Raw genomic sequence first — 144,179 nt, forward strand, 5'->3', positions numbered from 1 at the left:
TTTTACTACTCGCTAATGTGCATCACAACTCATTTCTGATACGTCTTTAGAGGAAGAATTCCTGATAACCGCCCGCACAATACGTAGTAGATATTGTCCACTCGATTACCAACTTACCTATCATTTAGCCATCCGCCGTCCATGATTTTGTTTTCCAACACGAGCCTACCGACTGAAGACCATTATGCCTTATTGGGTGCATTAGAGTACATGTGCATATACTTATGATGTGAGCATGCTATCTAACAACTTATACGTCACTACTATCATCACTGCTTATCACAACCTATCGCTACTTATCGCTAACGCAACCACTCATTGCTACTAGTAATACTACCCGTTACCATATCCCTCATCATTTTGTTCCAATATACTATTCTTAAGTGACAATCATTTTCATTATACCCACAAACATTACCAACCAACTTTGAACACATCGACGCGAACTACACTCCATCTGTTCCTGCGAGACACACCCGTTTGGGAGTTTGTACCAACCCTTTTTGATTAAATATCAGATTTTGTTTGAGTTGCCATTACACCTTGTTCATTTTCGTTTTCCATGAAAATCAGCACGTTCTCGCTCATCAACCATAATGTTTACATATGTTGTCAACACCGGTGCTGAGAGAAGCTTTAACGCTAGAGAAATTGGTCACGACATTTATAAACCTGTACCTTCCTTAGACAACGTGTACTCTATAAAACTATTAAACTGGGAAGTTTTAACTTAGTGGTTGAAACAAATTGGTTATCTGATGATACAACCGAGACAGCTACGACCAGAAGACTATTTGAATTTCTTTCACCGACGATAATAGTGTACGAAGAAGAGATCAGTACACCGTCATGTTACACTAATTACTCGAAGGTCCAGAAGTACAGGAGATGAGAATGTCTCGCAATTCTGGCACATGTGAGTAAAGATGAGCCGACATTTAAGAGACCCAAATATTTCCCAACTATTAGAGATTGTCTTGAAGTTACACGTCCACCCCACCGTGAAGTTGAATTTCGGATTGATTTGGTGCCAGCAGCTGCACCCGTTACGCGTACAATATACGCATTTGCACCTTTAGAACTACAAGGGTTTCCCATAGTGAAGAACATGAGGGTTGTAATGCCCTAAATTGTGACATGTACTAGAAGGTGTGTCACATAACCACGAATTCCCAAGTTGAAGCTCCAGTCTTGTTTGTTAAGAAGAAGGATGGGTCGATGAGATTGTGTATCGACTACAGGGAATTGAACAAGTTGACAATCAAGAATCGATATCCTCTACCGAGGATTGATGACTTATTTGATCAACTACAGGGATTTAGTTGTCATTCAAATATTGATTTGAGATTCGGGTATCACCAATTGAGATTCAAAGAAGCTGATGTCCCGAAGACAGTGTTTAGAACACGTTGTGGACATTGTGAGTTTACAGTGATGTTGTTTGGTTTGACGAACGCACCAGCAGTGTTCATGGACCTCATGAACCGTGTGTATAAGCCATACCTATATAAATTTGTTATTGTGTTTATTGATGATATATTGGTGTACTCCAAGAACAGAGAAGTGCACGAGCAGCATCTACGTTCGATATTGACTATGCTTAGAGAAGAGAAATTGTATGCAAAGTTCTCTAAGTGTGACTTTTGGTTACCATAAGTACAATTTCTTGGCCATGTGGTAGGGGCCAATGGAATACAGGTCGATCCAGCAAAGATTGAGTCGGTTAAGAATTGGGAAACTCCAAAGACGCCAACGCAGAATAGGCAATTTTTGGGCCTAGCTGGTTACTATAGGAGATTCATTGAAGGATTCTCTAAGATTGCTCGACCATTAACCGCGTTGACTCATAAGGGCAAGAAGTTTGAGTGGTCAGAACCGCAAGAGACTGCATTTCAGTTGCTGAAGGAGAAGTTAGCAACTGCACCAGTATTGTCTCTACCCGAGGGATGTGCAGATTTTGTTGTTTATCGTGATGCCTCACGTCAAGGAATGGGTTGCATGCTTATGTAATGAAATAAAGTTATTGCTTATGGGTCGCGACAGTTAAAGATTCACGAGCAAAACTACACTACGCACGACCTTGAGTTAGGAGCTGTTGTCTTTGCACTTAAAATGTGGAGACACTACCTGTTTGGAACCAAGTTCACTATCTTCACTGACCATAAGAGTTTACAGCACATATTTGATCAGAAACAGCTCAACATGAGACAACGACATTGGATGGAACTACTTAACGATTATAACTGCGAACTTCAATACCATCCGAGAAAGGCGAATGTTGTGGCGGATGCTTTAAGAAGAAAAGAGCGAGAGAGACCTCTTAGGGTTAAAGCGCTTAACATAGTTGTCCGTATAAATCTCACATCACAAATCCGCGAAGCACAACAAGAAGCCATGAAACAAGAAAATGTCGATGTTGAATTTCTCAGAGGTATGGATAAGAAGTTTGACATCAAAGCGGGCAGAACACGGAACTTTGCTAACCGAATTTGGGTGCCAAGGTTTGGTGGATTGAGAGAACTAGTGTTGGAGGATGCACACAAGTCGAGATACTCAATTCATCTGGAATCAGATAAAATGTACCAAGATTTGAAGGAGTTTTATTGGTGGCCAAATTTGAAAGCTGACATTGCTACCTATGTCGAGAAGTGCTTGACTTGCGCTAAAGTCAAGGCTGAGCATCAGAAGCCATCAGGATTATTAACTCAACCAGAGATTCCCTAGTGGAAGTGGGAAGGTATTACCATGGACTTCATCACGAAACTGCCGAGAACGGCGGGAGGTCACGATACTATTTGGGTTATCATGGATCGTCTCACTAAGTCCGCACACTTCTTACCGATTAAGGAAACTGATAAAATGGAGAAGTTGGCTCAGATCTACATTAAGGAAGTCGTCCCTAGGCATGGAGTGCCTATATCCGTTATATCCGACCGCGACAACAGATTTACTTCCAGGTTTTGGCAATCATTACAGAAAACAATAGGGACCCGTCTAGAAATGAGTACAGCATATCACCCCCAGACGGATGGCCAGAGCGAATGAACTATTCAGACTTTTGAGGACATGTTGAGAGCGTGTGTCATTGATTTCAGAAACGGATGGGATAAGTATTTACCACTGGCTGAGTTCTCATACAATAACAGTTACCATGCGAGCATTAAAGCTGCACCTTTCGAAGCGTTGTATGGAAGGAAGTGTAGATCTCCTTTTTGTTGGAGCGAATTGGGAGATAGTCAGTTGACAGGTCCTGAGATTATTCAGGGGACAACTGAGAAAGTCCTACAGATTCAGGAACGATTGAGAACGGCTCGAAGTCATCAAAAGAGTTACGTCAATGTTAGACGGAAGGACATAGAGTTTCAAGTTGGTGACAAGGTTATGCTTAAGGTATCACCTTGGAAGGGCGTTGTACGATTTGGGAAACGAGGTAAACTGAGTCCTAGATATGTTGGAATGTTTGAGATAACTGAAAGAGTTGGACCGGTAGCTTACAGATTGGAACTACCACAAGCACTCAGCAGTATTCATGACGTTTTCCATGTATCCAATCTAAAGAAGTGCCTAGCCGATGATAATTTGATTATTCCTTTAGAGGAACTACGTATCGATGACAAACTTCATTTCATTGAGGAACATGTTGAAATCTTGGGCCGTGAAGTCAAACAGTTGAAGAAAAGTAGAATTCCTATCGTAAAAGTTCGGTGGAACGCGAGAAGAGTACCATAGTTCATGTGGGAGCGTGAAGACCAGATGAGGCTGAAATATCCGCAACTGTTTCCCGAGGAAACTACTTCAGCGGACGATCACTAAAATTTCGGGATGAAATTTTCAATAACAGGTGGGTAATGTAACAACCCTGATTTTTCCGTTACTTCTGTTAACCTTCCGTTATTTATTTAACGCCGATTATTTAACTTTTATGCATTTACGTGTATTAAATGCGTACTTGATCTTCGGAGGGTTTCAATAATTAATATGGGTTGATATTAATTCAAATAAATATTTCGGATAATGAAATACGATAAAAACGATACGATTTTGATAATAGATTTTTGAGCAACTAAACGCTCGGGTTTATTTTAATAATTAATTTTATTAATTATTAACTTTTTAAAATGTTTAATTTATTGGGTTTTTAATAAATTAAACAATTGGTTGCGTTTAACGATCGGGTTAGCGTTCCGGGCCTTCGGTACGACTAAACGACACTTAAAATGGACCACGATTACACGGGATTGCAAAACGAGAGCCCGGGGATACCCCATGGGGCCCATTCGGCCGACCCCTCCCCCTCAGCCCCTTATATTTCAATTTTTGTAAGTTTAGGGACTTATGTGCTATTTAGGAGAACTAGGTTAGTATAAATTAGAAGGTTTAACAAAAATTAGGGAAACCCTGACAAATAAACTGCACCAGTCGACTCCCTCCCTCCCTTCTTTGGCCGTCAACCTCCATCACCACTACCACCATCAATTTTCAATTTTTAGAGCAAACCTTGAACACGAAAGTTGCAATTCTCGATTTCCTCTACGCGTTGCTATAATTCTTTTAGCGATCTAAGGTATAATTGCATAAACCCTAATTCTTAAAATCTAATTTTCATGAGAGTTTCATAGTTATGTTGTGTAACGTCCTCCCAATAGGGTCTGGAAGAAACGTTACTAATATCAAATAAACCAACATATTATAATACGAGAACAATACTAAATGAGAAAATTTAACTTTATTTAGTACGCAGCGGAAAATGAAATGTCGTTACAATAATGGAAATAACGATAAAGTAATTGTTCATATGCAGAAGTAATAAATGCGATATCTCTTGATCCTAAGTCCAAGTAGCATCACATAAGTAGTAGATAAGAAAGCTTGAATCAAACAGCACCTGAGACAAAACATGCTAAAGTGTCAACCAAAAAGGTTGAGTGAAGTTCATAGGTTTAACAAAAGTAGTTATCGTTGTTTTTAGACCACAAGATTTAGTTGTAATGTTGATCTCCCGCAGGATCAAAAAGTAGATCTCGCAGATCCAAAAGTAGTACTGATTCGTGATATTTTAGACTAAACGTTTGTTTTGTTGCCCCGATGATAAGTTGACAGTACCTTATCACCATGTTTAAATCATTATTAAGTAATACAAAGACATCGCGGTCAAATGTATCGGGGACGTTACTCCCGATAGGCCTACCCCCAATAATTAAGAATGCCTTATCCTGAAAGCAATTAAAAAATATCTCTGTAGGGTCTTAGTAGCATAAGCTAGTCATAGTACAGTTTAGGTTCGTACTTGTGTCTAAGTTGTTTAAAGTATAAAAGCAGCATGTGTCTCACCCCAGTAAGTATAAAAAGTGCTATAGCAATAAGAGTGGGGCTATGAAAGTCACCTTAGTAAGTAGAGAGAGAGTTATTCCTCGGAATAAAGAGTTGAACGAGTGAGCAGGAAAGTCAACCTATTGACATTTAAGAGTAGTTAAGTGTTTTGCCCATGTTTAAGTTTAAGTATGTGTTTAAGTATAGTTTGTTTTACTAAGTTTTTATTCCTAGTAAGTTACTATTTTTATAAAGTTTCCATTTTTAGAAAGTTTCTTATTTTACTAAGTTTCTATGACTAGAGAGTTTCTACTTTTATGAGTATTTTTTCATTTTAGGATACTTGCCGTATTAGATAAGCTTCCAATCACCCCTTTCCCTTCGAATGGCTAATTTAGATCTAGGGGCTTGAGCCATAGGACCCTTTAAATCGGAAATCCAAACCCTCTGCCTAGAATCTCGTAGAAACTATTCGTCAAGAAAGTTCGAAGATCTATACATCTCTAATACATATCCCAAAATGTTTTTGTGCTACAATATAAGTAGTAGGTTATAGGTGCTAGTAATAGTAATAGTGTATACATGTTAAGTACTAGTATAAGTAGTATTAGGGTTTAAGGTTTTAATATGTATATGTATATATAATTCGTATATATACATAAAAATATTTTTTTTTACATGTATATATGTATATATAAATCTAGGAGTGTTTATATATATACTTATGAATAACAAGTTTATAATATGAATATGAATTAACAAAGATTAAAGTTTATGTAAATAGTTTAGGGTTTATGTTATACCTTTGAAGATTCAAGATAATTAACAAAGAAAAGATGAACACGATGAAGATGGAAGATCAAAGCCTTGAAAATCTTGAAGAACTCCTTGAAGATTCTTGAAGAACACGAAGAACAAGCTTGAAGATCCGAATACCACAAGAGAGGGAGAGGGAGAGATTGTTTTTGAGAGAGGATTTTGGTGTGATTTGTGAATGAGAAACTAGGAGTCTAGGAGTGTTTATATAGTGCAAGTATTAGAGTGTTAGTCAACATAAGGATGTTCTAATTAATGATTTTATTTTGTTTTATAATTTTTAGTCAACAAAAGGTGGTACTAGTTTATAATTAGTCAACATAAGGATGTACTAGTTTATACTTTATTTTTAATCAACATAAGGATGTAATTGTTTAAGATTCTGTAGTCTCATTATTATTATTATTACTATTATTATTATTATTATTATTATTATTATTATTATTATTATGTTTATTATTATTTTTACATTTACTACATGATAATTATTATTTTCTTTTTACTAATTCATGACTTGTATTTATTTTTATTTAGTTCCCAATTGTTTTATTATTTATATAAATGTCACTTTTTATTTATTACTTATAGATTAATAGTTATAAATAATATTATTGAAATGCATAAATTTTAATTAGCAGTGAGTGTCGAATAAAAGTTTATTATTTGGTCAATGTTAAATTGATTGTGTATATAACAACCCTTAAATAATTAATACGTATAGTCAGACAGTAAACCCTAAGGTCATTTCAGTAATTTCAGAAGTCAAAAAGTGAGGGTTGTTATAGTACCTCCCCGTTAATAAAAACTTCGTCCCGAAGTTTTAGGTAGACTTCTCGGATGCATCAGCAGTTGAGAAGAGATGGGGATATTTCCATTTCATATGGTATTTGCGTTCCCAGGTATATTCGGGGCCTCTACGCGAATTCCAACAGACTTTAATGATAGGTATGTTGCTTTTACGCGTTTGTTTGACCTCTCCTTCCATGATTTCAATAGGTTCTTCAATGAAGTGCATTTTATCATTAATGCGAAGATCATTCAAAATGATGATGTTATACAAGTCATTTCAGTAAATTGGATACATGAAATGTGTTATGAATGGTATTGAGCTCATTTAAAACCTTGAGCATTTTATGCCACAATATTAGGGCAGACAAACAGAGAGGAGTTCGTGAAAATCATAGTCATGAAATTTGATAGAGATCTTCATTGTTTACAACAAGAATATTTTAATGATGAATATAAGTTGAAAAATAAAGTTTTATCACTATTGAATAATATGGATAAAACGATTCGTTTATAGGAAGAGTATAAACGAAGCTATCATAAAAGAGTGAAATGAGAAAATTAAATGTTCGCCTTAACTTTTGACATAGTCAAGATTGATTTCCGGAATTCAAGGAATTAAAGGAAATCTTCGTAATCTATAAGATTTGATTCTCCGGTATTTACGAAATTTTGAGATTTGTTTGATTAAATGCGGTGATTTGCCTCGATTGATGTGTTTGGAATTTTGCTATAAATTAGCTTCTTCCGTTTCATTATCTTCACCACTTCTATACTTTCTTTCTCAATTCAAACTTCCAAAAGATTAAGAAAATGCTAAATCCAGTTCTGATCCTGGTTATTATATTGACCATCTATGCAGTCATTCTTCTTTTTCTTTTACCGCCAGAGGAATCTGTTTACTTCTTCTATGCTCTTGGGGTTATAGTGTTTTTAATTATCCCGTGTCTTTATATTGCTATACGCATTGATATACACAGTTTGTAATTTCGAAGTCGTTATCGGGCTTTATATTTTCCCTTATATGTCGGAGCTTTATGTTTTTGTTTCTTCTTCCCGACTTCAAGTCAAGCGAGTAATGGTCCAGAATTCATAGGTATGAAGTTTTGAATGATCATAATATATAAAGTAGAAAGGAAAGGTAATAGCACGATTTGATTTGTCATATTACCAGAATATCCGAAAAAGACCGAATCATCAAGAAAAATATTTTCTTGATATGTTTAGAGGTTAAATAGAATGTAAGAGTCGTGTAACATGGCAAATGATGATTATAAAATCTATGAATCATCATCTTCCATTAAAAACTGAGCATGACTTACTGTAATATAATCACGTTGGCCTGACGTCATTATATTATATTAACTCATGCTTCAATTCCCAATCACTTCTTCAAAGCATTTATAATTTAAACTCGAATTTTACAGAATATAGAAACTAAAACAGTTTCCTTTATAAAGATATCGCAAAGAGATACTTAATTGCGGACATGAATCGTTATGAAGATATCTTCCGAAATATAGAGGATATTTATGATGATATTTTGGAATTTCTAAGTTCGAAAGTTGATGAAGAAAAATTTTCCGCAAGCTTTTAACATGACTTTGGAGCAAGATATTCTGTAAAGATTTCACCGGATTCAGAATTTCCTGGATTTTTTGAATATAGGGTTTGGCCCTTGTGTTTGTCCTTGGTCTCCTCCATGGTTAGCTCAATCCGTTTTTCAGTTCCAAATTTTCTTTTGGGCTTTTCCAACGTACCATTCTTTATTATCAAACTGTTAGCCCTTAAGAACATCTATAGCATTTGCTGCTTCGTCAGCATTCTCAAGGTTAACGAATCTGAATCATTGATTGACAACCCGAGATGGTTTCAAGAAATTTTATTTTTAGATGATTAAACGCTGATTGTAATCGTCAATGGATCTAATGGTTGACGAATAGGCGTTGTTGATTTCAAAAGTAATGAATGATAATTTTGGTGGTTTGATGTGATAATTCATCATAGAATACGAATGAATATAATTCATGAATGTAGTGATCTTTAGGAAGATAACATCTGCTATAGCTTTACTTGAATTCTGATATGTCAAATTCAGAATATGTAATTTGATTTGAATGAAAATGGTTGTTCTTTGGTGCGCGGATACATATGTGGATGTAAGTAGTATAGTTACTGATTATTGAATCAAAATTTGAAGAATGTACAATGTAACATATTAATGTGAGATATAAATATTTCTCGGGTGTTACCTACCCATTAAAATATTTTCACAATTAATAGTTTGTACAAAAGAGAAGATATACGTTCATATATGTATTCTTCAGATATAATATAGATTTAATGAGTTAATATAATATTAAACTCATTTGATTTGCGGTTGAAACGAGAATAAATAATCTCCAAAACCTTAGAGATTTCATAATTGTCGCAAAATATTTCGCTAATGAAGTTATGAATCAATACTTCATCGTTCATTGTCATTGATATACCTCAGTATATGATGTTGGTGCTCGTGGAATTCTTGTGAAATTCATAAGGCACGAATGATGTTTTCTAGAAAGTTTCGAGTACATCAAAAATGAAAGTATACAATCAATCATGTATTTGAGTAATACACTTGGTTTATTATGAAATGGAGTTTATTGTGTTGAAGCAGTGATTAATGATTGTTAAGTCATTAACGAAGGATGTACATCATAGCATATTAATGATATGAATTAATCAAGTAGTACATACTAGTTAAGATTCACACGTAATAGCTTAGTATGAAAAGATTTATTATTGTTCCAATCCATATATATAAAGTATACATATGTAATTCTTCAGGAAGAATGAGTCAATACATCTTAACTCATTATTACTAATATTCCTTGGTATCTATGGGGCGTATGATGTTGATGTTTGAGGTACTGAGTGTGATGTTGAGGCGTGGAATGCGGATGTTTTCGTTGGTGAAGCTGCTGATGTTGGTGGTGATGCCGATGGTATTGGTGGTACTGGTTATGCTGCTGGTGCTGCTGCTGGTGTTCGTAAGTTTCGCACCATATTCTCCAGAGCCACTACTCGAGCGCGAAGCTCGTTGACTTCTTCTATTATTCCGGGATGATTGGCGGTTCAGACAAGTGGATGAATAAGATCTAAAATTTTAGATATTATATATTCGTGACTGGATATCCTGGAAATGAGGGTGAAAATAGTGTTCCAAACGGGTTCGCCAGTAAGTGCTTCAGGTTCTTCACCAAGAGGTGAATTCGGTTGGTGGAAGGGATCACCTTCTTCTTGTCTCCATTGATTAAGTTTACTACGAACCCATCCCCAATTCATCCAAAATAGATGATGGCTGATTGGTTGGTTCATTTTGGTTATGCTACCATTGGAGCTCGAAGAGTTCGAGGAATCCATATTATGTGTTTGGAATTAGGGTTTTTGATATGATATTAGTTTTGAATACTGGATGATATATTCGTCTCCTCGAATACATGTATATAGCAAAAAGATTTCCGTAATTTATGGAGGGAATTTAGGAAAAGTGTTAGACAAAATCTATTAGGATAGATACGATAAGATATAATAAGATATGATGTGTCTTTACTTTAATAATGGCAGTATGACGTGTCGAGATCATAAAGTGATAAGTATGTAATCTAATAATCTTTTGATTAAAGACTTTCAATTCGTATACTGTGATAACCCAATGACATTTTTCAATTCGCAAACCGATGCATAAAGGCATAAGGCATATAGGTACGTGATATAACAGAGAGTTATATACGTTTGAGTGTGAGTAGTAACAATTATAAGAATTTCAAAATCATGGATAATATTTCATGTAATACATATGTAATACACATAACCATGATAGATGACTTATGAATGTCAAGAATTTCTGAAATCATTGTGTCGCATTTAGATGCGGTGGTGTAATTGGATAGTACTCAGGAAAGTGAGCAGAGTTCTTAGATTAGCTCGGCATTCTAAGATAAGTAAAGTTTCTAAAGTATAGTGTAGCATTTAACAGTTAAAGGCAACAATTAAAGGCACTATGGTCAAGGAAAGTTGTAGTCCTACATTAGGAAAGAGACTTTGATTAGAATCTTTAAGTCAAGTTTGGTAAAGCATGATTGTTAAGATTATAAGGCAATTCTAAATGCTTTAAGTCTAAGGCAGGAAAGGTTATAGTTTCCTAGATTGCTAAGGCACCCTAGCTAGCAAGTAAGGCACACATAAAAATGCAATCCTGGTTCTCTATAACAGCCTGGTTATGCTCTGATACCAATCTGTAACGTCCTCCCAATAGGGTCTGGAAGAAACGTTACTAATATCAAATAAACCAACATATTATAATACGAGAACAATACTAAATGAGAAAATTTAACTTTATTGAGTACGCAGCGGAAAATGAAATGTCGTTACAATAATGGAAATAACGATAAAGTAATTGTTCATATGCAGAAGTAATAAATGCGATATCTCTTGATCCTAAGTCCAAGTAGCATCACATAAGTAGTAGATAAAAAAGCTTGAATCAAACAGCACCTGAGACAAAACATGCTAAAGTGTCAACCAAAAAGGTTGAGTGAAGTTCATAGGTTTAACAAAAGTAGTTATCGTTGTTTTTAGACCACAAGATTTAGTTGTAAAGTTGATCTCCCGCAGGATCAAAAATTAGATCTCGCAGATCCAAAAGTAGTACTGATTCGTGATATTTTAGACTAAACGTTTGTTTTGTTGCCCCGATGATAAGTTGACAGTACCTTATCACCATGTTTAAATCATTATTAAGTAATACAAAGACATCGCGGTCAAATGTATCGGGGACGTTACTCCCGATAGGCCTACCCCCAATAATTAAGAATGCCTTATCCTGAAAGCAATTAAAAAATATCTCTGTGGGGTCTTAGTAGCATAAGCTAGTCATAGTACAGTTTAGGTTCGTACTTGTGTCTAAGTTGTTTAAAGTATAAAAGCAGCATGTGTCTCACCCCAGTAAGTATAAAAAGTGCTATAGCAATAAGAGTGGGGCTATGAAAGTCACCTTAGTAAGTAGAGAGAGAGTTATTCCTCGGAATAAAGAGTTGAACGAGTGAGCAGGAAAGTCAACCTATTGACATTTAAGAGTAGTTAAGTGTTTTGCCCCTGTTTAAGTTTAAGTATGTGTTTAAGTATAGTTTGTTTTACTAAGTTTCTATTCCTAGTAAGTTACTATTTTTATAAAGTTTCCATTTTTAGAAAGTTTCTTATTTTACTAAGTTTCTATGACTAGAGAGTTTCTACTTTTATGAGTATTTTTTCATTTTAGGATACTTGCCGTATTAGATAAGCTTCCAATCACCCCTTTCCCTTCGAATGGCTAATTTAGATCTAGGGGATTGAGCCATAGGACCCTTTAAATCGGAAATCCAAACCCTCTACCTAGAATCTCGTAGAAACCATTCGTCAAGAAAGTTCGAAGATCTATACATCTCTAATACATATCCCAAAATGTTTTTGTGCTACAATATAAGTAGTAGGTTATAGGTGCTAGTAATAGTAATAGTGTATACATGTTAAGTACTAGTATAAGTAGTATTAGGGTTTAAGGTTTTAATATGTATATGTATATATAATTCGTATATATACATAAAAATATTTTTTTTTTTACATGTATATATGTATATATAAATCTAAGAGTGTTTATGTATATACTTATGAATGACAAGTTTATAATATGAATATGAATTAACAAAGATTAAAGTTTATGTAAATAGTTTAGGGTTTATGTTATACCTTTGAAGATTCAAGATAATTAACAAAGAAAAGATGAACACGATGAAGATGGAAGATCAAAGCCTTGAAAATCTTGAAGAACTCCTTGAAGATTCTTGAAGAACACGAAGAACAAGCTTGAAGATCCGAATACCACAAGAGAGGGAGAGGGAGAGATTGTTTTTGAGAGAGGATTTTGGTGTGATTTGTGAATGAGAAACTAGGAGTCTAGGAGTGTTTATATAGTGCAAGTATTAGAGTGTTAGTCAACATAAGGATGTTCTAATTAATGATTTTATTTTGTTTTATAATTTTTAGTCAACAAAAGGTGGTACTAGTTTATAATTAGTCAACATAAGGATGTACTAGTTTATACTTTATTTTTAATCAACATAAGGATGTAATTGTTTAAGATTCTTTAGTCTCATTATTATTACTATTATTATTATTATTATTATGTTTATTATTATTTTTACATTTACTACATGATAAGTATTATTTTCTTTTTACTAATTCATGACTTGTATTTATTTTTATTTAGTTCCCAATTGTTTTACTATTTATATAAATGTCACTTTTTATTTATTACTTATAGATTAATAGTTATAAATAATATTATTGAAATGCATAAATTTTAATTAGCAGTGAGTGTCGAATACAAGTTTATTATTTGGTCAATGTTAAATTGATTGTGTATATAACAACCCTTAAATAATTAATACGTATAGTCAGACAGTAAACCCTAAGGTCATTTCAGTAATTTCAGAAGTCAAAAAGTGAGGGTTGTTATATGTTGTCAATTGCTCAAGTCTATACGCGTACGTGTTAATCGTTATCGTTATTTTGATTGTTTGATGATCTAAGGTTTAAAAACGAATTTGTATTTGCTTGATCAGAAAAATTAACCTTTTCAAATGTTAATTATTATGTTATAATCAGATTCCTTGCGAAAAACTATTGAGTTTAGGCTTTGGATTCGCTTGATTTCGTTTCCATATGATTAAGTTATGTCAATTTGAATTATCGTTGTGTTTTTGTTGCTTGATCAGAAATCTGGTATTGATAAACAATGAATTGGAATGTGAGACTTATACCACTGGAAAGATAATTTAAAAACACTCAATTTAGACTAGGATATCATGTCATTTGCTTATGTATAGCCCGAGATATGCTTGAATTAGTGTAAAAGTAGTATTATATACAGCACTTGCATGAAAATAACCTTGTATGATAAAACGTGTTAACTTTTGTGATTAAAGCTTTGCATATTTGAAAATTATACAACAAGTACTTCATCTTTCATGTGGATATCATAGGCTAATTGTATCTAGATCTTCGGGTAATCGCGTGCGAATGTGACTAACTAAATGAGAATCGAATCTGTAAATTGCTCACGGTTTTGTACTCTGTGGATTATGTGTATTGATTGAGAATGAATTCTTCTGGAAAATGAAACTTAACATGATATGTGACTTATTGTTAGTTTATGTCAATCTTTGAAACCTTATGCATTGGGCAAAATAGAGCCATACTTTATGTGAATTCTGATTTGAGCTGAAAACTGAATGTTCAATTTGCACGAATAAACTGTACAAACTGGCTAAACAAAAGTTGCTAGATTTTTGATATGTGTTACTTTGATTTGTCCTTGAACTATTCCCACTGGTCTTGTATCAATTTCATGTTTTTAACTCCGGTTATAGCCAAAATGAAATCAGTGCGCGGTCAGAAACTGACTTGGCAAACCCCAAATGTATCCCTTCTGATTCCTGACTTTTAATTGTCGTATGAGTCCCTGGCCAGACTTTTTGGAATTGATTTTAAGAATATTTATGATCTGGAGTTTTTCATGTTTACTTGAATTTTGTACTATGAGATAATTTGCTAAGTATGCTACGTGTTCATGAACTTTGTGCATAACGATAAACTGAAATTGTGAAAATGATCATTCATGACCTAAAACGTATTGTTTGACTTAGGTTTGACATGTTGACCAATATTTAACGTGAACCTACTGATGGTGACTTTAGTTGACCACATTGACCAAGTTTGACTTTCGGTTTGACTTCGGTTGACTTTGTTTGACTTGCATGATATAGTTCACTTTTACTTTGAAATGCGTCGAGTCGAGCAATAAGACAACATACACTATGAAACCACACTTATTTAAGATACATATATTGACCAACCTACATACGTATACTTAGGTTGCATTACTCGGCTATAAACCGTGCAAGTTAATTGTTTACTTTTCAATCCGAGCTTATTTCAAAGGTGAGTCTACAGTCCCGCTTTTTACATGTTTTCAGGAACGAGAATACACGCTGTTATACTTACATTTTCAAATGCTTTTGTATTGACATGAGTAATATATGCATATTGAGTTTTGTTCAAAAAGCCTCTAGCTTGAATACTTTTAATACCATCGGTGTAAGCACAATTTAGATGGATGGATCCGTTAGGTTGACAACCTCACCCGCTATAAAAACTGTGGTGCATTTACTTTGAACATTAAATACATTTGAATAAGTGTATAACATTTTAGGAGGTAAAGGCGGGTATAGTGACTTCTATACTCGGGTCATTGCTAGTATTCAAGTGCTCAGTTTATGCAAACATCCGTGGTCAAGGAAACTAAACTATTTTTCTGATAACTATTTTTTAGATACTATACAACATTATGTAAAATTGTGGTTTACGAACAAATGAGATAAAACTTGACATGGTAATGTCTACAAATATTTGAAGCTTGACATGCCAGTGTCAACAAACTTTTAAAATGGGACACGGTGTCGTCTATAAACTTTTAACATTGAACCTTAGTGGTCTTCCACTAATAAACGTTTTCGGAATATTACTTTTTTAAACATACTGTATTGTTTACCTAAAACCTGTAGATTCACTCAACATTATTGTTGATCCATTTTGCGTGTTTTATTCTCAGATATTAATTGCTTCTGCTGTAGAATATTGCTGTTACGTAGAATTCAAGCCAAGCACTGGGATCAGCGTTAACATTCCATTAAAGGAATTTTGACGGGGTGTTATATATGCGGTACTCATGTCTAAACGTGTTCCCAAGGCTTCTTGCAAGGCACGCCAAAATCTAGAAGCGAAAGGGGCATCTCGGTCTGAAATAATCGATAAGGGTACACCATGACGAGATACAATTTCCTTTATGTATAGCTGTGCGAGTTTGTCCATCGTTTCAGCTTCCTTCATGGATAGTAAGTGAGCAGATTTGGTAAGACGGTCAATAATAACCCAGATGGTATCATATCCGCCTATCGTCTTTGGTAGTTTCGTGATGAAGTCCATCGTTATTCCTTCTCACTTCCATTGCGGGATTTTGGGTTGCTGAAGTAATCCGGATGGCCTCTGATGTTTGGCTTTGATCTTGGAACAAGTTAAACACCTTCCAACATAAGTATCAACATCCCTTTTAAGGTTTGTCCACCAATATTGTTCCTTGAGATCGTGGTACATCTTACCAGCTCCTGGATGAATCGAATACCCTGACTTGTGGTCTTCGTTGAGAATAAGGCTCCGTAATTCCCCATAACTAGGCACCCAAATTCTTCCAGTGACATATCGGAGTCCAATCTCCTTAACCTCGAATCGAAAGGCGAGAATGTTCAAATGTTCATGCGAAATATTCTCATCCTTTAGAGCCTCCTCTTGGGCTACACGAATCTGACTATTGAGATTTGTGTGAATGGTGATGTTTAAGGCGCGGACATGAAGAGGTACCATTCTTTCCTTTTGGCTCAAGGCATCGGCTACAACATTTGCCTTGCCAGGATGGTAACGAAGTTCACAATCATAATCGTTCAACGTCTCGATCCACCGTCGACGTCTCATGTTCAGCTGCTTCTGATCGAATCTGTGTTGGAGGCTCTTGTGGTTGGTGAAGATAGTACTCTTGGTTCCATAAAGATAGTGTCTCTACAATTTGAGTGTGAAGACAACAGCTCCAAGTTCGAGATCGTGAGTTATGTAGTTCTGCTCATGAATCTTCAATTGTCGAGAGGCATAAGCAATAACCTTCTTCCTCTAATGACCCGTCCTAATCCATCTGGATGAGTACATTATATTTAGTTACATCGAGAGGTACTTGACCTCTATATGACACATTTTACAAACATTGCATTCATTTTTAAAAGACAATCTTTCTTTACATCGAAAGTTGACGACATGCATACCATTTCACAATATATCCAACTATAATTGCCTTAATAATAATCTTGATGAACTTGATGACTCGAATGCAACGTCTTTTGATGAACTCAACGACTCAAATGCACAGCGGAAGATTTCTTTAATACCTGAGAATAAACATGCTTTAAAGTGTCAACCAAAAGGTTGATGAGTTCATAGGTTTATCGTAATCAATCATTTCCAATAATATAATAGACCATAAGATTTCCTTTATTCAATAATCATACACTCGCAAGTGTTTAAAAATCATTCATATGGATTGAACACCTGGTAACCGACATTAACATCATGCATATAGAATATCCCCAAAACAGAAATCCATCTGTATAATATAAACTCGAAGTACTAAAGCATACCATTTTCCAGTATGGGGGGAGTTAGTGCCCGTAGATCTACCTTTAGGATTCGCGTCAATTAGGGTGTCTGTTCCCTAATTCTTATGTTACCAAGCTAAAAGGGTGATATTCGATTTCGATAATCCAACCATAGAATGTAGTTTCGATTACTTGTGTCTATTCCGTAAAACATTTATAAAAGCAGCGCATGTATTCTCAGTCCCAAAAATATATATTGCAAAAGCATTTAAAAAGGGAGCAAATGAAACTCACGGTACTGTATTTTATTGTAAAAATACATATGATGATACTGAACAATGCAGGGTTGACCTTGGATTCACAAACCTATATTATTCATATATATGTTAAAACATATAATCGTAATTGAGCAATTATATATATATATATATATATATATATATATATATATATATATATATATATATATATATATATATATATATATATATATATATATATTGTTATTAATAATATACTTGCTATACTATATGTTATTTTAAATAAATTTGATATATTTAGTTTATAAGTTTTATATAACTATTACTTATCACTAATAGTAAAAAAAAAAACTGTATATTAAGGTTTAGTATATATTTATATATTGATTGATATAGCTTAACTAATATCTTTTTAATAATAAAAGTATAGCATAATGTATTTTTATATAAAAGTATCTATTTATGATAATATTGATAGTTTTAGCGATAACAAAATAATAATTTTAGTAAGAATGATAATAATGATAATAAGATTAATAATAATAATTCTAATGATTATATTAATAATATTAATGATAATATTTATGATAATACCTATGTTACTAATAATAATAATAGTACTAAAAGTGACACTAATACTAATATTAATCCTAGTATTTATGTTCTCATGATAATACATATATTAGTCATTAAAACAAATATAATAATAACAATGATAATAATAACAATATTCTTAATTATAACTATAATCATATTAATAATAATGATAACTAATTCTTAAATGACAAAATTCATAATAATAATAAATACATTAATAATGTTAATAATAATAATAATAATAGTTTTAATAGTTATAACTATGATAATAATAATATTAAGTACTCTAATACTAATAATAACAATAATATCAATAACAATACAAATAATCATAGTAATAACAATAATAATAATAATAACAATAATAATAAAAATAATAATAGTAATTTTGGAAATGAAAAGTACCTTAAAAACGAATTTCTAAAAAGAATTGCCCCAGACCGGGCTCGAACCCGAGACCTCTCGCTCACCACTAACACTCTTAACTGTTAGACCAAGTTCGTTTTTCTGATGTGATACTAACCTAATTAAATATATCCTGTTTCTTTTATTTATCATCTTCTTCATCCTAATCAATCCAAACAACCAAGGATCAACACCATCTATTAACAAATTATAAACTAATTTTAGAATTTAATAACAACCAGTCACTACAATCGTTTGATCAGAAATAATTGAAACAGAAGGTAATTAAGGAATATCACTGTATCAGAAAGAAAAAAATATAAACGAACAGCTAAAAAAAAATTTGATTATGATTTTTAGGACGTTTTAAGGAAAGATTATAACATAAGTTATGTTGCAATTGTTTCATATAAATTTTATAAACTATCTATTTATCAGAAAACATCGAAACCACTTTGAATTTTTGTTATGAACAATTTCTTTGACTTTTGCAATTAAAACTTTGACTCACAAATTCGATTTCTTTTTGAGAAATTGGAAAATGAAAATTCACAGAAAGTTCAACTAGATTAATCCTAACATAACTGCGTTTTTATGATTTTAAATTTCGTTCGAATTCGTGCTATTGGATACCACAATTATTAAAGCTTTAAATACTTGTAAACTCATCCTCTAATTTTGAATTTAGAAACGTTTAAGATCACGACTTCAACATGAAGAAGATTCTAATTCATCTATATAAACTTTTTGAATCTTTAATTAAACTTAAAACTTAAGAACGAGTTCGAATTTTACCTTGAACAAATCGGTTGACTTTTGAAAATTGAACTTTGACTTGGAAATTGAATCTTGATAGGATAAATTGAAGATTGAAAGTTTCCAGATAGCTTAAGTGAACGTTTTCTAACATAATTGCATTAATAGATTTCACAATTAAATTTGAATCCGAGTTTTTGGTAATTTGACCCAAGAACAGAGATGAAAACTGCATTTCTGTTTTTCTTTGTGAATAATCAGAGGGAGTATATTGTATAATGGTTTTAATCAAATAAATGAAGCTGTAGTTTATCAATTATCAAACTTGTTTTGTAGCTATGGTGGTCGACAGAAACAAAAACTGTGAGCAGAGGATGAAGAAAAAAAAATCAAACAGATTGTGATTGATACGGATATTGCGCGTATATATAATCTGATTTATATTGTATAATTAATTTCATATTTATAATTAATAATTATTAATATATATATAATAATAATAATATTAATATTAATACTAAAAATAATAATAATATTAATAATAATAATAATTACATTCACAATAATAAATAATAATGATACTAAAAAATCAAAATGAGGTTAATAATATTATTAATGATAATAATAATAGATTGTATTATTTTCTAATAATAATAATAATATATAATTTACATTTATTTCATCCTCATATATATAATCTTCTTAATAGATTTTAATATTAATATTTATGTTTTAACTAGTAATTATATTTAATATTATGATTTATTAGTTATGTAATGTTGAATAGTTATATCTATAATAACATATATTTAGTATATAATATCTATACATTATAATATATATACAATAATAATATTAATAACAATCTATTAATAACATTATTGATAATGTTACTTAATAATAATACTAATAATGATAATAGTATTAATATAATAATTATATTCAGCTTATAATTAAGTTTAATATACTAATATTTATTATAGTATCCTTTAATTATATAATTTTATTAAATTCATAATATCTATTAATTATATATATATTTATTACAATATTACGTACGTATAGCCATCATATATATTTACATTTTTTTTATTTATACATTGATGTTCGTGAATCGTCGGGAATAGTCAGAGATATAAATGAATCTATGTAAATCTAAAAAAAAAATTGTAGACCAAGTTTACCAGACTTTGCTTATCAAGTCAAAATTATATAAGAATAAAGTTTAAATTTGGTCGAAAATTTCCGGGTCGTCACAGTACCTACCCGTTAAAGAAATTTCGTCCCGAAATTTGATTGTGGTTGTCTTGACTAACAATAAAAATGTTTTCATGACGAGTATGAGTTGATAAATAGAGTTTTATCATCAATGAGTAGTTTGGATAAAACAATTCGTCTATTCAAAGAGTTCGAGTGAAGCTATCACAAAAGAGTGAAATGAGTAAATAACGTTTCGTCTTAACCGGTGACGTAGTCTCGATTGATTTTATAAAATAAGGTGTATCATAACTTTTGACGTTGTCTTGGTTGAATTCTGGAATTCAAGGGATTTTAAGGAAAATCTTCGAAATCTAAAAGATTTGATTCTTCGACGAATAAGGAAATTAAGATCTTTATAATTAAATACGGTGATCTGCCTTGATTACTCTGTTTGATATTTCCATTATAAATTAAACTTTTTTTTTCCCGTTCCATTATTTTCACCATTCATATACTTTCTTTCTTAGTTCATACATCCAAAAGATTGTGAAAATGCTTAATCCAGTTCTAATTCTTGATATTTTCCTAATTATCATTTCTGTCATCCTTCTTTTCAATCTTCCACTAGAAAAATCTATTTACTTCTACTATTTCTTTGAGGTGATACTATTCTTAATTCTACCGTGTCTTTATATTGCTATTCGTATTAATATCCACGGTTTGTAACCTCTGTGTTGTTATTGGGATTTATATTTTCTCTTATATTTTGGAGCTCTTTGCCTTTTTATTATCTTCTCGACCTCTAGTAAAGCGAGTAATGGTCCAGAATTCATAAGTATGAAGTTTCGAATGAACAAGACTAACGTTCTAAGAGAGAAATTGTAATAGCACGATTTTGATTGGTTAAATTACCAGAATTCAAGAGAAAGATAGAACTATCAAGAAAATATGTTCTTGATTTGTTTGGAGATTAGGCAGAATGTAAGAGTCGTGTAACATGGCACATGATGACGTTATGGTATGTGAATCATCATGTTCTATTAGAAACTCAGCATGACTTACTGGTAATATAATCACGTTGATCAAGTGTCATTATATTATACTAACTCATGCTTCAGTTTTCAACACTACTTCACAAACATTCATATTTTAAATTTGAATTTTCAGATTTTAGAAACTAAAACAGTTTCCTTTCTGATGTAACAATGATATCGCGAAAAGATAAATGATTTCAGATAGGAATAGTCATGAAAATATCTTTAGAAATATCGAGGATATTTATACTGAAAGATACGATGATATCTTAGAATTTCTAATATCAGAGGATGATGAAGAATATTGTCTGCAGGGGTTTAGAGTCAGGAGCAAGGTATTCGTTAATGACTTCAGCAGATACTGAATCATTTGGATTCTTTGAAGGCAGGTTTAGTCTTTGTGATTTGTCCACAGCCTCCTTCATACTTTGCTCAATCCGTTTTCCAGTTCCAAACCTTCTCTTTTTCTGAGTTTTGCCAACACACTATCCTTTATCATCAAACTTTTTACCGTTAATTTCGTTTACAATTTTTGCTGCTTCATCAGCATTTTAAGAACTAGTTCGCAGTTTAGGTGTTTTTCAGAAACATCACATTCGCAATATGTAAGTCCAGGATATAGACGTTATATGTACACATATATTTGTTGGCGTAGCCATGCTGCGATATTTCAAAATACTGATTGCTGATTCCCAGTAATTGGCATGAAAATTCTTGTTACAAGATGCGGATGAGTAAATGATGGGGTTTCGATAATTATAATGATTTTTTTTTCGGAAAGTCAAAGATCAGTGAAGTTGTTGGTAAGTTTATTGCTAATGTGGTGGAACATAAACGGTTCCCCGGTAGTAATGGTGAAAGGGCAACGTACATATCAAGGTTATAATAGGCTGCTTCGAACAAAAAGTCGAAGTTGACTTGCTGAAGCTGTGACAAAACTGGCTATCTCGAACAGGAGTTGGTAATAATAACGCTAAAGGAATTAGCACAGCTATGTGTTAAACATTTACTCAGTTTCCGAGAGTTTTCAGGTGCATGATTATTGCTTAAATCTTTCTTCTCGTAGATGAAGTGCGGTTGGTTCATGCTCTCGATTGAGGTGTTTTCAAGAATCATGAAAGGTTTGAACGCAGATTGTAATCGTCAAGATACAAATGAGGTTTAAGATGAAATCAAGTGGCAAACTTGAAGAGATGTTTAGTTTCATATGTTATAATCAATATTTTAATTCATTTTAATTGTCCAATGTCGGCAGTCCACAGTTAGCAGTCTACAATTAGTAATTCAATAATTGATATATAGTTTAATATATAATATTCGAATTAATTAATACATGTCGTGATCCATTATATACATGTATCATACTCGATCACAACTCAAAGTATATATATTATTTGAGAATCAACCTCAACCCTGTATAGCTAACTCAAGCATTACTGCATATAGAGTGTCTATGGTTATTCCAAATAATATATATATATATATATATATATATATATATATATATATATATATATATATATATATATATATATATATATATATATATATATATATATATACACTAGACTTTAAGAGCCCGTGCGTTGCACGGTTGGCTCTATTATGTTAATTGTAAATACATTAGGTATTGATCATTGTATGTAAAAAACATTTTAAATAAAACATAATAGTAGATATAAATACCATACATAGTTATTTGACAAATCAAATGCAAAAACATATATGGATGATTTTAGAAAACATCAATATAGGTAGAAAGCGCGTTCATCGAAGTTGTAGGTGAATATACAGGTTGTTCCATACTTTAAACATGGCCACAACAACAAATATAGTATGCGTTAATACTGGTACAAATTTCTTGTATTATACACTTACACTAATGAAACAAATCATTAATGAAATTTACCGTGTTTTGACCAAGGCACTTAGCGTGCTAAATTATGGTACCAACATTAGCATACCTAGTTTCCCTTATTTTTTCAAGATCTTCCCCAACAACTTAAAGTACTTTGTTTTGTTGTGTGATCTTCCGCTAAAACAACTTAAAGTACCAAACCCAAGTTTTATAACCTGCAACAAAAAAGGATATAAAAATATTTAGTTTTCATAATACAAACTATTTCGATATGGATATGGAGAATATCAGGCCAAAATGATTTCAATATACATATACAAAAGCAAAATAAAACTTGTATGAATTCACGGTATGCTTAAATATTATTACAAAGTATTCCATATTAAAGCTGAAGCATGCAAAGCAATGGAGGTATACTTTCTAAACGTGACCATTTGAATCCATTTACTCGTGAATGGGTCGATCTTGTTTGCATTTATCTCAAGTAGATTAAATCTCATGAACTATTTCAAAAGTATAACTAACCAGGACATAGTCAACTTGGATTGTGCTAAAAAATAGTTGGCTATTTCGATGAGAACTCGTTTTGACCCATTACCCAACCCGTATGACCATCTCCAAAAGTATATAGTAACTAAACATGAATAAGAGATGTTTGTTGGTAGGTTAGGAGGAAATACTTCTTCAAATGGAACAAAGACAAAAGGAGTTAGACCCTCTTGTATGAAAATTGAAAAATAGCATGTACTTCTGGATTGTGAGTTCAAGTGTCCTCCTACCCTTCTACGACTCCAAGAATGTCCCTATCAGGTCCCGAAACCTAACTCTCTTGCATGCCACTTGTAACAATCGAAAGGATCCGTCTAATTGTTAGCCGTTGGTATTGTACCCCGTAACCTTTAGAAAGAAAATAAGAGCATAATAAGATGATAATATCTATACAAATAGATGCCTTCAAAGAAATCAACTAAAAGTCTACAAAGACAAACATAAAAAATTTAGATACTTTTATACTGTAACTACTCCAATTGGATTTTTGTCCAAACAATGGGACAAAAACCAAAAATATTTCTGAAACGACAGTTACACAAGTTGAAGAGAACTATACTTATGTTATTCCTTACATGAGCAAAAGTTTTCATATGTTATGTGTTTGTCTGCACTGTTGATATCACCACTGCAGATATGGATTGCAAAGTCATTCCCAAAATGACAACCTAGAATACTTCATATAACCTATACATATTTACAGCACTATTAAACACCAACATTTCCATTTTAATATACGCGATAACTTCACTGTTCCAAAATAAACTTTTCATAGTTATGAAAATAAAACTGAAACATACCAGAAGTGAAGTAATAGTGTCTCTGTTATGCCCATCAACATGAAGCAATATACTTCTATCACTATAAAACTGATGTACATGATCGGGTTGCGTTCAGCTTTTGTGATAGTGTCTCTGTTATGCCCATCAACATGAAGCAATATACTTCTTTCAATATATTTTGTGAATAACCAATTCATGCAATAGTTGAATGGAACGTGCTAGCAAAAAAATATTTAATTACCTCTATGTTGTGGCGTATGACGTGTTGATAACTAAATTAAATTTTTAACAAAAACTAAGAAAAACAATTTATTATCTATATCATAAAAATATCAAGTGATTGGAGACTGTATAGAGTAAATACTAAACTCAATCTCAGAATTCTGACCAGGGGTTGGGAACTAATAAAACGCAACAACCATTCATTATAGAGAAAAAGTCAACACTCTTATGATTCAACCACAAATATGCAAATTTTAAAAATAAGACACTAATTATATTGGTAATCTCCATTCAAATAACATGCAATAATATGAACCGACGCGTACTTACATGATTTCACTATGGCATAGAATAATGTGAAATACCATCTGAAACTTCACTTCACTACTGAAACGAAGAACAAACTAATGATTAAACTGTATACAACTAAATGGCGTCAAACCAAATGTTTGAAATCAATGATCGTTCAATGATCATTTGATGTAATCGTAACCCGATAAACACAGAAGAATATAGTTTTCCGAACATGTTAATGATTACCGATTGAATTGTTGTGTATTTTTTTGAGGAATTGATGCACGATCTCTGGAAATTAACCGTCTTAAGAGTATGGTGGAAACCCCTAAAACTGATAATAAGGTGCTTCTATTCCCATGGTTCAATTGAGAGGGTCACGTGTCATATGAAGGAATAATTAGTGGTAATTCAGTTTTATTGTGTAAATTATTGTTAGTCTCATTAACTCATTCATGCTGCTCTTTTAAGCCTTCTTGCTCAACCCTTTATTCGACATCTCTGCATAACCATATAAGAGCTGACCAGTTTCAACTCATTACCCATATCGACCCAAACCATTTCGACTTAGTATTCAAAGGCAATTAAGGGGGAAGAAGTGTTTCTTTGGTTATAGATTAAGTATCCAAAGGAAAATTAGCAAGAAACGCCTAAATAGAACCTGTGAAAACCAAGAAAATTATACCAGTTCAAGTAAGATGGCTTATTCGACCCACTTACAGTCAAAATACGTATAATGTACTATTAAGATTTTAAGAGCCCGTGCATTGCACGACAGCTCTATAAAATGGTTTTATGCAACCATAAAATCTAATTGTTATAAATGTTCTTTGCTTACATTAATGACCATGTCAAACATCATCATGATAGATATAACATCATACTTTAATCTATGTAAAGTTATTAAAAGCTTCTTCTACCATGATAGTTTTGTTTTTCTACTGATATTAAAACAAAAGATTAACAAAACCAAGTCTAATACTAATATAACTTGTTGCCCATCACAACATAAAACTACTACGAAATGAATATCAACGTTTACATTCTTGTAATACAGTTTCCACGTGCAGTCTAGGACACTTCACAAGAGCTCCGGTTATCGCCTGAAAGTATATATCATGTATTGTAAGTTACTTGGTCTGGGCGCATATGCATTCATTGAAAATAAAATCATTCATAATTTTATATAAAACAGAAAATTCTAAATATATTGTAGTTCTAAAAAATAGAAGATACCAACCATAATTCTCATTAGTTACATAGGGTTATGCACTGTCTGGTTGAGGTTCACCATTTTCACCATTTTCATTAGGGCTTTGCCAACTCTGGAGTAATTTGCAAAAAAAAAAGAGAGAGATGAAAGATTGGACATTTGACGATTTTGAATGAAATGGGTAACCGGTTAAAAATGATGCTAATTCACCTTAACAATTGTTTGTTAGTTATCCTTGCTTGCAAGAACCCGCCCATTTCACATAATAAGTGGCCTTATGTTCTCTTAAAACTTAGAAGAGAACTTTCAAAAGTAGCGTTCATCGGTTTTGTTTTACAGTGAACGTTCGAAGGTTTATTTAATGAAATAGTCAAAGCATTTTGAGAACGTCACACATCGAATGTTCATCGGTTTTGTTTTACCTTCTTATTCACAGTGAAGAAACGCTAGTGTCCTCAGTTAAGAAGCGCGAAATCTTGTATGCACAGTTAATTTTCTGTTTCGGTTCGAAAAGGTGCTTTTCTCTGTAGTTCATGTTGACTTGTATTGCATTCCCCTGTTAAGAATATCAAGAAATAATTAATTTTGTAAACCCTAATTTCTCCTCTTAATTATTACCTTATAAAAAAAGAAATGAGTGCTAAACATAAATTGTACAATCATACAACTTAAACAACTGGGCAAATAAATACATCAAGTTCAACATAGAACTTACTAACATGAGATTATAGTAAGCACTGTTTTAAAACTTCATAATTTTCGATTTCGATTTTTTTTGCAATAAAAGTGTACACACTGTACTGTTTTAAAACTTTACTAAAAAGATTACAACTTTATCAAAAGTAACATAAAGCCGAGCCAATTTCACATCAACTCCAAGATTTAGACAGGCTTATGTTATTAAAAAAACAGGTAAACAGTTCACAATAATCATAAAAACAGACAGGGATCTGGTTCATATAGATAACAATTAACTTTTGTAAACAAATTAAAATCTAAGAACTATAGACAGTTCCTTAACAAACAACAATTGAGTCATAAATATCAAACCTACAACGCATACAAACACAATAAATCTCCATCTCTAATCACAATCTATGTATCTTTTGTGCAGGTATTTCTAGGGTATTTAATCCGATGTCAACAAAGAAGTGGAAAAACATTTTTTTCTGGGTTATTTAATCAATTGTAAACCCATATTGCAAAATCGAAAACATCCAGCAACACCAAACGAAAAGATGAACTTACTAATCTGAATGGGAGTTACAAATCAGATATGTCCACTACTGCTGCGTAAGTCTGACAACAGTGCTTGTGGCAGAGGAACAGAACTTGTACAAAGCTAAGCTGTGGAGATGATGTTGTTTGTGATGGATTGGGTATTTATCGTTGCCTGATCTGAAATACAATACCATTTTTCATCCAGTATATTAAATACATGAAATTCAATAAATCAACCAATTCAATTATATGTATGTTGGGTAATAAAGGTAAAAAAAAAAACTATATATTCCATAATCAGATTAGTGATCTCAAACAATTGTCATCAAACTTTCGAAAAAGTTTTGTCAACTCCTGCAGAATAAAATTTTCACAATGTTAATTTTTGTTATAGATATATTGAAAAGAAGAAAAAAACAATTTTAACTGCCCTGAAAAATAAAAGAGCACACCTGTTGAATTTTGTTAATTTCTTCTCTCTTAGAATCAAGGGAGACACCACTAAGAACAACCTCCTTAATTGATGATGCAAGTTAAAACAAATAGCAACATGTCAAACTTCCAATTTCAGTGAAAAAATTCATCTATCTTCTACCACATAAGTCAAAGAAGAAAAAAGCTTACCTATCACAAATACACATGCTTTATCTATCTCTACTTTTTTAATCGCTCTATATCATAAAAGCTTACCCATCACACACACAGATTTACATTTTTAAAGTGTACGTAATATTCTTACCTATGACTCACTGATTAAATTGAGAATTATCATTGTTACTAATTATTTTTCTAGTCATAAAAATTCATAAAGCTTAAAACTTGATAAGTAACATTCAGTTGAGAATGCACAATTCATTAAAAATGAATAAAAGAGAGACGTACGGGTGTAAAAAGTGTTCTTTAAGCCACGCTCTTTAATAAACGCCTATAGTTGATCCGGCAATATAGTAAAATTAACAAACGCCTATAGTTGCTCCGGTATTATGCTGAAACCTGATTATATCACCAAGAAAATCCAACTGGCATTGAAGTTTCAAAGAGTCTCACATAAACTACGGGTAAAACTTCATTGGTCGGTTATATTAGCATAAAAACTACTTGTTGGCTACATAATACCTTACAAATTCTAACAGAGTGAGTGAAATGGAACTTGAAATTTCAAATATCGAATATAAACTTATTCATATGATATCATCAGTTGAGAATTTAATGAATGAAGGGAATATATGTGAATATATAAGAACAAATAATATGGAAAAAGACAATCAACATCAAATGAACTAAAACCTGTTATAAACAACGTAATCGCAAAAATTATCACATTATCACATACAAATGAACTAAAACACAGAATAACACTATGAGCTAATTAAATTTTGACTGTGAGATACCTGCAGATGTACCTGCATTCAATAAACGGAGCTAATGCATAAAGTACCTGCAGATGTAAATAAGCATGAAAAATCCAGCAATGGAGAATAAAACTGATGAGTAAAAATCATATACCTTAAAAGTAAAAATCAATATAAACCTTAAAAAAAAAATATAAACCCTGTAACATACAAATCCATTTTATTTATTCTGAACTGATAAGAATACCTTGTGTGAGAAGATGACGACGGCTATGGTTCTCGGACTGATCGGACATGACGTGGATTCTGAATCAACGATGTTAATGATAAATTGAAATCGCTAGTTGATGATATCGACTTTTATGCCAGAATTTGAATTGATAAATTGATTTGAAGAGGTTGAATTGAACGGATTTAATAGTGGATTTTAGATGCGATTTTTGAACTTTGATTAAGATTATGAAAAACCCTAAAATCGATTCAATCGACTTCGTGTTTCAAATCAGAGATTTAATAGGTTAACAATTGAATCAGCTTCGATTTGGTTTTGAATCAGTTTCGATTTGATTCAATCGAACCATCTGAATGAAAGAGAGAACGAACGTTGAATACAAAAAAATTGGAATGGATTCAACTGTAAATCCCTCGATCCAATAGTTTAGAATGAAGGATTTGAAAATAAGATTTGAAAGAGGCGAATGGATTCAACTGTAAATCCCTCGATCCAATAGTTTAGAATGAATGGGGAACGGATGTAATTCCGTAATTTTAGTTGGTGTTTAAAAAAAAAAGAGAAAATCAGAGAATGAGGACACGTGGTGATTGGAAAACATGTGGGGTTGTGGGTCTGACACATTGGCAGTGAACACCATGCTTTATGTAAGGAAGGGATATATATATATATATATATATATATATATATATATATATATATATATATATATATATATATATATATATATATATATATATATATATATATATATATATATATGATATGTCAAAACCTTGTATACGTGTCCCGATTAAAGTGCGTAAAATAAATAACAGAAATTAAATGACGATAAATAAAATTGTGAGAATATAAATTGCGATAAATAAATTACGATAAATAAAATGTAATCAGTTAGCTAGGAACAGTTAGCGCGGATTCTTAACAAAATTCCTCTCATAGTTAATTTGTTTATTTCTAACAAATTTTATTTTGTCCAATGTTTTTTTTTATTGTGCCACTTGTTGGATTCTGATAAGTCAAAATCCAAATATGAAATTGAATGAAAATGGTTATTCAGTGGTGAACGGATACGTATATCGGTGGTTGTAAGTAGGATATTAAATGACTGTTGAATCAGCTTCGACGAATGTACAATGTAACTTATTAAGGTGAAATCTAAATATTCCTAGGGTATTACCTACCCGTTAAAATATTTTCACCATTAACAGTTTGTACAAAAGAATTTTTAATTACAATCTTTATGAAATATATATACACATATATTTTCTCCAGATGTAATCATGAATTTAATGAGTCAATAAGATATTAATCTTATTTGATTTACCGTTAGAACGAGAATATATAATCTTTAAGACTTTAGAGGTTACATAATCATCATGTAGAACGAAGATAATCGATGTAGATTGATATGTAGAACAAGATAAAGTAGATGGAACGATAGGAAGAACGAAGATTATGCTCGCGGTACAGATGGTGATGTCGAGGCTGGTGATGTGGATGTTGCTGTCGGTGGTACAAGTGCTGTTGGTGCTGAGGTTGGTGATGATGTTGGTGTAATAAGTATAGCTTGTAAATCACGCACCATTCTTGTCAGGGTTTCTATCCTACCCTCTATTATTTCTATCCACCCACTCATCTGATTCGATAAATCTTGATTATCAATTCGAAGTTCCCTAACTTCTTCTAATATTCCCCTTCGATTGGTATTCGGAAGTAGAGGTTGAATATTTTCTGAGATTACAGTAATGCGTCCTTCGAGGTGGAAAATTTTGGCAAGAAGGGTGAGAACAGTGTTGCGTATAGGTTCACCGATGAGTACATCGTTTTTCCTGATGTTAGGATATAAGTTTGGTTCACGGTAGGGTTCGCCTTCTTCATTCCTCCATCGAGTGAGTAAGTCTCGGACCCACCCCCATTTCCTCCAGAAAGAAAAATAGTTAAACGGTCGAGACACTTCAGGTTCATTGACTTTGGAGTCTACTTCAATATACATTTCGAAATTGCTTTCGAAACTAATGGAATCCAAACTAGGTGTAGGATCCATCTCTCACGATCAGTTAAAGGATTTTGATATGAAATGATTTTCGGATATCGAATGAGATTCTGATTATATAGAATATCTATATATGGTACAGGAGATCCCGTAGATTATGGAGAAATTAAGGAAACGTGTCAGACAAGGTCTAATGTGATTGGATATGAATTTTTATGTACACCATCTATGCAATAATTGCAATAAGACGTGTCGAGACTTTAAGGATGATAAACAAATAATTTTTGACACTAAATGATAAGCAAAACTTTTGACATGCAGACACGATCGAAGTCCAGACTCATTAATGCATCCTAACAACTACTAGTTAGACACACTAATGCAAGACTTGGTTCGCTAAGACCAACGCTCTGATACCAACTCTAATGACCCATCCTAATCCATCTGGACGAATACATTACATTTGGTTACATCGCGATGTACTTGACCTCTATATGATACATTTTACAAACATTGCATTCGTTTTTAAAAGACAATCTTTCTTTACATCGAAAGTTGACGACATGCATACCATTTCATAATATATCCAACTATAATTGACTTAATAATAATCTTGATGAACTCGATGACTCGAATGCCACGTCTTTTGAAATATGTCATGAATGACTCCAAGTAATATCTCTAATATGAGCAAATGCACAGCGGAAGATTTCTTTATTACCTGAGAATAAACATGCTTTAAAGTGTCAACCAAAAGGTTGGTGAGTTCATAGGTTTATCGTAATCAATCATTTCCAATAATATAATAGACCACAAGATTTCCTTTATTCAATAATCATACACTCGCAAGTGTTTAAAAATCATTCATATGGATTGAACACCTGGTAACCGACATTAATATCATGCATATAGAATATCCCCAAAATAGAAATCCATCTGTATAATATAAACTCGAAGTACTAAAGCATACCATTTTCCAGTATGGGGGGAGTTAGTGCCCGTAGATCTACCTTTAGGATTCGCGTCAATTTGGTTATCTGTTCCCTAATTCTTAGGTTACCAAGCTAAAAGGGTGATATTCGATTTCGATAATCCAACCATAAAATGTAGTTTCGATTACTTGTGTCTATTCCGTAAAACATTTATAAAAGCAGCGCATGTATTCTCAGTCCCAAAAATATATATTGCAAAAGCATTTAAAATGGGAGCAAATGAAACTCACAGTACTGTATTTTGTAGTAAAAATATATATGACGATACTGAACAATGCAGGGTTGACCTTGGATTCACGAACCTATATTATTCATATATATATATTAAAATATATAATCATATTTGAGCAATTATATATATTTTTTGTTATTAATAATATACTTGTTATACTATATGTTATTTAGATAAATTTGATATATTTAGTTTATAAGTTTTATATAACTATTACTTATCATTAATAGTAAAAAAAAAACTGTATATTAAGGTTTAGTATATATTTATATAATTTATATATTGATTGATATAGCTTAACTAATATCTTTTTAATAATAAAAGTATAGCGTAATGTATTTTTATATAAGAGTATCTATTTATGATAATATTGATAGTTTTAGCGATAACAAAATAATAATTTTAGTAAGAATGATAATAATGATAATAAGTTTAATAATAATAATTCTAATGATTATATTAATAATAATAATGATAATATTTATGATAATACCTATGTTACTAATAATAATAATAGTACTAAAAGTGATACTAATACTAATATTAATCCTAGTATTTATGTTCTCATGATAATACATATATTAGTCGTTAAAACAAATATAATAATAACAATGATAATGATAACAATATTCTTATTTATAACTATAATCATATTAATAATAATGATAACTAATACTTAAATGACAAAATTCATAATAATAATAATAAATACATTAATAATGTTAATAATAATAATAATACTTTTAATACTTATAACTATGATAATAATAATATTAAGTACTATAATACTAATAATAACAATAATATCAATAACAATACTAATAATCATAGTAATAACAATAATAATAATAATAACAATAATAATAATAAAAATAATAATAGTAATTTTGGAAATGAAAAGTACCCTAAAAACGGATTTCTAAAAAGAATTGCCCCAGACCGGGCTCGAACTCGAGACCTCTCACTCACCGCTAACACTCTTAACCATTAGACCAAGTTCGTTTTTCTGATGTGATACTAACCTAATTAAATATATCATGTTTCTTTTATTTATCATCTTCTTCATCCTAATCAATCCAAACAACCAAGGATCAACACCATCTATTAACAAATTATAAACTGATTTTAGAATTTAATAACAACCAGTCACTACAATCATTTGATCAGAAATAATTGAAACGGAAGGTAATTAAGGAATATCGCTGTATCAGAAAGAAAAAAAAAATATAAACGAACAGCTAAAAAAATTAATTATGATTTTTAGGATGTTTTAAGGAAAGATTATAACATAAGTTATGTTGCAATTGTTTCATATAAACTTTATAAACAATCTATTTATCAGAAAACATCGAAACCACTTTGAATTTTTGTTATGAACAATTTCTTTAACTTTTGCAATTAAAACTTTGACTCACAAATTCGATTTCGTTTTGAGAAATTGGAAAATGAAAATTCACAGAAAGTTTAACTAGATTAATCCTAACATAACTGCATTTTTACAATTTTAAATTTCGTTTGAATTCGTGCTATTGGATATCATAATTATTAAAGCTTTGAATGCTTGTAAACTCATCCTCTGATTTTGAATTTGGAAATGTTTTAGATCACGACTTCAACATGAAAAAGATTCTAATTCATCTATATAAACTTTCTGAATCTTTAATTAAACTTAAAACATAAGAACGAGTTCGAATTTTACCTTGAACAAATCAGTTGACTTTTGAAAATTGAACTTTGACTTCGAAATTGAATCTTGATAGGATAAATTGAACATTGAAAGTTTCCAGATAGCTTAAGTGAACGTCTTCTAACGTAATTGCATTAATAGATTTCACAATTAAATTTGAATCCGAGTTTTTGGTAATTTGACCCAAGAACAGAGATGAAAACTACAATTCTGTTTTTCTTTGCGAATAATCAGAGGGAGTATATTGTATAATGGTTTTAATCGAATAAATGAAGCTGTAGTTTATTAATTGTCAAACTTGTTTTGTAGCTATGGTGCTTGACAGAAACAAAAACAGTGAGAAGAGGAAGAAGAAAAAAAATCAAACAGATTGTGATTGATACAGATATTACGCTTATATATAATCTGATTTATATTGTATAATTAATTTAATATTTATAACTAATAATTATTAATATATATATATATAATAATAATACTATTAATATCAATACTAAAAATAATAATATTAATAATAATAATAATAATAATAATAATAATTACATTCACAATAATAAATAATAATGATACTAAAAAATAAAAATGAGGTTAATAATATTATTAATGATAATAATAATAATAGATTGTATTATTTTCTAATAATAATATATAATTTACATGTATTTCATCCTCATATATATAATCTTCTTAATAGATTTTAATATTAATATTTATGTTTTAACTTGTAATTATATTTAATATTATGATTTATTAGTTATGTAATGTTGAATAGTTATATATATAATAACATATATTTAGTATATAATATCTATACATTACAATATATATACAATAATAATAATAATAATAACAATCTATTAATAACATTATTGATAATGTTACTTAATAATAATACTAATAATGATAATAGTATTAATATAATAATTATATTCAGCTTATAATTAAGTTTAATATATTAATATTTATTATAGTATCCTTTAATTATATAATTTTATTAAATTCATAATATCTATTAATTATATATATATTTATTACAATATTACATATGTATAGCCATCATATATATTTACATTTTTTTTATACATTGATGTTCGTGAATCGTCGAGAATAATCAGAGATATAAATGAATCTATGTAAATCTAAAAAAAATTTGTAGACCCAGTTTACCAGACTTTGCTTATCAATTCGAAATTATATAAGAATAAAGTTTAAATTTGGTCAGAAATTTTCGGGTCGTCACACTTCCGTTGCATCAATACACACCCAAAACCATGTTTCGAGGCGTCGCAATATACAACGAAGTCATCACTGCGTTCGGGAAGGGATAAGATAGGTGCGGTGGTTAACTTCTGCTTCAGGGTTTGGAATGCCGACTCTTGCTCGGTTGCCCAAACTAACTTCTTCCCCTTGTTAGTTAATACGGTCAAAGGACGTGTAATCAGAGAGAAACCATCGATGAATCTACAATAATAACCGGCGAAGCCTAAAAATTGGCTTGATATGAGTAGGAGTAGTGGGGGTTTCCCACTTGCTAATGGCTTCAATTTTCGCGGGATCGACTTTGATACCTTGGCTACTAACAACGTGGCCAAGAAATTGAACATCCTTCAACCAAAATTCACACTTGGAGAATTTGGCATAGAGTTGCTCTTGTCTCAAGAGTTCAAGCACGAGTCGAAGATGTTGCTCATGTTCTTCTTCGCTTTTGGAATAGATCAAGATATCATCTATGATGAAACATGACTAGGAACTTCGAGATCAACAGGTTTAATTCACACAAAGGCGGAATTAGTGAATCAAACCAATCAAAGTGAATATGGGTAGCTTTTTGGGATTAAATTAGTCAAACCACAACAAGGATTGTGATTAGATTAATGCCTAGAGCTATTATTCACTACAAGGAGTGAATTGGGTTGAGAGAGAATCGGATCAGGTGAACCAGATCTGAGTGATTGTGTGTGAGAGAGGCTTAACCTAAAATGAAGAACATAAGACTTTATATACCCCTTCTTTTGACTCACCCGTACAAGTCATCCATCACACGTACGAGTTGGCTTCATCAGCCGTACGGGTGATCACTCACTCGTGTCTTCTCATTCAGGTTATAATTATGACTTAGCTCAGCATCAACTGTGTGTATGAGCCTGTCAGCCGTACGAGTAAAGCTTCACTCGTACGTCTTACTAAGTCTAACATAGTCAAACATCCGTATCGCGTTCCTGCAGTACCTGTAGCCACATACAAACACAGATAGGATAATAACGAGCGATCATGGTATCACATAAACTGAAGTACTAATCACAAACGTAGGCAAGATGTCTAGGGACTTACAGAACATGCATCAACAACTCCCCCTAGGACCTAGGACATCGATTATAATAAAGTAAACGTTCGTGAAATACACATAAGTCCAAAAGTAGCATCAGTCTAACAACAAATACATATCCAGATTCTCTCTCTCTCTCCAAAATACATCATCATCAAAAACAAAAACAAACAAAAATTAATAACTAGCATCACAGTATACAACACACATCAGCTGTCTTGAACTTGGTTTGAGCTTTGAGCATCACTTTCTCTGTTGAGGTATGCATAGAGGACATCTATCACACGTTGATATCTCATAGCTTCCTCCTTTCGATTGTCTCTGAATGTAATGTAATGGCGGTGAAGAGTCTCCACATCAAATCTCCACAAGTTCCTCAGCCACATAGGATCTAAAAACCTCACATTGTCGAACTGTATGCTTCCATCATCCGTCTCAATTGCAGTCAAGATCACTGCTTCTTCCGACAACTGATCATAGAACCACCATATGAAGTTCTTACAGATATCCTTGGGTAATGGCATCAAGGGAGATTGTTTCATATACTTAGCTGGACGGAACTTAAGAACACGGATAGGTCCTCTTTTAAAATTTTTCTTTGTCGGGTGTATGGAAAACCTAGCGGCCGTTGACTTAAAGATGTCCCATTTCCCTGTCTTATACTCATACCTGAGTTTTCTCTAAAACAACCTGGAAAGGTCACAATCTTCAGCGTTCAACATCTTCAGCTTAGCAAGTTGCATGATCTCGAAGTACGGTAGAGTTTTGAAGTGACTTGGACGTGCCATATAATCTACTCCGCCTTCCCTCTTGATCGCAAAACAATTGATCTCCTTGAAATAGCCCCAACTCAAAATTTTACCCTTGGAGTACTTCTTGGTTCTTTTACCTTTCTCATAGAAACTAACAAACTTCGGCTCGAGTTCTAGCTTATCTACTTGATCAGGGTTAACAACGTTCTGTCTCCACCAACTTTGATGATCTTCGTCTTCCTTAACGTTTCTATTCACTTTAACCCTATCACGTTTGAACCATTCATTAATCTCATTCCATGTCTCGGCTTTAGCTTGTTCGGCTCAGAGTTTCTTATCTTTCAATTCAATTTCTTTTCTTTCTTTCTCAACGAGCAGTTTCTCATGTCGGATCTTCATGTTCCTTTCTAACATAACATCCACTTCTTTCACTTGTTGTTTGTATACCTTCCTCGCCTTTTCTAACTCAATTAAGTTCTTTCTTTTCTCTTCATAGCTCAGATTGAAGAAATCACTTAAGGTGTTGAGTGACGGATGCGAGTATGGCTCAAGCGAAGGCATAACGATTTCAACTTCTTCTTCTTCTTCTTCTTCTTATTCAGCATCAGATTCTGTCACAAATTCGTCCTCGAACTCGATAATCACATCCTCTTTCAAATTATCTTTACCAACAGAATCTTCACTCTTCTGATCTTTGAACAGATCAAAATCACTTAAGTTGATATTTTGGATTGATTCGGGAGGGATACTTAACAATGACTCTTCTTGTGGAGCCTTGTTTTCAGTTTCAACTGACTTTGCATTCTCCGTATCGTTTTCGCTGTCATATGCCAGAGTAGCAAGCTGTTCCATCGGAAACTTACTTGGTGGAACGTCCCCCTTTTCTGCATCATAAAAAACCTTTGAATAATTCATATAATATTCAGCAGTAAAGACCTCACCATATTCATTAAAGCTTCGAATAGGTATCACTAACGGTATATCAAAAAAGGGTCCTCCAGTTCCAGCATCTTCTTCATCATCTTTTTCATCACCTTCTCCCAAATCAGAAGAATACTCTTCTCCTTTCTCTGTTATCAACTTGGTTTTACCAGAGGTAATCTGTTCAATCTTTTCATTCAACTTCTTCATCTTCTCCCTGTTCGCACTCTTAATTGCCAAAAACTTCTTTTTCAACTTATCTGTCCTTTCCTTCTGACGGTCCAGTCTATCAGATAACCTCTTGTTCTCTTCCACCAACGATTCAATCTTAGCGTTACTGATCTTCTTCTCCTCAGTAGCTTGATTCTCCAAATTGGTTATTTTCGTGAACAAAGACATCAACAGATTTTGCTGAGTCTTATATTCATCTGACGTGACCTGAGGTGTTGTTGTGGCAGGTTTTGGTGAGGTAACAGCAGCTCTTGCATCCTTCATGAAGCCGGATGGCTTTCTCTGAGCTTGTTGCCTTGAACCTCCCTGTGATGATTTCTGAGGTGACTCATAAGAATACTTCGTTCTTTTCTCTTTCTTCTTGAGTTGTTCTGCGGTCATAGGATCCTTTCCTTTCCTTTTTCTCTGAATTAAGCTGGCATCCTCCTCTGTCGCTTCATCATCACCCTCGATAATCTCATCATCAACATTACATCCTCCTTGAGCATTACCAGAAGCTTTCTGATTATCACCCTCACCTTCCTCATCTGTAACTTCATAGTTAGAGTCTGAATCCTCATTCCTCCAAGCATTACCTGCTGGACATCGATAGTTCTCCTTAATAAGATGACAAATGAGCTTTCTCTTAAAGTCAGGCTTTAACTCAGCAATCCTTGTCTCTTCCATTCTATGGAAAGTAATCGGATTCATCGGCTTCAGGTGGATAATATCCTCTTCAAGCTTAGGTAAATCAGATACAGCATCATTAATGATTAATTGAAGAAAACGGGCATAGATCAGGTATCTCTGGGAAGAACTGAAGTGGTTTGCTTTGAAATAGTAGATAACAAAACCCAAAAAATCATATGGAGCCTTGAGAACAAGTGCCACAAACATACTCTGCACTTTCTCGTTCAGCTTGTCAAAACCAGATTTGCGTCCACTCAAACAATGCATGATTACATGAGCAAGATATCTAAACTGCGGTGGCAGACATGTCTTCACCAGCTCAGATTTGCCAACAAGGTAACCAGAATAAGCACATCTTCTGAAACAACCATGGATTCGTTCTCTACTGATAGTCATGTGGGAGCAGTTCTCGTCATTGAACCCCAAAATCCTTCTAATCACATTCTTAGAAACAGTAATATCATGACCTTGAATCTTAATAACAAGTTTATCTTCATCAACATCCAACACATCATTTCTCCAGAACTCTCTCTGATGAAAGTAGTATACAGTGCATTCAGTAGAAATAGCAGTGTGTATCCTTGATCTCTTAAGAAATTCGATAATCTCCTTAAAGTGAGAACCTATCTCTAAAGTAGTGTCATAGAGGGCGACTTGATTGTTCAGTTCTCCCATTTCTAACGGAATCTCTTGTTGAGCAGGTGGATTGATAGGATTAGCTTGAGGATTAGCTTGTGGATTAACTTGTTGCTCCCCCTGTCCTTCAACGTTATCAACCGGAACGTTTACTTGTTGTTCTACCATCTGATGATATCTAAACAGAAACTGAAACAATAACAGAGATTTTAGATATATAAATCAATCAACATACATCATCATAGCAATTGCATTAAAGTGTCATAAATATGTTGAACAGGATGAAACGTGCGATGACAGTTTCACACGTACGGCTGATAGATCAATCGTGCGAGTGATATAGTCACTCGTGTCATTGTTGACACGTTTGAGCAGTAATATGGTTTCATACAGGGTACACGGCTGATGCAAAAATTCAAAGCGAGTGAGTCAACCATTTGGTGACTCGTGCGGTTAATCACACGTGTCAGCTGAAATGTCCCGTTCTTATTGATTAAAAACGTTCCATATTAGTTGATTTCGTTGCGAGGTTTTGACCTCTATATGAGACGTTTTTCAAAGACTGCATTCATTTTAAAACAAACCATAACCTTTATTTCATCAATAAAGGTTTAAAAAGCTTTACGTAGATTATCAAATAATGATAATCTAAAATATCCTGTTTACACGCGACCATTACATAATGGTTTACAATACAAATATGTTACAACAAAATAAGTTTCTTGAATGCAGTTTTTACACAATATCATACAAGCATGGACTCCAAATCTCGTCCTTATTTAAGTATGCGATAGCGGAAGCTCTTAATAATCACCTGAGAATAAACATGCTTAAAACGTCAACAAAAATGTTGGTGAGTTATAGGTTTACCTATATATATCAAATCATAATAATAGACCACAAGATTTCATATTTCAATACACATCCCTTACATAGAGATAAAAATCATTCATATGGTGAACACCTGGTAACCGACATTAACAAGATGCATATATAAGAATATCCCCATCATTCCGGGACACCCTTCGGATATGATATAAATTTCGAAGTACTAAAGCATCCTGTACTTTGGATGGGGTTTGTTAGGCCCAATAGATCTATCTTTAGGATTCGCGTCAATTAGGGTGTCTGTTCCCTAATTCTTAGATTACCAGACTTAATAAAAAGGGGCATATTCGATTTCGATAATTCAACCATAGAATGTAGTTTCACGTACTTGTGTCTATTTTGTAAATCAGTTATAAAACCTGCATGTATTCTCATCCCAAAATATTAGATTTTAAAAGTGGGACTATAACTCACTTTCACAGATTTTTACTTCGTCGGGAAGTAAGACTTGGCCACTGGTTGATTCACGAACCTATAACAATATATACATATATATCAAAGTATGTTCAAAATATATTTACAACACTTTTAATATATTTTGATGTTTTAAGTTTATTAAGTCAGCTGTCCTCGTTAGTAACCTACAACTAGTTGTCCACAGTTAGATGTACAGAAATAAATCGATAAATATTATCTTGAATCAATCCACGACCCAGTGTATACGTATCTCAGTATTGATCACAACTCAAACTATATATATTTTGGAATCAACCTCAACCCTGTATAGCTAACTCCAACATTCACATATAGAGTGTCTATGGTTGTTCTGAAATATATATAGATGTGTCGACATGATAGGTCGAAACATTGTATACGTGTCTATGGTATCTCAAGATTACATAATATACAATACAAGTTGATTAAGTTATGGTTGGAATAGATTTGTTACCAATTTTCACGTAGCTAAAATGAGAAAAATTATCCAATCTTGTTTTACCCATAACTTCTTCATTTTAAATCCGTTTTAAGTGAATCAAATTGCTATGGTTTCATATTGAACTCTATTTTATGAATCTAAATAGAAAAAGTATAGGTTTATAGTCGGAAAAATAAGTTACAAGTCATTTTTGTAAAGGTAGTCATTTCAGTCGAAAGAACGACGTCTAGATGACCATTTTAGAAAACATACTTCCACTTTGAGTTTAACCATAATTTTTGGATATAGTTTCATGTTCATAATAAAAATAATTTTCTCAGAATAACAACTTTTAAATCAAAGTTTATCATAGTTTTTAATTAACTAACCCAAAACAGCCCGCGGTGTTACTACGACGGCGTAAATCCGGTTTTACGGTGTTTTTCATGTTTCCAGGTTTTAAATCATTAAGTTAGCATATCATATAGATATAGAACATGTGTTTAGTTGATTTTAAAAGTCAAGTTAGAAGGATTAACTTTTGTTTGCGAACAAGTTTAGAATTAACTAAACTATGTTCTAGTGATTACAAGTTTAAACCTTCGAATAAGATAGCTTTATATGTATGAATCGAATGATGTTATGAACATCATTTCTACCTTAAGTTCCTTGGATAAACCTACTGGAAAAGAGAAAAATGGATCTAGCTTCAACGGATCCTTGGATGGCTCGAAGTTCTTGAAGCAGAATCATGACACGAAAACAAGTTCAAACTTTGGATCCTCGGTGGAACCACTCTATTAGCAAACTTTGGATTTTTCATAATCCGAATTGGCTCATCAGGTGTTATCACCTTCCTTTTCTCCAACTTATCTCCTAGGCCAGTTTTCTTATCTTCCTCATGATCTAAAGATCCTTCAGTGGTATCATCAGAAGGTGCATTCTCAGTTGAGCTACACTTTTTGTTATTCTCAACATAGTCCTCATAACTAGGTGGAATACAGTCTTTTGGTCGTCCATCAACAATATTTGCATTAAAAAATTGGTTCTGAAATGGTGGAGCTGCGGCCTTTAATCCAATACCCTTTCACTTAGTGCCATTTAATTCCACCATTAATGCATTCCATTGTGACGCACTTGCCCAACATTTCATCTTAATTGACATAGCTTCTAAATCAGCTTTAACACATTCATTTTCTTTCTTCAATTCATTTATTGTGTCAACACGTTTAACTAAAGCTTGATTTATATCAAAGTTATAACATTTCAGATCGTGAAGTTGTTTTTTATAAACTTTGATTTGCTCTTTCAACTCATTTTCAACCTTAGTGGTCACATGGTCAGCATGCCATTTTTCTTTTATTTCCTCATATGCCTTAGTTAAATTATCTATTGTTATCTTAGATTCAGCACATTTAACACATTCAAAAATGGTAGATGGATCAGAAGATACCTGTTGAGCATTATTTGATGAGGAAGTCTCAGCCATAAATGCAAAGAAATATGTCTTCTTCCCATCATCGAGCTCAACTTCTGATTCTGACGAGTCTGTAAGAAACTCTGAAGAATCAGCATCTTTACCCAAATGAATCTGCTCAAGTTTATCCCATATATCCTTAGCTCTTGTTAAACCGGAAACCTTTTCAAGATCACTAGCTGATAAGCACATCTTCAATAAGTCAACTGCTTGATTGTTCAATGCTTCAAAATCAGTTTGATCTACCCCAGTATGATCAGCTTTATCTTCCACCTCTGATTCTGACGTCTTGTCTGAATCATCAATTTCTGAATCTACATTCTCGAGATCTGAACCTTCACCTAAAAGAACTAACATCTCCAATTCAACAGCAATCATTCTACCCCATTCATCTAATTCCTTATCAGCATCAACCAATGTTTCTTCACCATGATCTGCTTCTAGACTGTCTTCAAACACTGAGGTATCACCATACTTATCCTTTTAACTGTTGAAGTAGTAGTCCTCTGATGATGTCGGTGAAACACTTCTAGATTCAGGTGTACGAGGAACTGAATCACGTGCCTTTTTGAATTTGCTCACAACTTGCTTCTGAACCTTCTCTCTTCGAATGGTTCTTGACAATTCTTCAGCTCTTTCAGCACGAGCAGTCAGCTTCTCAATTATGTTTTGACTAATGACGCAGTCTTCTTCTACTTCGGTGATCTTTGCCATATTGGCTTTAGGTTGCTGGTCAGCCACATTTAACTTCATAGACCAATCATCATCGTCTCCATGAATAACAACCAAAGCTTTGTTCAGACTTTTAGTTGCATCAGCTTCATTTACTTTATCAGTAATGTAGATCTCACGTTTAGTTGAATGACTCTGAGAACTGTAGTTCTGATTCTTGAACGGATTACGGTTACCCTGCTTTTTCTGTTTAGTGCACTGTCTTGAAAAATGACCTAATTCTCCACAGTTATAATAAGTAACAGAATTCATATCAAAACCCAGTTTTGTATATTTGGTCAGACTGATCGGTTTCCCAGTTCGCTCTTCATAATCTCTAGCACGTCTTACAAGATTTACCATACCCCACATAATATCCATCTTCTCGGCTTCGTTCTTATCAAGTTGATGATAATCTTCAGTTGTTAGATGAATATTACCTACGCGACCATCAAGATAACTATCATAAGAATTAACAAGGCTTGACAGCAAAGCTATATCTTCACTAATCTTTTCTTTCCCGACTTTCCTCATGTTTTTAATCTTAAGTGTAGAAAGAACATCTGATGCAGTCGGCGTAGATGACTCAGTAGTATTCGAAGTAGGCTGTGATTGATTATTGAGTGAACATGGTGAAACTTGTGGTGGATACGAAGTTTGTTGAATAGGTGCACTGCTAACATTCAAACCATACATATTCTGATTGTTAGTCACAAAAGCTATTTGAAATGGTGCATGAGCCGACTTAGGCGGTGTGTAACCATTTGGACAGTACATTTTGGTGTCTTGAACTTGTTTAGACCTCTTGACTTTATTTAACAACTCTAGTTCTTCTTCCTGAAGTCTTGCGATAAACGAGTTCACTGTAGCAGTAGCTAATTCTCCACTAGTTTTCATAGTTAATACAAAACCATTCCATTCTAACGGTAATGCTCCAGCTAGACATGTCACTTATGTATTTCAGCTAGAAAATGACGATATCTTTCAACGAATTCTGTAATAGACTCTCCAACTTGCCAGTGAAAGTGATCAAACTCAGCTTTCAGCTCTAAACTTTTTCGCATTCTGTAAGATGAATTTCCTTCATTGAAAGTACGAAGTGCATCCCATATCTTAAATGAATTATCATGACATAAAAATTGATGGAAAATCGTACCATCAAGAGCACTTGTCAAATTACAGTACATCTTTTTCTCCAAGTTATACTCCTCACGTTCTTCAGAAGGCATGTTGTGTAATGTATACAACTCATTCGTAACTGGTGAACGTGGCCATTGAAATTCGGTTTCAATGTACTTCCAAAGCTTCATGTCCTGACCATCAGAACAAATCTTAAACCTTGACTTCCAAGTAGAATAATTATCCATATTCAGTAACCTCGGACATTTCGTACCACTTCCTGATTCACTCTCAGCAAGGTGTAATCATTGAGTCATATTCGTAATGCTCTGAACTAAGGGTGCGGCCAATGCGTAATCATTTGAATTAAACATCTTGAAAACTTTACCAAAGGGGTAAACCGTGAGGTTCAGGTTATCAATCGTACGTGTGATAGTATCAACCGTATGTGTAAAAGTATAAACCGTACATGTCACAGAATCAAGCGTACGTGTTACTACTTAACCAACAAACCTAACACTAAGAATCAACCGTGCGAGTGACAATCACCCGTGTGATTACTCGTACGTGTCACAATCAACCGTTTGATCACCCGTGTGATCAGACTGTAGTCACTTAACCTCAAAAGGTTATGCTAATCCGTGCGTGTGAGTTCACGAGTGACGATCAACCGTGTGGTCAACCGTACGTGTGATCAAAAAGTTTGACCCACTCGTGTGAACTTCTGTTCAGCTCCATTCATCCAAAAAGTGTTAAACCTCAATTTCTTCGTCCAAAAGCTGGAATAACACTAAACAAACATAAACACACTCTCTAATTACAATTACACACGTAAAAATGATTCCTTTTTAATTAAAATCACTTTTATCGCAAAAAACCAAATAATAAACCCTATTAATCACCAAAAAACACTTGATGATGTTGAAATCACAACCATTGCTCTGATACCAATGATGAAACATTACTAGGAACTTCGAGATCAACAGGTTTAATTTACATAAAGGTGGAATTAGTGAATCAAACCAATCAAAGTGAATATGGGTAGCTTTTTGGGATTAGATTAGTCAAACCATAACAAGGATTGTGATTAGATTAATGCCTAGAGCTATTATTCACTACCAGGAGTGATTTGGGTTGAGAGAGAATCGGATCAGGTGAACCAGATCTGAGTGATTGTGCGTGAGAGAGGCTTAACCTAAAATGAAGAATATAAGACTTTATATACCCCTGCTGTTGACTCACCCGTACGAGTCATCCATCACACGTACGAGTTGGCTTCATCAGACGTACGGGTGATCACTCACTCGTGTCTTCTCATTCAGGTTATAATTATGACTTAGCTCAGCATCAACCATGCGTATGAGCCTGTCAACCGTACGAGTGAAGCTTCACTCGTACCTTTGACTAAGTCTAACATAGTCAAACATCCGTATCACGTTCCTGCAGTATCTATAACCACATCGTGGTATCACATAAACTGAAGTACTAATCACAAACGTAGGCAAGATGTCTAGGGACTTACAGAACATGCATCAACAATCTATGAAGACGATAACAAATTTGTCTAGGTACGGCTTGCATACGCGATTCATAAGATCCATAAACACGGCAGGTGCGCTAGTTAAACCGAATGACATCACCAGAAACTCATAATGACCATAACAATTTCGGAATGCCGTCTTAAGTACATCGCTCTCCTTCACCCTCAACTGGTGATAACCTGATCACAAATCGATCTTGGAGTAAACGCTTGATCCTTGCAGCTGATCGAATAGATTATCAATCCTAGGAAGGGGATAACGATTCTTAATCGTCAACCTGTTCAGTTCACGATAATCGATACACATGTAGAAAGATCCGTCCTTCTTCTTCACGAACAAAATAGGTGCGCCCCAAGGTGATGAACTCGGTCGAATAAATCCACGGTCTAGCAATTCCTGTAGTTGACTCTGCAACTCTTGCAGTTCAAAAGGCGCAAGTCGATAAGGTGCGCGAGCTACAGGTGCAGCTCCTGGCACTAGATCGATCTGAAACTCCGTTGATCGTGGCAGGGGTAATCCCGGAAATTCTTCTGGAAAAACTTCGGGAAATTCGTTCGCAATCGGTACATCATTCACGCTCTTCTCCTTACTTCTGACTTCTTCACATGCGCCAAAATAGCAAAATGCCCTTTTCTCATGACCTTTTGTGCCTTCATACAACTAATAAGGTTCAGCTTCGGGCTATATCTCTCTCCGTAAACAATTAATAGCTCACCATCTTCGCGAGGTATACGAAGAATCTTCTCACCACAGATAACTTCTACCTTTACCTTGGACAGCCAGTCCATTCTGACTATCACATCAAAGCTCCCCGACTTAATGGGTATCAAATCAATCTCAAAATCCACATCAGCTAAGTTTATTATACCTCATCGGCCAATTTGGTCAACTTTCTCAATTTTTCCATTGGCTACCTCAAGAAGATGACTCTCCTCCAAAGGAACTAATGACCAATCTATCTTAGAGGAAAAATTTCTACATATATAACTCCTATCGGCACCAGTATCAAACAAGACAGAAGCTAATAGTTTATTGATAGTGAATGTACCTGTAACCAAGTCAGGATCCTCGCGGGCATCTCTGGCGTTCATGTTGAAGACTCTTCCACGTGCTGGACTGCCATTCTTCTTCTTGTTAGGACATTCATTCTTGAAGTGGACCTGCTGACCGCACTCAAAACACTTCCTTGGCCTATTCGGATTTTTCCTCATAGCTGAGGTGTTGATCTTACAATCTCTGCCGATGTGTCCAGTCCTTCTACACTTCCCACACACTACGTTGCAGTATCCAGTATGATGCTTATAGCATCTCTTGCACTGAGGAAGGCCACCTTTGTAGTTAGGGTTAGGGTTAGGGTTCCTCCAGTTGTTGTTTCCCTTAAAGTTCTCATGCCTCTTGGTTGGTTTTTGATCAAAACCTTTGCCCTTACTTCCCTCCCACTTACGTTTCCCATTACTAGCTCCCGATTCGGATTTCGCTTTCTCTGGCTCTTGGCGGGTAATTTGATTCATCAGGGTGTGCGCCATGCGCATAGCTTCCGGGACATTGGCTAGTTTCGAAGAAGTGACATTTCCCAGAATGTCCTTGGGGAGCCCCCACAGATACCGTTCCATTCGTTTGAACTCGGGGGTAACCATTGTGGGGCACATCAACGCTAACTGCAAGTACCTCTGGTTATAGCCTTCAAGGTCAGTTCCTACGACTTTCAGTTCCCAAAACTCTGCTTCCATTTTTTGAATTATGGTTTTGGGGCAGTATACATCGATCATAGCCCTCTTAAACTCCTCCCAAGGTGTTGCATAAGCTTCATCAATTCCCTGAGCATGTTAGAATGTAGAGACCTGTCCTAATCCATCTGGACGAATACATTACATTTGGTTACATCGCGAGGTACTTGACCTCTATATGATACATTTTACAAACATTACATTCGCTTTTAAAAGACAAACTTTCATTACATCGAAAGTTGACGGCATGCATACCATTTCATAATATATCTAACTATAATTGACTTAAAAATAATCTTGATGAACTCAACGACTCGAATGCAACGTCTTTTGAAATATGTCATGAATGACTCCAAGTAATATCTCTAAAATGAGCAAATGCACAGCGAAAGATTTCTTTCATACCTGAGAATAAACATGCTTTAAAGTGTCAACCAAAAGGTTGGTGAGTTCATTAGTTTATCATAATCGATCGTTTCCATCATTTTAATAGACCACAAGATTTTCATTTCCATTTTTCATAAATATACGTCCCATACATAGAGACAAAAATCATTCATATGGATTGAACACCTGGTAATCGACATTAACAAGATGCATATAGAATATCCCCATCATTCCGGGACTCCCTTCGGACATGATAAAATCGAAGTAATAAAGAAGTTCAAATTCTCTGACTGGGGCTTCTTAGTGCCCATAGATCTATCTTTAGGATTCGCGTCAATTAGGGTGTCTGTTCCCTAATTCTTAGATTACCAGACTAAAAGGGGCATATTGGAATCGATAATCCAACCATAGAATGTAGTTTCGATTACTTGTGTCTATTTCGTAAAACATTTATAAAAGCAGCGCATGTATTCTCAGTCCCAAAAATATATATTGCAAAAGCATTTAAAAAGGGAGCAAAAGAAACTCACGATACGATATTTTGTAGTAAAAATATGCATACGACGATACTGAACAATGCAAGGTTGGCCTCGGATTCACGAACCTATATCAGTTATATATATTAAAACATATAATTAACATGTAATAATAATCAAATCAGTTTATGAAGATTATTTATTTAATTTAGTAATATATTTGTTATTTTAAAGATTATATATATTTATTTTGTATATTAATATGTATACATATAGTTATTTTATTACATATATACATATATAGATAGCATTATTTTGTAAATCAATAATTTGTTATATAAAAATAATACTAATTACGATAAAAATCATGATAATCCTAATAATAATAATAAGAATAATAATAATAATAATAATAACAATAACAATAACAATAATAAAAATGAGTAATAAGTAAACTACCTCAATGAAGTAGTCCTTAAAAAAATGCCCAAGTCCGGGTTTGAACCCGCGACGTCCCGCTAACCCGATAATATTCTTAACCATTACGCTATGTGTTTCAATTCTGAAATAACACCAAACTTGAATTATTTTTAACCTTTACTTCTGTATCCTTCTTCTTCTTTTTTTAAAAAAATGCCTGAGCCCAGGCTCGAACCCACGACCTCTCGATAACTCAAAACACACCCAAACCATCCCTCTGTTGCTACTTTTCTGATTATATTCACACATTAATTCCATATAACTAGTAATTCTGTCTGTCTTTCTTCTTAAATTTAAAACCCACATCATCATCCTAATTATAATTGGATTCGGCCCAAATAGGAAGAGAAATATATCGGCCCAATAACAATTTCACAAACCCAATTCTAAGTCCATTTATTTGATCAGTTATGATCAATAGGCCCAATACTAATAAATAACCAATTAAATGGTTATGTGTATGTTGGATTCGACTAGATTTATTTTAATACAGATTCAACAACACTATCACACCATTAATCGAGCAATATCTTCATTAATATCCTTCTTATATCTACAGTCTTCATGTATCATACACCTTTAGCATCGTGATCATCATCACTCTCGCACATAAAATCACATCATCATTATCAATATCATATCTTATTCAATCAAAACCATCACTCATCCTTAAATTCATTGTTCATCGTCTCTCAAATGGGTTTCATATTTATGTTTCGAGATGGATAGAAACAAAAACAGGATAACTTTTGCAGCAGCGGTAGTTCAGAGAAGGAAAAAAATATTGCAGCAGTACAGCTGATAACGGAGCTTCAACAGAAAAAAATAGTTGTAGCAGTAGTTTTGTTCCGGTGTCGTGTGGTGATTGAAATGATAGTTTACGATGGTTTTTTAGAAGTGGTGGTTGGTGTTCTTTAACAGAGAATTGATAGTTATTAATGGGGGTTGTGTTTGGGTCTTGATCGAAGGCTTTAACAGGAAAGAAAAATAATAAATGGGTTTTGAGTTTGTGTGGTTAATCGAAGCAGGAAGTAGAATTTGTGGTGTCTCGCGATGGTTATAACAAAAACAAAAATCACAGCAGCATCGGACGATGGTTGAAATAATAGAACGCCTAGGAATGAAGAGAAGAAAATAAATACAAAAGGTGATGGTAATGGTGGAGATGACGGTTGCAGGAGGAAGGTGGCCTGGGGGTTACTATGTGTCGATAGAAATAGAAGGAAGGGAGGGAAGAAGAACAAGTGTGATATATATAGCTCTATATGTGTATGTGTATATGTTAGTGTATCAATCAATCTATATATATAAAGAAAAGATGAAAAGATATATAGAAAGAAAGAGACAGAAGGAAAGAGATAGGAGACAGAAAGTGGTTTGATTAGTTGTAATACAATTGGTGTTTGATATTCAAGAGTGAAAGTGGTGGTGATTTTTCGTATATGCATTGCCTATATCTATATATTCGTAAAGATTGTAAGTGGGGAGAAAAAGACACTAGCTTAATTCAAGAGGCATAATATAAATTTCATAATTATAATAATTAATATATAAGTACAAGAATCGTGGATGAATTTAAGTGAAACACAGAATCTCAAATTATCAATTAGGCACAGTAGCAAACAAATTACTTTTCATTTCAATCAATTAACGGATTCAATCGAATATAAATATATAATATAATAATATTATAATATAATTTAAAATATAAACGTGTGAATTCTTAGCCGTCGTCTACTATTCCTTTCGCAAACTGAATTTCGTACTCCGTTGATAATTAGGGGCAGATAAAAGTCTTTCAGAAAAATCCTAAATTTTTAAATTAAATTCCTTTATTTATTTCAGTCATTATGGTATAAAATTCGATCATTAATTTATTAAATAAAAATTACATCAACTGTCCCTCTCAATTTTGGGTAAAATATAAAAAGTGTTAAAAGTTAACAAATAGTTCCTAAATACATTTTTAATAAGCCTAAAATTTATAGAACTCATTTTCGTATCACGGTTTATTTTAAAATCATATAAGTTTGAATTTAACTTGCTTAATATCAATCGAAACATCAAACGAGTATTACAATTATTTAATATCATATTTCACAACAACAACATTTAATATTTCAAATTATACTTCCAATTATTATTTATATATATACACACACATATCTATTTACAATTAATTGTTCGTGAATCGTCGAGAGCAGTCGAAGGTCGAATGGTTTGATGTAAATAGTTAACAAATTTTTGTGACTCAACATTACAGACTTTGCTTATCATGTCAAAATCGTATAAAGATCAAGTTTAAATTTGGTCGAAATTTCTGGGTCGTCACAGTACGTACCCGTTAAAGAAATTTCGTCCTGAAATTTGAGTGTAGTCGTCATGGCTAGCAACAAAAATTTTTTTATGGCGAATATGAGTTGATAAATAGAGTTTTATCATTATTTATTAATATAGATAACACGATTCGATTATGTGAAAAGTACGAGTGAAGCTGTCACAAAAGAGTGAAATGAGGAATTTAAGATTCGTCTTACTTTTGACGTAGTCACGTTTGAATTCCGGAATTCAAGGGATTTAAAAGAAAATCTTGGAAATCTATAAGATCTGATTCTTCGGGATTTATGGAAATTAAGATCTCTATAATTAAATGTTATCATCTGTCTCGATTGTTTTTTCTGGTATTTTCACTATAAATGAACTTCTTCCGTTCCATTACTTCCCACCACTCTCATTTTCTATATTTTAATTCATACTTTCAAATCATCAGTCAATATGCTTCATCCAGTTTTAATTCTGAATATATTCTTGACTTTCATATCGATCATTCTCCTTTCTCATCTACCACCGGAGGAATCTGTTCACTTCTACTATTACCTTGGGGTTATAGTATTTTTCATTCTCCCGTGTCTTTATATTACTATACGCAATGATGTACACGGTTTGTGATTTCTGTGTTGTTGTCGAGTTTTATATCTTCCTTTATGTTTCAGAGCTCTTTGCCTTTTTATTCTCTTCTCGACCTCTAGTAAAGCGTGTAGCAGTCCAGAATTCGTAAGTATGCAGTTTTGAATGAACTTAATGTTCTAAACAAGAAAGAACGTAATAGCACGATTTGATTTGTCAAATTACCAGAATCACTGAGAATAGAACTATCAAGAATATATTTTCTTGATATGTTTAGAAGTTAAGCAGAATGAAAGAGTTATGTAACATGACACATGATGATGGTATAATCTGTGAATCATCACGTTCCATTAGAAATTTCAGCATGACTTACTGTAATATAACCACGTTGGCCTGACGTCATTATATTATACTAACTCATGCTTCAACTCCCAACACTTCTCCAGAAATCATTCATAATTTAAAACTTGAATTTTTACAGAATAGAGAAACTAAAACAGTTTCCTTTATGATGTAATATGGATAGCACGAAGAGATAACTAATTTTGGACAACAAGAGTTATGAAAATATCCTCAGAAATATCGAAGATATTTATGATGATATTTTTAGAATATCTAAGATTGAAGGTTGATGAAGAAAGATTTTCCACAAGATTTAACATGAGTACGGAGCAAGATATTCTCTAAAGATTTCATCGGATCCAGAATTACCTGGATTCTTTGAATATAGGGTTTGGTCCTAGTATTTGTCCTTGGTCTCCTTCATGGTTAGCTCAATCCGTTTTTCAATACCAAATTTTCTATCGAGCGTTCCCAACATTCCATTCTTTATTATCAAACTTTTGGCTATTTAGACCATCTACAATTTTGATGTTTCCTCTGAATTTAATGCTACCATATCTGAATCATCGGTTATCAATCTGAGGTGTTTCAAGAATTTCGAAGAATTTTAATGCAGATTGTAATCGTCAAGATACAAACGAGGGTCAAGATGAAATCAAGTGGCAAACTTGAAGAAATGTTTAGTTTCATATGTTATTATCAATATTTTGATTCATTTTAATTGTCCAATGTTGGTAGTCCACAGTTACTAGTCCACAGTTAGTAGTTCAACAATTCATATATAGTTTAATATATAATATTCGAATTAATTAATATGTGTCGTGACCCATTATATACATGTCTCAGACTCGATCACAACTCAAAGTATATATATTATTTAGAATCAACCTCAACCTTGATAGCTAACTCGAACATTACTGCATATAGAGTGTTTATGGTTATTCCAAATAATATATATAGATGACGTCAATATGATATGTCAAAACATTGTATATGTGTCCCGATATTTAAATGCGTAAAATAAATAACAAAAATTAAATGACGATAAATAAAATTTCCAGAATTAAAATTACGATAAATAAATTGCGATAAATAAATTGTGATAAATAAATGTAATAAGGAATTAACAGTTAGCTAGGAACAGTTAGCTAGGATTTTGTTAGCGTGGATTCTTAACAAAATTTCTCATAGTTAATTTGTTTGTTTCTAACAAATTTTATTTTGTCCAATGTTTTCTTCTTTATGCCACTTGTTGGATTCTGATAGGTCGAAATCCAAATATGAAATTGAATGAAAATAGTTATTCTGTGGTGAACGGATTTGTATACCTGTGAATGTAAGTAAGATAGTAATTGACTTGTTGAATCGGATTTGAAGAATGTACAGTATACCATGTTAATATGAAAGCTAAATATTCCTCGGGTATTACCTACCCGTTAAAATATTTTCACCATTAACAGTTTGTACAAAAGAATTTTTAATTACAATCTTTATGAAAACATATATACATATATATTTTCTTCAGATGTAATATAGATTTAATGAGTTAATATAATATTAATCTCAATTGATTTACCGTTAGAACAAAAATATATAATCTCTAAAACATTAGAGATTACATAATCATCATGTCGAATGAAGATAAATGATGTAGAACGATACGTAGAACGAAGATCATACTCGAAGTACAGATGGTGATATTGAGGCGTGTGATGTTGAGGCTTATGTTATTGGTGGTACTGGTGCCGATGTTGGTGGTACTGTTGGTGCCGGTGATGTTGCTGAAGCTGGTACGTTTTGCACCATATTCACCAAATTGATTACTCGAGCGCGAAGCTCGTTGACTTTTTCCATTATTCCGGAATGATTGTCGGTCGGAATGAGCGGATGAATAAGTTTGAGAATTTTGGATATCATATAATCATTGCGAGATATCCTGGAAATGAGAGTGAATATAGTGTATCGAACTGGTTCGCCAGTAAGTGCTTCAGGTTCTTCGCCAAGAGGTGAATTCGGTTGGTGGAAAGGATCGCCTTCTTCACATTTCCATTAATTACGTCAACTACGAATCCATCCCCAATTCATTCAGAATTGATGATGACTGATCGGTTGATCCATTCCGGTTACATTGTCTTCGGAGCTCAAGTGAAACTCCATATTGGAATCCGAGGGACTTGAACTAGTGGCGAGTTCCATTTCGTACGATTGAATAAAGAATTTTCGATATGAAATGATTTCCGACCATCGGGTTGTATTCTAATTATACAGAATATATATATATATATATATATATATATATATATATATATATATATATATATATATATATATATATATATATATATATATATATATAGAACAAAAGATTTCGTAGATTACGGAGGAATTTACGGAATATACTAGGCAAAGTTTACAGTAATAGATACGCTAAGATATGAATTAGCAGATACGCTAAGATATGATTTTTTATCTATACATTATTCATGCAATCAATGCAGTAAGATGTGTCTAGACTAAGAATTGTAAGAAGGTAATTTTCAACAAGAAATGATAAGCAAAACTTTTTGACATGCAGCTAAGGTCGAAGTCCAGACTCACTAATGCATCTTAATATCTATCAGTTAGACACACTAATACAAGACCTGGTTCGCTAAGACCACCGCTCTGATACCACCTGTAGAGACCCATCCTAATCCATCTGGACGAATACATTACATTTGATTACATCGCGAGGTACTTGACCTCTATATGATACATTTTACAAACATTGCATTCGCTTTTGAAAGACAGACTTTCATTACATCGAAAGTTGACGGCATGCATACCATTTCATAATATATCCAACTCTAATTGACTTAAAAATAATCTTGATGAACTCAACAACTAGAATGCAACGTCTTTTGAAATATGGCATGAATGAATCCAAGTAATATCTCTAAAATGAGCAAATGCACAGCGGGAGATTTCTTTCATACCTGAGAATAAACATGCTTTAAAGTGTCAACCAAAAGGTTGGTGAGTTCATTAGTTTATCATAATCGATCGTTTCCATTATTTTAATAGACCACAAGATTTTCATTTCCATTTCTCATAAATATACGTCCCATACATAGAGACAAAAATCATTCATATGGATTGAACATCTGGTAATCGAGATTAACAAGATGCATATAGAATATCCCCATCATTCCGGGACTCCCTTCGGACATGATAAAATCGAAGTACTAGTGCAGTTCAAATTCTCGGACTGGGGCTTCTTAGTGCCCATAGATCTATCTTTAGGATTCGCATCAATTAGGGTGTCTGTTCCCTAATTCTTAGATTACCAGACTAAAAGGGGTATATTCGATTCGATAATCCAACCACATAATGTAGTTTCAATTACTTGTGTCTATTTCGTAAAACATTTATAAAAGCAGCGTATGTATTCCCAGTCCCAAAAATATATATTGCAAAAGCATTTAAAAAGGAAGCAAATGAAACTCACGATACGATATTTTGTAGTAAAAATATGCATACGACGATACTGAACAATGCAAGGTTGGCCTCGGATTCACGAACCTATATCAGTTATATATATTAAAACATATAATTAACAGGTAATAATTGTAGTGACCCGAACTTTTCCATATTTATATATATATTAAATGAAATTGTTATTTACATGATTAAGTGTTTCCAATATGTTAAACAATCAAACTTGTTAAGACTTGATTAATTGAAATAGGTTTCATATAGACAATTGACCACCCAAGTTGACCGGTGATTCACGAACGTTAAAACTTGTAAAAACTATACGATGACATATATATGGTTATATATATAGTTAACATGATTTTATTATAAGTATGTATCTCATTAGGTATTTTAACAATGAGTTATATACATAAAAATGAGACTATTAATTTAAGAAACTCGAAAACGATATATATAACGATTATCGTTATAACAACGTCTTACTAGGTACATATGAATCATATTAAGATATTGATACACTTGGTTAATTATGTTAAATGATAAGTAAATATATTATTAAGTGTATTAACAATGAAATACATATGTAAAAATAAGACTACTAACTTAATGATTTCGAAACGAGACATATATGTAACGATTATCGTTGTAACGACATTTAACTGTATATATATCATACTAAGATATATTATATATCATAATATCATGATAATATAACAATTTAACATCTCATTTATTATAATAAACAATGGGTTAACAACATTCAACAAGATCGTTAACCTAAAGGTTTCAAAACAACATTTACATGTAACGACTAACGATGACTTAACGACTCAGTTAAAATGTATATACATGTAGTGTTTTAATATGTATTCATACACTTTTGAAAGACTTCAATACACTTATAAAAATACTTCTACTTAACAAAAATGCTTACAATTACATCCTCATTCAGTTTCATCAACAATTATACTCGTATGCACCCGTATTCGTACTCGTACAATACACAGCTTTTAGATGTATGTACTATTGGTATATACACTCCAATGATCAGCTCTTAGCAGCCCATGTGAGTCACCTAACACATGTGGGAACCATCATTTGGCAACTAGCATGAAATATCTCATAAAATTACAAAAATATGAGTAATCATTCATGACTTATTTACATGAAAACAAAATTACATATCCTTTATATCTAATCCATACACCAACGACCAAAAACACCTACAAACACTTTAATTCTTCAATTTTCTTCATCTAATTGATCTCTCTCAAGTTCTATCTTCAAGTTCTAAGTGTTCTTCATAAATTCCAAAAGTTCTAGTTTCATAAAATCAAGAATACTTCCAAGATTGCAAGTTTACTTCCAAGTTTTCTAAATCCATTCCAAGTAATCATCCAAGATCAAGAAACCTTTGTTACTTACAGTAGGTTTTCTTTCTAATACAAGGTAATAATCATATTCAAACTTTAATTCAATTTCTATAACTATAACAATCTTATTTCGAGTGGAAATCTTACTAGAAATTATTTTCGTGTCATGATTCTGCTTCAAGAACTTTCAAGCCATCCAAGGATCCTTTGAAGCTAGATCTATTTTTCTCATTTCCAGTAGGTTTATCCAAAGAACTTGAGGTAGTAATGATGTTCATAACATCATTCGATTCATACATATAAAGCTATCTTATTCGAAGGTTTAAACTTGTAATCACTAGAACATAGTTTAGTTAATTCTAAACTTGTTCGCAAATAAAAGTTAATCCTTCTAACTTGACTTTTAAAATCAACTAAACACATGTTCTATATCTATATGATATGCTAACTTAATGATTTAAAACCTGGAAACACGAAAAACACCGTAAAACCGGATTTACGCCGTCGTAGTAACACCGCGGGCTGTTTTGGGTTAGTTAATTAAAAACTATGATAAACTTTGATTTAAAATTTGTTATTCTGGGAAAACGATTTTAATTATGAACATGAAAATATATTCAAAAATTATGGTTAAACTCAAAGTGGAAGTATGTTTTCTAAAATGGTCATCTAGACGTCATTCTTTCGACTGAAATGACTACCTTTACAAAAACGACTTGTAACTTATTTTTCTGACTATAAGCCTATAATTTTTCTATTTAGATTCATAAAATAGAGTTCAATATGAAACCATAAAAATTTGATTCACTCAAAACGGATTTAAAATGAAGAAGTTATGGGTAAAACAAGATTGGATAATTTTTCTCATTTTAGCTACATGAAAATTGGTAACAAATCTATTCCAACCATAACTTAATCAACTTGTATTGTATATTATGTAATCTTGAGATATCATAGACACGTATACAATGTTTCGACCTATCATGTCGACACATCTATATATATTTCGGAACAACCATAGACACTCTGTATGTGAATGTTGGAGTTAGCTATACAGGGTTGAGGTTGATTCCAAAATAAATATAGATTGAGTTGTGATCAATACTGAGATACGTATACACTGGGTCGTGGATTGATTCAAGATAATATTTATCGATTTATTTCTGTACATCTAACTGTGGACAACTAGTTGTAGGTTACTAACGAGGACAGCTGACTTAATAAACTTAAAACATCAAAATATATTAAAAGTGTTGTAAATATATTTTGAACATACTTTGATATATATGTATATATTGTTATAGGTTCGTGAATCAACCAGTGGCCAAGTCTTACTTCCCGACGAAGTAAAAATCTGTGAAAGTGAGTTATAGTCCCACTTTTAAAATCTAATATTTTTGGGATGAGAATACATGCAGGTTTTATAAATGATTTACAAAATAGACACAAGTACGTGAAACTACATTCTATGGTTGAATTATCGAAATCGAATATGCCCCTTTTTATTAAGTCTGGTAATCTAAGAATTAGGGAACAGACACCCTAATTGACGCGAATCCTAAAGATAGATCTATTGGGCCTAACAAACCCCATCCAAAGTACCGGATGCTTTAGTACTTCGAAATTTATATCATATCCGAAGGGTGTCCCGGAATGATGGGGATATTCTTAAATATGCATCTTGTTAATGTCGGTTACCAGGTGTTCACCATATGAATGATTTTTATCTCTATGTATGGGATGTGTATTGAAATATGAAATCTTGTGGTCGATTGTTACGATTTGATATATATAGGTTAAAGCTATAACTCACCAACATTTTTGTTGACGTTTAAAACATGTTTATTCTCAGGTGAATACTAAGAGCTTCCGCTGTTGCATACTAAAATAAGGACAAGATTTGGAGTCCATGTTTGTATGATATTGTGTAAAAACTGCATTCAAGAAACTGATTTCGATGTAACATATTTGTATTGTAAACCATTATGTAATGGTCGTGTGTAAACAGGATATTTTAGATTATCATTATTTGATAATCTACGTAAAGCTTTTTAAACCTTTATTTATGAAATAAAGGTTATGGTTTGTTTTAAAAATGAATGCAGTCTTTGAAAAACGTCTCATATAGAGGTCAAAACCTCGCAACGAAATCAATTAATATGGAACGTTTTTAATCAATAAGAACGGGACATTTCAGTTGGTATCCGAGCGTTGGTCTTAGAGAACCAGAAAATTTGCATTAGTGTGTCTTATCGAGTTTGTTAGGATGCATTAGTGAGTCTGGACTTCGACCGTGTTTTCTTTAAAAATGATTGCTTAACATTTTTGTTGGAAACTATATATTATTAACATGTATATATTATGTGATATATTAATCTCTTAACATGTTTGATATTGTGTGATAGATGTCTACCTCTAGCACAAATCCCATTGACTCACCTAATAATAACGAAGAGTCGAATATATATTGGACTGATTCACAAGTTCCCGAAGAAGAACCGGAAGAAGAATCAGAACCGGAAGAAGAATCAGAACCGGAAGAGGAGGAACCGGAGGAGGAAATAGAACCGGTGGGGGAAACAATAAAACGGTTAAGTAAAAGAAAATCCTCAACTAACCGACCAAGGTTAATTATAGTCAATGGTGTTTCCGCCAAGGAAGCAAAATATTGGGAGGATTACCAATTCTCCGATGAATCGGATTCCGACGAGAATTCCGATGATGTTATAGAAATTACCCCAACTGAATTTAAAAAGGCAAAAGAAAATAATAAGGGAAAGGGCATAAAAATAGAGAAATCTAATTCCAACCCCGATGAACTTTATATGTATCGTCAACCCCCGAAGCCCTTAAGTTGTAACAATGACCCGGGAACCTCTAAACCACCAGGTTTTTCTAAACCGTTGTGGAAAACGACAGCTCGTATTAGGGGAACATCATATATCCCTAGAAACTTGGCAAAACGAACCAAAACCGAAGAAGAAGAAACGAGCGAGTCGGAATAAGATAGTTGTATTCGTGTGGTGTAATATATGTAATAAAGTGTGCTTATGCTTTATGATATATGTAAAAATTGCTTGTATTAATAAGTATTTTTTTATGAATCTAACTCTTGTCTATTTTACAGTATAAAAACACAAAATGGATAGACAACCCAATATTTTAAGAGACCTACCCGGAGACATGATTGATGAAATCTTGTCTAGAGTCGGTCAAAATTCTTCGGCACAACTATTTACGGCGAAATCAGTTTGTAAGACATTCGAAGAACGTTCCAAGAATTTCTTGGTTTATAAGAGACTTTCGTTTGAAAGATGGGGGATATCACATTGGGAAACCCATAAGTTACGATGTGTTTACTTTGACGCATATATTGCGGGGAACCCAAATGCTATTTTACGCAACGGGTTAAGAAATTATTTTGACTCAATGTATCTGAATATAGGACTTCATGATTTAGAAAAAGCGGCTAACATGCAACATAAAAGAAGCATGCTATGCTTACGGGTTAGTAATGTTCGCTTCTCACCAAAGTGAGAAAAAGAACATCGGGCTACAACTATTAAACAAAACGTTCCCACAAGTGACGGAGTCGTTAATTGGGGTAAGAAATGAGGTTTTTAGGTTATTACGAGACTGTTGGTCATTACGTAACACTCGTCCCTTTGACAACGTTACAACACGCTGTCTTATCACCGGACATAACAGTTATGTTCCACAAGACCAAGGATGGGAAGTAGTCCTAGTAAAACCAGAATGCATGACTTGTTTCTGGACGTATGAATTACGTGTCTTTATTGCCTTTGCTGAATGACTTGTGTACTAGCTAGAATTATCTTCACAACTATCTTGTATCAAAGTTATTATGTGCTATATTTCATGCTTTATGTAAAATAAGCGGTATTGTAAGTTTGTAAAATATTGTATAAAAGTTTGAACGCGAAATATTATTATATTCAGTTTTTCATATAGAATTATAGTAGTTGAATTGTATATTAGCTACTAAGTATGAACTTAACGGGTAGGTACTACCCGAATTTAAACTTATAAAACGCTAATATGAAGAAAAAGCTTTTATAAATGAGTTCATATTATGCTACGAAATACTATTAACTACTCTTAATATTCTGTATGATTAACTTGTTCCATTTGACTATTTTGAAGGAAATGGCACCGACTACTCGACAAACCTTGAATATGAGCGAAGAGGAATTTCGTGCCTTTCTTGCTTCAAACATAGCCGCAGTACAGGCTGCGCTACATACCAATAATAACCTTGGATCTAGCAGTACAGGAAATCGTGTAGGATGCACCTACAAAGAATTCACTGCCTGCAAACCTTTAGAATTTGATGGAACCGAAGGACCAATCGGATTGAAACGGTGGACCGAGAAGGTCGAATCAGTGTTTGCCATAAGTAAGTGTACTGAAGAGGACAAAGTGAAGTACGCTACGCATACCTTCACAGGTTCTGCGTAAACATGGTGGAATACCTATCTAGAGCAAGTGGGACAAGATGATGCTTACGCACTACCGTGGTCAGCATTCAAGCACTTGATGAACGAGAAGTACCGTCCCAGAACCGAGGTCAATAAGCTCAAGACAGAACTTAGAGGGTTACAAACCCAAGGAATTGATATTACCACGTACGAAAGACGATTCACAGAATTGTGCCTATTGTGTCCGGGAGCGTTCGAAGATGAGGAAGAGAAGATCGACGCGTTTGTGAAAGGATTACCGAAAATAATCCAAGAAGATATAAGTTCACATGAGCCTGCCTCCATACAACAGGCATGTAGAATGGCTCACAAACTAGTGAACCAGATTGAGGAAAGAATTAAAGAACAGACGGCTGAAGAGGCCAATGTGAAGCAAGTCAAAAGAAAGTGGGAGGAAAACGGTGATAAGAATCACCAATACAACAACAACAGCAATTACAATAATAATCGCAACAATTATCCCAACAATCGCAACATCAATCGCAACTACAACAAATGACCCAACAACAACAACAACAACAACAACAACAATAACAACAACAGTAACTACAACAATCATCCCAACAACAATAACAACCGCAACAACAACAACAATCAGAAGCAGCTATGCCAAAGGTGTGAAAAGTATCACTCGGGGTTCTGCACCAAATTTTGCAACAAGTGTAAAAGAAATGGTCATAGCGCGGCGAAGTGTGAGGTCTACGGACCAGGGGTTAACAGAACGAAAGGAACAAATGGTGTCGAAACGAGTAATGGCAGAGCAAGTAGTGTCGGAGCAAGTTATGCCAATGTAGTTTGTTATAAATGTGGAAAACCGGGCCACATTATTAGAAATTGCCCGAACCAGGAGAACACGAATGGACAAGGCCGCGGAAGAGTTTTCAATATTAATGCGGCAGAGACACAGGAAGACCCGGAGCTTGGTACGGGTACGTTTCTTATTGACAATAAATCTACTAACGTTTTATTTGATTCGGGTGCGGATAGAAGCTATATGAGTAGAGATTTTTGTGCTAAATTAAGGTTGTCCATTGACGCCGTTAGATAGTAAATTTTTACTCGAATTAGCAAACGGTATATTAATTTCAGCAGATAATATATGCCGGAATTGAGAAATTAAACTGGGTAGCGAAATATTTAAGATTGATTTGATACCAGTAGAGTTAGGGAGTTTTGATGCAATTCGCATTGTACGAGAAGAAGGAGAACCCTTAATGGTGTACGGAGAAAAGGGCAACATGAAGCTACATCTTATTAGTAATTTGAAGGCACAAAAACTAATAAGAAAAGGTTGCTATGCTGTTCTAGCACACGTCGAGAAAGTACAAACTGAAGAAAAGAGCATCAATGATGTTCCCGTCAAAAAAGAATTTCTCTATGTATTTCCGAAAGAATTACCGGGACTACCTCCACATCGATCTGTTGAATTTCGAATAGATCTTGTACCAGGAGCTGCACCAATAGCTCGTGCTCCTTATAGACTCGCACCCAGCGAGATGAAAGAACTGCAAAGCCAACTGCAAGAACTATTAGAACGTGGTTTCATTCGACCAAGCACATCACCATGGGGAGCTCCTGTTTTTTTGTTTGTCAAGAAGAAGGATGGTACATTTAGGTTGTGTATTGACTACAGAGAGTTGAACAAACTTACCATCAAAAACCGTTATCCACTGCCGAGAATTGACGACTTATTTGATCAACTACAAGGCTCGTCGGTTTATTCAAAGATCGATTTACGTTCTGGATATCATCAAATACGAGTAAAGGAGGATGATATTCCAAAAACTGCTTTTAGGACGCGTTATGGTCATTACGAGTTTATGGTTATGCTGTTTGGATTGACTAACGCACCAGCTATGTTCATGGACCTTATGAACCGAGTGTGTGGGCCATTACTTGACAAGTTTGTCATTGTTTTCATCGATGACATACTTATTTACTCAAAGAATGATCAAGAGCACGAAGAACATTTGAGAAAAGTGCTAGAAGTATTGAGGAAAGAAAAACTGTACGCTAAGTTTTCAAAGTGTGCATTTTGGTTGGAAGAAGTTCAATTCCTCGGTCACATAGTGAACAAAGAAGGTATCCAGGTGGACCCGGCTGAGACGACCCGACCCAATCCATCTGGACAAAGTCATCAACATCTGGTTCCATTGCGATGATCGACTCCAAATAAGGTCCTTAATATGAGTTTATGCACAGCGGAAGACTTAATTCGTACCTGAGAATAACATGCTTTAAAAAGTCAACATAACGTTGGTGACATATATAGGTTTGATGCTAGCAGCGTTATAACTATGGACCACAAGATTTCATATATAAAGATATAATACACTCGCAAGTGTATGAAAAGCATTCCCTGCAGTGGGCACCCGGTAACTAGCCTTAACAAGAGTGTGTACCCCTGAGTTATAATAATATGTGCACCGAATCAAGTGTGTTCCGTTAACCTCGAAGTACTAAACACCCGTTCTTCTAGTTTAGTAGTGACTAGAACAACATCTGGGTGTGGGTGTAAAACCCGATAGATCTATCTTTAGGATTCGCGCCTACCAGTTCATAAACCAATAGTTAAAGTTACCAAGCTAGGGGATTTTTGATTCAAACCCATGTAGAACGTAATTTTAGTCACTTGTGTCCATAACGTAAATCATTTAAAAATAGCGCATGTATTCTCAGCCCAAAAATATTTAAAGTTTAAAAGGGACTATATACTCACCATACTGTATTTTGTAGTAAAAATGCATATAACATCATTGAATAAGGGTAGGGTTGGCCTCGGATTCACGAACCTATATATCAATTGTACATATTAACATACTGTAATCGTAATTGAACAATTTATTCATTATACTTAGTGATATTATATTTTAATAATTTATAGGTTTCATTTGATTAAATATATTTACTTTATTTACTTTGGATAATAATTATTATTTATCATGAAAATACTAATTTAGTTATGTTATATGTATTTAAATATATTTTTATATAACTAATATTTATTTAGTAAATTAATATTAATAATAATAATAATAATAATAATATTAAATAGAAAAATCATGTTTAATGATAATTATAATAATAATGATTAATATAATAATAATGATGGTAATTATATTTATAATAAATAATATTAATGATAATACTACCTTTGAAGAATAGGTCTTAAAAATAAAAATGTCCTTGTCCAGTCTCGAACTCGCAACCTCTTGCACACACACAACACTCCCTAACCATCAGACCACTAACGTTTTTCTGAGTTAATGTCTAAACCATATCAATATATCTATTGTCTGTCTGTTTTCCTCTTCTTCACCACATTATTAACGTCTGGCCAATCAGGAAAAATAAAAAGGGCCTCGGCCCAACAGTTACTTGGATTATCTCGGCCCAAGTGAAAACTAACTAAGCCCAACTAAGTATTGATTGAATCTCGTGGTTGTTTGAGTTCCATAAACTGCTCGACCGGAAGCCCATCAAAGATACATGTTTGACCTAGGGTTCGGTTTGTAAAGATAACAGAAAAACAGATAAACGTACAGCAGCACTCTCATGGAAATAATTGCTCGTGGTCCCCAAGACACCTCAACCCACCTCGTTTTTTTTTCTTACTCAACGAAATTGTACCATTTGTAGTGGAAGACAAGAATTTTGGTTGTATGCTCTATTGATGATGAAAGATAAAGGAAAAAGATAAGTTAAGTTGCTTTAGCTTTATGCATTAATACGTGTATATTACTTTTTATCTCTTATTCATCATTTATGATTATCATCACCAACAACCTCATCGTCATCATCCTTATCATTATTGAAATACTATCACAACTTCGTTATCATCGGTTCATCATCAATTTATCATCTTCGTCGATATTTGCAGGTTATTGTTTAGGTGGGTTTTCGAAGGGGAAAACAAGAAGCAACTATGGTGATAATTTGGCCCGATAACAGACCGTTAAATTAATAGTTGTTCTTGATAAGCAGAAGATTGCAGCAATAGGTAATGGTATATTTTGATTTGTTGGAAGTTGTAAGTGGTGGTATTAGTTGCAGTTGAGGTTTTATGATTGTGGGTTGTTTACTGGTTCGATCCAAGGGATAAACAGAAGATAGCAAGCTTAATTGACGTTCGATGATGATCAAAGAAAACCAAAAACAAATGAGGTTAATAGATATAAAGCAGTTTTATGGTAGTTGCTTGAATTGTTTGTTTGATGTTCGATGGAGTTAAACGAGAATAGTAGCATTAGTTTAATCGAAGTGGTTGGGTTTCAATGGTGGAGATAAACCGAACAGAAGGTGTTTTGAGTTTTCTTGGGTCAATGATTGAAGTAGAAACAGAAGTAAGTGGTTCATTTTATGTAGGTGATGGTTCAAGTTAAATGATCGAAGATGATGGTCGATGTTTAGGGTGGTGTGTTGCTGATGCAAAATGGTTTTGGTTGTGGTTGTATGGCTCGAACAGAAACAGAAAATACACTCATAACAGTGGTGATGCTCGATGGTTGTAAAGTGGTGTAGTGGTGATATGTTTTGTTCGAACAGTAGGAAACCCAAGTCGGTTTCGTTGGAATGTTAAAAAGAAGAATAAACAGGGATACGCGAGTTATATGGTTCCCTTTTCTGTTTAAATTTAATTACATAAAAACTGTTAGATGAAAGTGTGAATTGTGAAGTTGATTGATAACTGGTAACAGCTGGAATACATCGAGCTTTATAACAAAATGAATCAATATCTTTATTCCATTAGTAAAAAAAAAACAATAAGAAAAAGATAAAGAAATCGATATCAATTTGTATTTGGAATCTATGGATGTCGATACATTTATCAGATAGGGGACAAATTTAACAGTTTGAAAGGGATTTGGAAAAATAAAAAAAACGTATTTCATATTATACATTAATTACATTTATATTTGTATTTTAAATATTTAGAAAGAAACATAATAATATTTATTATACAAATATTAGTATGTATTATTAATGAAACAAATAATAATAATAAAAGAAATAACAATGATAACAATATCAGTAATATTAATAATAGTAATAATAATAATAATAATAATAATAATCTTTTTGTCAATAACAATAATTCTATCTCATAATTTTACAAATAACATAATATTATAGCAAAAATGATTTATTATAACCATAATACTACTAATATCAATATAATGACTAATCTAATATCATTTAGTATTAATTATATATTATATATTAACATATACATATTTATATACATTAACATTACATAATTAATTTAATTGTTGTTTTTCATCAAAATATTATATATTCTTATATTTATAGTTATATTTATTTACAAATAATTGTTCGTGAATCGTCGGGATTAATCAAGAGGGTAACTAATCATCCATATATAGATTTCAGACTTTCTAGACTCAACATTAGGGTTTTTGCTTATCGTGTCGGAAACATATAGAGTTTAGGGTTTAAATTTGGTCGGAAATTTCCGGGTCGTTACAGTACCCACCCGTTAAAGAAATTTCGTCCTCGAAATTTTGGTAGAGGTTGTCATAAATAACAATAGGAATGTTTTCATGACAATTATGAGGTGATTATGAAGTTTTATCATTATTGATAGATATAGATAAAACATTTCGATCATGTGAAGCGTACGAGCGAAGCTATCACAAAAGAGAGTGAAATGAGTAATATGGTATCGTTGTAACTGATGACGTGGTTATGATTGATTTTCGGAATTCACGAGATTTAAAGAAAATTTTTTGTAATAAGATTTGGTTCTTCGGCGATTTAGGAAACAGAATCTCCTTTGATTTAATGTGGCAAATCTGTTGTGATTTCTTTGTCGGATATTTCACTTATACAACTACCCCCTTCGTTCCCTTATTTCCATATCCTATATCTTCTACTCTTTCTCCTATTTGCTGCGATTTATACTCTAGTTTCTATTTTGGAGCTTCATTCTTTCATTTCCTCTTCCCGTCCTCAAGCCAAGCGAGCAATGGTTCGGAATTCGTAGGTATAAAATTTGGAATGAACATGACTAATGTTCTCAGAAAGGAATGGTAATGGTACGATTTTAATTTGTCAAATTACCAGAATATTTCGGAAAATTAGAACTATCTGGGTGATACGCTCTAATATGTTTGGAGATTGGATAGAATGTAAGAGCCGTGTAACATGGCACATGATGATGGTACTGTGAATCATCATGCTTCATTAGAACTTAACATGCATTACTGTAATATAATGAAGTTGATCAAGTTTCATTATATTATACTAATTCATGCATCAGTTCCCAACACTGCTTCAGAACATTCATATTTTAAACTTGAAGGTTTCAGAATTTAGAAACTAACACAGTTTCTTTTATGTTATAACGCATATTTTACGGAGAGATAAATGATCTCAGATAGGAATAGTTATGAAAATATCTCCAGAAATATGGAGAATATGTATAACGGAAGATATGAAGATATCTTATAATATCTAAGATAAAGTGATGACGAAAAATATCATCTGGCATGATTTAGAATATCGAATAGGGTTCTTAATAATGGGTTCAGCAGGTACTGAATCGTTTGGATTCTTTGAAATTCGAGGTATGAAATTCTTAGAGATAAACGTCATAAGTATAGCTGGAGAAGTTCTGTCAGATTTTTCAAAATACGACTTGCGGACAGTGTTGTAAATCTCCCGAGATCTCCCCGAGATCCGAGTTCTCCAACCTTGCTTGCGGATTCCGCCAAAGGGATGCCGAGCTGCTGGTACATGACGTCATGTAATATGAAAGGTCCTCCAGTAACGACGGCGAAAGGACAACGTATATATATCGAGGTTATAATAAGAGTAGTCTTATTGAGAAGTCAAGGTGGAGTTGTGACAAAATTAGCTAATTAAAAAGGAATCGTGTGATTGTTTTTGCTAATGAATGATAAGAAATTCGACACGGATATGTTTTAACTATAACTTCGGTTTCGAAAGTTTTTCAGGTGCATGCATAAATCTTTCTTTCATAGACGAGGTGCGGCTGGTTCAACTTCTCGGTCAAGGTGTTTTCAAGAATCATGAAAAGATTTGAACACAAATTATAATTGTCGAGATACAATGAGGTTTAAGATGAAATCAAGTGGCAAGCTTGAAGAATTATTTAGTTTCATATGTTATAATCAATATTTTAATTTAATTCATTTTAATTGTCCAAAGTTAGCAGTCTAATAGTCCGATGGTTCAATGATTCATATATAATTTAATATATAATATTCGAATTAAATAATATGTATCGTGACCCGTGTACCGGTCTCGGTGTCGATCACAACTCAAAGTATATATATATTTTGGAATCAACTCCGACCCTGTATAGCCAACTCCCCACCTTCACATATAGAGTGTCTACGGTTGTTCCGAAATATATATATAGATGGGTCGATATGATAAGTCGAAACCTTGCATACGTGTCCCGTTATTTAAAGTGCGTAAAAATAAATAACAGAAATTAAATGACGATAAATAAAATTGCGAGAATGTAAATTGTGATAAATTAAATGTTAATCAGTTAGCTGGGAATAGTTAGCCGGAACAGTTAGCGTGAAATCCTATCACAATTCCAATTAATTAATTCGTTTGTTTCTAAACCTTTTTATTTTTGTCCAATGTTTTCTTCGTTATGCCACTTGTTGAATTCTGATAGGTCAAAATCCGAATATGAATTTCGAATGAAAATGGTTATTCCAGGGCGAGCGGATATGAATATCGGTGGTTGTAAGTAGGATAATAAATGACCGTTGAATCAGATTCGAAGAATGTACAGGGTAACTTGTTAATGTGAATTTTAAATATTCCTTGGGTATTACCCACCCGTTAAAATATTTTCATCATTAACAGTTTGTACGAAAGAATTTTTAATTACAATCTTTATGAAAATATACTTTCATATATATTTTCGTCGGATGTAATCATTTTAATGAGTCAATAGGATATTAAACTCATTTGATTTATCGTTAATACTAGATTACATAATCTCTAAAACTTTTAGAAATTACATAATCGCCATGTCGAGTGAAGATAAATGAGGTAGGATGATACGTAAAGCGAAGATAGTTGATGTAGAACGATATGTAGAACGAACATAGAGTAGATAGAACGATACGTAGAACGGTGATTATGCTCGAGGTATAATTTGTGACGTTGAGGTTTACGACGTGGTCGTGGTTTAAGGGTGATAGGGATACCGTTGACGTTGATGATAGTGATACAAATTATGTTGCTGATGCTGCTGCTGGTGTTTGTAATCCTAGTACCATGTTCTCCAAAATCGTCACGCGAGCGCGTAGTTCGTTAACTTCTGTTAGTACATCGGATTGATTGACGGTTGGAGTAAACGGATGAATAAGATTCGAAATATGGAATGGTATATATTCGTAACAAGATAATCTAGAATGAAAGAGAAAATGGTGTTTCGAACAGGTTCGCCGGTATATGCTTCAGGTTCATCGCTAAGAGAGCAATTTGGTGAATGAAAAGGATCTTCGATGTGAAATGATTTTCGAATATAGGATGATATTCTAACTTCATAGAATATCTACGTATATAGTACTAAAGATTTTGCAGACTACGGGGGAATTTACGACATGAGTCAGGCAATTCTATAGTAACAGATACGCTAAGATATGAATTTTGTCTATACACTATCGATGCACTAAATGCAGTGAGACGTGTCTAGACTTAAGAATGATAAGCAGGCAATTCCCTAAGGATGATAAACAGAGGGTTTCCGACTAGATATGATAAGCAAAACTTTTGACAAGTAGACACGGTCAAAGTCCAGACTCACTAATGTATCTTAACAACTACCAGTCAGACACACTAATGCAAGGCCTGGTTCGCTAAGACCAACGCTCTGATACCACATGAGACGACCCGACCCAATCCATCTGGACAAAGTCATCAACATCTGGTTCCATTGCGATGATCGACTCCAAATAAGGTCCTTAATATGAGTTTATGCACAGCGGAAGACTTAATTCGTACCTGAGAATAACATGCTTTAAAAAGTCAACATAACGTTGGTGAGATATATAGGTTTGATGCTAGCAGCGTTATAACTATGGACCATAAGATTTCATATATAAAGATATAATACACTCGCAAGTGTATGAAAAGCATTCCCTGCAGTGGGCACCCGGTAACTAGCCTTAACAAGAGTGTGTACCCCTGAGTTATAATAATATGTGCACCGAATCAAGTGTGTTCCGTTAACCTCGAAGTACTAAACACCCGTTCTTCTAGTTTAGTAGTGACTAGAACAACATCTGGGTGGGGGTGTAAAACCCGATAGATCTATCTTTAGGATTCGCGCCTACCAGTTCATAAACCAATAGTTAAAGTTACCAAGCTAGGGGATTTTTGATTCAAACCCATGTAGAACGTAATTTTAGTCACTTGTGTCCATAACGTAAATCATTTAAAAATAGCGCATGTATTCTCAGCCCAAAAATATTTAAAGTTTAAAAGGGACTATATACTCACCATACTGTATTTTGTAGTAAAAATACATATAACATCATTGAATAAGGGTAGGGTTGGCCTCGGATTCACGAACCTATATATCAATTGTACATATTAACATACTGTAATCGTAATTGAACAATTTATTCATTATACTTAGTGATATTATATTTTAATAATTTATAGGTTTCATTTGATTAAATATATTTACTTTATTTACTTTGGATAATAATTATTATTTATCATGAAAATACTAATTTAGTTATGTTATATGTATTTAAATATATTTTTATATAACTAATATTTATTTAGTAAATTAATATTAATAATAATAATAATAATAATAATATTAAATAGAAAAATCATGTTTAATGATAATTATAATAATAATGATAAATATAATAATAATGATGGTAATTATATTTATAATAAATAATATTAATGATAATACTACCTTTGAAGAATAGGTCTTAAAAATAAAAATGTCCTTGTCCAGTCTCGAACTCGCAACCTCTTGCACACACACAACACTCCCTAACCATCAGACCACTAACGTTTTTCTGAGTTAATGTCTAAACCATATCAATATATCTATTGTCTGTCTGTTTTCCTCTTCTTCACCACATTATTAACGTCTGGCCAATCAGGAAAAATAAAAAGGGCCTCGGCCCAACAGTTACTTGGATTATCTCGGCCCAAGTGAAAACTAACTAAGCCCAACTAAGTATTGATTGAATCTCGTGGTTGTTTGAGTTCCATAAACTGCTCGACCGGAAGCCCATCAAAGATACATGTTTGACCTAGGGTTCGGTTTGTAAAGATAACAGAAAAACAGATAAACGTACAGCAGCACTCTCATGGAAATAATTGCTCGTGGTCCCCAAGACACCTCAACCCACCTCGTTTTTTTTTCTTACTCAACGAAATTGTACCATTTGTAGTGGAAGACAAGAATTTTGGTTGTATGCTCTATTGATGATGAAAGATAAAGGAAAAAGATAAGTTAAGTTGATTTAGCTTTATGCATTAATACGTGTATATTACTTTTTATCTCTTATTCATCATTTATGATTATCATCACCAACAACCTCATCGTCATCATCCTTATCATTATTGAAATACTATCACAACTTCATTATCATCGGTTCATCATCAATTTATCATCTTCGTCGATATTTGCAGGTTATTGTTTAGGTGGGTTTTCGAAGGGGAAAACAAGAAGCAACTATGGTGATAATTTGGCCCGATAACAGACCGTTAAATTAATAGTTGTTCTTGATAAGCAGAAGATTGCAGCAATAGGTAATGGTATATTTTGATTTGTTGGAAGTTGTAAGTGGTGGTATTAGTTGCAGTTGAGGTTTTATGATTGTGGGTTGTTTACTGGTTCGATCCAAGGGATAAACAGAAGATAGCAAGCTTAATTGACGTTCGATGATGATCAAAGAAAACCGAAAACAAATGAGGTTAATAGATATAAAGCAGTTTTATGGTAGTTGCTTGAATTGTTTGTTTGATGTTCGATGGAGTTAAACGAGAATAGTATCATTAGTTTAATCGAAGTGGTTGGGTTTCAATGGTGGAGATAAACCGAACAGAAGGTGTTTTGAGTTTTCTTGGGTCAATGATTGAAGTAGAAACAGAAGTAAGTGGTTCATTTTATGTAGGTGATGGTTCAAGTTAAATGATCGAAGATGATGGTCGATGTTTAGGGTGGTGTGTTGCTGATGCAAAATGGTTTTGGTTGTGGTTGTATGGGTCGAACAGAAACAGAAAATACACTCATAACAGTGGTGATGCTCGATGGTTGTAAAGTGGTGTAGTGGTGATATGTTTTGTTCGAATAGTAGGAAACCCAAGTCGGTTTCGTTGGAATGTTAAAAAGAAGAATAAACAGGGATACGCGAGTTATATGGTTCCCTTTTCTGTTTAAATTTAATTACATAAAAACTGTTAGATGAAAGTGTGAATTGTGAAGTTGATTGATAACTGGTAACAGCTGGAATACATCGAGCTTTATAACAAAATGAATCAATAGCTTTATTCCATTAGTAAAAAAAAAAAAACAATAAGAAAAAGATAAAGAAATCGATATCAATTTGTATTTGGAATCTATGGATGTCGATACATTTATCAGATAGGGGACAAATTTAACAGTTTGAAAGGGATTTGGAAAAATAAAAAAAACGTATTTCATATTATACATTAATTACATTTATATTTGTATTTTAAATATTTAGAAAGAAACATAATAATATTTATTATACAAATATTAGTATGTATTATTAATGAAACAAATAATAATAATAAAAGAAATAACAATGATAACAATATCAGTAATATTAATAATAGTAATAATAATAATAATAATAATAATAATCTTTTTGTCAATAACAATAATTCTATCTCATAATTTTACAAATAACATAATATTATAGCAAAAATGATTTATTATAACCATAATACTACTAATATCAATATAATGACTAATCTAATATCATTTAGTATTAATTATATATTATATATTAACATATACATATTTATATACATTAACATTACATAATTAATTTAATTGTTGTTTTTCATCAAAATATTATATATTCTTATATTTATAGTTATATTTATTTACAAATAATTGTTCGTGAATCGTCGGGATTAATCAAGAGGGTAACTAATCATCCATATATAGATTTCAGACTTTCTAGACTCAACATTAGGGTTTTTGCTTATCGTGTCGGAAACATATAGAGTTTAGGGTTTAAATTTGGTCGGAAATTTCCGGGTCGTTACACCGGCAAAGATCAAAACCGTTGAAAAGTGGGAAACTCCAAAAACTCCGAAACATATATGTCAATTTTTAGGATTGGCTGGTTACTACAGAAGATTCATCCAAGATTTCTCCAAAATAGCAAAACCCTTGACTGCATTAACGCATAAAGGGAAGAAATTTGAATGGAAGGATGAACAAGAGAAGGCGTTTCAATTATTGAAGAAAAAGCTAACTACGGCACCTATATTGTCATTGCCTGAAGGGATTGATGATTTTTTGATTTATTGTGACGCATCAAAGCAAGGTCTCGGTTGTGTATTAATGCAACGGACGAAGGTGATTGCTTATGCGTCTAGACAATTGAAGATTCACGAGCAAAATTATACGACGCATGATTTGGAATTAGGCGCGGTTGTTTTTGCATTAAAGACTTGGAGGCACTACTTATATGGGGTCAAAAGTATTATATATACCGACCACAAAAGTCTTCAGCACATATTTAATCAGAAACAACTGAATATGAGGCAGCGTAGGTGGATTGAATTGTTGAATGATTACGACTTTGAGATTTGTTACCTCCCGGGGAAGGCAAATGTGGTAGCCGACGCCTTGAGCAGGAAGGACAGAGAACCCATTCGAGTAAAATCTATGAATATAATGATTCACACTAACCTTACTACTCAAATAAAGGAGGGGCAACAAGGAGTTTTAAAAGAGGGAAATTTAAAGGATGAAATACCCAAAGGACCGGAGAAGCATCTTAATATTCGGGAAGACGGAACCCGGTATAGGGCTGAAAGGATTTGGGTACCAAAATTTGGAGATATGAGAGAAATGGTACTTAGAGAAGCTCATAAAACCAGATACTCAATACATCCTGGAACGGGGAAGATGTACAAGGATCTTAAGAAACATTTTTGGTAGCCAGGTATGAAAGCCGATATTGCTAAATATGTAGGAGAATGTTTGACGTGTTCTAAGGTCAAAGCTGAACATCAGAAACCATCATGTCTACTACAACAACCTAAAATCCCGGAATGGAAATGGGAAAACATTACCATGGATTTCATTACTAAATTGCCAAGGACTGCAAGTGGTTATGATACTATTTGGGTAATAGTTGATCGTCTCACCAAGTCAGCACACTTCTTGCCAATAAGAGAAGATGACAAGATGGAGAAGTTAACACGACTGTATTTGAAGGAAGTCGTCTCCAGATATGGAATACCAATCTCTATTTGAAGGTATTTCGTATGCCCGAGATACATATTAAATTAACGTGGCTAATATGTTTTGATCCAAGTCGGGTCATACCCAATAACAAGCTTACTGACACCTTATTCGTATTTGATCTTAGCGATAGGGTTGTTGATTAAATACGTAACACTTGAATTTTAGAAAAATGGTTTTCTAAAATATTATTACTTGATGTATATATATATAAATTATGGAATAATTTATATGATATGGATTTAATTATTTATAGGTTAAATAATTAATTAAGTTATGTTACATTTTATAAAATTGGTTTTATAAAATAAAGTATGCATAAAAAACAATATGGAATTTTATATAATTAGTTTTATAAATAATGTATACATAATTTATAAGATGCAAGTTTATAAAATTTGTTTTATAAAATCTAATTTTATAAAAGAACAAGTTTATAAAACATTGCAAGCTTATAAATTATATCATGTTTTATAAAAACTATTTTATATAATAACTTGAAGTAGTGGCCTTGGAGTTAGATGCACACATGCTAGAGATTCCATTTCATGGCCATACTTTCCCAATTCCATATACATGCAAGTTGACTCATTTTAAAAAAAACACACACTTGCAAATACATTAAGTTTGAAGCAAAAATTCTGCTGTTTGGGATAGAAGAAAACCGTGGGGTTTAGGGAGCAAAAGAAGGTCCTAATCTTGATCTTTTAAGCTCATTTCAAGTGTAAACAAATCCTAATCAAAGTACAAGGTGTTGGTGATAAGCTTGAGGTATAACTACTTGAGGTTTCATCTATTTGAGGCTCCATTCATCATCATCATCTTCATCACTCACTACCTAGCTTGGAGAAGGTATATACTCCTTTCTTACTTGTAGTTTGTAAGTATGTTTCACAACTTGATCCCATTTGGGATTTAACTTTAATTGGTTAAAGATTAACATGTTCTAAAATGGTAATTAACATGCTTCCGCTTTCTTAATTCTTAAAATGGTTTAAGTATATTATGAACTTGTTAAATCCCAACAATGGTATCTAGAGCCGAAGTTGTTGAAATATGCTTCGAGATGGTTATTAAACCCACTATAATTTTGCATTCTATGAACATGCATGAAGTAGAATGTAAAATTTTCGGTTTTGGGTGGTTTGTCATTTTGGCCAAAATCACTTGTGATTCTGCATTCTGTATTGCCAATCACTTGTGATTCTGTACTGCCAATCACTTGTGATTCTGTACTGCCAGTCACTTGTGATTCTGTACTGCCAATCACTTGTGATTCTGTATTGCCTATCTCTTATGTAGTTAAAGTTCACAATCTAAGCCTTGACCTTGTGTTTGGTTGCATGCATGGTTGATTGATATTTATTCAATTGGTTTGTAATAATATTTACTCATTTGGCATGTAATAATTCATTTGGTTATGTAATTTATTTTATATTTGGTATGTAAAATAGATTAGGTTGTAATTTCATTTTTTAAACAAAATGTATTAGGATATATTTTGTAAAATGATGAAGAATGATGAAGACTTGAAGAACACATGAAGAAGCATTTGGATGCAAGGTTAAGTGGGAGATTTGAAATCTCCTACTTTGTGTAATTACCCCTTACCCGGTGGCATTTTGTTTTCGGCTAAACAAAATGCTTACCAAAAGGCTTGATTGTGAACATGTTGTTTTGCATGCTTGGTTGTTTATTGTATGATTGTGGATTGTATGTATGCTACAAGTTAATCACACAAGTTAACAACAAACTAAAATGACAATTTAATTGGTAAATTCAAATGGCAAAAGACGTTAATAAATGGTTATTAAGAATTAGAAACGGATTGCACATATAAAATGGTTTATATCAAAGTAATAAAATTGGCATTGTTACATGACATGAAAATGGATTTTCATAAGAACCATACACTAAATGCATGTTGGTGTATGGCATAAAAGTTTTCTCAAACTAGAAATAATGAAAACTTAAAATCCCTTTAACACACTAGGTTAACAAGTTTAAATGCCATCCTATTGTATGACACTTAGACGTATTAAGGAACTTATAATGGGATAAAGGTCACCTAACCGTTATGAGCAAACTAATATGATTAAGGTAAATTTCGCACACTTGTGGGATAAAGGTCACCTAACCACTTGTATGTTAAGTTTACATGTCTAAACAAGTAGGACGACTTGATTTGGAAATCATAAACTTAGGGTCACCGAAGCATGATGAACAAATAGGCGTTGATGGGATAATATGTCATGCAAAAGGATTGCATGATCCCATAACTTAGAAGTTGCAAAAGGATTGCAATTATCATATAATGACTACCTAGCTAAATCAAATGACGGGATAAAGGTCACCTAACTGAAATTTGGTTTACCGTTGGATTCTAAAATTTAATATATATCAATTGGATTTAAAGGGTATTGATTGTTAAATTTAAAATCGATACTTAAATGAACTTTGTTAAATTTTGTAGATGGCCGCCAATAACAACAACATGTAAAACGCACCTATTAACTTGAACAACCTATCGTTAAGGTCTCTCCTCGAGAAAGACAAACTCAACCATACGAACTTTATGGATTGGTTCCGCAATCTTAGGATTGTCCTCAAACTTGAGGATAAGGCGTATGTGTTGGAAGACCCCATTCCCGATCAACCCGACGAGGATGATACGGAAGGCATGGCTTATTGGGATAAGTATTGCACCGATTCTGTGCAAGTCGCTTGCCTAATGCTTGGGACTATGATACCCGAACTCCAAAAGGATTTCGAGCATCATACTGCATACGACATGATCACGCAATTGAAGGAGGTGTTCCTTCAACAAGCACGTGTCGAGCGCTTCGAGACCGTTCGAGCGCTTCATGCATGTCGTATGGACGACTCCCAATCTATTTCATCTTATGTCCTTAAGATGAAAAGCCTCATTGATCGCGCAAACCGTCTTAATCTCAACATATCTAATGAGCTAGCCACGGATCTTATCCTAAACTCCTTATCAAAGAGGTTTGACCAATTTGTAATTAATTACAATATGAATGGGATGGATAAGACCATTGGCGAACTTCATGGCATGCTTAGGACAGCAGAAACTAGCATGGGTAAGAGGACTTCACCCGTGCTAATGATCAATGATGGTGGGTCCAAAGGTAATAACACCTCTAAGCCAAAGGCGGCTAAGAGGAAAGGACCCGCCCATCAAGGCAAGGGAAAGGGGAGGATGGTTACCCCAACCAAAAACAAGAACAAGAAGCAAAAGGGTGCCGGACAAGCAAACCCCAAGGAAGACCCGTGCTTCGGTTGCGGTGAAATGGGTCGCTGGAAACGAAACTGCCCGGTCTACCTTAAGGAGTTGAAGGAAAAGTGGGATGCGGGGCAAACCTCAGGTAATATATATATGGTATATATAGAGCTTAGTATTACTTCTTATAATACATGGGTATTAGACACTGGATGTGGAACTCACATTTGCAATTCTTTGCAGGGGTTCAAAAGAAGTAGCAAGCAAACGGGAACATCAAGTCTCTTTATGGGTAATGGAGCCAAAGTGAAAGTGAAGGCTCAAGGAGACTTTGTATTAAAGCTTCCAAGTGGTTTGGAACTTATTTTGAACAATGTTTTGTATGCACCGAATTTATGTCGAAACATTATTTCAGTTTCCCGTTTAAAACAATGTGGTTTTTATCTTAATTTTGTAAATGATGATATCCACGTTTATTTAGATAATGATTCTATTTTAAGGCTTCGCCTTCAAATGGAATTTATGAATTGGTTCATGATGACACATCATCTAGTAGCTCAATATACCATACTAGCACCAAGAAACTCAAAAGGGATTTGAGTGATTCCTACTTATGGCATTGTCGCCTTGGTCACATAAACAAGAATCGAATGCATACACTTCAAAAGAATGGCCTTTTGAAATTAAATGAACTAGACTCGTTTGATGTATGTGAATCTTGTTTACAAGGCAAAATGACTAAAGCACCTTTCAAAGGGACCTATGAAAGGGCTAAGGACTTATTGGGATTAATACATTCGGATGTATGTGGACCCTTTAAGCCCATAACTAGGAATGGTGAAAGATACTTCGTTACTTTCATTGATGACTTCAGTCGTTTCGGATATGTCTACTTGTTAAGACATAAGGACGAAACTTTTGAAGCATTCAAAGAGTATCAAAGCGAAGTACAAAATCAACTCAATAAGACAATCAAGGTACTTCGTACCGATAGAGGAGGTGAATACCTAAGTGATACTTTCCAAGATCATCTTAGAAGTTGTGGGATTATCTCGCAACTCACTCCTCCTGGAACACCCCAACTGAATGGAGTTTCCGAAAGGAGGAACCAAACCCTAATGGATATGGTTCGATCTATGATGGCTAGAAGCTCGTTACCTCTATAATTTTGGGGTTATTATCTATGCTCCGCAGCTCGTATTTTAAATATGGCCCCAACCAAGAAAGTGGAATGAACACCTCATGAGATGTGGTTTGGAAAACCTCCATCTCTATCATACTTAAAGGTATGGGGATGTGAAGCTTATCCTAAGCGTTACGTCCCTAATAAGTTGAATGCACGATCCACGAAGTGTATCTTCATAGGATCTCCCAAGGATAATATGGGATATTATTTCTATGATCCATCCGAGCAGAATGTATTTGTTGCTCGGAAGGCGGAATTCCTTGAAACTAAGTTCCTAATGGAAGGAAATAGTGAAAGAAAAATAGATCTTGAAGAGTTTCAAGATCAAGTAGATGATACACAATTGGCTGACACTAGCACTCAACATCAAAATGTTGAGAATGATCAAATGGATGATCAAAATACACAAGACGTTCGCAGATCTGGTAGGATTAGTAATCCACCTGAGAGATATGGGTTTCTCATGGATGGTTGCTATGTGGTTGATTTGGATGAACCAACAAACTACCAAGATGCTTTATCAAGGATTGATAAAGATAAATGGCAGGAAGCCATGAACGCTGAGATGCAATCCATGTATGAAAACCAAGTTTGGGAACTTGTTACACAACCGACTGGCTCAAGGCTAGTTGATTGTAAATGGCTTTTCAAAATGAAAACCGACATACATGGAAACTTGGATACATATAAAGCTAGACTTGTAGCAAAAGGTTTCACTCAAACTCAAGGGGTTGACTATGATGAAACTTTTTCGCCTGTGGCAATGCTAAAGTCTATTAGGATATTACTTGCCATTGCTGCTCATTATGATTATGAAATATGGCAAATGGATGTCAAGACCGCTTTCCTAAATGGATATCTAGTGGAAGATGTCTATATGGTTCAGCCTGAAGGTTTTGTTGATCCGAAATATCCTAAAAGGGTATGCAAGTTAAAGAAGTCAATCTACGGATTGAAACAAGCATCTAGAATGTGGAATCTTCATTTTAATGAGGAAGCCGAGAAATTTGGCTTCATTAAAAATGGTGATGAAGCTTGTGTATATAAGAAAGCTAGTGGGAGCACTATCATGTTCCTTGTACTATATGTGGATGATATATTATTATTTGGAAATGATATTCCGGCAATGCAAAGAGTTAAAACTTGGCTAAGTAAATGCTTCTCCATTAAGGATCTTGGAGAAGCACAATACATTTTGGGGATTGGGATCTACAGGGATAGATCCAAGAAACTGATAGGTTTGAATCAAAGTGCATACATTGAAAAGATCTTGAAAAGGTTCAAGATGGAGAACTCTAAGAAAGGTTTGGTACCTATTCAAAGAGGAACGCTCCTTAGTTCATCTCAGTGCCCCACCACGAAAGATGAACAGGAGAGAATGAAGAAAGTCCCATTTGCGTCTGCCATTGGGCCAATCATGTATGCAATGATATGCACTAGATCGGATGTGTCATGTGCTCTTAGCCTGACAAGTAGATACCAGAATAACCCAGGAAACAGTCATTGGATTGCTATTAAAAGTATATTGAAATACCTTAGGAGGACTAAGGATATGTTTCTAATATATGGGTCTGGTGAGGAAGAGCTCGCTGTGAAAGGTTACGTGGATGCGAGTTTCCAAACTGATCGTGATGATTCTCGATCACAATCCGGTTATGTCTTCACATTAAATGGAGGTGCGGTCTCTTGGAAGAGTTCAAAACAGGATGTTGTTGCATTATCCACTACAGATTCGGAGTACATCGCCGCATCATTGGCAGCTCAGGAAGCTGCATGGATGAAGAAATTCATCGACGACTTAGGAGTAGTCCCTTCCATTCAGGACCCTCTTGAGATCTTTTGTGATAACGAGGGTGCGATTGCTCAAATCAAGGAACCTCGTGCTCACCAAAAGACCCGTCACATTGAGCGAAGATTCAACTACATAAGGGATGAAGTTGAAAAAGGAAAGATATGTATTCGCAAAGTTCACACATATGTAAATATAGCGGATCCACTCACGAAGCTCTTACATGGTGCAAAACATCAAGGGCATGTTAGTGCATTAGGGCTTCGATATTCTAGTGATTGGTCATGATCTGTTTTAAGTATTGTAACGGAACGAAATTTGTTCAAACTCATTAATATAATTATGATGTTAATTTATTAATCATGAGTCAGGTTCCTATTTTGCATATTTTATCCATGAATAAGCTATTATTCTAAATTCCGTAGTCGATCACATTTGTGGGAGCAAGTGTGAGGTTTAGACTATTATGAACTTGGATTGGTATACATTCACGGACTGAATGTGGGGCAAGGATGCTACTAAAGTTCATAGATATTTGTAGGATACAAATATTGGAAGACCCGCCCTCAAGATTTACTAAATGGAGCCTTTGTGGTTGATCACATGTAATCTTGAGTAAAGGCGAATATCATTGTATCCTCTAACCTGAGATACATATTGGGTTCAGATATTTACCAAGTATTGTGCCTTGATTCTTTCCTTCGCTATTCTGAAATATGGTAGTTCATAAGGAAGAGCTCAGGTGTGATACAAAGTATATGTCTAGGACATATGTAGTCAAGATGAAATTTGTCCCTCTTATTCGTTTTATAAATTATATCATGTTTTATAAAAACTATTTTATATAATAACTTGAAGTAGTGGCCTTGGAGTTAGATGCACACATGCTAGAGATTCCATTTCATGGCCATACTTTCCCAATTCCATATACATGCAAGTTGACTCATTTTAAAAAAAACACACACTTGCAAATACATTAAGTTTGAAGCAAAAATTCTGCTGTTTGGGACAGCAGAAAACCGTGGGGTTTAGGGAGCAAAAGAAGGTCCTAATCTTGATCTTTTAAGCTCATTTCAAGTGTAAAAAAATCCTAACCAAAGTACAAGGTGTTGGTGATAAGCTTGGGGTATAACTACTTAAGGTTTCATCTATTTGAGGCTCCATTCATCATCATCATCTTCATCACTCAATACCTAGCTTGGAGAAGGTATAAACTCCTTTCTTACTTGTAGTTTGTAAGTATGTTTCACAACTTGATCCTATTTGGTATTTAACTTTAATTGGTTAAAGATTAACATGTTCTAAAATGGTAATTAACATGCTTCCGCTTTCTTAATTCTTAAAATGGTTTAAGTATATTATGAACTTGTTAAATCCCAACACTGTTATCTCTGATAGGGATGGCAGATTTATTTCAAGATTCTGGCAGACATTACAGCAAGCATTGGGAACTCGTCTAGACATGAGTACTGCCTATCATCCACAAACTGATGGGCAGAGCGAAAGGACGATATAAACGCTTGAAGACATGCTACGAGTTTGTGTTATTGATTTCGTAAATAGTTGGGATCGACATCTACCGTTAGCAGAATTTTCCTACAACAACAGCTACCATTCAAGCATTGAGATGGCGCCGTTTGAAGCACTTTATGGTAGAAAGTGCAGGTCTCCGATTTGTTGGAGTGAAGTGGGGGATAGACAGATTACGGATCCAGATATAATACAAGAAACTACCGAGAAAATTATCCAAATTCAACAAAGATTGAAAACCGCCCAGAGTCGACAAAAGAGCTACGCGGACAGTAAAAGAAAAGATATAGAATTTGAAATTGGAGAAATGGTCATGCTTAAGGTTTCACCTTGGAAAGGTGTCGTTCGATTTGGTAAACGGGGGAAACTAAATCCAAGGTACATTGGACCATTCAAGATTATAGATCGGGTCGGACCAGTAGCTTACCAACTGGAGCTACCTCAAAAACTCGCGGCTTTACATAACACTTTCCACGTCTCAAATTTGAAGAAATGTTTTGCTAAAGAAGATCTCACTATTCCGTTAGACGAAATCCAAATCAATGAAAAACTTCAATTCATTGAAGAACCCGTCGAAATAATGGATCGTGAGGTTAAGAGACTTAAACAAAACAAGATACCGATTGTTAAGTTTGATGGAATGCTCGTAGAGGACCCGAGTTCACCTGGGAGCATGAAGATCAGATGAAGAAGAAATACCCGCATTTATTTCCAGAAGATACGTCAACACCTCCAACTGCTTAAAATTTCGGGACGAAATTTATTTAACGGGTAGGTACTGTAGTGACCCGAACTTTTCCATGTTTATATATATATTAAATGAAATTGTTATTTACATGATTAAGTGCTTCCAACATGTTAAGTAATCGAACTTGTTAAGACTTGATTAATTGAAATAGGTTTCATATAGACAATTGACCACCCAAGTTGACCGGTGATTCACGAACGTTAAAACTTGTAAAACTATACGATGACATATATATGGTTATATATATAGTTAACATGATTTTATTATAAGTATGTATCTCATTAGGTATTTTAACAATGAGTTATATACATAAAAATGAGACTATTAATTTAAGAAACTCGAAAACGATATATATAACGATTATCGTTATAACAACGTCTTAATAGGTACATATGAATCATATTAAGATATTGATACACTTGGTTAATTATGTTAAATGATAATTAAATATATTATTAAGTGTATTAACAATGAAATACATATGTAAAAATAAGACTACTAACTTAATGATTTCGAAACGAGACATATATGTAACGATTATCGTTGTAACGACATTTAACTGTATATATATCATACTAAGATATATTATATATCATAATATCATGATAATATAACAATTTAACATCTCATTTGTTATAATAAACAATGGGTTAACAACATTCAACAAGATCGTTAACCTAAAGGTTTCAAAACAATATTTACATGTAACGACTAACGATGACTTAACGACTCAGTTAAAATGTATATACATGTAGTGTTTTAATATGTATTCATACACTTTTGAAAGACTTCAAGACACTTATAAACATACTTCTAATTAACAAAAATGCTTACAATTACATCCTCGTTCAGTTTCATCAACAATTCTACTCGTATGCACCCGTATTCGTACTCGTACAATACACAGCTTTTAGATGTATGTACTATTGGTATATACACTCCAATGATCAGCTCTTAGCAGCCCATGTGAGTCACCTAAAACATGTGGATACCATCATTTGGCAACTAGCATGAAATATCTCATAAAATTACAAAAATATGAGTAATCATTCATGACTTATTTACATGAAAACAAAATTACATATCCTTTATATCTAATCCATACACCAACGACCAAAAACACCTACAAACACTTTCATTCTTCAATTTTATTCATCTAATTGATCTCTCTCAAGTTCTATCTTCAAGTTCTAAGTGTTCTTCATAAATTCCAAAAGTTCTAGTTTCATAAAATCAAGAATACTTCCAAGATTGCAAGTTTACTTCCAAGTTTTCTAAATCCATTCCAAGTAATCATCCAAGATCAAGAAACCTTTGTTACTTACAGTAGGTTATCTTTCTAATACAAGGTAATAATCATATTCAAACTTTAATTCAATTTCTATAACTATAACAATCTTATTTCGAGTGGAAATCTTACTTGAAATTGTTTTCGTGTCATGATTCTGCTTCAAGAACTTTCAAGCCATCCAAGGATCCTTTGAAGCTAGATCTATTTTTCTTATTTCCAGTAGGTTTATCCAAGGAACTTGAGGTAGTAATGATGTTCATAACATCATTCAATTCATACATATAAAGCTATCTTATTTGAAGGTTTAAACTTGTAATCACAAGAACATAGTTTAGTTAATTCTAAACTTGTTCGCAAATAAAAGTTAATCCTTCTAACTTGACTTTTAAAATCAACTAAAAACATGTTCTATATCTATATGATATGCTAACTTAATGATTTAAAACCTGGAAACACGAAAAACACCGTAAAATCAGATTTACGCCGTTGTAGTAACACCGCGGGCTGTTTTGGGTTAGTTAATTAAAAACTATGATAAACTTTGATTTCAAAGTTGTTATTCTGGGAAAATAATTTTTATTATGAACATGAAACTATATCCAAAAATTATGGTTAAACTCAAAGTGGAATTATGTTTTCTAAAATGGTCATCTAGACGTCGTTCTTTCGACTGAAATGACTACCTTTACAAAAACGACTTGTAACTTATTTTTCCGACTATAAACCTATACTTTTTCTGTTTAGATTCATAAAATAGAGTTCAATATGAAACCATAGCAATTTGATTCACTCAAAACGGATTTAAAATGAAGAAGTTATGGGTAAAACAAGATTGGATAATTTTTCTCATTTTAGCTACGTGAAAATTGGTAACAAATCTATTCTAACCATAACTTAATCAACTTGTATTGTATATTATGTAATCTTGAGATACCATAGACACGTATACAATGTTTCGACATATCATGTCGACACATCTATATATATTTCGGAACAACCATAGACACTCTATATGTGAATGTTGGAGTTAGCTATACAGGGTTGAGGTTGATTCCAAAATATATATAGTTTAAGTTGTGATCAATACTGAGATACGTATACACTGGGTCGTGGATTGATTCAAGATAATATTTATCGATTTATTTCTGTACATCTAACTGTGGACAACTAGTTGTAGGTTACTAACGAGGACAGCTGACTTAATAAACTTAAAACATCAAAATATATTAAAAGTGTTGTAAATATATTTTGAACATACTTTGATATATATGTATATATTGTTATAGGTTCGTGAATCAACCAGTGGCCAAGTCTTACTTCCCGACGAATTAAAAATCTGTGAAAGTGAGTTATAGTCCCACTTTTAAAATCTAATATTTTTGGGATGAGAATACATGCAGGTTTTATAAATGATTTACAAAATAGACACAAGTACGTGAAACTACATTCTATGGTTGAATTATCGAAATCGAATATGCCCCTTTTTATTAAGTCTGGAAATCTAAGAATTAGGGAACAGACACATTAATTGACGCGAATCCTAAAGATAGATCTATTGGGCCTAACAAACCCCATCCAAAGTACCGGATGCTTTAGTACTTCGAAATTTATATCATATCCGAAGGGTGTCCCGGAATGATGGCGATATTCTTAAATATGCATCTTGTTAATGTCGGTTACCAGGTGTTCACCATATGAATGATTTTTATCTCTATGTATGGGATGTGTATTGAAATATGAAATCTTGTGGTCTATTGTTACGATTTGATATATATAGGTTAAACCTATAACTCACCAACATTTTTGTTGACGTTTAAAGCATGTTTATTCTCAGGTGAATACTAAGAGCTTCCGCTGTTGCATACTAAAATAAGGACAAGATTTGGAGTCCATGTTTGTATGATATTGTGTAAAAACTGCATTCAAGAAACTGATTTCGATGTAACATATTTGTATTGTAAACCATTATGTAATGGTCGTGTGTAAACAGGATATTTTAGATTATCATTATTTGATAATCTACGTAAAGCTTTTTAAACCTTTATTTATGAAATAAAGGTTATGGTTTGTTTTAAAAATGAATGCAGTCTTTGAAAAACGTCTCATATAGAGGTCAAAACCTCGCAACGAAATCAATTAATATGGAACGTTTTTAATCAATAAGAACGGGACATTTCAATAATAATCAAATTAGTTTATATAGATTATTTATTTAGTTTAGTAATATATTTGTTATTTTAAAGATTATATATATTTATTTTGTATATTAATATTTATACATATAGTTATTTTATTACATATATACATATATATAGATAGCATTATTTTGTAAGTCAATAATTTGTTATATAAAAATAATACTAATTACGATAAAAATCATGATAATCCTAATAATAATAATAATAATAATAATAACAATAATAATAAAAATGAGTAATAAGTAAACTACCTCAATGAAGTAGTCCTTAAAAAAATGCCCAAGTCCGGGTTTGAACCCGCGACGTCCCGCTAACCCGATAACATTCTTAACCATTACGCTATGTGTTTCAATTCTGAAATAACACCAAACTTGAATTGTTTTTAACCTTTACTTCTGTATCCTCTTCTTCTTTTTCTAAAAAATAAAATGCATGAGCTCAGGCTCGAACCCACGACCTCTCGATAACTCAAAACACACCTAAACCATCCCTCTGTTGCTACTTTTCTGATTATATTCACACATTAATTCCATATAACTAGTAATTCTGTCTGTCTTTCTTCTTAAATTTAAAACCCACATCATCATCATCCTAATTATAATTGGATTCGGCCCAAATAGGAAGATAAATATATCGGCCGAATAACAGTTTCACAAACCCAATGCTAAGTCCATTTATTTGATCAGTTATGATCAATAGGCCCAATACTAATAAATAACCGATTAAATGGTTATGTGTATGTTGGATTCGACTAGATTTATTTTAATACAGATTCAACAACACTATCACACCATTAATCGAGCAATATCTTCATTAATCTCCTTTTTATTTCTACAGTCATCATGTATCATACACCTTTAGCATCGTGATCATCATCACTCTCGCACATAAAATCACATCATCATTATCAATATCATATCTTATTCGATCAAAACCATCACTCATCATTAAATTCATTGTTCATCGTCTCTCAAATGGGTTTCATATTTATGTTTCAAGATGGACAGAAACAAAAATAGGAAAATGTTCTACAGCAGCGGTCGTTCAGAGAAGGAAAAAAATATTGCAGCAGTACAGCTGATAAAGGAGCTTCAACAGAAAAAATTAGTTGTAGCAGTAGTTTTGTTCCGGTGTCGTGTGATGATTGAAATGATAGTTTATGATTGTTGTTTAGAAGTTGTGGTTGGTGTTCTTTAACAGAGAATTGATAGTTATTAATGTGGGTTGTGTTTGGGTCTTGATCGAAGGCTTTAACAGGAAAGAAAAATAGTAAATGGGTTTTGAGTTTGTGTGGTTAATCGAAGCAGGAAGTTGAATTTGTGGTGTCTCGCGATGGTTATAACAAAAACAAAAATCACAGCAGCATCGGACGATGGTTGAAACAATAGAATGCCTAGGAATGAAGAAAAGAAAATAAATACAAAAGGTGATAGTAATGGTGGAGATGACAGTTGCATGAGGAAGGTGGCCTGGGGGTTACTATGTGTCGACAGAAATAAAAGGAAGGGAGGGAAGAAGAACAAGTGTGATATATATAGCTCTATATGTGTATGTGTATATGTTAGTGTATCAATCAATCTATATATATAAAGAAAGGATGAAAAGATATATAGAAAGAAAGAGACAGAAGAAAAGAGATAGGAGACAGAAAGTGGTTTGATTAGTTGTAATACAAGTGGTTTTTGATATTCAAGAGTGAAAGTGGTGGTGATTTTTCATATATGCATTGCCTATATCTATATATCCGTAAAGATTGTAAGTGGGGAGAAAAAGATACTAGCTTAGGTCAAGAGGCATAATATAAATTTCATAACTATAATAATTAATATATAAGTACAAGAATCGTGGATGAATTTAAGTGAAGCACAGAATCTCAAATTATCAATTAAGCACAGTAACAAACAAATTAGTTTTCATTTCAATAAATTAACGGATTCAATAGAATATAAATATATAATATTATAATATTATAATTTAATTTAAAATATAAACGTGTGAATTCTTAGCCGTCGTATACTATTCCTTTCGCGAACTAAATTTCGACTCCTTTGATAATTAGGGGCGGATAAAAGTCTTTCAGAAAAATCCCAAATTTTTAAATTAAATTCCGTTATTTATTTCAGTCATTATGGTATAAAATTCGATCATTAATTTATTAAATAAAAATAACATCAACTGTCCCTCTCAATTTTGGGTAAAATATAAAAAGTGTTAAAACTTAACAAATATTTCCTAAATACATTTTTAATAAGCCTAAAATTTATAGAACTCATTTTCATATCACTGTTTATTTTAAAATCATATAAGTTTGAATTTAACTTTCTTAATATCAATCGAAACATCAAATGAGTATTATAATTATTTAATATTTATTTTTAATATACTTTTATTTATATATAGATATGTTTTTAGATAATTATTATAATATCATATTTCACAACAACAACATTTAATATTTAAAAATATACTTCCAATTATTATTTATATATATACACACATATCTATTTACAATTAATTGTTCGTGAATCGTCGAGAGTAGTCGAAGGTCAAATTGTTTGATGTAAATAGTTAACAAATTTTTGTGACTCAACATTACAGACTTTGCTTATCGTGTCGAAATTGTATCAAGATTAAGTTTAAATTTGGTCGAAATTTCTGGGTCGTCACAGCGAACATATTCCACCAAGTCAAAGCGCCATCCGACAGTGTGCAGGATGCGAACTTAGTCTTATTCACTTCGGAGCAGTTACTCACACGGAACACAGATTCCAACTTTTCAAACCATCTCGTCAGCCCAACTGGCCCTTTCGTTCTACCGAAATTATGGGGCTTGCAACTCAGAAATTCCTTATAAGTGCACCCATTCTGAATGTTCTGGTTAGCCGGTGGAGCTTGTGGGTTGGCATTCACCATAGCTGCGGCTACTCGAGCAGCTATCATCTTCTTAATTTGCGCTGCAGTGGGTGTTCCACTTGGACCTCTTCCGTTTACCATCAAACTTCCAAAAAAAAACTTTCGACTTAAGCCAAAATCCATTAATCATTAATCAATAACGTCATAGCACGGGGTAATCAACATGGAAACCGCACATTACATGTTAACTAAGCATGGCAAACTAGTAGCAGATAGCACAAATACTAACATGTAATAACTTAAATAAAACGCCGTACAATAATTCAAACAACTGTAATTCCATTCATAATAAGAAATGTTGCATACAACTTCATAAGGTTTCGTACAATACATGAATGAAAAACATGAAACTACTAACGAAAATACATAATGAAATCTAATACAATAGTCCTATGGTGATGGTGGATAAATGATGTCCATCATGTGGGACACCTGGTCCTCGAGCTCAGTCACCCAAGCACGTAAGGCATGCACTCCCCTCGTCAGCTCCTCGATGGTGGGGGGTGTCGGTGGGGCAGGCAGTGCCGGTGGTACAGGTGGCGCCAGTGGTGCAGATGGTGCAGATGGTGCAGAAGTAGCACTAGAAGTAGATGGCACAGTGCGGGGACCTTTCGCACAAATAGATCAGCAGGGTACGGCACAACCTGCTTACGGGCGGTGACCCTAACCAACTATCCATGTGTGTTCATGAACGGCTTACCTCCATTAATCCCTGAAATAACGGTACCATCGTAGCGGTACCGCTTCTTCGGTTGGTTAGAGGGAGGCAATACAGGCTCCTCCTCGGAATCCTCCTCAGAATCCTCCTCGGGATCCTCCTCGCTGGTGTCATTGGATGATGATCCGTCTGAATCGTCTGAAGGTAGTGCAGGTACATCACGGGCGGGAGAAAGCATCTGGCCAGTGGTCATGACCTGATATCTGCCGGTGGAATCAGCATGAATCGTCCATCAGCGGTGCGTCTAACCCAATATCCACACTCATTACGGAAGGGACCGCCCCAGTTTCCCCCAGGGATCACAGTATCATCGGAATGATGCTGTGGCCCCGAAAGTCTAGGGTTAGGTGGAGCTGAGATCTCCTCGGGATCCTCGTCTCTGTCTGAGATGTCCATTAGGTCCGATGCGTGTCTATTATCCCCAGAAGACGAATCGCCAGAGTCACCGGAGGGTAGCGGTGAGTCAGCAACAATAATAGGCGAAGTAGCGGACGTATCTGAATCACTCTCGAAGTCAATGGTCAGGGGCGGCATGTTCGACATCTGAACAAGGAAAAATAACTTTTTCCATGTCAGTAAGACATATAGCAAGCACGTAATCGGGCATAATAACTACAGCAACCTAGATCGTCTACAGCAGTACATAGCATGGCAATATTAACAGTATCATACTGAAGTAACATGCAATCAAAAGCAGATAGTAGCATGCAGTAGCGAGAATAAGCAATAGCATACAGCAAGTTCATATAGCAGTAAAAGTAAGCAGTAGCATGCAGCAGTTCCGCAGAAACAAGTAAACGAGCAAGTTGTAGATTAGTCCTATTAGTGAATCCTACTCGACTCGGTCAAGACACACTAATGCAACCTAATTCTCTACAACCAATGCTCTGATACTAAATGTGACGCCCCGTACAAAACCATCATGTATGGATCATCAACAACAGGTCTATTACACGGTATAATATTATATGCTGTTTTAAAACAAGTTTTGTATTCATGAAAAAGTAACGTTTTTACCAACGTCAAATTTTTTACAAAAGATAATGTGCTTCTACGAATAGAAAGCATTAACATAAGTACATGACACAAGGGTCATTACAAAGTCATTGTTCAAATGTAACATAAGTTATGAATGTAAAATAAAAGTTCCATGATTGAGACATCTCTAAACAATGCAGCGGAAGTCTAACACAGCGAGTCTATAACAGCAAGTCTAACAGTGGAAGCAACAACGTCTAAGCACCTGAGAAATAACATGCTTTAAAATGTTAACACGAATGTTGGTGAGCTATAGTTTTTGTAAACAACGATATAATGTAGACCACTTTCGTATTCAAAACAGTATGAAAAGTATATGCACCCGGTAACTATCTTAACGTAAAATAAGTATCACCCCCTAAAAGTACACTTGGCGAGTGCGTATGTTCTAGAAGCATTAAACACCCATTAAATGCTAGCGCGACTAGCCTGAGTGGGGATGTCAAACCCTATGGATCCTCTTCTAAGATTCGCATCTACCGGTTCAAAAACCAATAGTTAAACGTTATCGTGCTAAGGGGAAGTTTGTGCCGTTATATAACCCACACATATATAAAGTTTAAGTACTCGTGTCTAGTATGTAAAACATAAAAAGCGCATATATTCTCAGTCCCAAAAATAGTAAAGTAGAAAGGGAGCTATAACTCACAGTGAAAGATGCGGTAAAAGTCGATATGAATGGTATGCAAGTAGTAAGTTGGTCCGAAAGGTCCTCAACCTAAGTCAAAGGTTACTAAGTCAGTAAATTGTCCCCAAAAGTTTAAAATTAAATAAGTTAAGTCTTAAGTATCATCATCATCATCATCATTCGTAAAAGATAAAGTAAGTTATCAACAAGAATAGAGATCGAAACAAAAGGGCTAACTTTGGACAGCTGCTACGACCTCTATACAAACCGAAAAGACGCGTGGTCAGTCGCCAAGGCTCCGTATGTGAGTCCTCTTTCCGCTGTCAAATTTTCAGATCCTAACTCGGTGTCATTTGACCGTGGCGACGGTTCAAGCGCGAGTAGGTCAGAAATTTCAGTACGTCGTTACAAAGGCGTAGTGATTTTCGGAAGGCTATAAATCCTACACCGTATATCGGATTTAGGTGAGTCTTAAACGAAAAGTCATCTTCTCGAACCGAACTATCTGTAAATCAACTTTCCAGAAGTCCTAGGAGTCTGATCAGACCCCGAAAAATAGAAAACAAGTGCTCTCATGGGTTTCTTGGTGCTTGATGCTCATCACGGTTCTCATCCTTGATGCGTATAAGCCTCAAGTGTACAACTCTTGATGTTTTGGCATCACTTTGACCAAATTTCAACCATCAACACACAATGTCAAGACTAAGAAGAAATAGAACTCACTTAAGAGTTTTAGAAGGATGATAAACCAAGGTTACATCATGTTCTTAATCTTAACACAAATACAAGTTCTATTCAAGATTAAAGCTACAAACTTTGATTCAAATCAAGCAAGACCTTAAATCACATAACTTAGATCAAAAAAAGTAATGAAAACCTAAGCTAGAAAGCTTGGATCCCTTAGCAGTAACTATGAGATTTCAAAGCTAGAAAGCTTGAATCTTTTATGTCCTTGAAGATCTTTAAAGCAACAATCTAGATCTTCAAGTTTCACGAAGATCATAAACACAAGTTTTGATCTTTTAGCAAAAACAAAGTGATCTTAAGCTATAAAGCTTAGATCCATCAAAGTAATGAAGATCCAAAGCTAGAAAGCTTGAATCTTTCATGTTCTTGAAGATCTTTTAAGCAAAAAGCTAGATCTTCAAGTTTCATGAAGATCATAAGCACAAGTTTTGATCTTTTAACAAAAATAAAGAGATCATAAGCTAGAAAACTTAGATCCAACAAAGTAATGAAGATTCAAAGCTAGAAAGCTTGAATCTTTCATGTTCTTGAAGGATTCAAATCAATGTTTGAATCTACAAGATATAACAAGATCAAAAGGCTAAAAAGCTTGATCTTAAGATGATGATGATGTCGTGATCATGACGAAAAAAAAAGAAGAAGAAAATTTAAAACTTACATTTTTTAGTGTGAGAAAGACTAGAGAGAAAATTAGAGAGCAAGTGTGTGTAAAATGAGAATGAGATCAAGTATGAAATGGGTGAATGAGGCTTAATATATATAGTGGTGGAGGTGATGGTTGGTCGACAGCCTAGGGGGGACAATGGGGGGAAAACTTTGCTTTTTGCATGGTGGTGGTCTAAAGGTGGTGCTTATTGTTGGGATCCCATGCAACATGTGTAGTAATGGTTAACAAAAATGCTAGTATGTTGGCTCATCTAAATGGGTTTTTGTCCTACTTCTTAATGGGTCATAATTCCATTAAAATTGGGCTAACTTAAAAGTCCATTAGTTAGAGTAGGGTGGACTTAAGTCCAATAAGGTAGAAAGTCCAACAAGACTAACTTGTGTGCATTAGTAAATTACTAAGCGTAATTAAGCAATCAATAAGCCAAGTAATTGTCATTAGAAAATAACAATTAGTTTTATGTAGTCATAATATTCCAATTATGACAAAAGTTAAACGTGTACCAAGTACGTAGCTCGCTTTAAACGACAAGTGACACTAACGGTCATAAAAGCATTCGGGGATCAAGTTAAGTAACTAAGTACTTAATAGCAAGTTGTAAGGAATTAACGATAGTAATCAACATGAATTAAGATACCAGAATATAATATAGCTCAGTAAGTACAAATACGCAGTTTCGTGAAAATAATAAGCACATAAATAAGTCGAAAAGTCTGGTCGTTACAGTACACATATCTCGTGTACAAAATAACATACACATAACCTGTGTATAAAATCATTCTCTCTATATATAACCTTTGCTTGGTAACTGACCTTAACATATAAAGCGCATCATGAATATCCCCAAAATAAACAGAACTTTCAGTCTGTAATATACAAGTATCGTCTGTATATATATAAACCTCGAAGTACTAAAGCATCCGTAACACAGATGGGGCTGGTTAGTACCTATAGATCTACCTTTAGGATTCGCGTCAATTAGGAGCCATTTCCCTATTCTTAGGTTACCAAGCTATAATAATCAGGGGCGATATTCGATATAATAATCCACAGAACAACTCGTCTAAATAATAATTCCACCTATTAATGGTAATCAATTAATTCCACCTATTAATTATATAATATTTATATATTTAGTGTTGTAGTTTATATAGAATTTGTACTAAATTCCAATATATATTTATATATTATATCTTAAATTATATTTTATATATTTATTTTGTATATATATTATAAAATGTTAATATGTATAATATATAATTATAGTTAATATTAATATAATTATAGTATATGTAATAAGTATATTTTTATGTACAAAATCTTTATTTGTTGTAATATAATAATAATAATAATAATAATAATAATAATAATAATAATAATAATAATAATAATAATAATAATAATAATAATAATAATAATGATAATGATAATTTTTATATAAAATGATAATTTTAATAATAATGATAATCTTAATATTAATGATACTACTAATAATATTCTTAATGATAATACTATATTAATAATGATGATGATGATAATAATAATAATAATAATAATAATAATAATAATAATAATAATAATAATAATAATAATAATAATAATAATAATAATAATAATAATAATAATAATAATAATAATAATAATATTAATAATCTTAAAATCATGTTAATACTAATGATAATAATAATACTAATAACTATAATAATAATAATAATACTTAATGATAATACTAGTAATAAAAATAATGATAATAATAATAATTATAACAATAATGATAATAATAATAATAATAATAATGATAATAATATAAATTAGATTAATAAAAATCATGATATGAATAATAATAATAATAATAATAATAATAATAATAATAATAATAATAATAATAATAATAATAATAATAATAATAATAATAATAATAATAATAATAATAATAATAATAATACTACCTTAAAAGGAAAAGCTTCAAAAAAATAAACTACCTCAGCCCGGGTTCAAATCCCCAGCCTCACGTCTAACAGACACACGCCCAACCACTGAACTGTACGTTTGTTATTGAATCAAACCTCACATTTAATTTTTTTAATACGTTGATACTTAAAGCCCAAAGCAAAAAAGACGAGCCTAAATATCAAGTTTAACAAGCCCAAATAACTAAATTCATTTATTTTGATTAATTGGATCTCATAAGCCCAACTCTGTATAACTAAATCAATTGAATGGGTGTGAGTTGAATTCGATCAGACACATCATCATACAGACTCATCATCATCATCATCTCATCGTATTTGCTACTATAACATCATCACCTCCCTTTATCACCTTCGCGTTAATAGTAACTATAGCAGTTGTAGCAGCAGCCTGCAAATAGGTTTGTGGAAATAATTCGAAACGGAAAATAATTAAGACGGCAGTAATAAGTGATCGGTGGTGATGGATTATCAACGGTGATGAAAGTTATGGTGATCGATGGCGTTGTGTTGGGTTACTAGGTGAAACAAAAACTACAGCCGTCTTAGCTGTTGCCATCGATTGAATATATATATATATATATATATATATATATATATATATATATATATATATATATATATATATATATATATATATATATATATATATATATATATATATATATATATATATATATATATATATATATATATATATATATATATATATAACATCAGCAAGAACAGCAAGAATAACGAGATCTTCATTGTTTACTCATCACAACTTTTATGTTCAATGTATCATCTTTATTGCATATTATACAAGAAATAGAATATAGAAACAGAAACGTGAAGCTTTAGTTGTAGGTTGGTGGTGTGTTCCGGTGGGAATGAAAAGCCAACGGTGGTGAAGTTTCTTGATACAACCCAACGAAATAAAAATGAAGGGTTGATGGTGTTTTTGTTCTAATAAGCAGATGGCTATAGTTTGTTCGAAACATAAATGAAAAGGAAATAAGGGTGACGAGTTGGTGGTGGGTTTATGGGACTTCGTTCTCTGACAGAAATAAGCAAACATTTTAAAAGAACAAAAATTGATGGTGGTGATGGTGGTTCACTATGGAAGCCGTGGTGGTTTAAGGTGGAAAAGTGTGACGGTGGTATGGTCTTCGATGGTTGTAGAAAAAAAATAAAGAGAGATGGTGGTTTTGGGTTTCAAGGTGGTGATAGGTTTGATCAATGGGGTGTTCATGGTGGTAGTGATGGAATTCAAACAAAACAAGTAACAGTAGCAGTGATTGGTGATCTTGTAGTGGTGATGAGGTTGAAGATAGGAGGTGGCGGTGGTAGAAGGTGATTGGTGGTTGTCGGGTTTGGCCGGTATTCTTGAAGAAGGAGAAGAACACAAGTTGGTATGTGGTTTTTGATTCATTTGATTAGAAATAGAAATATGGTTGTTTAAGTGGTGATTGTGATCAATGAACCCAAGGTGGTGATCGAACTTGTTATGGTGGCGGTATAAAATTTTGAATGTGGAAGGTTGAAGATGATAGAACTTGATGTGTAAGTATATGTGTGTATTATCTATCTACATGCTTATCTATATATACAAAGAATGTTAAATAAAGCATAAGCACAAACAGTAAACTTGTTTGAGAAATCATATTCACGGATTACTTAACTATTAGTCAATCAAACACCAATTAAAAACAGTAATTGATAGAAAATAATAATAATATAATAATAATTATAAATCACATGATTCACAATATGCAATAGTTCAGCAGTCCTTCTACCGACAATTCAGCAGTCCTTCTACCGATAGTTTTACATAGAGTGATGTATCGTGCTCCATTGAAAATGAGGGGCGGATAAAAGTATTCAGAAAAATCCCAAAATTTTATATTAAATTTATTTAATTATTTCATTATTAATGTGTAAAAATCGGTCATTAATTGTTTAAAATTATTAAATAAAAATTTAAATCACTATCCGCGCTTGATCCCTGATAAAATATAAAAAGTGTTAAGATTTAATAATTAGGTTATAAATATACTTCTAATAAGTCTATAATTTATATCACTCATTTTCGGATCACCGTATTTTTTAAAATCACATAAGTTCGTTTTTAACTTGTTTAATATCAATCAGAACATCAAACGAGTATTACAATCATTAAATAATTATATTTAATATACTATATATATATATTCATTTTAATAACAATTTAATTATATCGTATATTATTATTTTTAGTTATTATATATACATGTATTTATATATTTATATTTATATATATACACACACATTTATTATCAAATAATGGTTCGTGAATCGTCGAAACTGGTCGAGGTTAAATGAATGTATGTAAACAGTTCAAAAATTTTGAGACTCAGGATAACAGACTTTTTGCTTATCGTGTCAGAATTATGAAATCATTTAGACAATTAAGTTCAAAATAAGTCGAAATTTTCCGGATCATGACAGTACCTACCCGTTAAAGAAATTTCGTCCAAATTTGACTGAGATCATCATGGTTGACAACAAGAATATTTTCATGACGAATATGAGTTGAAAAATAGAGTTTTATCACCATGGGGTAAAATGGATAAAACATTTCGATTACGTGAAGAGTACGAGTGAAGCTATCACAAAAGAGTGAAATGAGGAAAATACAGGCTCGTCTTAACTTTTGACGTAGTCACAGTTGATTCCTGGAATTCAAGGAATTTAAAGAAAATCTTCTAATCAGAAAGAAAATGTAATAGCATGATTTATTAGCAAACTGTTGGAATTATGAAAGAACAGAAATAACAAGTAAATATTTCTATGATAGACTTAGAGATTAAGTAGAATGAAAAAGTTATGTAACATGGCACATGATGACGGTAGGGTCTGTGAATCATCATCAAGTTACATTAGAAATTTAGCATGACTTACTGTAATATAACCACGTTGGCCTGACATCATTATATTATACTAACTCATGCTTCAATTCCCAACACTTCTCTTTGAAATCGTTCATAATTTAAGCTCAAAATTTTCAGAATATAGAAACTAAAACAGTTTAATTTATGATGTAATATAGATAGCACGAAGAGATAAATAATTTCGGACAAGAATAGCTGTGAAGGTATCCTCAGGAATATCGAAGAAATTTATAACTGAAGATACGATGATATCTTATAATTTCTAAAGTACCTGAAATTAAAGGATGATGCAGAAACTTTTTCTGCAAAGAATTGAAATAAGTAGGAAGCAAGACATTTGCTGAAGATTTCATCAGACACTGAAACATATGGGTTCTTTGAATACAGGTTTATACCTTGTGATTTGTCCACCGTCTCCTTCATGGTTTGCTCAATCCGTTTTTTTCAGTCCCAAGTTTTCTATTAAGCGTTTCCAACACTCCATTCTTTATCATCAAACTTTAGGCCATTGAGACCATCTACAACTTTTGCTGCTTCATCAGCATTCAATGTTACCATATCTGAATCATTGTTTATCAATCCGAGGTGTTTTCAAGAATTTTGAAAGGTTTGAACGCGGATTGTAATCGTCAAGATACAAAAGATTGTTTAAGATGAAGTCAAGTGGCAAAATTGAAGAAATGTTTATTTTCAAATATTATAATCAATGTTTTAATTCGTTTTAATTGTCCAATATTAGTAGTCCAATGTTAGTAGTCCACAGTCAGTAGTCCACAGTTAGTAGTACGTATATAGTTCAATATATAATCTTAGAATTAATCGACGTATCATGACCCATTGTACAACTTATTGTCTTAGAATTAATCCGACGTATTGTGTACATGTGTCCCGATTTATCCGACGATATGTAAAGTGAGTAAAATAAATAACAGTATTTAAATGACGATAAATAAAGTGCATAAAATAAATAACAGTATGTAAATGACGATAAATAAAATTGTGAGTATTAAAATTGCGATAAATAAATTGCGATAATTAAAATGAAAATAAATAAAATGTAATAAGGAAATAGTCATAACGGGTATATGAACAGTTAGCTAGGATATTGTTAGCATGGATTCTTAACAGAATTTCATATAGTTAATTAGTTTGTTTCTAATCAATTTTTATTGTGTCCATTATTTCTTCATTATGCCACTTGTTGGATTATGATCTGTCAAAATCTAAATATGATATTGAATTTGAAGGAAAATGGTTATTTTTTGGTGAATGGATATGTATATCAGTGCATGTAAGTAGTATAGTCAATGACGGTTTAATTAGAATTGAAGAATGTACAATATAACATGTTAATATGAAATCTAAATGTTTCTCGGGTATTACCTACCCGTTAAAATATTCTCATCATTAATAGTTGTGCAAGAGAACTTGTAATTACAACCTTTGTAAAAATATATACATATATATTTTCTTCAGATGTAATCATGGATTTGATGAATTAATATAATATTAATCTCATCTGATTTACCGTTAGAACTAGAATACATAATTTCTAAAACATTAGAGATTACATAATCGCCATGTAGAACGATGATTATGCTCGAGATATAGATTGTGATGTTGAGGCGAGTGATATTGAGGCTTGTGCTGTTGGTGGTACTGGTGCTGATGCTGGTGGTACTGTTGGTGCCGGTGATGATGTTGGTGCTCGTAAGTTTTCCACCATATTCTTCAAAGCTATTACTCAGGCGCGAAGCTCGTTGACTTCTTCTATTACTCCGGAATGATTGGTGGTTGGAATGAGCGGAAGAATAAGGTTTAAAATTTGAGATATTATATAATCATGGCGGGATACTCTGGAAATGAGGGTGAAAATGGTGTTTCGGACTGGTTCGCCGGTAAGTGCTTTAGGTTCTTCGCCGAGTGGGCAATTTGGTGGGTGAAAGGGATCGCCTTTTTCTCATCTCCATTGGTTAAGTAGACTACGAACCCATCCCCAATTCATCTAGAATTGAAGATGACTAATTGGTTGATCCATTCCGGTTACACTGCTTTCGGAGCTCAGGTGAATATCCATATCAGAATAGTTACCAGAATAGCTATCGGAATCTGAGGAACTTGAACTAGTTGTGAGTTCCATCTTGCATGATCAGATAAAGGATTCATGAAATGATTTTCAGATATAGAATACCTATATATAGTACAGAAGATCCCGTAGATTACGGAGGAACTTTTGGAAACTGTCAGGCAAAGTTACAGTAACAGATATGCTAAGATATGAATTTATCTATACACTATCTATGCAATCAATGCAGTAAGACGTGTCTAGACTAAGAATGATAAGCAGGTAATTTTCGACAAGAAATGATAAGCAAAACTTTTGACATGCAGACACGGTCGAAGTCCAGACTCACTAATGTATCTTAACAACTATCAGTTAGACACACTAATGCAAGACCTGGTTTGCTAAGACCAACGCTCTTATACCAACTTTAACGACCCATTCATATCGATTATAAACGTTTCATATTCATTGGTTTCATTGCGAGGTACTGACCTCTATATGATACATTTTACAAACATTGCATTCTTTTAAAAGACAACTCATTTGAAAATAACCAAATGATATATGCTTTCCAATAATATGAACGACTAAACTGCCATTTACTTAATAACAGTCTTTTTGAACTCGACGACTTGAATGCAACGTCTTTTTAAATATGCCATGAATGACTCCATGTAGTGTCTTTAAAATGAGCAAATGCACAGCGAAAGATTTCTTTAATACCTGAGAATAAACATGTTTAAACTTGTCAACCAAAAGGTTGGTGAGTTCATAGGTTTATCATAAACAATAAAATTCAGTCATTTTGATAGACCACAAGATTGAACTACAGTACACCTATCTCGTGTACGAAACCATTTTTTATAGATGCTTAGCATAGTAGGTTCGTATCCTTTTCTCCCCCGTAGGTTGCCTCGCGATTTTTAATAACCGTACACGTATCTCGTGTACAAAATAACATACACATAACCTGTATGTAAAATCATTCTCTCTATATATAACCTTTGCTTGGCAACCGACCTTAACATATAAAGCACATCATGAATATCCCCAAAATAAATAGAACTTTTAGTCTGTAATATACAAGTATCGTCTGTATATATATATATAAACCTCGAAGTACTAATGCATCCGTAACCTAGATGGGGCTGGTCAGTACCCATAGATCTACCTTTAGAATTCGCGTCAATTAGGAGCCATTTCCCTAATTCTTATGTTACCAAGCTATAATAATCAGGGGCGATATTCAATATAATAATCCACAGAACAACTCGTCTGTATAATAATTCATTAGAGGAATCTTTTACTTGTGTCTATCGTGTCAAACATTTATAGAAGCATTTAATGTATTCTCAGTCCCAAAAATATATATTGTAAAAGTATGGAAAAAGAGAGCATATGAAACTCACGCATATAAATATTGTAATACAGTTATTAAAACTATGCATGAATTCACAGTCAAAAAATGTAATGATTAAAAAGGGAGCAAATGAAACTCACGATATGATATTTTGTAGTAAAAATATGCATACGACAGAACTGAACAATGCAGGGTTGGCCTCGAATTCACGAACCTATATCATTATATATATATATATATATATATATATATATATATATATATATATATATATATATATATATATATATATTAACACATATAATGGTAATCAATTAATTCCACCTATTAATTATATAATATTTATATATTTATTATTGTATTTTATATAGAATTTGTACTAAATTCCGATATATATTTATATATTATATCTTAAATTATATTTTATATATTTATTTTGTATATATATTATAAAATGTTAATATGTATAATATATAATTATAGGTAATATTAATATAATTATAGTATATGTAATAAGTATATTTTTATGTACAAAATCTTTATTTGTTGTAATAATAATAATAATAATAATAATAATAATAATAATAATAATAATAATAATAATAATAATAATAATAATAATAATAATAATAATAATAATAATAATGATAATGATAATGATAATGATAATGATAATGATAATGATAATGATAATTTTTATATAAAATGATAACTTTAATAATAATGATATTCTTAATAATAATGATACTAATAACAATATTCTTAATGATAATACTAATATTAATGATAATAATAATAATAATCTTAAAATCATGTTAATACTAATGATAATAATAATACTAATTGCTATAATAATAATAATAATACTTAATGATAATACTAGTAATAACAATAATGATAATAATAATAATTTTAACAATAATGATAATACTAATAATAATAATAATAATGATAATAATATAAATTATATTAATAAAAATCATGATATGAATATTAATAATAATAATAATAATAATAATAATAATAATATTAATAATAATAATAATAATAATAATAATAATAATAATAATAATAATAATAATAATAATAATATTAATAATAATAATAATTATATTACTACTTTAAAAGGAAAAGCTTCAAAAAAATAAACAACCTCAGCCCAGGCTCGAACCCTCAGCCTCTCGTCTAACAGACACACGCCCAACCACTTAACCGTACGTTCGTTATTGAATTAAACCTCACGTTTAATTGTTTTAATACGTTGATACTTAAAGCCCAAAGCAAAAAAAAGACGAGCCCAAATATCAAGTTTAACAAGCCCAAATAACCAAATTCATTTATTTTGATTAATTGGATCTCATAAGCCCAACTCTGTATAACTAAATCGATTGAATGGGTGTGAGTTGAATTCGATCAGACACATTGTCATACCCCTAAATAGGGCCGGGGAAATATGACTACACAATATCACAACACAAGTATCTATAAACGAGAACGACTCTATATGAGACGTTTTAGTTGATAACCAATGTATTAAAACAGCGAAAAGTGTTAAGTCATTACAACTGTAAACTTTAATGTTCTAATGCAATAACATGATTGTATAAATGCGGACTCCAAAAGCAGCAAAGTCCAAATAGCAAATAATCTATAGCAATCTTCACCTGAGACAAAATATGCTTAAAGTGTTAACCAAAAATGGTTGAGTGAACAACATAGGTTTAATAATTATAACAAGTTTTAGACCACAAGATTTAAATAAGCTGTTTAATCAGTTTGGTAGTAGTGCTGGTATATATGATATCGATACTAACCATAAGTTACCCTAAACACATCACGTTCGTGTCGTTCATCGTTATTATGTATCCATTGACCAGCGGTCATCCTGATAGAGACGTCACCCTCAATAGCGCTATCACAATAACTAAGCTTACCAAATTCCAGTAATTAATGATATCATGGTAGGGATTAAGAATGAATCAAAGCATGTTAGCAACAGTTTGAACTAATCAAAAGAAAGTTTGAGTACTTGTGTCTAAGCATAAAACAGTTTAAAAGCAAGCATGTGTCTCACCCCAAAAGTTGTAAAACAGTTAAGAAATAGTAAAAAGAGGGGCTATGAAGTTCACCTTATTAGCAAGCAAGAAAATCCACGCAAGTAGTATGAATGGAGTGTGTAATCGGAGATCTCAACCTTAACAAGATTGAAGACCAAGGATTCATGATAAATATGGTGCGAACAGGAGGCCAGTAGCAGCAGCAAACAACCGACCCAATTGAGGTCTGTTTGGGTCAGAATAGACCTCGACAGAAACAGTAACAAGTAGCAGTAATTAGGGATTGTTTTGGATGATTGTTTTGGGCTGTCTTTATTGCACAGAAAATAGCAGAAATAGGAAGCAGATACAGCACGAACAGCAGGCTGGATGGGTGGTGATGATTCACGATTGCAGAGAGGGTTTTGTGGATGTTGTTGTCGACTGAAACTGCAGGTGGATGAGGGGTTTATGTTGACAGAAAACAGATGGTGCAGGTTTATTAGTCGACTGGATTATTGCAGGATAAAAAGTCGACTGATTTGCAGGGAACTTGTGGCGTATTTTCTTGATTATCATGAGGGTTTATATAGCTTTTGTAGGTTTCCTAATCCTACTCAAAAAACTTGGTGATCAAGGAAGGAATTAGAGGTTAACTAGGATTTGAGAAGGCTAAAATAAATCAAGTTTTAATTCCCTAAGATCATTAGAGCCGATATATATATGTGATCCTTGTATTTATATATATATTTTTTTTACGACATTCTTTATTTATTTAAGTATTTATATATTTTATTATTATTATTATTATTATTATTATCATTATTATTAAGGTTGTAATTATTTTAATTACATTTTTATTAATTATCAAACCCTAACTTTTATTAATTTTACATTTACTTCTATTTAGTTATATATATATATATATGTATATATATATATATATATATATATATATATATATATATATATATATATATATATATATATATATATTCTCATTTGTTTAAATCTTATATTGTCACATTTTAATTTATGACTTATTGTTTTTATTATTTATTTAGTATTAGGGTTAGGGTTTAATATTCAATATTAAATGGGATTAGGGTTTAGTAGTTAATAGGTAAGGTTAGGTTTAGGGTTTTATATCATATTAGGGTTTTAATAATAATTACGATCATTTAATGAAAGTATAAATGTTCGTTTATCGAAATGGATAACAACCCTAATGATGATGCATAGAACATGACTTTGAAACCCTAAGGACGACTTGGTAAATTCAGAAGGGAAAATTGAGGGTTGTTATAGTACCTCCCTGTTAATTTAAACTTCGTCCCGAAGTTTCAGGGAGAGTTCTCGGATGAATCAGCAGGTGAGAATAGATGTGGGTATTTCTGTTTCATTTGGTCTTCACGTTTCCAGGTATACTTGAGGCTTCTATGTGAATTCCAACGGATTTTAACAACAGGAATAGAGCTTTGTTTCAAAAGTTTAACCTCACGATCCATAACTTCTATAGGTTTTTCGATGAAGTGAAATTAATGCGAAGATCATTCAAGGGAATAACGAGTTTATCGTCAACAAGACACTTTTTAAGATTCGAGATGTGAAATGTATGAACTTTATTTAACAGGAAGTGTTGACTAAAAATTCTCATTCGGTCAACGTTTTGTTAAAGCAAAGTCTACACTTAATTACAGTGGGGACCTACTTGAGTGAGAGTTGCTATTGTATGAAATTTCAGCTAAAAGAGCCTAGGTGATTAGAATATCTAGTCTTATGAACTTCCTCCATGACTAGTTCTTGAAAAATTTCTGAGTAGTGGTGATTTATAGGATCGACATGTATTCCTTCATTATTACTACATGTCCAAGGAATTATACGATTCGTAGCCAAAGTTCACACTTGGAAAAACTTGGCATACAGTTGTTCCTTCTTTAAGAGCTCTAGAATCAATTGCAGATGTTGCTCATGCTCTTTCTCGTTCTTGAAATAGATTAAGATGTCATCAATGAAAACGGTTACGAATTTATCAAGATAAGGTTTGCATACATGGTTCATAAGATCCATGAATACAGTTGGAGTATTGGTTAAACCAAAAGGCATGAAAAGAAACTCATAGTGTCTATAACGAGTTAGGAAAGTATTCTTAGAAATGTCAACTTCATTGACTCTCAATTGATGATAACCCGACCTAAGGTCAATCTTCGAATAGATACTTGATCCTTGCAGTTGCTCAAACAGGTCATCAATAAGCAGGAATGGATAATGATTTTTGATGGTTAGCTTGTTGAGTTCTCGATAATCAATACACATTCTCAACGTGCCATCTTTCTTCTTGACAAATAGAACGGGTGCTCCTTACGTAGGCAAGCTAAGACGAATGAAACCTTTTTCCAAAAATTCTTTGGGATTGTTTAGATAATTCCTTCCTTTCGGATGGAGCTAAGAGGTATGGTACCTATGCAATAGGTACAGTACCGGGCGTGGATAGTTTACAAGTAAAGGATATATAATATCTAGGGTTGATATTTTTAGTTGACAATATAGTGATAAGGAGTATGTAATGGTACACAATGGTTCTAAGGTTGATCAAATCTTATTCCCATTATGATCCGTTAGGATTTCTGTATGACTTATCATAATATAATGACGTTGATCAAGTGTCATTATATTATTCTAAATCATACTTTTATCACTCCAGAAGATTACTACTATGTCATCTAGCCAATATGCATCTTCATCGAGGTGAAAGATTCAATGGAAAATAAAAGAAAAGAAAATAACATCATTCATTAAAAGAAAATAACTAGAGTATTACAGAAACTTAATGAAATCTTCCAAACTATAGAAGTACTAAACGGTAACATAAAGAATACTATGAAAATTTAAATGTCTCTAGTGGCTTCCAAAAACTCTTCATTCTGCCTCTTCATTCTTCTTCTCATCCAAGCATTGATTTTTGAAATGTCCTACTCCTCCACAGTTATAGCAAGTAGGAACGGTTGCATTTGCCTTTGTGGCTGGAGTTTTGGCTGATGGAGTAACAACTCTACAAGTCTTGGCTACGTGACCCACCTTCTCGCACTTGGTGCACTTGGCCTTACACCATCCTTTATGATGTCTCTCACATCTTCTGCAATAAGGCCATTTTCCCTTATTAAACTTGTTGAATTTACTTTTAGAATTTTCTTGCTCCATTCCTTCTCTCTTCCTTTTTGCACCTTCTTTCTCCTTATGTTTGTCGATGAAAAAGCTTTCTATGCAAGTAGCTTCTTGTATGGTACTCGGGTTCTCCAAGATAACATCTCTTCGGACTTCATTAGGCAATCCATTGATGTAGCATTGGATCCCTAGATACTCGGGAGTAGCCATGAGAGCAAATTCTTGAAACCGGTTGATGTAGCTTATGAGATCAACATTCACCATTTCTATATTACTGAGAATGAATAGTCGAAAGGTTTCGCGGTACGCCATTGTTTCCATTACCTTGAACAGAGGACTCAGATTTGGATTCTTCCTCAACTTCTTCTTCTTCAATACTTTCCTCCACAAACTCTTCCTCCTCGTCATCCCCATCATAGTTATCATTAGTTTGGGATTCTTCTAGATGAGGGTAATGTGGTGGACTAGCAGGGACATAGTTTGGGTGAGTTGGTGAAAATGGCGGGGAAACAGGTCCATAAGTCGGTGTGTGGACAGATCTTTCGGAGTAGGATCCATCGGACTCATTGTCGGAGATGATGATTGGGCTATTGTGAGACATCCTAAATGAATAGAAAGAGAGATGATTAGGTAGGTTCTAAAGATGACGCAAAAGCACGAATAAAATGTAAGGGAAAAAATGCACTAGAACTAAAACAGGAAAGGTTATAGTCCTATAGATTGCTAAGGCACCTAACTAACACATAAGGCACACATAATATGCAATCCTGGTTCTCTATAACAACCTGGCTCTGATACCACTCTGTCATACCCCCAAATAGGGCCGGGGAAATATAACTACACAATATCACAACACAAGTATGTACAAACGAGAACGACTCTATATGAGACGTTTTAGTTGATAACCAATGTATTAAAACAGCAGAAAGTATTAAGTCATTACAACTGTAAACTTTAATGTTCTAATGCAATAACATGATTGTATAAATGCGGAATCCAAAAGCAGCAAAGTCCAAATAGCAAATAATCTTTAGCAATCTTCACCTGAGACAAAACATGCTTAAAGTGTCAACCAAAAATGGTTGAGTGAACAACATAGGTTTAATAATTATAACAAGTTTTAGACCACAAGATTTAAAAAACCAGTTTAATCAGTTCGGTAGTAGTGCTGGTGTTAATGATATCGATACTAACCATAAGTTACCCTAAACACATCACGTTCGTGTCGTTCATCGTTATTATGTATCCATTGACCACCGGTCATCCGGATAGAGACGTCACCCTCAATAGAACTATCACAATAACTAAGCTTACCAAATTCCAGTAATTAACGATATCATGGTAGGGATTAATCATGAATCAAAGCATGTTAGCAACAGTTTGAACTTATTAAAAGAAAGTTTGAGTACTTGTGTCTAAGCGTAAAATATTTTAAAAGCAAGCATGTGTCTCACCCCAAAAGTTGTAAAATAGTTAAGAAATAGTAAAAAGAGGGGCTATGAAGTTCACCTTATTAGCAAGCAAGAAAATCCACGCAAGTAGTATGAATGGAGTGTGTAATCGGACATCTCAACCTTAACAAGATTGAAGACCAAGGATTCGTGATAAATATGGTGTGAACAGGAGGCCATTAGAAGCAGCAAACAACTGACCCAATTGAAGTCTGTTTGGGTCAGAATAGACCTCGACAGAAATAGCAACAAGTAGCAGCAATTAGGGATTGTTTTGGATGATTGTTTTGGGCTGTCTTTGTTGCACAGAAAATAGCAGAAACAGGAAGCAGATACAGCACGAACAGCAGGCTGGATGGGTGGTGATGATTCATGATTGCAGAGAGGGTTTTGTGGAGGTTGTTGTCGACTGAAACTGCAGGTGGATGAGGGGTTTATGTCGACAGAAAACAGATGGTGCAGGTTTATTAGTCGACTGGATTATTGCAGGATAAAAAGTCGACTGATTTGCAGGGAACTTGTGGCGTATTTTCTTGATTATCATGAGGGTTTATATAGCTTTTGTAGGTTTCCTAATCCTACTCAAAAACTTGGTGATCAAGGAAGGAATTAGAGGTTAACTAGGATTTGTGAAGGCTAAAATAAATCAAGTTTTAATTCCCTAAGATCATTAGAGCCGATATATATATGTGATCCTTGTATTTATATATTTTTTTTACGGCATTCTTTATTTATTTAAGTATTTATATATTTTATTATTATTATTATTATTATTATTATTATTATTATTATTATTATTATTAAGGTTGTAATTATTTTAATTACATTTTTATTAATTATCAGACCCTAACTTTTATTAATTTTACATTTACTTCTATTTAGTTTTATATATATATATTCTCATTTGTTTGAATCTTATATTGTCACATTTTAATTTATGACTTATTTTTTATATTAATTATTTAGTATTAGGGTTAGGGTTTAATATTCAATATTAAATGGGATTAGGGTTTAGTAGTTAATAGGTAAGGTTAGGTTTAGGGTTTTATATCATATTAGGGTTTTAATAATAATTAAAATCATTTAATGAAAGTATAAATGTTCGTTTGTCGAAATGGATAACAACCCTAATGATGATGCACAGAAACCCTAAGGATGACTTGGTAAATTCAGAAGGGAAAATTGAGGGTTGTTATTCACATCATCATACAGACTCATCATCATCATCATCTCATCGCATTTGCTACTATAACATCATCACCTCCCTTTATCTCCTTCGCGTTAACAGTAACTGTAGCAGTTGTAGCAGCAGCCTGCAAATGGGTTTGTGGAAATGATTCAAAACAGAAAACAATGAAGACGATAGTAATAAGTGATCGGTGATGATGATTATCAATGGTGATGAAAGTTATGGTGATCGATGGTGTTGTGTTGGGTTACAAGGTGAAACAGAAACTGCAGCCATCTTAGTTGTTGCCATCGATTGAATATATATATATATATATATATATATATATATATATATATATATATATATATATATATATATATATATATATATATATATATATATATATATATATATATATATATATATATATATATATATATATATAACACCAGCAAGAATAATGAGATCTTCATTGTTTACTCATCACAACTTTTATGTTCAATGTATCATCTTTATTGCGTATTATACAAGAAATAGAATATAGAAACAGAAACGTGAAGCTTTAGTTGCAGGTTGGTGGTGTGTTCCGGCGGGTGTGAAAAGTCAACGATGGTTATGTTTCTTGATACAACCCAACGAAATAAAAATGAAGGGTTGATGGTGTTCTTTTTTTAATAAGGAGATGGCTATAGTTTGTTCGAAACATAAATGAAAAGGAAATAAGGGTGACGAGTTGGTGGTCAGTTTATAGGACTTCTTTATCGGACAGAAATAAGCAAACATTTTAAAAGAACAAAAATTGATGGTGGTTCACTATGGTAGCTGTGGCGGTTTAAGGTGGAAAAGAGTGACGATGGTATGGTCTTCGATGGTTGTAGAAAAAAAATAAAGAGAGATGGTAGTTTTGGGTTTTAAGGTGGTGATAGGTTTGATCAATGGGGTGTTCATGGTGGTAGTGATGGAATTCGAATAGAACAGGTTGCAGTAGTGGTGATTGGTGATCTTGTAGTGGTGATGAGGTTGAAGATAGGAGGTGGCGGTGGTAGAAGGTGATTGGTGGTTGTCGGGTTTGGCCGGTATTCTTGAAGAAGGAGAAGAACACAAGTTGGTATGTGGTTTTTGATTCATTTAATTAGAAACAGAAATATGGTAGTTTAAGTGGTGATTGTGATCAATGAACCCAAGGTGGTGATCGAGCTTGTTATGGTGGCGGTATCAAATTTTGAATGGGGATGGTTGAAGATGATAGAACTTGATGTGTAAGTATATGTGTGTATTATCTATCTACATGCTTATCTATATATATAAAGAATGTTAAATAAAGCATAAGCACAAACAGTAAACTTGATTGAGAAATCATATTCACGGATTACTTAACTATTAGTCAATCAAACACCAATTAAAAACAGTAATGGATAGAAAATAATAATAATATAATAATAATTATAAATCACTTGATTCACAATATGCAACAGTTCAGCAGTCCTTTTACCGACAGTTCAGCAGTCCTTTTACCGACAGTTCAGCAGTCCTTCTATCGACAGTTTTACACGGAGTGATGTATCGTGCTCCATTAAAAATGAGGGGCGGATAAAAGTATTCAGAAAAATCCCAAAATTTTATATTATATTTCTTTAATTATTTCATTCATTAATGTGTAAAAATCGGTCATTAATTGTTTAAAATTATTAAATAAAAATTTAAATCACTATCCGCGCTTAATCCCAGATAAAATATAAAAAGTGTTAAAATTTAATAATTAGGTCCTAAATATACTTCTAATAAGTCTATAATTTATATCACTCATTTTCGGATCACCGTATTTTTTAAAATCACATAAGTTCGTTTTTAACTTGTTTAATATCAATCGGAACATCAAACGAGTATTACAATCATTAAATAATTATATTTAATATACTATATATATATAGATTCATTTTAATAACAATTTAATTATATCGTACATTATTATTTTTAGTTATTATATATACATGTATTTATATATGTATATTTATATGTATATACACATTTATTATCAAATAATGGTTCATGAATCGTCGAAACTGGTCGAGGTTAAATGAATGTATTTAAACAGTTCAAAAATTTTGAGACTCAGGATAACAAAACTTTGCTTATCTTGTCAGAATTATAAAATCATTTAGAGAATTAAGTTCAAAATAAGTCGAAATTTTCCGGGTCATGACAACATTGCTGGGCTTAGGGCCAGTATTACCTTGACCATTACCATCACCATCACCATCACCATCTCTCTTCTGTTACTTTAAAGCTTTTTGATGCTCATGCACTGCCTCAGATTCTTTTCTTTTCTTTTCTTTCTTCTCCCCCTTTTTGTCATCAGCAGGGGTTGAAGTGAAGCTTGGGGGAACAATTATCTCACAGTCACTGTGACTATCAGCTCGTGACTAGGTAAAGTTATTCCAATCAACATCAGCTGGAGAGAGGTGAGCTCCTGGATCTGCACCATAGTTCTTGAGACAGAGATTAGCAGTACGAACCTCATTGCAAGCTACACCCATGGAAATTCTTTCAGCATTAGTATGAACATCGGATTGCGGTTCATCCATGCGGTGTAGAGTTTCAGCAAGACGAAGATATTCTGCCACATGTACCATAGTTGCCATCTGTCGTTGATAATCCCCAATCCTATCCTCAAGTACCATGTTCTCTTTATTAAGACAGTATACCCTTGCCCTTTCCAGATCCAGCTCTTCTTGAAGTTTGGTAAGGTTGGCAATGTATTCTTCATGAGAAAGGTTGTGTTGATTGAGTGCATCTTATTGTTCATAATGTTTTTGGATATTAGCAACTGCAATGTCAGTGAAAGTAGTGATCTGACGCAGTCTGCCCTCAATAGCAGAGGTGGTGGCTTAATCAAAAAGCTTGAGTGATTTACCCACAGAGTGAACAACAGTCTCCTCAATGGTCTTTTGTATTGATGGTGTGATTTTAGCTACATCCCAATACTATACATTATAAGGGTAGATAACCCTTCCATTTCAGCTACATCCAATATGCTGGGTGGTGGTGGAGGAGTAGCAACTGGAACTGGAATAACTTTGTCGGGTGGTAGAGGTGGAAGGTCATCATCAGACTCATCACCATGATCACCATCATTTTTACCTTCAACCGAAGGCTTAGTACCACTATTATCCTTGTCAAAAGAATCTGCGTCATCAAGATCAACTAGTTTATCTTTGGAACCAGTAGCATTATCAGAAGCTACTGGCTCGTCCTTACCAGTACCTTGGTCAACATCACCATCAGAAGATGATGAGGAAGAAGCTGATGAATCATAAGGTACTAACGAATCAGGAACATCATGAATGGTGACCTTACCAGTATTGGGATCAAGTTGAAACTTAAGAGGTTTCCAATGACCAGGCCATGGAGAGTCCGCAAGACGCATACCAAAATAGTCATAGTATGTCTACTTATTTATATTTGCAAGTGTAGCCAGCCTCTCTAACACCTCATCTCGAGCTGATTCATCTAACTATTTAAGCATCTCTACCAACTCGTCATCAGGTAGTTTGCTAGCTGCAATCAGTGCACTTTAGGGATTAATAGTTAGCTAATCAACCAGTATGGAAATTCGTGGAGCAATGGTAACTCCTTTGTAGATAAACTTGTGAACCACCTCATCTGGATCGGTAATTGTGGGCCTGTTATCAGTATCAGCACCCTTAGAAGATTCACCCTGGGTACCAGCATCTGGGGCCAAATCAAAGATAACCACATTACCAGCTGCATTAGGAGAAATGGTTTCAAACACCATACCAGCAGTATCAGAACATCAGCAGTAGTAATTTGATCATCAACACCCACAGAGTCACCCTTGGAACCAGCATCTGGTGCCACATCAAAAACATTAATATCACTAGCATTCACAGAAAGCACCTAGCTGGGAATAGCAGCACCAGTATCAAGATCACCACCAGCAACAATTAGATCAATGACCATATCATGATCACCAACAGTAGTTTGGTCATCAGTAGTCAAAGCAATATAAGGAATGGCTACATCACCAGCAGTAGCCATCTCCTCATCAGCAGTAGCTGTTGCACCAATACCAACATCAGCAGAGGCAGTCTTTTTAATTGCATTAACTTCTCTGCCCTCTGCAAGTTTATCATTCGTAACAAGGTAACATTGTATGTTAGCAAAAGTAGAACCAAATAAATTTGACTCAACAATTTCATCTGTTGTTGGTCTCTGGAACAAACTTGTGTTTTAGTCAGCCCTTCGATTATGATAGATTTTGGTGTCTGTAAGTGCAGCTGTGACTCTGTTGACTCATTGGTAACACATGTTGAGTCAAATTTTATAAGAGTTTTGTCATGTTTAGATATATTAGTGTGACTCTTTTCATGATCCAAGTTAAAACTGGGTTGTGCAGTAGCCTGAGCTGGTTCAACACGATAAAGACATAGCTCAAATCTGCTTTTGGACTCAAGTATGTTCTCTACTTGTTGTATTGTCAGCAGAGGATATTTCTTGAAGAATGTTTTTGAAAAATGTGGAAGTGCCTGGTTAGAGGAATATGGGTTGCTATTCCTCTTAACACAAGTTTTTTATCCAGTCAGCTTGGGAGCAAAGAAAATACATTTAACTCCACTTTCAACATTTGTGACAGTAGCTAAAATATTTTCAATTATGTTAAAGATTGCTGTTGATTGGTCTAGAGACGCACTAGGTTCCATAACTGACTTCTTCATAGGAACAACAGTTGAGACTGGTGCTTTCTCCCCTTTAACATGCTTGGTGCCAGCTTTTGCACATTTAGACTAGCATGTTACCAAGAAATAGATAAGCAACAGATTCCAAAACTAGAGGTGGGTAGCCAGTATATAAGACTAGGGTTGTTCTTTGTTATCAAAGAGCACTAAATTCTAGTACAACTACTGCTTTATCAATTTTTGTGATGGTGGCTCTTCCAGTTGTGGTAGCTGGCAACTTCTTTGGTGCTGCCAGCTGCGGCTGAGAACCCTCCCCCTCAGCTAGTGTATCTCCATAGGAAGTCTTAAGGTATGCTCCTCTCTTAGCAGTAAGATATTGGAGCATTGCCGGTGAAGGACCAGTATGTGGAGCAACATGTTCATCTTTTGGAATACCACCCTCTTTTGGTTTCAAGTTAGCAGTCAGATCGATGATGCTCCAATAGACATCACCGAGATTATTTTCAAACACAAGACTTAAAAATCTTGGAAAGGGGATCAATTCACTTTGTTTTGGTACAACCACCATTTCCCTTAACTTGGTGCAAATCTCAGCAGCATAGTCAATGTTTCGATTAAAGATTAACCCATGACCAAATTTAACTCAAAATCAGAACACTGGTCAAAGTTACCAGCTTTTTGACTCACACATTGAGTCACTATGCCATAGAAATTGGTTCAGATTGCTAGCTTATTCTTCCTCAGAGGGCTGTGACCGGTAAGCCTACCCTTGTAATCGATAAAATTGCAGAACCTCCTTTCTGGACTCATCACTCGTTAAAAAATAACAAATGGCCCTGCTAAAAATTGAAGAGCTTGGTAAATATTTTCAGTAGTGATAGAGCAGTCAATTTCTTCAGTTATCATGCCTCAGATGCATGGACTCCCTTCAGGAGTTTTCACCATCATCGTCGTGTACCAGAAACGGCCAAGACATGAGGGATAATATCGAGATGGAACATCAAGAACAGATCTAGCAATGGGGGATTGCTTGACGTATTGGACTATGGATTCAAATCCCAAACCCTTCTTGGATTTCGGGATACACAAAGTGTGAGTAGCATTGCCTCTAGAAAGGTGAATACGTTCATGTGACGGTGCAGGTTTTGCATTGATGAGATTTGGGTGAAGAGCGAATAGAGCTTGTTGTTGGGGTTTCTCCTGCTGCTTGCTTGGATTTTAAAATGATAAATATAATAATAAATATAAATAACATATATATACATTTCTATACCAACTTTTATTTTAAAGAAATATCAATAACCAAAATATATCCAATTTTCATTTTTATCGCGCTCCCCGGCAGCAGCGCCAAAAAGTTTGATGTGCAAAAGTGTGCAGTGCTTAATTTGCCTTTCAACTTCTAAATTTATATAACCTTTTAATTCACTTTTAGCACCCTAACGAGCAACAAAATCTAATCAGATAGTATTTTAGGTTATCGTCCTAAGAGAGCGTGGAAGCGATTTTAAGTTGGTTTATTTATTTATTCTAATTCTTATTAAAGAACTAGAAATATATTGTTATGTTTTTGGTTAGTATTTAAGTTTGGAATACTATCTCTTAGGAAAGAGACAGTAGAAGGTACGTTCTTAGTAAATTAAATAAGAATATCTTAGGAAAGATAGAATAGAGTTTTGATTTGAATAAACTATATAAATAGAAGTGGTTACATGAACGAATAGATTATGCGGGAAACATATTAGGTAAGTTTCATAACTAATATTAACACAAAGCAAGATAATAAACATAGACCAACTATTATACTTAAAAGGCTAAGCTAAGTGTCACATATCATTCATAAAGTAGGACCTAAAGCATATATAAGCTAAGTGATGTTCAAAGCTAATATCTTAATTCTTAGTGTTTATTTTGATCTCATAACACATATCAATTTAATCTTGTGATGAGGATTAATTAACATGCAAATAGATTGACAAATAGATATACTATTAAACCTAATTAGATTAACTTAAGTTACTAGCTGAAAGACAATCTTAAATAAGTTTTCATGCAATCATTAACTAAACACATCCAAACGAATGATCTTTGATTAAGCCTAACAATATTAAATTCTATTATATAAGCATGTTTCATATTCAACAAGTTCATCCCTATCAATGTTGTTTATCCTAGTTATATGCAATCCAAATACTATATTTGATTGACTAGATCTAAACAAGCAAAGTGGATCGAATAATAGATTATTGGATTAAGTATTAGTTAACCCTAGAATCATGTTTTCTAATCATTAAGCATGAAAAACAAGTTTATTAAGACATGGAAGATTCAATACAGTTCAAACAATTATCACGTAAACCTAATTATACAGATCTGGAAAAAACCAGGATCTGCACAAATTGAAGCATGAAGTCGGCAGCTAGACTCATCCAAGCCGGCGGCTTGGACTGAGGAAATCGGTAGCTTCATCTGTTTCTCAGTTAAATCTCATCTTCCATCCAGTAACCACTATGAACGTTTAGTTTATAATGGTAGATGAATAGTATACAAAAACAGTGAATAAATGAAAAAGAATGCGATAATAAAAACAAGACATGAAAAGCAAAAAACACATATAAAACTTGAATTGAATTGATGCTTGAAATAATATCTTGTATGATAACTTAAAAACTTAAAATAAAAACCCTAGTCTAGTCATTTTTTCGAACTGGCTAAAGAAACCCTAAAAACCATATGATACACTGAAAAAATACATCGTTTATTTATAGTTGTCAGAACCGCCCCCCAAGTCGGCGGATTCAGGACTAAGCCGGCGACTTCACTTGGTCGGTTACTCGTTCTCCTAGTAAAACGTGGTCTTCAAGCACAAGAAAACACGTCTAGAGATCCCAAGACGGCGGCTTTGTCACCAAGCCAGCGGCTTCACTCATCCGTATTCTTTTTCTTATTTAGTTGCCTTAATTAGCTGCTTTTTGGGCTTTAAGTACACATAATGGCCTCCAGCTGTCGGCTTAGATGTCAAACCGGAGGCTTCACTGCTTGATCCCTAAGTCATTCAATTTTCTGCTATTTTCTGGAATGTTATGGAATTCTCTGGAATGTTGACCAAAAGCCGGTGGCTTCATGTACTCCTAGTCGGCGGCTTTACAGGTTTTCTGCATTTTTGTCATATTTGATCATGTTCAACACATTTCTCAAAAAATACCTTTTTCCATTTTTACCCATTTTTGTGTGTTTAAGTCTTTAAAATGATTTAAAAAGGCCAAGATAACTCCTCAATTTGTTATGAAAAACTTGTATAATTTGAGAGTTATCAAATTCTCCACACTTAAACTTTACTTATCCTCAAGTAAACCTTACTTTAATGTTATGAAAAAGTTTAAATAAATCAAGAGATGGTCAATAGGTTAGATTCTTATGCATATAACTTTAAATCTTAAGGGAAAGTCAAGTTCAAAAAGAACTTTTATCCTATGACGGGAATGGAATTACTATCAACTCTTCTTTTGGTAAAGTTCATTTATTTTTAGGAAATGTTATATTTTAAAGAGGAATTTAAATTATGGTGTAAGTGCCCATTAAAATATTCAAAGAAAAATGTTAATAAAACTCTATGAGGTTTAGAATCCTTTATTGGTTTTCTCATTTTTACCGAATTATAAATTAATTAATAAATTCATATGATTTAAATTAAGAAGATAATTATATTTAGAATCATACATATGCTTGTGTATCCACTTTAACTTCTCAAATAGCCAAACACATGTCGTTGTCTACATTAATATTAGAGTGCATAAGTATTAAGTTAAAATTAATTTGATGGAATAATTGATAGATGAACTTTTATGAAAATCATCTCCATAAAGTTTGGAGTTTAAGTGCAATAAGAAAAAGCTCTATACCTTCAGTGGTCCATGCTTCTTTGGCAATCGTTTCATAATTTTTGGTCTAATAATTTAAGATATACAAGATAGTTTACAACGAGCTTTTCTTTTCATGATTTTCATGTATGATGAATGAACTCTTTAAAAGTATTATCAGTGTAATAATAAATTTTTGATTTGTCATGGAGGGAAATGAAATAAGCATTTTTAATAAATGGATGATGGTTTTTATTATCAATTTATGCACTTTAATATTAATGAGTATATCGTGGAAAACCACTTTGGGTCGGAACTAAGTAAAAAGCCATAAACACTATCTATAAAAGATAAATATACTTAGGTTTAATTTAAACTTAATTTATTTTCAATTAAAAATGAGGTACTTCATTACTTAGTCTAAACAAAATAAAGTAAAATTAAAAATTTTCTTATTCTATTTCACATCATTTAGAATGATCTTACATTGACTATAAATTCAATTTTAAAAATTATAAGTCTTTGTACATCTTTTATGTAATAGCTTAACAAGAAACCCTAAAACGATGTCTAAGGTGATTAATTTTAATCTTCACAAGTTTACCATTTAAATAATTTTTTCTAACTACTGTTGGGAATTTATCTCTTGAAAATTTTAAAAATGTTCAAAAATTGAATAGTTTAATCATAAAATTCAAAAATTTAAATATAATGGTATTTTTAAGTGAGTAATCACTTCCCTCCCCACATTTAGATTATGAAATGTCCTCATTTGCATATTATTTACATTTTAAAATGTAATAAACGAAAGACATAATTTTAAATAAGGGAAAAAGTGATATTACTTGATTGTAGGATCGTAGGATAATCGCAGAATTGAAATCTTTCGATTTGAATGAGACAAACTTAACAAAAAAATTCTAAATTAGCACAATATATGAAATAGAACATAACTTTAATTAATCACTTAACACATATGAACTATATTGCTCTTACATACATACCTTAGATTAAATAAACGAACACATAGGAAAACAAAATTCGAATATAACATAAATGCATAGGTAGTTTTTGTGACGATCACTCCAAATCCACTTTGGACGAATACATCATTCATTGATTTCATAGTGAGGTTTTGACCTCTATATGATACATTTTGTAAACATTGCATTCTTTTAAAAAGACACACCATAAATGAATATATAAATCCAAGGTTTTCGACGTCTGATGATTTCTACGTATAGACAATTACCGTGTATAATAGTTTACAATACTACATCCGTTGACAATGAAGTCAAAATAAGATACACTGTGATGATTTTGTGAATGCAAAGTTTTCTTGAATAAAGCATGTATGACTCCATGCACATAGCTTGTATAACATATAAGCGAACAGCGGAAGACTTCTAGAAACCTGAGAATAAACATGCTTAAAAGTGTCAACACAAAAGTTGGTGAGTTCATAGTTTTAATGTTGCACATAAATCGTATGTAAAGGTGGATCACAAGATTTCAGTTGTTTCATCCTGAAATGTTTATTAAATTATTCTACAAGATTGAGCACCCTGGTAACTAAAATTTAACGTTATAATAAGTACCCCTGTTTTTGAAATGACCCGTTCATATACATTATAAACGATTCACAATAGTTGATTACATTGCGAGGTATTTGACCTCTATATGATACATTTTACAAACATTGCATTCGTTTTTAAAAGACAAAATTTCTTTACATCGAAAATTGACAGGCATGCATACCATTTCATAATATCCACTATCCAACTATAAATTGATTTAATAATAATCTTTGATGAACTCAATGACTCGAATGCAACGTTCTTCGAAATATGCTATGAAAGACTCCAAGTAATATCTTTAAAATGAGAAAATGCATAGCGGAATATTTCTTTAACACCTGAGAATAAACATGCTTTAAAGTGTCAACCAAAAGGTTGGTGAGTTCATTAGTTTATCATAATCATTTATTTCCATCATTTTAATAGACCACAAGAATTTCATTTCCAGTTCTCATAAATATACGTCCCATGCATAGAGACAAAAATAATCATTCATATGGTGAACACCTGGTAACCGACATTAACTAGATACATATAAGAATATCCCCTATCATTCCAGGATTCTCCTTCGGACATGATATAAATTTCGAAGTACTAAAGCATCCGGTACTTTGGATGGGGTTTGTTAGGCCCAATAGATCTATCTTTAGGATTCGCGTCAATTAGGGTGTCTGTTCCCTAATTCTTAGATTACCAGACTTTAATAAAAAGGGGCATATTCGATTTCGATAATTCAACCATAGAATGTAGTTTCAATTACTTGTGTCTATTTCGTCAAACATTTATAAAAGCGCATGTATTCTCAGTCCCAAAAATATAAAGGGTAAAAAGGCAAATGAAACTCACCATACTGTATTTCGTAGTAAAAATACATATAACGTCATTGAACAAGTGCAAGGTTGGCCTCGGATTCACGAACCTAAATTAATTATATATAATTATGTGTTGGTCAATATTTGTCTAACAAATTAGGCCAAGTCATAGTGTACCACAATCCTAATGCTCGAGACTAATATGCAAAAGTCAACAAAAGTAAATTTGACTCAAAATAATTTTCCAAAAATCTATACATGATTAATATATAGTTTAAATATCGTCGTTTTATATTTTTAAATATTTTTAAAAGATTTATTAGAGTAAATAATATAATTTATTTATTAATAAATAAAATTTTATATTAAATTTATATAATATAATATACTTTTATATATATTAAGTAATAAAATTTATAGGGTTCATTTAATATCATAAAGATAATATGATAGGTATTATTAAAGTAAGTTATTACACGTAGTAAAATATGTTTGTATCACATATTTATTTGATTAAATAATATCTATAATGATAGTAAGTAAAAGTTGTATTATTTTGTAATAATAATTATTATTATAAAAATATCAATATTTATACTTACTAAGATGACATTATGATAAAACGATAATTCTAATTATGATAACTTTAATATTTACGATAATTTTTAATATTGTCTTTAAAATAATAATTCTATTTAAAATAATAATAATAATGATATTTTATAGTAACAATGACATTTCTATTAAAATAATAATTTTTGTTAAAATGATAGTTTTAATACTAATGATATTTTTAATAATAATAGTAATGATAAAAATAATAAGAACGATAATTTTATCTAAATCAATATCTTATAATATTTTAATTTCATCATGATACTCTTACTCATTATTTCCTAATCGTATTGTTTAATAGCTTTTAATCATCTTTTATATTGTGTTCATAATAATGATAATAATAGTAATCAAAATAATTAGGTGTTACAAATATTTGTTTTAATTACACTAATATTAATAATGATAGTTACTATAACATTTTTAACGATAATACTAATAATTATCTTAGTGATAATATAGTAATTATAATAATAACAATGATAATATCTATTTTTAAATAATGATATATATATTAATAATGATAATAATAATAATAATACTAATAATAATAATAATAATTGGATAATAATAATAATAATACTAATTATAACTTTAACGATAATAACGATAGTAATAATAAAAAAAATAACAATTTTTAATGATAAATCCCTTTTATTGATAAAGATAATAATAATGATAATAATAAGATAAAACTAGAACGACGATAAAAACGACGATAATAATAATCATTTTTAATAAAAATATCGAAAATTCAATTGATTATAACTTCTAATCCGTTCATCGAAACCATTCGATATCTAAAGGAAAAGTCCTTAATTTTCCGCTAGCTTTCCAAGGACATGCATATCTTATACCATATCTCAACCGCAAGTGTAACTAATTCAATATTCAACCTAACCTGTCTAAGGGCAATATCAAAAGTACAAGCATGCATAATCCTAAATACTCGAGCACTAGTCAGGGATACACTATTAGTATGTAAAAGTTAAATTATGAGTACTCACGTATCAATATTGAGATTCAATATTGCAGGAAAGGTACGTAGACGCAACGGAAATGATAAACACTATATTGACCTCACGAGCATACCCATGAACCATACTCAATCACCTCCATAGCTATAACCCATAATTTCCTTAATCCTATCCTACTCGAAAAACAATTTCGAAATCACTCGGACGGCACTCCGTCGTAATATTTTATGTATACTAATAATATCTTGAAATAATACGGAGTAAATATATATATGTAAATCGATTGAGAGAGTTTCGAGAAAAATATTTTCAAGTTTCTATGAAATAATGAAACCTATTGAATTCTATTTATAATATATTTTTGAATTATTAAAGTGAATTATTAAAGTATGAATTATTAAAGTGAATTATTAAAGTATGAATTATTAAAGTGAATTATTAAAGTATGAATTATTAAAGTTAAAGTAAAGTAAAAATAAAGTAAAGGTAAAGTTTAAGTATAGTAAAAGTATAAAACTATGTACGTATAATACGCGTATAAATATATATAATATTAATTTAAATCGTTATATATATTTAATAAAATAAAATATAAATATCGTTATCTTTATCATACTAGTTAAGTAACGAGTTGTCAAAAGTGGTTCTAGATATTTATAAAAGTTATATATGTTTTAATAATAAAGTTCTTTTTAAACTGAAAACGTTTTTGTACGTTTGAAACTAAATAGATCAATCGAGTCTTTATGAGATTCAATCTTTCACTATCCTTTGTTTAGTTCTCAATGATTGACAATTTGTTCTTATTTATAAATCACTTTACCATTTTCCGAATATTGTTAAAACGGAAAGATTTCTCAAATCAACGTGGGCCTTTCAACAGAGACTTGTAATCATAATTCAATATATCTGATAATTCAATCATTTGATCTTATCTTCTAATTCCATTGATAAATATTTTAAAACAGATACAATCATATAAAGTATTTAATCTAATATTTTGTTTACGTTTCAAGTTATAATATATATACACATATACATATATAATCATATTCGTTTAATGGTTCGTGAATCGTTGGAACATGGTCGAGGTTGAATGAATGTATGAACATAGTTTAAAATTCTTGCAATTTAACTTAACAAATATTGCTTATCGTGTCGGAAACATATAAAGATTAAAGTTTAAATTTGGTTGGAAATTTCCGGGTTGTCACAGTACCTACCCGTTAAAGAAATTTCGTCCCGAAATTTGAGTGGAAAGGTCGTGAATGATAATAAGTATGTTTTCATGATGCATACGGGCTGAAAATTAGAGTTGTATCATCAGCAAATAATTTGGATAAACAATCCATTTATATGAAGAGTATGAATGAAGCTAACATAGAAGAGTGAAATGAGTAAGTGTAGATTCATCTTATCATTTGACGTAGATATGATTGATTCCCAGATTTCAAGGGATTTGAAGAAAATCTTCTTAATAAGATTTGACTCTCCGATAATCAAGGGAATTAGGATCCGCTTTAAATGCGATTGTCCATTTTAATTGTTCTGTCGGAGATTTTCTTATAAATTCACCTCCTTCATTTCCTTACAACTCACACCTTCTTTTGATGCATTTTATGCAAGTTCCTAGACATCTACCCGCATCCATTGCAGGTACAACAGTTTACAGGCCACCATGATTGCTCGTTATTATCCTATCCGTGTTTGTATGTGGTTACAGGAACTGCAGGAATGAGATTTAGATGTTTAACTATGTTAGACTTAGTCAGACGTACGAGTGAAGCCTCACTAGTACAGCTGACAGGCTCATACGCACGGTTGATGCTGAGCTAAGTCACAATTACAACCTAAATGAGAAGACACGAGTGAGTGATCACCCGTACGACTGATGAAGCCAACTCGTACGTGTGATGAATGAATCGTATAGGTGAGTCAACAACAGGGGTATATAAAGTCTTATGTTCTTCATTTTAGGTTAAGCCTCTCATTTGTTACACACACTCAAATCTAGTGAGCTCCTCCGATTCTCTCTTAGTCCAAATCACCCAGGTGGTGAATAATAGCTCTAGGTGTTGATCTAATCACACTTGATTTAGTTGTGGTTTGACTAAATTAATCAAAAAAAACTTAACCTATTCACTAGAGGGTTTGATTCACTTATTCCGCCATTGTGTGAGTTAAATCTGTTGATTTCTAAGTTCCTAGTCATGTTTCATCACCTTCTATTCTTTCCCCCTCAACTCATATTTTAAAGTATTCATCAATATGCTCCATTCAGTTCTGATTCTCAATATACTTCTAACTTTCATATCGGTCATTCTTCTTTTTCATCTACCGCCGGAAGAATCTATTTACTTCTACTATACTCTTGGGTTTATAGTGTTTCTAGTTCTCCCATGTCTTTATATTGCTATATGCATCGATATATATGGTTTATAATTTCTGGTTTGTCGTTGGGATTTATATGTTCCCTTATATTTCAAAGTATCTGCTTCTGTCTTCTATAATCATTATCATTCACAGTTAATGCTCTCTTTTATTTGCTGCAATTTATACCCCAATTTCTATTTCGGAGTTTTGTCCTTTCCTTTCTTCTTCTTGCGATTAAGCACCGCTTGTAATGGTCCAGAATTCACAGATATGAATTTCGGAATGAACATTGTTAATGTTCTAGGAAGGAAATTGTGATGGCACGATCTTGACTTGTCAAATTACTAGAATACCTTGGATAAGGCCGAATCATCAAGAAATATTTTCTTGATATTTTAGAGGTTAAATAGAATACAAGAGTCGTATAACATGGCACATGATGATGTTATGATCTATGAATCATCACGTTCCATTTAGAAACTCAGCATGACTTACTGTAATATAATCACATTGATCAAGTGTCATTATATTATACTAATTCATGCTTCAGTTCCCAACATTACTTCAAAATTTTCCTATTTTAAACTTGAATGTTTCAGAATTTTGAAACTAAAATAGTTTCTTTTATGATGTAATACAAATAGCGCGAAGAGGTAAATGATTTCAAATAAGAAAAATTAAGAAAATATCTTCAGAAATATGGAGGATATTTATAATGAAAGATATGATGATATTTTAGAATTTCTAATATCAGAGGATGATGAAGAATATTGTCCGCAGGGGTTTAGAGTCAGGAGCAAGGTATTCGTTAATGACTTCAGCAGGTACTGAATCATTTGGATCCTTTGAAGTCAGGTTCAGTCTTTGTAATTTGTCCACAGCCTCCTTCCTACTTTGCTCAATCCACTTTCCAGTTCCAAAACTTCTCTTTTTCTGCGCTTTGCCAACACACTTCATCATTATCATCCAGCTTTTACCGTTTAAAGTCGTTTATAGTTTTTGCTGCTTCATCAGCATTTTTTTTTCCATTTTCCGAGAACCAATTCGTAGTTCGGAGTATTTTTCAGAAACTTCACATTCAAATTAAGTCCAGAAGATAGACGTTATATATACACATATAACTGTTGGCGTAGACATCCTGCGAGATTTCAAAATACTGATTGCTAATTCCCTATGATTCGTATGGCAATTCTCATTACAAGATGCGAATGAGTAAATGATGGGGTTTCAATGAATAATTATAATGACTTTTTGGAGAGGCTAAAGTCAAAGGGTAATGAAGTTGTTGGTACATCTGCTAATAATGTGGTGGAATGTAAAAGGTTCCCTGGTAACGAAGGTGTATATCTCAAGGTTATAATAAGGTTAGTCTGACTGAAAAGTTAAAGTTGACTTGCTGAAGCTGTGACAAAACTGGCTACTTTGAATAGGAGTCGCAAAGTTATTTTTGCTAATAAATGCCAAAGAATCTGACGCGGATACGTTGTTTAAACTTTTACTTTGGTTTCAAGAGTTTTTCGGGTACATAATTGTGGGTAACATGTGGTTGGATCATCTTCTCGATTGCTCATCATTCGAAGTGTCTTCAGAAATTTTCGAAGGATTTAAACACATATTGTAATCGTTAACATACATTTGATGTTCTAACACAGTTTTGAAGTCAAAATATAGCTTGTGAAAGATGTAAGGATCTAAGAGTGATGATTTTGGTCATATCTCAAGTTGAATTTTGAGATTTCAAAATCAGAATATGTAATTAAATTTTGAATGAGTATGGTTGTTTTGATTTCTATAAAAGAATGTATATTGTTGTGAAAGTATGGAGTATAATGGATGATTTGCTGAATCAGATTCGAAGAATGTAACATATTAATTGTGAATTTATATATCTCTCGGGTATTACCTACCCGTTAAAAAAAAAATTTCACAATTAATATTTTGTACAAAAGAATTTTATTACAGTCTTTATGAAAATATATATATGTATATTTTCTTCAGATGTAACATAGATTTAATGAGTTAATGTTAAATTAAACTCATTTGATTTACAGTTGAAACTAGAATTGAATAATCCCTAAAGGCTTTAAAAAGTACATAACTTTTACGCAGTATTTCTTTAATGACATTGAAATTATGAATCAATACTTCGTTATTTGTTGATGTATGATGTTCGGTTCGTGGAATTCTTGTGAATTTCGCAAAGTACGAATGATGTTATCTGAAAATTTTCGGGTACATCGATGATGAAAGTGTAAAATCAAATATATACTTGATTTATTATGAATTGGAATTTGTTGAATTGCGACAGAGATTGTAGTTAACGCTGGTTAAGTTGCGGCCGAAGGACGTACATTATTGCATATTTGTAATATGAATTAACCGAGTAGTTAAGATTCACACACAATAGCTTAGCACGGAAAGATTTATTTCAATATATATATATATATATATATATATATATATATATATATATATATATATATATATATATATATATATATATATAATATACATATAATTTCTTCAGAGGGAATGAGTTAATTCTTCATAACTCGTTGATACAATATACACGTTATTGATTCGTAATGATGTCCACAGTGATTCTTGAACTGACGGAGTTTGTGATGTTATCAGTGTTGTTGATTCGGATGTTGACTGTACTGACGATGCTGGTAACGCTGACGGTACTGTTGATGCTGTTGGAAAAGCAAGTTTAGCTTGTTAATCACACACCATTTTTGTCAGGGTTTCTACTCTTCCTTCTATCATTTTGGTCCGCTTAACTGATTTATGGTTAGGGCTAGATTAGATAATCTCTAAGACTTTAGAGATTACATAATTGCCGCGGAATGTTTCACCAATGAAGTTATGAATTAATACTTCGTCAGTTATTGTTGTTGGTACTCCTTGGTATCTATGGTGCGTATGACGTTGATGCTCGTGGGACAGATTGTGAAGTTGAGGTTTACGACGCGGTTGTGGTTGGAGGTGGTAATGGTACTGTTGGCGTTGATGATGGTGGTACTGGTTATGCTGCTGATGCTGCTGCTGGTGTTTGTAATCTCTGCACCATATTCTCCAAAGCCACTACCCGAGCGCGAAGCTCGTTGACTTCTTCTATTACACCGGGGTGATTTTCGGTTCGGATGAGCGGATAAATAAAATCTAAAATTTAATGTAATATATAATCGTGACGAGATACTCTGGAAATGAGCGAGAAAATGGTGTTTCGGACAGGTTCGCCGGTAAGTGCTTCAGGTTCTTCGTCAAGAGGGCAATGTGGTGGATGGAAGGGATCACCTTCTTCTTGTCTCCAATGATTGAGGAGGCTATGAACCCATCCCCAATTCAGCCAGAATAGGTGATGACTGATTGGTTGATCTATTCCGGTCACACTGCTTTCGAAGCTTGAATGGGATTCCATTTCGAAATCTGAGTGACTTGAACTGATGATGAATTCCATTTCGTACGATTGGATAAAGGATTTTTTTTTTCGATATGAAATGATTTTGGCTAACGGATGGTATTCTAATTACATAGAATATATATATATATATATATATATATATATATATATATATATATATATATATATATATATATATATATATATATATATATATATATATATATATATAGATCAAAAGATTTCGTAGATTACGGAGGACTTTGCGGGATATGTCAGGCAAAGTTTAAAGTAACAGATACGATAAGATATGATTTAGCAGATATGCTAAGATATGAATTTTTGTCTATACACTATTCATGCAATCAATGCAGCAAGACGTGTCTTAGACTAAAAATGATAAGCAGGTAATTTCCTGAGGATGATAAGTAGTTAATTTTTGACACAAAATGATAAGCAAAACTTTTGACATGCAGACACGGTCGAAGTCCAGACTCACTAATGCATCCTATCGACTTATCAGTTAGACACATTAATGCAGACCTGGTTCGCTAAGACCATCGCTCTGATACCAACTGAAATGACCCGTTCATATACATTATAAATGATTCACAATAGTTGATTACATTGTGAGGTATTTGACCTCTATATGATACATTTTACAAACATTGCATTCGTTTTTAAAAGACAAAATTTCTTTACATCGAAAATTGACAGGCATGCATACCATTTCATAATATCCACTATCCAACTATAAATTGATTTAATAATAATCTTTGATGAACTCAATGACTCGAATGCAACGTTCTTCGAAATATGCTATGAAAGACTCCAAGTAATATCTTTAAAATGAGCAAATGCACAGCGGAAGATTTGTTTAACACCTGAGAATAAACATGCTTTAAAGTGTCAACCAAAAGGTTGGTGAGTTCATTAGTTTATCATAATCATTTATTTCCATCATTTTAATAGACCACAAGAATTTCATTTCCAGTTCTCATAAATATACGTCACATGCATAGAGACAAAAATAATCATTCATATGGTGAACACCTGGTAACCGACATTAACTAGATACATATAAGAATATCCCCTATCATTCCGGGATCCTCCTTCGGACATGATATAAATTTCGAAGTACTAAAGCATCCGGTACTTTGGATGGGGTTTGTTAGGCCCAATAGATCTATCTTTAGGATTCGCGTCAATTAGGGTGTCTGTTCCCTAATTCTTAGATTACCAGACTTTAATAAAAAGGGGCATATTCGATTTCGATAATTCAACCATAGAATGTAGTTTCAATTACTTGTGTCTATTTCGTCAAACATTTTTAAAAGCGCATGTATTCTCAGTCCCAAAAATATAAAGGGTAAAAAGGCAAATGAAACTCACCATACTGTATTTCATAGTAAAAATACATATAACATCATTGAACAAGTGCAAGGTTGGCCTCGGATTCACGAACCTAAATTAATTATATATAATTATGTGTTGGTCAATATTTGTCTAACAAATTAGGCCAAGTCATAGTGTACCACAATCCTAATGCTCGAGACTAATATGCAAAAGTCAACAAAAGTAAATTTGACTCAAAATAATTTTCCAAAAATCTATACATGATTAATATATAGTTTAAATATCGTCGTTTTATATTTTTAAATATTTTTAAAAGTTTTATTAGAGTAAATAATATAATTTATTTATTAATAAATAAAATTTTATATTAAATTTATATAATATAATATACTTTTATATATACTAAGTAATAAAATTTATAGGGTTCATTTAATATCATAAATATAATATGATAGGTATTATTAAAGTAAGTTATTACACGTAGTAAAATATGTTTGTATCACATATTTATTTGATTAAATAATATCTATAATGATAGTAAGTAAAAGTTGTATTATTTTGTAATAATAATTATTATTATAAAAATATCAATATTTATAATTACTAAGATGACATTATGATAAAACGATAATTCTAATTATGATAACTTTAATATTTACGATAATTTTTAATATTATCTTTAAAATAATAATTCTATTTAAAATAATAATAATAATGATATTTTATAGTAACAATGACATTTCTATTAAAATGATAATTTTTGTTAAAATGATAGTTTTAATACTAACGATATTTTTAATAATAATAGTAATGATAAAAATAATAAGAACGATAATTTTATCTAAATCAATATCTTATAATATTTTAATTTCATCATGATACTCTTACTCATTATTTCCTAATCGTTTCATTTAATAGCTTTTAATCGTCTTTTATATCGTGTTCATAATAATGATAATAATAGTAATCAAAATAATTAGGTGTTACAAATATTTTTTTAATTACACTAATATTAATAATGATAGTTACTATAACATTTTTAACGATAATACTAATAATTATCTTAGTGATAATATAGTAATTATAATAATAACAATGACAATATCCATTTTTAAATAATGATATATATATTAATAATGATAATAATAATAATAATAATAATACTAATAATAATAATAATAATTGGATAATAATAATAATAATACTAATTATAACTTTAACGATAATAACGATAGTAATAATAAAAAAAATAATAATTTTTAATGATAAATCCCTTTTATTGATAAAGATAATAATAATGATAATAATAAGATAAAACTAGAACGACGATAAAAACGACGATAATAATAATCATTTTTAATAAAAATATCGAAAATTCAATTGATTATAACTTCTAATCCGTTCATCAAAACCATTCGATATCTAAAAGAAAAGTCCTTAATTTTTTGCTAGCTTTCCAAGGACATGCATATCTTATACCTTATCTCAACCGCAAGTGTAACTAATTCAATATTCAACCTAACCTGTCTAAGGGCAATATCAAAAGTACAAGCATGCATAATCCTAAATACTCGAGCACTAGTCAGGGATACACTATTAGTATGTAAAAGTTAAATTATGAGTACTCACGTATCAATATTGAGATTCAATATTGCAGGAAATGTACGTAGACGCAATGGAAATGATAAACACTATATTGACCTCACGAGCATACCCATGAACCATACTCAATCACCTCCATAGCTATAACCCATAATTTCCTTAATCCTATCCTACTCGAAAAACAATTTCGAAATCACTCGGACAGCACTCCGTCGTAATATTTTATGTATACTAATAATATCTTGAAATAATACGGAGTAAATATATATATATGTAAATCGATTGAGAGAGTTTAGAGAAAAATATTTTCAAGTTTCTATGAAATAATGAAACCTATTGAATTCTATTTATAATATATTTTTGAATTATTAAAGTGAATTATTAAAGTATGAATTATTAAAGTGAATTATTAAAGTATGAATTATTAAAGTGAATTATTAAAGTATGAATTATTAAAGTGATTTATTAAAGTATGAATTATTAAAGTTTAAGTAAAGTAAAAATAAAGTAAAGGTAAAGTTTAAGTATAGTAAAATTATAAAACTATGTACGTATAATACGCGTATAAATATATATAATATTAATTTAAATCGTTATATATATTTAATAAAATAAAATATAAATATCGTTATCTTTATCATACTAGTTAAGTAACGAGTTGTCAAAAGTGGTTCTAGATATTTATAAAAGTTATATACGTTTTAATAATAAAGTTCTTTTTAATCTGAAAACGTTTTTGTACGTTTGAAACTAAATAGATCAATCGAGTCTTTATGAGATTCAATCTTCCACTATCCTTTGTCTAGTTCTCAATGATTGACAATTTGTTCTTATTTATAAATCACTTTACCATTTTCCGAATATTGTTAAAACGGAAAGATTTCTCAAATCAACGTGGGCCTTTCAACAGAGACTTGTAATCATAATTCAATATATCTGATAATTCAATCATTTGATCTTATCTTCTAATTCCATTGATAAATATTTTGAAACAGATACAATCATATAAAGTATTTAATCTAATATTTTGTTTACGTTTCAAGTTATAATATATATACACATATACATATATAATCATATTCGTTTAATGGTTCGTGAATCGTTGGAACATGGTCGAGGTTGAATGAATGTATGAACATAGTTTAAAATTCTTGCAATTTAACTTAACAAATATTGCTTATCGTGTCGGAAACATATAAAGATTAAAGTTTAAATTTGGTTGGAAATTTCCGGGTTGTCACAGTTTTAACATACATGCAACCAATATATACAATACACGCAAACCAACGTGTACTAAACTCAAATAGCATACGTCTGTTTTATAGTTCAGGCTAGAGTTTCTAAACATGGAACAGACGGGGATGTCAAGCCCTATGGATCTATATATAACTACTCGCGCACACCAGTTCTTATAACCGGCAGTTACTAGTTACCAAAGCTAAGGGATTTTCGGTTCAAACTCGGTGTAGAATTTAGTATGTACTTGTACCCATTGCGTTTAAAATAAAGTGCATGTATTCTCAGCCCAAAAATATAGATTGTAAAATCAATTAAAAAGGGAGCAAATGAAACTCACCTTAGCAGCACATAAGGTCATTTACCAAAAAGTGACCGAAACTCGGAATGCAAAATTAACCGTAGATCTCAACCTATAGAACATATGTTGATCAATACATGTCTAATAAGCTAGGTTGGGTAATAGTGTATCACAATCCTAATGCTTGAGATTGACATACAAAAGTTATCAAAAGTCATTTCAAAAAGTCAACCTGACCCAATATGATCTTTTAAAATCTATACTATAGTTTGAATGATCATGGTAATCGAAAATAGTTTAACATTTCACATGGTTTCCCAATTCTTGAATAATTAGACTATAGTTTTATAAAGCTTTAAAATATAATAAAACAGTCAATTTTGACAATTGTTCAACAAATCGAGACGTGCCTTATATAGAAATTCATTTACTCGATTAGTAATATTTCAAAATCCAAATTATCAATCTTATAAACAAGTTGTTTAAATATCAATTGTAGATTCAAAAGCAATTTCAATTAATGTTAATCATAATTCAGTTGTCCATATCTTTTAATTCGTTCATCGAAATTACGCGATCTCTAAATAAAAAGTTATTGATTTTTCGCTAGCTTTCAAAAAACATGCATATCATATACCTTATATCAGTAATATATGTATTAAATTCGTGATCTATCATAAACTATTTAATGACAAAATTAATCGTACTAGCATGCATAATCCTATATACTCGAGCACTAGTCAGGGATACACTATTAATATATAATAGATAAGATATAAATGCTTACGTATCAATATTGTGATTCAATATTGTAGAAAAGTACGTAGACGCAACGGAGATGATAATTACTAGTTTGACTCACGAGCAAAACCCTTGAACAATACCCAAAACCTCCTTAGTAATAACCCATAGTTTCCTTAGCTCTATCCCGCTTAAAAACCCATTTTGAAAGTGACACGCTCATGACCTCGTCGTAGTATTTTAAATGATATAATTAGTAATAATAATAATACTACTAATAATAATAAAATAAATAATAATAATAATCTTAATAATAATAATAATAATAATAATAATAATAATAATAATAATAATAATAATAATAATAATAATAATAATATTATTATTATTATTATTATTATTATTATTAATATTAATATAAATAATAAATAATAATAATATTACAGAGGGAGTAGTATATGTGTAAAAAAAACTCGAGCAGAAACTGGCCTTTTATAGGCAACTTTTTGGAATCTGATGCCCATGCGATCGCATGGGTTTTCAGTGTATTTGCCATGCGATCGCATGGCCGCCTGATCCAGCTCAAAATGTTTTTATTTTCTTGTTTGTCGACATATTATTATATAATATATATAATATATATTATTTAAATAATTAATTATATATTATATTAAATTCATGTGCATAGTTGACTTGTAATTTTCGTTCCGATGACTCGTACGTTGTCACTCGACTTATGTCCCGATTTCGGTTTCTCGAACGCATTTTCGTATGCTTAGAAAACTCTCAATTTACGTTTTGTGACTCGTACCTTTGTCAAAATATAGTCTTAAATTATCAATAAACTATATCATTCAAAGTGTATCTTAAACTTTCGAGTGTTTTGGTCATTTACTTCTATAAATCATTGTCTCACTATTTGTTAATATATATATATATATATGTATATATATATAATAACAAATCGTTTTATGACCAAGTTAATATATATTTTCAAAATTCATAAACACGTTTTAAATATACGTCGCAAGTTATTCATATAATTAATATTCCAACTTATCATATATATTCAAATAAATATTTAAACCAATAAGTTTAATGTACGGTATCAAACAATTAATACATTGTTGCATTTTCAAGTTATAGTATATATATATATATATATATATATATATATATATATATATATATATATATATATATATATATATATATATGTATCTATATACATATAATTGTTCGCGAATCGTCAAGAACAACCGAAAGTTATTTGAATATATGAAAGTAGTTCAAAAATTTTGAGATTCAGTTTTACAGACTTTGCTTATCGTGTCAGAAATGTTAATCATACAAAGATTAAGTTTAAATTTGGTCAGAAATTTCCGGGTCATCACAGTACCTACCTGTTAAAGAAATATCGTCCCGAAATTTGAGTGAGGTCATCATGACTAATAAAATTGTTTTCATGACGTATATGTGTTGATAAATAGAGTTTTATCACCTTTGAATAATATGGATAAAACAATCTGATTATTCAAAGTGTATGAGAGAAGTTATCGTAAAAGAGTGAAATGGAGAATAGAGATTCGTCTTAACTCTTGACACATTAACGATTGATTTCCATAATTTAAGGAATAGAAAATCTTCATAATCTAAATAAGATTTGATTCTTTGGAATTTAAGGAAATTAAGATTTCTTTTGATTAAATGCAATTATTTGCCTTGATTGTTATGCTTGATATTTCGCTATAAATTGACCTCTTCCATTTCATTATTTTCATCACTCTTACATCTTCTTCCTCATTTCCTATTTTCAAAAGATTGCGAAAAATACTTCATCCAGTTCTGATTCTTGATATACTCCTAACTTTCATATCTGTCATTCTTCTTTTTCATCTACCACCGGAGGAATCTGCTTACTTCTACTTTGCCCTTGGGGTTATAGTGCTTTTAATTCTCTCGTGTCTTTATGTTGTGATAAACATTGATATACACGGTTTGTAATTTATATGTTGTTATCGGGCTTTATATTCTCACTTATATTTCAAAGTTCCTGCTTCTGTCTTCTATAATTATTGTCATCCCCAGTTAATGCTTTCTTTTATTTACTGCAATTTATACCCCAATTTCTATTTCGGAGTTTTGTCCCTTCGTTTCTTCTTCTTGTGACTAAGCATTGCTTGTAATGGTCCAGAATTCGCATATATGAATTTCGGAATGAACATTGTTAATGTTCTAAAAAGAAAATAGTAATGGCACGATCTTGATTTTGTAAATTTCCAGAATATCCTGGAAAAGGCCGAATCATCAAGAAAAATATTTTCTTGAGAGGTTAAGTAGGATACAATAGTCGTGTAACATGGCACATGATGACGTTATGATCTGTGAATCATCACATTCCATTTAGAAACTCAGCATGACTTATTGTAATATGATCACGTTGATCAAGTGTCATTATATTATACTAACTCATGCTTCAGCTCCCAACACCACTTCAAAAATATTCATATTTTAAACTCGAAGGTTTCAGAATTTAGAAACTAAAATAGTTTCTTTTATGATGTAACACAGATATCATAAGGAGAAAATTGATTTTCGATAAGAATGATTATGGAATTATCTCCAGAAATATGGAGGATATTTATAATGAAAGATACGATGATATCTTAGAATTTCTAATATCAGAGGATGATGAAGAATATTGTCTGCAAGGGTTTAGATTCGAAAGCAAGGTATTCGTTAATGGCTTCAGAAAATACTGAATCATTTGAATTCTTGAAAGGCAGGTTTCGTCCTTGTAATTTATCCACAGCCTCCTTCATACTTTGCTCAATCCGTTTTTCAGTTCCAAACCTTTTCTTTTTCTGAGCTTTGCCAACATACTATTTTTTATCATCAAACTTTTTACTGTTAAGGTCGTTTACAGTTTTTGCTGCTTCATCAATACTTTTCAAAATTTCGAGAACTAGTTTGCATTTTAGGGTATTTTTCAGAAACTTCACATTTCGGAGTCTGTAAGTCTTGGAGGTAAACGTTATATGTATATATATAACTGTTGGCATAAAATTACTACGAAATTCAAAATACTGATTGCTAATTCCCAGTAGTTGGTATGACAACTGTTGTTACAAGTTGTAGATGAGTACTTGATATAGTTTCAATGAATATGAGTACTTGATATAGTTTCAATGAATAAGTATCGTGATTTTTCGGAGAGGTTTAAAGATCAATGAAGTTGTTGATAAGTTTACTGCTAATGTGGCGAGATATGAAAGATTCCCCGGTAACAATGATGAAGGGGTAATCGTTAAAATAAGGCTTATTCGAATGAACAATTGAAGGTGATTTGCTAAAGTAGTGACAAAACTGTCTATTTTGAAAAGGGATTGAAAAGTTATTTTAGCTAATAAATGCCAAAGGGTCTGACACGGATACGTGTTAAACTATGACCTTGATTTCGAGGGTTCTTCAGGTACAAGACTGTGGTTAAAATGTGGTTGGATCATCATCTTGATGATTCATTATTTGAAGTGTCTTCAGGAATTTTGAGGGATTTGAACATAGATTGTAATCGTTACTATTCATATGATGTTCTAGGAATTTGAATGATACAAATACTTTTCTGGGTTCTATGATGTTCTAGCACAGTTTTGAAGTCAAAGTATAGCTTCGAAAGATGTAGGAATCTAAGAATGATGTCTTTTGTTAAATCTTGACTTGGATTTTGATTTGTCAAAATCAAAATATGTAATGAAATTTGGATGAGGATGGTTGCTTTGATTTTTATAAAAGAATATATATTGTTGTGAAAGTAGTGAGTATAGTTGATGATTTGTTGAATTAGAATCGAAGAATGTAACATATTAATTGTGAATTTATATATCTCTCAGGTATTACCTACCAGTTAAAATATTCTCACCATTAACAGTTTGTACAAAAGAATTTTCTTAATTACAATCTTTATGAAAATATACCTACATATATATTTTCCTTAGATGTAATCATGGATTTAATGAGTTAACATAATATTAATCTCATCTAGTTTTTAACTAGGACTAGAATATATAATCTCTAAAACTTTTAGAAACTACATATTCTCTGCAAAATATTTCTTCGATGAAGTTATGAATCAATACTTCATCGTTTGTTGTTGTTGGTATTCCTTGGTATCTATGGTGCATATGACATTGATGTTCGAGATACAGATTGTGATGTTGAGGTGTGCAATGCGGATGTTGTTATTGGTGGTGGTGATGGTACTGTTGGTGTTACTGATGGTGGTACTGTTGCTGCTGGTGCTGCTGCTGGTGTTTGTAACCTTTGCACCATATTCTCTAAAGCCACTACCCGAGCGCGAAGCTCGTTGACTTCTTCTATTACACCGGGGTGATTGTCGGTTCAAATGAGTGGACGAATAAGATCTAGAATTTGAGATTATATATAATCATAACGAGATACTCTGGAAATGAGGGAGAAAATAGTGCTTCGGATAGGTTTGTCGGTAAGTGCTTCAGGTTCTTCGCCAAGAGGGCAATGAGGTGGATGGAAGGGATCACCTTCTTCTTGTCTCCAATGACTAAGTATGCTACGAACCCATCCCCAATTCATCCAGAATAGATGATGGCTAATTGGTTGATCCATTCCGGTTACACTGTCTTCGGAGTTCAGGTGAATATCCATATCGGAATAGCTATCGGAATCTAAGGAATTTGAACTAGATACGTGATCCATCTTGTATAATTAGAGAATTGATTTTTGATATGAAATAGATTATAGAATTTAGATTGGTACTCTTCAATACATAATTTACATATGTATATATAATACCAAAATCCCGTAAATTACGGAAAAATTTTCGAAAGATGTCAGGAAAAGTTTACAGTAACAGATATGCTAAGATATGAATTTTGTCGGTACACTATCTATGCAGTAAATGCAGTAAGACATGTCTAGACTTAGGAATGATAAGCAGATAATTTCTAACAAGAAATGATAAGTAAAACCCGGTAAAAACAGATACGGTCATAGTCCAGACTCACTAATGCATCCTAACAATTACCAGTTAAACACACTAATGAAAATTCTGGTTCCCTATGACCTCAAGCTCTGATACCAACTGTGACAGTCACTCCAAATCCACTTTGGACGAATACATCATTCATTGATTTCATAGTGAGGTTTTGACATCTATATGATACGTTTTGTAAATATTGCATTCTTTTAAAAAGGCACACCATAAATGAATATATAAATCCAAGGTTTTCGACGTCTGATGATTTCTACGTATAGACAATTACCGTGTATAATAGTTTACAATACTACATCCGTTGACAATGCAGTCAAAATAAGATACACGGTGATGATTTTGTGAATGCAAAGTTTTCTTGATTAAAGCATATATGACTCCATGCACATAGCTTGTATAACGTATAAGCGAACAGCGGAAGACTTCTAGAAACCTGAGAATAAACATGCTTAAAAGTGTCAAAACAAAGGTTGGTGAGTTCATAGTTTTAAGGTTGCACATAAATCGTATGTAAAGGTGGATCACAAGATTTTAGTTGTTTCATCCTAAAACGTTTATTAAATTATTATACAAGATTGAGCACCCTGGTAACTAAACTTTAACGTTATAATAAGTACCCATGTTTTAACATACATGCAACCAATATATACAATACACGCAAACCAACGTGTACTAAACTCAAATAGCATACGTCTGTTTTATAGTTCAGGCTAGAGTTTCTAAACCTAGAACAGACGGGGATGTCAAGCCCTATGGATCCATATATAACTACTCACGCCCACCAGTTCTTATAACCGGCAGTTACTAGTTACCAAGGCTAAGGGATTTTCGGTTCAAACTCGGTGTAGAATTTAGTATGTACTTGTATCCATTACGTTTAAAATAAAGTGCATGTATTCTCAGCCCAAAAATATAGATTGCAAAAGCAATTAAAAAGGGAGCAAATGAAACTCACCTTAGCAGCACATAAGGTCATTTACCAAAAAGTGACCGAAACTCGGAATGCAAAATTAACCGTAGATCTCAACCTATAGAATATATGTTGATCAATACATGTCTAATAAGCTAGGTTGGGTCATAGTGTATCACAATCCTAATGCTCGAGATTGACATACAAAAGTTATCAAAAGTCATTTCAAAAAATCAACCTGACCCAATATGATCTTTTAAAATCTATACTATAGTTTGAATGATCATGGTAATCGAAAATAGTTTAACATTTCACATGGTTTCCCATTTCTTGAATAATTAGACTATAGTTTTATAAAGCTTTAAAATATGATAAAACAGTCAATTTTGACAATTGTTCAACAAATCGAGACGTGCCTTATATAGAAATTCATTTACTCGATTAGTAATATTTGAAAATCCAAATTATCAATCTTATAAACAATTTGTTTAAATATCAATTGCAGATTCAAAAGCAATTTCAATTAATGTTAATCATAATTCAGTTGTCCATATCTTTTAATTCGTTCATCGAAATTACGTGATCTCTAAATAAAAAGTTATTGATTTTTCGCCAGCTTTCCAAAAACATGCATATCATATACCTTATATTAGTAATATATGTATTAAATTCGTGATCTATCATAAACTATTTAACGACAAAATTAATCGTACTAGCATGCATAATCCTATATACTCGAGCACTAGTCAGGGATACACTATTAATATATAATAGATAAGATATAAATGCTTACGTATCAATATTGTGATTCAATATTGTAGGAAAGTACGTAGATGCAACGGAGATGATAATTACTAGTTTAACTCACGAGCAAAACCCTTGAACAATACCCAAAACCTCCTTAGTAAAAATCCATAGTTTCCTTAGCTCTATCCCGCTTGAAAACCTATTTTGAAAGTGACACGCTCATGACCTCGTCGTAGTATTTTAAGTGATATAATTAGTAATAATAATAATACTACTAATAATAATAAAATAAATAATAATAATAATCTTAATAATAATAATAATAATAATAATTAATAATAATAATAATAATAATAATTAATAATAATAATAATAATAATAATAATAATAATAATAATAATAATAATAATATTAAAATAAATAATAAATAATAATAATATTACAGAGGGAGTAGTATATGTGTAAAAAAAACTCGAGCAGAAACTGGCCTTTTATAGGCAACTTTTTGGAATCTGATGCCCATGCGATCGCATGGGTTTTCAGTGTATTTGCCATGCGATCGCATGGCCGCCTGATCCAGCTCAAAATGTTTTTGTTTTCTTGTTTGTCGACATATTATTATATAATATATATAATATACATAATTTAAATAATTAATTATATATTATTTTAAATTCATGTGCATAGTTGACTTGTAATTTTCGTTCCGATGACTCGTACGTTGTCACTTGACTTATGTCCCGGTTTCAGTTTCTCGAACGCATTTTCGTATGCTTAGAAAACTCGCAATTTACGTTTTGTGACTCGTACCTTTGTCAAAATATAGTCTTAAATTATCAATAAACTATATCATTCAAAGTGTATCTTAAACTTTCGAGTGTTTTGGTCATTTACTTCTATAAATCATTGTCTCACTATTTGTTAATATATATATATATATATATATATATATATATATATATATATATATATATATATAATAACAAATCGTTTTATGACCAAGTTAATATATATTTTCAACATTCATAAACACGTTTTAAATATACGTCGCAATTTATTCATATAATTAATATTCCAACTTATCATAAATATTCAAATAAATATTTAAACCAATAAGTTTAATGTACGGTATCAAACAATTAATACATTGTTACGTTTTCAAGTTATAGTATATATATATATATATATATATATATATATATATATATATATATATATATATATATATATATATATATATATATATATATATATATATATATGTATCTATATACATATAATTGTTCGCGAATTGTCAAGAACAACCGAAAGGTATTTGAATATATGAAAGTAGTTCAAAAATTTTGAGATTCAGTTTTACAGACTTTGCTTATCGTGTCGGAAATGTTAATCATACAAAGATTAAGTTTAAATTTGGTCAGAAATTTCTGGGTCATCACAGTTTTGATTATAGAGTCGGTTGCGCGACTCTTTTTCCAATCGGGATTACTCCGTAAGCTCTACATTTTCTTCCCTACACTTGTTCTTTTCTTTCTCTTTTAAAATTCTTAATTCCTCTAATAATTCATTGTAGCCTTAAGACCTTTACGAAAAGATATTTCGTATTTAACTTCTAAATCATAGTCTACTTCCTCACTTCTTCACTATTTCACTATTTTTGTACTGCTCTTTCAGAAATTCCATCATTACTTCTTCGACAGTAGGCTCTTTCTCACGATTCTTATCAACCTCCTCTTTTTCCCTACACTTAACTCTAACCATCTTCAGATTCGTTCTTAGAACATTATATCTCGGTACTAACAGAATAAATTCAACAAGTAGACCATAACGAAGCGCTTAAGTATTATCTTGATAATCAATGGTGGCACAAGCAGTAGCGAGAAATAGAGTTCCCATAAGTAAAAGAGTAATTGGATCTTCTTCCATATCCATAATCACAAAATGGACTTTAAAATAAGCAAAGCCAACTTGAATTTTAACATTCTTAACTATCCTTAAGGGTTTTTATAAATGATTATCGGCATAACAAACGATTCCCTCAATAGGTTCTAATGATGACAATCCTAAACGATTGTAAATAGAAAACGGCATGACATTGACACTAGAACCAGTATCGGCTAAACCTTATAGGAATTGGACCACAAATCAAACAAGGAATCTAAATTTCTCCCGAATCATAAAGAACAATAGGAAATTTGGGAGTTTTGGTCAGAACTTCTTCTTTGCTAACATCAATTTCAAAAGAATAAAGATGACGGTATTAGTTAAGTTCTTTTTCTCTCTCCTTCAACTTCTCCATAATTTGAGGTAAAAACTCTTCTTCTTCCTCATCAGTAAGATATTCAGATTTATCACTCGAAACATCAATCTCTTCATGAGATTTTTCACTTACTCCTTCTAACAACTCATCATCAAACAATTCATATTCAAAAATGATCTCATATTTATCAAAACCTTTGATTTTAGAATCTTTAGATTTATCCTCCTCATCTTTAGTTAAGTCTTATATCTTGAGCATATTCTTCTTCTTCGATTTCAAACTCCCACATATATTTCAGACCACGTTCATAATTTTCCATATCCACCCCTTTTACTTCTCTTATTACATTCACTTTCTCGAAACGAACATCTTTTAGCTTCTCAGACTCATCTGGACTTTTACCTTCAACAAGTTGGAATAATGTATTAACATATTGTTTAAAGTTTTGGATTGACGCTTGGTGATGATTTTGAACTTGTGAAAGTTGAGCTTTAATAATGTCATCAGCTTCATTTTGGTTTTTAAGGAAGTTGAGAATACTTTCTTCAATGTTTGACTTCTTTTGAGGTTGGTTATTTGGAGAATGTTTTGGAATGAAGGGTGCTCTAGTAGGATAAATACCAGGTGGAATCTTATTATTAGGATAACTTGTTTGATATTTATTACGATAATTTGGATTACCTCCTCGGTATTGGTTCACATAAGATGCATTTTCTACTTGCTCCATAGTTAAACTAGCGACACAATCCTTAGTAGCATGAGAACCATGACACCTTTCACATCCTACTTTCATCACATACATCTCTTTAGTAAGTTTCACTATTTGTCTACCCAAGTTACCCAATTGAGCATTCATAGCTTTAATAACATCTTCGGAATCATAACTTATAGACTTAACAGAACGGGAAATATCTAGATCTTGGTGCCATTCATAAAAATGGGCAGCTAACTAATTAATTAAAGATTCACCTCTACAGCGGTTTTACTCATAATATTATCCCCCCCCCCCAGCAGAAGTGTCAATTTCTCTCCTAGTGGCATTGTCACAACCCTTATAAAATGTAGTCACGGTTTGAAACGTAGTTAACCCATGTTTTGGACATCCCCTTAATAGTTGACCAAACCTAACTCATGCAGAATAGAGTGTTTCATTAGCCTTTTGACGAAAATTAGAAATTTTGGTTTCGAGTGTTACAATTTTAGAGGCAGGATAGAAACGAGTTAAAAAAATTCGACCATCGTGTCCCCAGTAGTGATCTCTCCTTTGAGTAATGAATTCAACCATTCTTTAGCATAATATTTCAAAGACCATGGAAATAAACAAAGTTAAATGATGTTATTTTCAACTTTAGAATTATTAAAAAAAAAAAAATTCAGACATCTTTGAGATTTCGAATATGGGCATTCGCATCCTCTTTCTTGGTTCCCCTAAATTGATTGTCGTGAATCAAGTTAAAGATTGGACCCTTAATATCAAAGTTTTCCGTGATTGGTGGTT

This window comes from Rutidosis leptorrhynchoides, chromosome 10 (assembly GCF_046630445.1).
Source record: "Rutidosis leptorrhynchoides isolate AG116_Rl617_1_P2 chromosome 10, CSIRO_AGI_Rlap_v1, whole genome shotgun sequence".
Taxonomy (NCBI): domain Eukaryota; kingdom Viridiplantae; phylum Streptophyta; class Magnoliopsida; order Asterales; family Asteraceae; genus Rutidosis; species Rutidosis leptorrhynchoides.